This window comes from Ahaetulla prasina, chromosome 2 (assembly GCF_028640845.1).
Source record: "Ahaetulla prasina isolate Xishuangbanna chromosome 2, ASM2864084v1, whole genome shotgun sequence".
In the NCBI taxonomy this organism is placed as follows: domain Eukaryota; kingdom Metazoa; phylum Chordata; class Lepidosauria; order Squamata; family Colubridae; genus Ahaetulla; species Ahaetulla prasina.
The window spans coordinates 247,719,856-247,864,034 of record NC_080540.1 but is presented as its reverse complement, the minus strand read 5'-3'; the positions used below and the strand labels follow the sequence as shown (position 1 = coordinate 247,864,034).

The 144,179-nt window shown below is 38.7% G+C and overlaps 2 protein-coding genes across 4 annotated transcripts; one reads left to right on the top strand and one right to left on the bottom strand.

Annotated features, from left to right (window-relative positions):
- Positions 1-50,818: 50,818 nt before the first annotated feature.
- SRFBP1 (serum response factor binding protein 1) lies at positions 50,819-114,491 on the top strand. 2 transcript variants are annotated; one of them, XM_058166315.1, is made up of 9 exons: positions 50,857-50,975; positions 58,334-58,450; positions 87,525-87,613; positions 91,640-91,712; positions 104,981-105,052; positions 110,828-110,909; positions 111,355-112,072; positions 112,883-112,917; positions 113,707-114,491. In XM_058166315.1, exons 3-9 carry the CDS (start codon positions 87,534-87,536, stop codon positions 113,883-113,885), a joined length of 1,239 nt encoding a protein of 412 aa, XP_058022298.1. In that variant the 5' UTR covers positions 50,857-50,975; positions 58,334-58,450; positions 87,525-87,533; the 3' UTR covers positions 113,886-114,491. The 2 variants fall into 2 exon arrangements, with proteins under 2 accessions (XP_058022297.1, XP_058022298.1); XM_058166314.1 differs by lacking the exon at positions 58,334-58,450 and having other exon boundaries at positions 50,819-50,975.
- A 7,292-nt stretch (positions 114,492-121,783) lies between these two features.
- On the bottom strand, positions 121,784-132,867 carry LOX (lysyl oxidase). Of its 2 annotated transcripts, XM_058166317.1 has the most exons (6): positions 131,893-132,867; positions 130,609-130,717; positions 127,483-127,620; positions 125,866-126,022; positions 121,989-122,084; positions 121,784-121,903 (listed from the first exon to the last, which is right to left on the bottom strand). In XM_058166317.1, exons 1-6 carry the CDS (start codon positions 132,539-132,541, stop codon positions 121,784-121,786), a joined length of 1,269 nt encoding a protein of 422 aa, XP_058022300.1. In that variant the 5' UTR covers positions 132,542-132,867. The 2 variants fall into 2 exon arrangements, with proteins under 2 accessions (XP_058022300.1, XP_058022299.1); XM_058166316.1 differs by lacking the exons at positions 125,866-126,022; positions 127,483-127,620; positions 130,609-130,717; positions 131,893-132,867 and adding an exon at positions 125,244-125,396.
- Between the last annotated feature and the right edge of the window lie 11,312 nt (positions 132,868-144,179).

The following is a 144,179-nucleotide window of genomic DNA, read 5'->3' as shown; positions in this document are numbered from 1 at the left end:
TTCTCTTTAACCTTTTAAAAGCATTTTTTAAAAGAAGCGGCAGGTGGGGAAGCTGGTGGCCAGGCATTGGGTGGGCATGGGCGGGGGGGAGGGATTTTTGCTACCGGTTCTTCGAATCACCCGCCACCATCGCTACTGGATTGGCCGATCTAGTCCGAACCGGGAGCATTTCACCCCTGGAAAAGTCTAATAAATAAATAAATTGTACCTACAATGTAGAATACATTTTTGAGCAATTTAATTTTCAATTCTTGTCTTTTTCCCCAAACCTTACATTTTTAATTGTTCTTATGCATGTCTTTTTTTTATTATAACAGCCAATAAAAGAGATGTCTTATGTAGCTGGTAATGAGCAAATGGAGGTAATGGAAAAAAGTAGGATAATTGAATACTATAACACAGAGGATTTGACAAAAATAAAAACTACAGAATACATTTGGAAAAAAATAATAAGTTTTTCATTTATTCAGTATTTTTTTTCCAAACCCATCTTTCAATTATTAGTAATTCAGCTTTGTTCTCTAAGGAGCTGGAGGATATGTAAGACATTTTTCTTCCCTACATATAACGAATAACCTTGCACATTAATTATATTGATTCAATTAACATGGTGTTGAATGTGGCTTTTGTCTAAATTCCCATTATTATCCAAGAATACTTTCTCTTGTCTAGTGCGCTCATTAAACAGATGTTCCTGAAAATAAATGTGGATTTGGTTTTTCTCTGGGAGATGAAAGGGAGATAAAGAAAATAATCAGAAACAATAGATGTCATTATCATCATCATCATCATTTCTTGTATAGTTTGGGTCACAAGAGAAACATAGGTTTCCTCAACTGAAAATCAATTTAAGAATGAAGACATTATGAGTCCCAGGATAATGTTACAGGATCCAATCTGGGTCAGTCACCGAGACCAGATGTTTAGTCTTCCAACCTTTCAGTTTTGTGCTGGAACCCATCCTTCCTGCACTTCTTGCACATTTGAAAGCAAAAATCAACTTCCTGAAAATCAACCCATTTAAAAAAAATATATTATTAAAGGTCAGAATCCCAGACTAAGTAAAACTGGCCTTTTAATTTGGAGGGGGGGGATTAGAAAGGGACGAAATGCAATTTCAGGGTAAAGGGAATGAAGTGTGAAATATGTACTTATTAAGGCTAAACTGTATTTACCGGCTTAATAACATGAAATGCATAATGCATTACTCAGCAGGCAGCACATGAAATTACAAATGCTGTGCATTTTGCATTTATTCTAATCATCATTGCAGCTATTGTCTGTAGTCTAAATAGAGCTGTAAGCATGTTGGGGAAGAAAAAACACATAGAATAATTCTCAACTTTGGTCTTATTTCTTTTCTTCCTCATTCCAACTTGTTTTGTTTTTCATTTTTAAGCCCTCCCTGGAAGGGAAATAAGATCTAGGTAAGCATGGCTTGATTAAGAAGGCAGTGACCATTAGAACCTGGTGACAGAAAACTCATCCCTGACTACTTTCCAGTTTTCCTATCACTGTCTGTTCCTTCCAGTTTTAACTAAAGGATGCTTGTGTATTTCTTTCTTTTTTTATTGAAAAAGTTTTACAAAAACAAATGATTTTCTCCGCTCCCCCCCCTCCCCCCTCCCCCCTCCTCGATGCTTGTGTATTTCTGCTCAATTAATATGCATGTCTATGTCTACTCAAGAGGGATATGAGACTGGTCCTTCTTCACATCTAAATGCATATATATTAGAAGGGACACATTTGACCCCCTGGAATGGAACCATTGAATGGCACACCCTTGGCTTGAAGTTTGGCAAACTAATTATCCAATTTATGAAGAACAATTGCAGGAACTGGGTATAGCTACTCTAGAGAAAAGAAGTACTAAGAGTGACATGATAGCAATATTACAGTATTTGAGGGACTACAACAAAGAAGAGGGGTCAACTTATTTTCTAAAGCACCAGAAGGCAAGAAGAAAAAAATGGATGGGAACTAATCAAGGGGAGAAGCAACCTGAAATTAAGAGAAATTTCCTAACAGTGAGAACAATTAACCAGTGGAAAACTTGCCTTCAGAAGTTGTGGGTGCTTCATTGCTGGAGGTTTTTAAGAAGAGACTGGACAGCTACTGGTCACAAATGGCATAGGGTCTCCTGCTTGAGGAGGGCATTGGACTAGAAGATCTCCAAGATCCCTTCACGCTCTATTCTGATTGAATGATGTGTCAGGCTTTGTTCATATCAACTGTATGGGACTAGGAGATCTGGTTGCTTTCCTTCCATACATGGATGTTGTTATAGACTTGAATATTACTCAGATCTTTAACATTATTGCATCATTCTATAACTTAAACTGAGACTAAACTCATTGACCTTAATACACACTAAGTATTACATATATATTCTTTGTCACAAGTGTTTATAAACTTGTTTAAAACATGTAAGAACTGGATGAAATGTATCTTTACTGGTATGTTTAGTGGAGATATATGAAAAAAGAATATTCCTGAAACTATGAATCTTCTAGAACAACTGCAATAATTGATTTAAGAAAGCTAATCTGAGCTGCAGTCCTTCTCAAGTGTGAAATAGAAAATGTGTTTGTATGTCAATGGCAGCATCTACATTACTTTTGCTACAGGACTGGCATCTCTAGTACAAGCTACCCACCTAATTTCAGTAGTATCTTGAAGCAGAACAGAACATTTGAAATCATAACATGTTGAGTTATAGTACATATTATCACCAAACCACTACAAAATATCTGTGTGTTTTACTTTGGAACTCTTCATAAACTTTTTACAGTTTTCCTCATTTAATTCATAGCACATCATTTAGACAAGGTCATTTATCATTCCTGTTACGTTGTCTATTAATTTCTTGCATAAACAAACAGTATAATGCTTGTCAGGTATTCAGCTCACACATTACACGTAGCAAGAGAATAAAGTCATTATGAAGATTACTGAAATATCAAAGAGAAAGTCTAAGGAGATTCTCAGTCATCCAGATTGTGGTTGTCTCAAAGGTGCTTTTCTTTTTCTTTTTTCTTTTTTTTTCCAAAAAGACAACGGGACTATATTCTTTTCTTTGAGGAAAAAGAAGACGTTTTGCTTCTCATCCAAGAAGCTTCATCAGTTCTGGCTAGATGGTGGGGGTGGATAGAAGGATTAGTTCTGACAGAATGGTGTATGTGGGAAATGGAACAATTATATTTCTTTGCAGTCATCTGGTCATTAGCACTCTCTCTGAGAGCCTTTGAGGCCACTTGAAGGTTTATTGCAGATAAGTTACAGAAGTCACAGAGGTCCCTAGTGGCCTCATTGACCCTCAAACACAGTGTTAACATCAAGATGAGTACAAAGAAATATAATCCTTCAATTTCCCCACCACCATCCTGTCAGATATAATCTTTCCATCCCCTCCACCATCCAACCAGAACTGATGAAGCTTCTTGGATGAGAAGCAAAACATCTTCTTCCTCAAGGAAAAATCAAAGTCCAGATGCCTTTTGGGGGGGGGAGAAGAAAAAGCATATTTGAGACAATCAAAGCTAGTTATTTACAGCTTTTCTATTATGGGTGACACAATAGGCACTTACTGTACGTATTAACAAGTTTAAAGATAATTTTTATAGAGATCAGTAGGCTTCCATTGTATATTTAATTGAACTAAATTGCTTTTTCCAAAGCATGATATCTAAAAACTTGAAAAATGCCAGACTTTTGAAACTGGTTTAACACCAAGAAAATATTTCTTCATGCAAAAATGCTCCTGGATTTAGGTGCTCATTGGATACATAATATTGTGTTTCACTTATATAATTATCCACCTCTACACTTGCCCAGTTTAGCCTCAAAGGAATAAGTATTGTCAACAACTGTGCTGCAAATTTATCTGCTTTCAAGAAGGATGCAAGTCTTTCATCAAAGGAACCTTATGTCAAGAAAATAAGAACGATGCTCCTTTGAAGTGATTCACATCTTGGATGTAAAACTGATTTCCTGTCAACTGAAGGATATTCTACTAGCTGAAATATGATAAACAGTGATTTGACAATAAAGAGGTGAAATATGGGTTTGTGACAGACATATTAATCATGTAATGCTTTGCTAATCTGGGTGCAATGTTTGCAGTGATCACCTGTCATGGAGATAAACGTTTAGTTACTATGATATTGAGGTTGGTGCCAGTGCAGCATTCAAACACTATGTAAAGAAAAGTGTACCCTGAAGAATAATATAAAGTGACTATTTGTTTTATAATCAAACCAAAGCTTACTAGTTAGACAATAACATATTACGTGCATTTTGCAGTGGCATCATTAAATGGATCGTAACCAAAATAAAATTGGTTTAAAAGCTGGTGTTTTTTTAAAGGAAGTGACATGTTTCCAGGAAACTGGAGCACTATTAATCTTACATCTGTCAAAGTAAATTGGGGGAAGTATATTTTAAGTTTCAGTTAATAAACAGAATAGATGAACGAGCCTCTTAACAAGGCTTGTGAAAAAACCTAGGTGGAATTGAAAAATAAATGACCAATTTTCTCAGTAAGAACCAACACCAAGCACTCACAGGAAATTGAACTACAATTGAAATTGAGCTAGTCCTTGTAAAGATTTAAATGTCTATGATTACTATGATTGATTTAATCGATTCTAGACCATCGGTCCATTGTCACCTTTTAGCAACCATGTAGTTTTTGCTTGTGATAATCTTTCCCTAATCTGGTCCTTCAAGTCTTCCAACAGTTCACCCATTGTGACTGCAACTGAGCCCATCCACCTACTGCTGATTGTCCTCTTCTCTTTCCTTCCATCTTTCCCACCATTAGAGCCTTCTCCAAAGAGCTAGGTCTTTGTTATAGAATAGAATTTTTTTTTATTGGCCAAGTGTGATTGGACACACAAGGAATTTGTCTTGGTGCATATGCTCTCAGTGTACATAAAAGAAAAGATACGTTCATCAAGGTACAACATTTACAACACAATTGATGATCAATATATCAATATAAATCATAAGGATTGCCAGCAACAAGTTATAGTCATACAGTCATAAGTGGAAAGAGATTGGTGATGGGAACTATGAGACGATTAATAGTAGTGCAGATTCAGTAAATAGTCTGACAGTGTTGAGGGAATTATTTGTTTAGCAGAGTGATGGCCTTCGGGAAAAAACTGTTCTTGTGTCTAGTTGTTCTGGTGTGCAGTGCTCTATAGCGTCGTTTTGAGGGTAGGAGTTGAAACAGTTTATGTCCAGGATGCGAGGGATCTGCAAATGTTCCCAAAGTAGAATAATTTAAGCCTGGCTCTAATCTTCATTAGATGGTTCTAAGCATTATTTTGATAGCATATGAAATTAAGGGTACTGCACAATAATTTTCATGCTCTGTTAATTCTGCTTTTTAATATTAAAATATACATTAGAAAATATAGATTGATCTCTTCCATTGAGTTAGCCATTATGTCATTCTCCAAATTTTCTGGCCTAGCTTGGGTACAACATTTCCTAATTTTTCATCTGTTGCTTTTCATATTCTGTGGATATTCTATCAGTTCCTGTAATCTTCCAACTTGGTAACGATCAGGAATCCTCCATTGGAAATGATTTACTGATATGGTTTATTACTCTATTTGATAGAGCTGACACTGCCTGTCTTAAAGAAGACGGTGACACACCATCTCTTGAAATAAACTATTATTCCAACCAGTGAAGGGATTCAAAATTTTTTACTACCGGTTCTGTGGCCGTGGCTTGGTAGGCATGACTTGACTTGGTGGGTGTGGCTTGGTGGGCATGGCAGGGGAAGGATACTGTAAAATCTCCATTTTCTCCAGATCAGCTGGGACTCAGGAGGCAGAGAATAGATGGGGGTAGGGCCAGTCAGAAGTGGTATTTTCCAGTTCTCCGAACTACTCAAATTTCTGCTATCGGTCTCCAAAACTGGTCAGAACCTGATGAATACCACCTCTGATTTCAACCACTCTTTTTCACAGTTATGAGACTGTGTCATATTTCCCATTCATATCCAAGGTGTTAAAATAAATCCAAACACTTTTGGATTTGGATCTGTTTTAATCTGATTTCCGACTAGGTGATCTGTAAAGCATCTGTTAACATCCTCTAGCAGTAATCAGAACTGGAAACTGAAAATTAACAACCAAGGAAGAGTTCTTTCTGGTCTCTGATTAGTCAGATTTATTAGGAAAAAGTATAAGCATTCCGACAAGTAATTTTTTTTTTAAATGTTAATCTTACATACAGACGATTCAAAATAATGAATTCCCTGCTTCTTTTTCCTCCTGCATTTTTGGTCAAGGGGAGAAAATCTGTTTCTTTTAGGAAGGAAAGCCAACCTCCACCTGGATATTTACACAATGGCTACTAGTCTCTTCATCCGTGTGGAAATCTGCTTTCACATCATCTCCACCTTCAAGTATCCTGTGTCTATAAGCCTACTTTCCAAATATAGATACGGTTTCATTGGATTTTATTAGTGGGAGCGGGGAACATGGGAGGGGGGGAAAACCCTCCTGCCATTGCTAGGGCACATTGATTTGGCCTTGGTTCTGAGGAGCCTTATCATTGTTATGTCTGGCACACTGGAAGAAAACATACTACATTCCACAAGTCATCTTCGCCCCATCCCCATAAGTATGGCAACTAAGAAACAAAGCAAGAAAAATTATGGTTTCAGCTAGAGTTGTCTCGAGTGTTGACACGTGAATTATCTGAAAGCATTACCCTGACTTCTGGAATGTGTGTCATCAGAATGCTGATGTAAGGTACTTTATCTATTATGAAAATTTTAATTATTTGATTTTAGTATTATTTTAGTAGAGTTTATGTCTTTTATTTTTTTATTAGTTTTTGATATTTTTTTTTGAAAAAAATGTTATTGGGTCAAATACTCATTGAGTAAAAAGTGTAAAAATAAATGAATAGACATATTTTATTATATAAATGGCACTAAAGTGCAGATTTATTGTTTTCAGGACCAAAAAAAATGATAAGAAAAGAAATAAAAAATGTGCTGTGAGAAGGTCTATTTTATTTTATTTTTTGCCTCTTCCCTTATTCTTAATATAAGTGAAGATAAAATCTGTATGGTGGAAATCAAGCATGTTTACCCAGATTTTTTTATATTTTTTTTGGCAGAAAAATGTGATTATTCCAAATTGTAAAACATAATCATTTGTGATGTTTTCCCTTTAGTCATTATTATCGTTAAATGACTGGGATATACCAAACTCTAAATAGACTGTCTCATACAATAAAGCTCAGTTCTGTTATTTTGTTCATGACCAGCCAATTAATGAGAGCCAATTTTTAAATTCTTGCAGTATGTCTGATATTTTGGCCACAGTAAATATTATTGTTAAGGTATTACACAATGCATTTTCAGTTTAAATAAAAGTTTTACTAGCATCTGATCAAGTGTTTTGGCTCAGTTCCCAGTCATAGACAAATTCATAGGAGAATACCATTTGATTAGTTTGATTTATTACAATATACTATTCCTTTTGTAATTGAATAAAAAAAATTGACACACACTGAAAGAAGTCAGTGTGCTTCACTGATTGTGTTTATTACTATGAGAAGTATAGGAAATGATTTAATTTTTTACAAAATTCACACTCACACACACATATGCATATACACACTCTTCTGAGTTTTGCTCTTGATGTGATATTTGACTTTTCAGATGACATAATGAAGATGTTGAAATTGGTAGAAATATATGCAAGTAGATACAGAAAAATACAAAGAATTAGTGAATGTGTGTCATTACATGACCAGTAGAAATTAATATAGGATGTCACACAGTAATTCTATTTTTTCCTGAAAATATGACTATACAACTGTAGATAATTCTCAACTTACAACTTACATTTCATTAAGCAACCATGCAAATGTACAATGGGAGAGAAAAAAGTGACTTTACACCTTAGGACTCTAACAGCATCCTCACAGTCATGTGATCAAAATTCAGGCCCTGTGCAACCACCATGTATTTATGACAGTTGCAGCATCCTGGGGTCACATGATTACTATTTGCAACCTTCCCAGCTGGCTTCCAATAAGCCAAGTCAAGCAGGGATGCTAGATTTGATTAATGGCCTTATGATTCAGCTTACTGCAGAGATGTGCTTAACAACCATTGCAAAAAATATTAAAAAATCAGGTGTGATTCACTTAACAACTGCCTTGTTTGGCAATGGGAATTCTGATTGTAAGTTGGTAAGTTAGATTTATAAACAGATGCTGGCTATGCTGGCTCTTTAGAGTTCATGCTAAAGTTGGAGATCTTCCTGGATTCATGGCCCATGTTTGAGAAGCAGATGACAACTGTGTCCAGGAAAGCCTTTAGACAAATTCATTTAGTTTGCTAACTGTGCCCATCCTTAGGCCAAGAGGCCCTTAGAACAGTCATCCATGGTTTAGATATCTCATGTGTGGACTGTTGCAATATATTCAATGTGGGGCTGCTCTTGAAGATCATTTGGGTGTTATAGATGGTCCAGAATGCTGTAGTGTAGACAATAATGGGTATGCAATGGTATGCCCACATAAACTTCTGCTTTGAGAGCGACACTAGTTACAGCTAGGTTTCTTGGGTTCAATTCAAGGGCCTTGTTATTAAGTTTCATGCTGCATATAGCCTGGTTATCTGAAGGACCGATGGTCTTCCACAGTTGTGGCATGCCCTACACAATACAGTCAGACAAAGTTAGCATGAGCTAAATTCCATCAATTAAACCATGTGATCTGATAGGACCATAGAAGTGGGCTTTCTCTATTATTGTACCTGCCTTCTGGAATGATATCCTGACCTTATTTAAATAAGACCTCAAAATCTATTTCTTCTTCAAGACCTTGGGCTAGAATGAGTGGTGGACCCCTGTGTATTCAGATAGAGTTTCTTTTTCTAGACTATTTTTTTTGTATAATTTGATATTGCATTGTTTTAGATTGTCTTCATTGTACACTGCCCAGAATTGTCATGTAATTGGGTGATCTAGAGGTTAATTAAATGAATAAATAAAGAAAATAGTTCTATGGTCAAATCAGGAAGTACTGAACAGGAGAATCAACATTTGTGGAAATTATTATGTTTTTTTAATGTGGGACATTTCTCATATGTAAAAGAAAAAACGGGGGAACCTTCTGCTATTTTTTACATTTTCAAACATGAAGAATATTTTTTTTTTCTGGGAAAGTATGACCACTAAATAGAGATTGACTTCCACCTTCAACCTGGTGCACCAGCATGCCTACTTTTCCTTAGGTTCTCTTTAGTTTTATTCATTTTATGTTTTCAATTTATGCTTATATATATATTATCTAATGTGTATTTGATGAAATAAATAAATAAATAAATAAATAAATAAATAAATAAATAAATAAATAAATAAATAAATAAATAAATAAATAAATATAACCTTCCATGGATCTGTGAGGAGTGAAATAACTAAACTCATTCCTAGAAAAATTATTTTATATCTGAAGAGGCAAACCTTTAAAACTTATATGAAATTATATGAAGTGCATAAAATCTGCAGACTAGAAGCGGTATGTGGCAAAAATGTTTAAATCTAATAAGCCTTCTTAAATATTCCACTACGGATGTCTGATATTGCCAACATTTAAATGAATGTAATTGTTTTCAATTTGCACTCTGAATTCTTAAGTATGATCATTAATTTGTTCCAGCCTTTTTCCTGCCAGCATCAAAACAAAGAACACTGCTTTAAGAGCAAACCAAAGTTGTCTTTTTCAGATAATTAAATTAATCAAAGACTTTATAGAAAAATGAGGGCCTACAACCAAGTGCTTAATTGCTCATAAAGGAACATTTTTGTTTATTTGACATGTGCAATTACAATGTGCATTTGCTGCATGCAGATACATTTTTGCTGATAGAAGTTGGAAGCTGGGAACAAAATTAATGCCAACCACAGGCTGCTTCCTTCTAATATTTTTTTCAAGCCATTTTAAGAGATTCAAACATTTACCAGGCATGCTAAACAACTGTTACATTCTTCAACTTCTACTATTAGTAGTGTGATAAAATATGCTAACAAAACAAAGATACGGGTATGAAATATAATTCATTATATCTCACTAGCAATAGTCAAATTCCCACGTTTACAAACAATTATAAAAAAAATCCTGGATGAATTTGTTAAAGCCACTTAAATCCATGTTTAGTAGGCATGCACAAAGCTCAAAAGAAAAACTACAGTTTTCTTTTGCAGAAAGTGTTTTTTTTTTCCTAGAAAACTCACGTTAGAATGCTACTTTGTGATATCCCCTGTATGCAGACCAGAAGAGCTGTGATCAAGAAAGTTGCAAAGATATCAAATGGGTTCTTTAAAAATCTTGTTTGAAGTAACAAAGTTCTTTTTAACTTCATGCTCAAATAGGTAGTAACTCAATCATGTTCATGTTTTATTTAGTTGGTTTTAGAGAGCGTCCTAAGTTTTAAAGACTTTTTCCTCTAAGTTCAGTTGTATTTTAGCAAACTGCCTGGTTATTGCATTGTTCCCTTCAATACCTATGATTTAGAAAAAAAACATTTCAGAAGGATGATGGCTGCCTCTTTATTCTGACTCATGATGATAAAGTTCGTCAAATATCTCAAGCAACCCTAAATTTAATTTAATTTTGAGTTACAATGTTCCCAGTGATATAAAATTGCAGGAAATAGTTCTAGTTTAAAAAAATAAAAATAAAACTGCAGCAAATAGTGCTAGTTAAGAAACAAGCAATCCCTAAACTTATACAAGGTGGCATTCTTCGCACATTTCAACATTCATTTATTCCAAATATACTTCCACCTTAAATCACTGGAACTAACAGAAAATAATGTTGATTACAGTGTGATTGATCACTCTGATTACAGTAGGACAGCCCACAGGTCTTATATTATTGACTACATGAACTTTGCTGACAGAATCATTTATATGCAGCTCTGGCCCTACATGAATTCCCCCAAGCATTGAGCCAAGCTGTTGGGTGAACCTGCCTTGGTGTCATGGTTGTCATGTTATTAAATTGCACCAAATACAGTGTGTTGTTTTAAATCATTTTTTCCATTATTGTTGATTTTATTTAATGGACTATTAGCTGCCCAGTGTCATACATCAAGTGGGAAGCTGAGTAAATTAAATAAATAAAGTCTGTATTTTATTATTACAAAGACAAAATACCTCCCCCACAAAAAAGAGAGAAAACCTTAAAACAAGCAAAGGTGAAACAAAGGGGTACTGAATTGTTTTCATACTGATTCTTTGGTTCAAAAATGCAAATTACTCAAGGTGGCAAGTCGTGGGAAAATTGAATTTGGAACTAGACAACCCATGATCAATGGGACCATCATTTCAGAGATATTTCCTTATCTCAACAGAGAAACAGAATGGCCATGAGTGGACAGAAAAGCAGTGGGAACAGAAATGACTTCTGACTTTCTGCCAGCTTCCCCATTGAGTTGTCTTTGGAGAGAAGTTGGCAGGATCAGAAATCTTCCTTCCTTCCACCCTCCCTCAATTTCCTGCACTTTCCCATTTATTTTTCTTGTGGAAAGCTTGCAAGGAGAAGTCAATGGGAAAGCCAGTGTGAACTTACAAGGCTAAGGCCAGTTAGCAGGAAAGAGGCTGCTGCCAGGTGGGGAGAGTTACACAAAGTTGCAGATCAGGAATGATATGTGTGGGGTTGCTGTGTAGGTTGGGAACTCCGAGGGTCTATGAGGAGATGCTGTACAGGAGGGGTGGGTTCTACTTATCTTTACTACTGCTTTGCAATGGGAGTGCACACTTGCTTCTGCGCATGCGCAATTCATTCATTATGATGTCCAGGCGGGTAGGCGGAGCCTCCCACCACTTTTACTACCAGTTCAGAAGAACTGGACACTGCTGTACAGGTCAGGTAGGGTAAATGGGGAATGGTATGGGTCAAAAGAGTGCCTGGGGGTAAGAGGTACCACACAGATCAGAGATGATACATAAGGAAGTGGTGCAAATTGGGAAGGGTATGCAACGGCGCTGAGGAAATGCTGCATAGATTAGGGATGGCAGGCAAAAGCGATGTGTGGCAATGCAGAACAGGTGTCATGTAAGTCAGGTAAGACACATTGAGGGATGGTGCATGGGGCCACGCTAGAGGTACTGTGTGGGTCAGAGAAGATACTGAAGGTGGGGCAGATCAGAACAGATCTGTGGGGATGTGCAAGAGGTGCTCTGTAAGTTGATAAAGGCATGCAGGGAGTGGGACAGTTCAGGGAAGTTACACAAGAAGACAACACCCAGACAATTGCTTATCAATCACTTCCCAAAATGAACTACAAAGAACTATGCAGCACAACAGGGATAGTAATTAATTAACTTTATGCTTTTGTAAGACATTCCTTTAGTCCAGGCGTCTCCAACCTTAGCAACTTTAAGACTTGTGGACTTCAATTCAACTCTGGGAGTTGAAGTCCACAAGTCTTAAAGTTGCCAAGGTTGGAGACCCCTGCTTTAGTCCAAAGGAAGGTTATGCTGAAATTGCAACTACTTAAAATGATACTGCAGTGAAGATTTGTTTTAAAACGGGCTCATCCTGTGTCTAAAAGGCAAGGGGAAATATTTTCTTTTTTTTTTCATAAAAAGTTTTATTTTTACAATCATGTCAAACAACTCATCCAATGTACAGTTATATACAATTAGTCGGACTTGCCCAGTCACCCCCCCCCTTTTTAACACTCTTCCCTCTTCTACCTTCTTTTACTTTCCTAACCTTCCTCTCCTTCTCTTATCTACATCCTCTCCTCCCTCCACCCTACACCTTCCTTCTCCCTCTTCTACCCCTCTTCCTTCCTCTTCTCCTCTTTCCTACCTCCTACTCTCTCTTTTCTCCCTCCCCACCGTTCTAAAATGGTAACTGGGCAGACCCGACCCTACATTAATTATATTTATACATCTTCAATAATCCCTGTACATTAACCATCACTCCATCTCTAGCCTCAACCCCCCCCCCCCGGTTCCCCTCCCCCTTACCCCCCACCCCCCCACCTCGACTTCCCAGAACAAAATGCAGGGTATCAAAACTAACAATCATAATCTAAAATAATTCCTAAATTATAATCTCTAGTCACTCCACACTTAATCACACTCTCAATTCCCCTCTCCTTCAGAAATATATCTAATCAAAATATTTCCTAAATTTACTCATATGCTATTCAATATTTTTTTATCTGATACTTATTTTGAATATAATCAATCCACATTTTCCATTCTAAAATATATTTTTCTTGTGTATAGTCTTTCAAGTAAGCAGAGATTTTTGCCATTTCTGCCAGATTTGATACTTTGAGTGTCCATTCTTCAATTGTAGGTAATTCTTCTTTCTTCCAATATTGAGCAATCAAAAGTCTTGCGGCTGTTATTAAGTTCAAAATCAATTTAGTCTCTATAGCTGTACAATCCATAATTATTCCTAGTAGAAAGAACTGCGGAGTAAACTTAATCTTCTTTTTCAAAATATTCTGCATGATCCACCATACTTTAATCCAAAATGCTTTAACTTTTTTACAAGTCCACCATATATGGTAATAAGTGGCATCTTCACAATCGCATCTCCAACATTTAGCCTGTACATTAGGATACATACATGACAACTTTTTGGGGTCTAAATGCCATCTATAAAACATCTTATAAAAATTTTCTCTCATATTTTGCACTTGTGTAAATTTAACATTCCTCACCCAAATTCTTTCCCAAGTTTCCAACATTATTGGTTGCTGAAAATTTTGTGCCCACTTAATCATACAATCCTTAACCAATTCAGTCTCTGAGTCTATTTCTACTAATACATTATACAACCTCTTAATATGCTGTTGGCCTTGATCTCTCATTTGTTTTAACAAATTATCCTCAGTTTGCTTAACACCTATTTTTTGATCTAATTTCCATCTAGCTTGTAATTGTCCATATTGGAACCATGTATAATTTTTCCCTTCTTCCCCCATCTTTTCTCTGGATTTTAATTGTAATTCCCCCTTTTCCATACAAAGAAGTTCTTTATAGGTAACTACCTCCATCTTTTGATATATATTTATATTTTCTATCATGTGTCTCGGGATTGCCCATATTGGAATCTTTCCATCTAATTTATATTGATATTTCCTCCAGACCCTCAATAATGCATTTCTAATTATATTATTTTTAAATATTTTATCTACTTTCTTATCATATAATAAATAGGCATGCCACCCATATAACGAACCATAACCTTCTATGTTCAAAACTCTTTCCTCAGTTAAATTAATCCAATCAGTAATGGGAAATATTTTCTTATGAGCAGTGATCCATATGTGATAAAGCTAAATAACATGTCATATCTAAATCTGAATCTAATTTTGAAAAATAAATTTCAGATGATTTAGCTTTCAATTTATACTGGAGATTAGAGAGGGATTAAAATCATTTGCCTTTTGTTGTGAGACAATGAAGATTAGACTTTCCTCCGCTTGCTCTTTGATTTAACACTGGAATGAGCTTTCATTAATTCGAAGAACAGATATGGAGAAATTCAGATGGGATCTCTAGTAAGGAGCAAAATTTAAACACCAGTTTACCCCATTCCAGGTGCTAAACTATATCACCCAAAGCCTACAGTCAAAGATTTCCCCCCCCCCCTTTTCTTACAGCATGAAGTCTGTGAAGCAAAGCTAGCTGGATATGATCTATACCTGGAAGGAAACATATCTGAAAATCCAGTATTGTAAGTGCACAATGATGGATGTACAGCATGGGAATTTTCAAGCTTCTTAAATTGGTAAAATAGTCAAAGCCTTTTTGCCTTTCAAGTCTATTATTTAGTGGCCCATGTTATGAAAATAACAGAAGTTGAACTGAACTGCAGTTGTAAAAGAGTTTATAGGATAATATTATAAATGAATGTGTGCATATGCCTTCATGTGCACACACATAGACATACTCACATTGAACTAAAACTATAGCCTTGAGATGCAAGAAGAAAAACACACTTTTTTCTCAGATGAGAATATTCTGTGCAGCTCCTTAACAATCAGCTCCTGTTAACAATCAGAACAAAACGTCCCAACTGGACTTCCTTGTTCTTCTTTGAAGACGTTTCACTTCTTGGATGAGAAGCAAAATATCTTCAAAGAAAAACAAGACAGTCCAGTTGCCTCTTGAAAAAGCACCCTTGGGGAAACCATGACCTGGATGACTTGGATGACTGAGAATCTCAGTGGGCACCAGGGACTGGCTCCTTGGAGAAAGGCTTTTCCATAGATCGGAGGGGGCGTGGTTTTGCATGCTGTCTGCATCCCGTGGATGGGGCTTCACTTGTCTGCCTGGACCAGTTGCTGGCATGCCGCAGACCGGTGCCAGTCCATGGACATGGGTCAGGTACCCCTGCCATAGACGATCAGAATTTAGTGTTCAAAAAGAGGATCCATGCAATTGTAGATGAAGGAGTTTTTATCATGATTTAAAGCAATGTTTTGCTGCTTAATATATGAGTAGAACCTGAATATACACAGATTACTTTTCATTCTAAAACTTCATAAAAATGGAGAGAAGATTAGTTATATGCTTTTATTTCCCTATTCTAGAGTCAAGATTTTTCATGATATTATTGTAATGACAGTTAAAAAGTTACAAATAAATTACAACCACACACACAAACATACAATTTATCTTTATTTATACATCATATTTAGAGACCATTCATCTCACTCACAATGTACAATAGAAGCTTACATATATATGAAACTGCATACTCCATCACTTCCAGTTAAGCTTATTGGTTATGTTGTCTGGGGGAAACTGAGAGTTTCAGCACATTTGGAAGGTACTTATTTAAGGTCATTCTAAATCAATTCTATATGCAAAGTAGCTGCCATATATTTAAATACTTTAAATATAATTGTGAAACACATTTATCTGCAAATTTTATTGTATTCCTTTTCTAAAAGCAATGTAAAGGTCAAAATTTTCTTCTAAACGAAATGTATTTCAAGAATTTGTATATAGTTTCCTCTTCAGTCTTTAGGAGCCAGACAATCATTGCAGCTTTGATTTGTTTCTGTTTCAAAGGAGACATGCTAACATCCCTGTTATGTATCTTTAAATGTTTTGGCGGGAAACAAGCACGTTGCTGATTGGTTGAAGCCGCCAGTTGAACAGTATATAAGGAGAGGTTTTTCCCCAGCCAGGTTGCTGGGTTCACCCTATATTAAAGAGCTGTTGTCACTACCCTGGTCTCCAGCCTCGTTACTTCCCAAACCTAACACTGGCGACGAAGGTGGGATCTCGAGGCTAAGGAGAACCAGAACCGAGCTGAAGCACGGAAGAACCGAACCCAGCAGACACAGGGCAGAAACGCGGAGATGGCCAGTTACACTCCGCCCGCGCCGTTTGACCCAGCCAGAGAGAAATGGGGAACGTACATGACCCGTTTCGAAAGCTTTCTAGAAGCAAACGAACTGCAAGGAGTTCCAGACAACCGCAAAAGGGCATACTTCTTGAGCCACTGCGGTCCCGAGGTCATCGATATCGCGGAAGCCCTGGCAGAGCCAACGCCGGTACAATCGGTATCGTGGCAAACTCTGCAAACCCTGCTTAAAAACCATTTCGCGCCAACGCCGTCCAAATACGTGCGGCGTTTTGAATTTGGAGAGCGCCGACAGAGAGGCGAAACCATCGGCGACTACATGGCCGCCCTGCGGAAAGCCTCAAAGACTGTGGGTACCGAGACCTGGGCGAGGCGCTGCTGGAGCAACTCATCCGTGGGGTCAGAGACATGCGTTATGGAGGCGACTGCTATCGAAAAGCAATCTAACGCTGGCAAACGCCTTGGACGAAGCCAGAGCGCATGAAATGTCCACCCAAGCGGCGGAGACCCTGCAACAGCCACTCACACCGAAGGCGAGCACAAAATCAACCCCGGTGCACCAAGAAGAGATCCAGACCGAATCCGACGGTGAGGATGAGGAAGGGGTTTGCAGAACCGAGAAACGCGGCAAAGAAGACAGGGACGAATGCGGAAGTTGCGGAGGTCCACACCAACGCCAACACTGCAAGTTTAAGGATGCTACATGTCGGCGGTGCGAGAAGAAGGGGCACCTAGCTCAAGTCTGTCGAGCTCCCCAACCTTCCCGCCGAAAATTCAAATTGGCCAATCAGAGCGCGGGATCGGCAAGGCGACCCGTGATTGGCTCAAACAAAAAGGGCGCGAACTCGAATCAAACGACGGTGATCATAGGCCGCGCCACAACCCGGGTGGAGAAGAAGATCTTCACCAAGCCAAAAATAGAAGGAGTGCCGTGCCGACTAGAAGTGGACACTGGGTCAGCGATCACCATCATGTCCTGGGACACTTTGGTGAAAGCATTGCCGTCAGTCGCAAAGCGCCACCTGCAAACACAACGGCTACGAGTCCACGACTACCAAGGGAATCGCATCCCTGTTCGAGGGACCACCTCTGTCCGAGTCGAGTACGGACCACACAAGAAGACCCTGCCCATCACGATCGTCGAAGGGACCCTGCCTAGTTTGTTGGGACTAGACTGGTTCCGTGCATTGGGCATGGGAGTGACTGGCATCTACAGAAGTGACTGTAACCTAAAAGACATACTCATGAACGAGTTCGAAGATGTCTTCAAAGACTGCCTGGGCAAGTACAAGGGGACCCCTATATCCTTCAATTTAGACCCCCAGGTAGCCCCCATTAGGTTAAAGGCAAGGAGAGTCCCTTTTGCCCTGAAACCTAAGATTGACAAGGAGCTAGATAAGCTCATAAATCAGGGGATTCTGGTGCCAGTCGATCACGCAAAGTGGGAGACACCAATCGTCACCCCAGTCAAACCAGATGGGTCAGTTAGAATCTGCGCTGACTACAAGGCGACATTAAACAAAGCCTTACAGAAAAGTGCTTACCCGGTTCCCGTGGTGCAACACTTGCTGCACTCGTTGGGGCAAGGGCAAGTCTTTGCAAAGTTAGACTTGGCTCAAGCCTATCAACAACTGCCCGTAGACGCCAACACAGCCGAAGCCCAAACGATTGTAACTCACAGGGGTGCGTTCAAGTGTACCCGATTACAATTTGGGGTGAGTGTGGCACCGGGGCTGTTCCAAAATTTAATGGAACGACTTCTGCAAGGGCTCCCAGGGGTAGTCCCTACTGATGATGTCTTGATATCAGCGAAAATTTAGAGGAATTGGCGGAGCGTTTGAGAAAAGTTCTGGGCATTTTCCGGTCAGCCGGACTAAAGGTTAAAGTGAACAAATGCCAGATAGGGGTAGAATCCGTCGAGTTCTTGGGCTACCGAATAGACAAGAAAGGAATTCACCCCACTGAGAGCAAGGTCAAGGCAATCAGAAAGGCCCCAGCGCCCACAAACAAAACAGAGCTACAGGCATTCCTGGGGCTAGTGAATTTTTACGCGGTCTTTTTAAAAAACAAAGCGACCGTTGCTGAGCCGCTGCATAAGCTTCTGGGAAAGAATACTGTTTGGTCTTGGGGAAAGTCGGAAGCTAGGGCTTTCGAAGCAGTAAAAAACCTACTCTCCAGCGATAGCCTACTGATTCAGTATCATAGCTCATTGCCATTAGTACTGGTTTGCGATGCCTCCCCTTACGGGGTGGGGGCTGTGCTCAGCCACAGACTTCCAAACGGCACAGAAGCCCCTATAGCCTTCTACTCCAGAACGATGTCCTCCACAGAGAGGAACTACAGCCAGTTGGATAAGGAAGCGCTAGCAATTGTGTCAGGGGTAAAAAAGTTTCACGAATACGTCTTTGGTAGAGACTTTGAAATTGTTACTGACCATAGACCGTTGTTAGGGATACTGGCTGGCGACCGCCCAACGCTTGTGGCACTTTCGCCATGATTGACCCGATGGACTATCTTTTTAGCCGCTTATTCCTACAAGCTGCAGCATCGACCGGGAAAAGAAGTGGGGCATGCGGACGCTTTAAGCAGATGCCCACTACCAGGGGCGATCGAAGACCCCACTCCGGGGACGCCCATCCTGCTAATTGACTCTTTGGACTCTGGCCCAGTCACATCTAAGGAGGTGGCTCGGGCAACATACCGACATTACTTTGAGGACTGTACTCGGTTGGGTACAAGAGGGTGGCCGCTGCGCCGGGCGGCGTTTAAGGAATTTGTAAAAACGTGGGGAACTCTCGGCTCAAGGGGTGCCTGCTATGGGGCGATCAGTGGTAATCCCGGAGAAATTGAGGGAAAGGTATTGGACCTCCTCCACGAGGGTCACCCAGGGATCGTAAGGATGAAGGGCTAGCAAGAAGTTATGTTTGGTGGCCACTCATGGACTCAGAAATTGCTGAGAGGGTAGGAAATGCCAGGCTTGCCAAGAGTCCAGACCTCTACCCCAACGGCCCCAGTCAGGAATGGGAAAACCCCAAGGGCCCTGGTCGAGAATCCACATTGATTTTGCTGGTCCTTTCCACGGCCAAACCTTCCTAGTGGTAGTCGACGCTTTCTCTAAATGGTTGGAAATCATTCTCATGAGATCCATGACAGCCGAGGCAGTAATTGCAGCCCTGCGGCACCTATTCGCAACCCACGGGTTGCCTGACACGCTAGTATCCGACAACGGCCCGCAATTCACGGCAACCCAGTTTGAGGAATACTTGGCAGAGGAGGGCATCCGGCATGCCCTCTCGGCGCCTTTCCTCCCCGCGCCGAATGGCCTTGCAGAGCGTTCCGTCCGGAGCGCTAAGGAGGCATTATCCAGACTCAAGCCAGGCGACTGGCAAACAAAGATAGACTTCTTTCTGGCTATTCAGCACAGAACCCCCAGCACTGCTACAGGCAGAAGCCCAGCCGAATTATTGATGGGACGGAAGCTCCGGTGCCCACTGGACCGTTTAAATCCCCATTACACACCAGAGGGTTACAAGGGGGAACTGGAAAAAACTAGAGAAATGGGCATAGGCGACCGAGTGTGGGCCTGCAACTATGGGGACGGCCCAAGTTGGCTAGCAGGGCAAATCATAAAAGCAACCGGTCCAAAATCATACTTAGTTGAGTTAAAAGACAACCGAGTATGGAGGCGCCACATAGATCAGATAAGAAAACGAATAGCCGAACAACCCGAGCTAAATGAGACAGATAATGACCAATCGTTATTTGAACCCACAGCTGACCCTAACCCGGGGGAGGCGCAAGACTTAGCTGAGTTCCCGGAGGTCCAGCGACGCCATCAGGTTCCCGTTGGAAACAGCAGGGACGACTCTGCAAGTAATCCGAGGCCGGATGGCCTAGCAAAAGAGTCTGCAAGTAATCCAGGACCGGATGGCCTAGAGAAAGAGCTGGGAGGAGCAAACGGCCCCTCCGACCAGCTCAACCCACTCCCAAGGACTGAACCGCACAGGTCCGAAAGAATCAGGAGACGCCCAGGTTATTTGCGTGACTACGTCGAAAAATAACATGTAAATAATATGTAAATAATAGGTAAAGTGTTTTCTGGGAGGGGAGGAGTGTTATGTATCTTTAAATGTTTTGGCGGGAAACAAGCACGTTGCTGATTGGTTGAAGCCGCCAGTTGAACAGTATATAAGGAGAGGTTTTTCCCCAGCCAGGTTGCTGGGTTCACCCTATATTAAAGAGCTGTTGTCACTACCCTGGTCTCCAGCCTCGTTACTTCCCGAACCTAACAATCCCATTGATTTAAAAAATAAATCAACAACACATTGTCCATTGTTGTCTCTTTCAAATCTCCAAAAGCTTTAGCCATTTTGGGGGGGAAAGTTCTAGGAACCATATCTAGATTTTCCAGATGGCCACTTGTTATAAATAAAGAATCACTGTTTTCTGTATCTCTTTAGAATAGAATTAGAATAGAATTTTTTTATTGGCCAAGTGTGATTGGACACACAAGGAATTTGTCTTGGTGCATATGCTCTCAGTGTACATAAAAGAAAAGATACCTTCATCAAGGTACTGCCATTTAATGGTGCCACAATTCTTACAAACCAAATCTGGTAGCCCTAATCCCATCCAGAACTTCTGGAACCACATGTGATCCTGAAAATTTAGTTATCATAGCAATAACTGAAATGTTCCCAGAAAGCTGCTGCTTGGTATGTTGTATATCAGAATGAGCCTGGAAAGCAAATTTCATTCAAATGGAATTGCAATGAATGCGTGATGAATATCAAACTGGGTGATGGGAATTCTAGGATGAAAATACAGAAAAATAGAGAAGAAAAGCTTTTTTTATATTATTATAAATTACAGTTATGTTTAAGAACATAATGCCAAATTGTAAAAACTATTAACTGATAAAACAAAGTATAATCCTCTTACTATCAAGCAGAAAAATAATTCTAATAATATATCCACTTGCTGAATAATACTGACCTTTTTTTCACAGACCCCAGGGCTTTTTAATTATAGTAGAAATACTTATGCCAAAATGTATTAAGTGGCTTCAAAGGAAACAAGTATCTTTAACTAACTTGGTTTCAGAAAGGTGCTAAAGTGCAGTAACAAATTAATATCATTTATTGAAGCCATAACTATGTTAGCCTGACTGAACACTGAATAATGTATAAAGTTCACAGAGGAATTTAAGATGAAGTCATCTAATAGATATATACATATCACATTAGGTTTACTGGCAGTGGATGTTATTTCTGATGTTTATTTACAACAGACACACACATCTACACACATATTCCTTTAACTAAATAGGAAAAAAATCAGAATAGCTCTTGCTAAATTTAATTAAAAACAGTCTTTACAAAAACAAATGTAAATTGTGATACATAAGAAATAAGATTCAGATTCTCGACTTGTAAATATATATTACTAGATATACGACAAGAAAAAGACAAAAATTTACTATTTATTCAAATATAATGGCTTATTGGATGAACTAAAATTGGCTAGCCGAAGCCATAAACAATGTTTTATAAATCACAATGTTTACATCGGAGAACACATTTAGCAAATGCCAAGCTCAATTGTGGGCAATGTGAGAACCTGGTCCAAAAGAAAACTAATAGTTCTTTCATTCATATGTATATACACAACAAATCCCACAAAAGGTTGTAGAACATACGAAAAGTAAAATTCTGTGGAACTTCCAGATCAAGACAGACAGACGGACAGGTACTGACCAATCAACCAGACACTTTGGTAGCAGACAATGGGCAGAAAACAACAATGTGATGTAACAGCGCAAATAACAGCAACATCAGGAAAAAGGGTAAGAGGATTTCCGGTTGACGTCACAGTGAGAACAGCTGGAAAGTAGCGGAACTCTGCCGGGCTCTGTGAAATGCAGCTGGCAACTGCTTACTGGAAGACTCTGTGGGATTTAGCTGCCCTGGAGGGGGGCTGAAGAATGGAGAGATGCTTCATCGAACATTAGAAAAATGCAATTTCCTCACTGATCCGAAGAAAGCTGTCTTGAATAGCAGCAGGGACGACGGCCATTTTTGGTCAGTCACAAGCTGGGACAACCAAAACATTAAGATTTTGTACTGGAGTGGTGTGTGGACAGAGCAGTGAAACTGAGTGAGAAAATTTCCAGCTGTTACCTTAGACATTTAACTTAAACTTAAAGTTCCAAAAATGATCTCCAATCACGAAAAAAGTGGTGTTTGGATTTATGGAGAAAAATTAAAGACTAAAACTAAAGAGGAAGATTAAAGCTGTAGAAGTAAAAGGATCATCCTAAAGGATGATTTAAAACATAGAAAGCCTGAAAAAGCCAAACAACAGTGTGAAAAGTGACTATTGGGAGAAACTGCTTTTCTAAACGTTATCTCTAACTCCCCTGACTGGATGACAATCAGCTGTTTCTGGTTTTTTATATTCTGTAGAATGCTGGAATTGGGAGCAGGAGAGTCATTTATTAGAGGAAGAAGATTACTGCATTGTACAAAATCCAAAAGGAAATAAAGAGAAAGTAAATAGCATCTGGAAAACTATCTGACCTTGACTTTATCTTATCTATTGGAATGCTGGGAAATATTTACTGAACTTCTTGAAGATTCAGAAGGCAAATTAAATTAAACACTAAAATTCTACTGGAACAGTACACTGAAAAGAGGATTTCAAAGATTGAAAGAAACTTGGAGGACTAAGTTGGATTTGGGTTATTAACATTATGTGATAGATCATTTTACAAAGCAAAAAAAGAAAAGTGACAGAAGGGTAGAGGGAAAAAAGAAAAAGAAGAAAAGATAAATGAAATTTTAAAATTTGGACAATTGGGAAGGTGTAAATTGGAAATTATAAAGACTGAAAAGCACAAATTTATAGACATTTTGGGGATTTGGAGAAATAACTTTGGGATTGATCAAATCTTGCTAATAATTGATTTTTGGGGAAGTTTTTAGATATTTGGATACTGGGATATTAGAGGGATATTAATTTGTTACAAAATGACCCAACAGGAGACAATAAAGTTTTATGAAGAAATGTTAGAAATAGCAACAAAGAACTATAAAAAGTTGATGGGAATATTTAAAGATAAAGTTGTGAAAGTAGAGGCACTCAACAAATTGTGGGGGAAAATGAATATGATACATAGAAGACAGATGAGAATTTAGAAGGCGTGGTGGAGGGAACAATGCAAAATAAACTACAAAAAGAAAAAAATAAGTTAAAAGTAGAGAAAAATACTGAAAAAACAGCAATGGCAAATACTAAAAATCAACCGGGAAAATAGTAGGACATATATAGATATATAATAGAATTTATTATAAATACAGATATATTAAGATTAGGAGATGGAAAACTAGGACTAGGTATATTTAAAAGAATTATTATGATTAACAGATAGAAAAATATATTGGAAAATATAGCCTATAAGAACTATGAATCCAGGAGACTTAGAGATATAAAATTGGGATTGATTAGACCTTACTGATAATTGGTTTTAATGATGTTTATAGAAAGTTGAGATATTGAAAATGTGGTGGAACACTGAGTGACATCGATAATATCAAAATGCTACAAGTTAATAAGTATATAAAAGAATATATTACAATTATAATGAGTACATTAAGTTTAGAACAGTGGTGGGATTCAATTTTTTTTACTACTGGTCCTGTGGGCATGGCTTGGTGGGTGTGGCTTGGTGGTCATGTGACTGAGTGGGCATGGCCAATTCAATGTCATTCATATCGAGTGGCACTTCACCTCGCCTGGCCTCTCATGACCATGGAGATGCTGCAACAGTCGTAACTGTGAAAAACAGTCATAAGTCACTTTTTTCAGTTCCATTGTAACTTTGAATGGTCACTAAATGAACTGTTGTAAATCAAGGATTACCTGTACAAAAACACAAAAAGCTTCTTTGCTTTCAAAAGGCTGCCCTAAATAGCAATCATTAGATTAGAAATACCTGCAAGCCGGCGTTACAAATCAGGCAGGGTGCCAGAGCACCTTGAGAAATTAAAATAGTTAAAATGCAATGATAACTATCAACAGCCAACTCTTGCTCATAAAGTGAAACTCTTTAGCAGAGAGATCATTTAACCTCTCTAGAAAGAGCACACCCAGGAGAAGCAATCCTTAGATCCATTTGCACCATTTGCACTTAAAGATACCAGCTGGTCTCACTCACCTCATAAGATATCTTAAGGAAATCATCCAGATTTAATGAAAGATAACATATCCCTCAGAAAGGCAGTACAAAAATCAATGCTAAGCTTGCATCCTGCCTCTTGGAAGTACACCCCAAAAGGACAGTGCCAAGTACCACTAAAACAGTGAAGGAAGATCCCCTCCCCAGATAGAAAATGCACTTGAGATAAGCTTAACTACAAAGAAAGCAATTAACACTAGAATGAAGCAAAGGAGCAAACACAGTAGCTGTTGATTGTTTAACCAATTACCAAAACAAATAGACACAGGAACTAGCCAGATTCCTGAAGCTGCTTCTTTTCAGGAACAGAGATTAACATTTTTCCTTCCAAACAAAGCTGAATAGGGAAAATTATCCCATCAATAAACACAGGATTAAACATCAACAAGCACAGAATTAAACTTCACCAAAAACTAGTTTTCGACCAAAAGTCAGAAAGGGTATGTTAACTCATGTTTGAATGTCAATCTTTCTAGCTAGCCAAGAAGCCTTGCTGAATGTCACTCATCTTCGTTCCTTGTCATTAAAAGCTTCTTTCCGGCAGCTCTGCTTTGTTATTCAATTATTTCTTCAAAGTGCTGATTGTTGCATCCCAGCTGGAAGAACTCCAACAATGCAGTATTTTCTCCAAACAGCAGTGTAAAAAGCTTAAAACAACACTTCCCCTTTAAGAAAATCAAACCCCAGTAAGGTACCAACAAAGAAAGAAAACTCCGGAGAAGCTCAGACGACAGTAAGTCTAGGTATATTGCCAAGAATGTAATAAGGGTTAAGGGAGAGGCAGTTTCTGTAAACAGGGCAATAAAGATTAGGCTAGAAACAACACCAGAATGTTGTAATTCCTTACAGGATTAATCCTGTAAAGTGGAAAAAAACAAAACCGGTTCCCGAACTGCTTAGAAAATTAACTACCGGTTCTAGCGAATCAGTGCGAACTGGTAGAATCCCACATCTGGGTTAGAACTTGGAAGATAAAAATTTGTATATGTAATTGTATTATTACTGTGAACGCTGTGTGAAAAATACCTTAATCTACTCATTACACTGTTCACAAAAAAATATTGGTTGTTAAAGAAAAACTGCAAATGAAATTTATACCAAAAAAAAAGGAAGAAGGGTAAGAGAAACTGGAGAAGTATCAGGTCCTAAAAGAGGAACTAACATTTCTAAAAATGTTTCTCTCTGGTGACTGATTTGCCAGCATTTTCTTTTTATTCTGACAAGAGAACAAGCCAATAATGTAGATAAGGAGACTATGATAACAGAAAAGGTTTAAGAGGAAGATGAAAAGGGTTTTTCCTCAATTATCATTCTATTGCTACCAAAAATGCTGCATAGCCATAAAATAAATTTCTTGTCACTAGATGGAGCAGATTGTTTTATTTCTCTTTTATTAGGTATTAATACTTTATTAGGCTTTAAAGCTATAAAATTACTTTTTAATTTATTCAACAAATGTGACAGCTATAAGCTATCCATTGTCTACAATGACATTGAAGTGAGGGCCAAGGAAACTATTTTTCAGTGTGATAATACAAAATTAAGAATAAGACTTCTCTTATTCAGGTTCCTTCAGCTTAAGCAGTTTTTCCTGAGTATATTCGCATTACAGAATTGATGTATGTAGTATGAGACATGACAGACTATTTTTTCCTAATTTTATATATCCTTTTTTATCCTTCTGTATCTTGAGCCTGGAATCTTGACCAATCCTGCCAGCTTGGTGTCATCTGCAGATTTGATAAGATCCTCTTCTATCCCCTAGTCTAAATCATTGATGAGTATATTAAACAGTACTGGGCCTAAGACAGAGCTTTGGCTATTCCACTGCATATTTCTCTCCATGAAGATGCCATTGCATTAAGGACTACATGTTGAGTGCAGTTGGTCAGCCAGTTATGAATCCATCTAGTGGTGACAGTAAGTTGTGGTCTATTTTATTAAATGCCTTACTGAAGTCCAAATAAATTATATCCACAATATTTTGCTGGTCCACTAATAAATAATTTGGTCTTTGAATCACTGCTTACCAGCTTTTGTGAACCTTCACCATGAGTACTCTTTAATATTGTTTTCCATATTCAGTACAAGGAAAAAGTTGCCAACAAGGCAAACCATCCAGGCCTTAATCCTAATTCAATCAAGGTTGTTTCCATCAGTTAAGGAACGTGCTGCAGACTAATCATTAATTAATAACGCTGAAGATACTTGAGTTGACGCTTTTTTCAGTCCACAATGTTACTGACAGTTTTGGTCCTGAGTGTTGTGACCTAGGCTTACTGAGTCATTAAAACACACAAGTAGTCCCAAAAACCTTTCATTGCAACAGCTGTGAATTACTTTCATTCATAGCTGAGTCCCAATTAGTTGCAAAAAATCCTTCGGGAGAAGCACCAACCTTTATCTCCCTTGAGACACTGTGAAAGACCTACTTGGGAAAGCCACATGGAGTCCAGAATCAAACAGAGATGCCGACTGGGAATAGAATTAACAATGTTGCTTTCCTACAAAGGGCCCACGTGCCTTTGTTCCTCTTTTAAGCCTTATGGGAAGGGCCAATTGTCCCTTTTGTTTTAACTGTTCTTGCCTTCTGGCAGCTCTGCGCATGCGCGTGCTAGGAACAGGCTCCTCCTGTTCCTTTGCCTCTCTGATGTCCAACTCTGGTCTGGAGGCTCTGGAGTCTGTGCATAACTCCCAGATGGCCCTGGCCCCATCTCTCTCTCCAACGCAGAACCCTCATCCGAGCCTTCCCCAGACTCCAGGACTGGCCCGTGTTCCTCCCCAGCCCCCTCACTGTCTAACTCCATTGCCAGATCCTCAGGCTGCTGGCGGATCACAACAATGAGGAAGAAACATGTAATTGCCCTGTTTCCAGAAGGATGTTTCTGTGTGTGTCTGTGACTGTGAAAACCAAAAGCAAATGCTGAATCATAATGCGTTCAAAAGCAACAGAAAAATAAGTTGTTCTAAGGGTGTTTGGGTGTTGACACCAAGTATAGTTCTAATGTTAGGTATTGCATTCTTATTCTCATTTATTATGTTATTCCTCTGGTTTGTGACTTGCAAGTGTGTATTTATGATTACAATAGGCTGTAAATCTTATTAAAAAGTAAATTTTAGATTAATTTTTACAATAATCTTTACAGTCAGGCTATTGCTGCTAATACTCAGAGTAGATGCCCTGAAGTTCTCCTAAATTCTTATGTTTAAAGATGCCTTTTTAAAATGTAGCATTTGAAAAGAAAACCATGCAGTCTGAATACTGCCATATAAGAAAAAAAAATCAGTATTTCAAAAGAATAATATGTCCATTTCATTTTCAATTTGGAAGACTGCTGAGAGGTCACAAAGGATAAGGGGAGCATAAGAAGATTGCAGGACTTCTGAAATTAAAAAAGAGAAACAGAGAGAGATGTAAGAAAGCTGAAATAATACCTCATATCCCAGAAGCCACCTATTTGAGTAATTGTCACCATCAAAGCTATATTACATATTATGCCTGGAGCATCTATTAACAACAAACTCTATTTGTATTCAGAAAAAAAAATCAATGTCACTGAATACCCCTAAAGTCAAAAACTTCAAAAGCATAGGTGCCATGATTACCAGTTGCCTCTACCTATTTTAATGTCTCAGTCTTTTTCCATTCTTCTATAACAATGTTTTTCATCCTTTGAAACTTTAAGATGTGTGGATTTCAACTTCCACAGTTCTCCTGGCAGCATAAAATTTCCAGCTAAATTTGGATGGATAGGTAGGTAGGGAGTAGGTAGATGAAAGACAGACAGACAGACAGACAGACAGACTGACCGATAAATGTATTCAGTAGTGGGATTCAGCCGGTTTGTACCAGTTCGGGTGAACCGTTTGTTAAATTACACACACACATGCACACACACACACAAAGAAAGTGGATCCTGGGAGCAGCACTGCACTGCAATGGAGCGGCCGGCATGATGGAAGGAAAAGGCCGTTTCCCTCTTTCTTCTCCCTGCTCCTCTTCCTTCCCTCATGCTGGCTGCTCCGTTTCCCATTTCTCCATTGTAGTGCAGCACCCAGGATCCACTTTGATAGCGGAGGGTGGGTAATTTAACAAACGGTTCACCCAGGGTCAGGCTGGTCATCCTACATGTGCAGTGAAGCTGGAGGATGGGGATAGGCCACGCCTCCCATGACAGCCAACCTGACCTGGGCAAACCGGTTGTTCAATTATTTGAATCCCACCACTAGATAGATAGATAGATAGATAGATAGATAGATAGATAGATAGATAGATGGATGGATGGATGGATGGATGGATGGATGGATGGATGGATGGACGGACGGACAGACAGATAGTAGGAGAGAGATTTTATTCTCAATTCCTAAATTTTGAATTGTTCACAGAATTCTACATTACACTGCATAACTGGAGGAAAAAATACTAATAAGATTTTCTGAATATTTTTTGTCTGTCACAGTATAATAATAAAAAAAACCCTCTCAAGCACACATAGATACATGCAAATCGGAGGGACTTTTACTTTAGTTTCCTTTAGGTAACCTTATATAAAGGCTCTTATCCATTCCTTTTAATCTTTTTTTTCCGGCTTCTCAAACTAGCTTTAGAAGATGGCTGCAATAATTTAATGAAGCCAGATAGTCTCAGAAGTTTCTACCTTTACTGGTGGTTCAAGTTCTGGGACCTTTTATAGATCAATAATTTTCTTAAAAGACTTTCATTGGTAAAACCACAAAAAGCTGACCTAGTCTAGGATGAATCTATATAGTTTCTTTTGTCTACAATCGCACAGCTTCCTGAAGAAATGATAGTCTTTTTGTCCTCTGTTAGAGATCATCCACTGTCTGTTCTCTAGGAAATTTCTGATCATATCTTCTGCCAATTGACTGGGGACTATCAATTGCACATCCTCTACATTTTTCCTTTTAAATTTAGGGTGCTATTGTTTATCATCTCATATCTTGGTTAATTTTTCTCATTAGTTCCTTATGAAATCATCTTGCCTTTTCCCCATCTGTGTAAATATCTTGTATATGAAGAAAACTATGAAAAAAAGTCAAAGAGATGGAGGTTCTTAATGTATTTTTTTAAACAATTATATTAAGGCAAAATAAAAGTTCATGATTAATATATCTGGTAAAGCAAAGCTTGGCAGATCACTTTTGCTTTTTGACTATCTGAAGAATTAGTGAGATGGCTAAGCAATTTGTTCATGCCCTGGCTGGTCTGTTGGAGCAATTTGTTGGCAGGCAATACAGGTAATCCTAGACTTATGACCCCAATTGAGGCCAATATTTATGTTGCTAAGCGAGACATTTGATTCACTAAACACCTCACAAAATGCCTCATTTTACAATCTTTCTTGCCACGTTGTTAAGTAAATCGTTGCAGTTTTTTATAACACGGTTATTAAGTGTAGCTGGTTTATCCATTGACTTGGCTAGTCAGAAGGTCACAAAAGGTGATCACATGATCCCAGGACACTGCGAGCATCATAAATGTGAGACCGTTGCCAACAGTCTGAATTTTGATAACATGATGATGGAGATGCTACAACAGTCATAAGTGTGAAAAATGGTCATTAGTCACTTTTTTCAGTAATGTTGTAACTTTGAATGTTCACTAAATGGACTGCTGCAAGTCGAGGACTACATGTACGCCAGTTAGAGTCCAGAATTTTTTTCTTTCCACCTTACAGTTACTTGAACTTAAGGAGTATTGCAATTTCAGGCACATTTTCTAGGTTATATGAAGAGGCACTCGGTTATTTTTTTCAGAAACTTTATGAAATTGGAAAAACTATTCAACTGAAATACTCAATAGTTGTTAAATTAGGGTAGGACTGGAATTTGATAATGTCATCACAAATAAAAATGCTAAAATACCACTACATGTTAACTTTACATGTAGGCTAAGCTTATTTTATTTTTATTTTATTTATTTATTTTGTCAATCATATATAAGATAACAGGTAAAAGTATAAACATAATTTGGATACATGAAAAGAGTAAGTAAAAAAGGAATATTAGGGGAGAGATGGTAGGCACGCAGGTGTACTTATGCATGCCCCTTACAGACCTCTTAGGAATGGGGTGAGGTCAACAGTAGACAGTCTTAGGTTAAAGTTTTGGGGATTTGGGGATGAGACCACAGAGTCTGGTAGTGCGTTCCAGGCATTCACCACTCTGTTACTGAAGTCATATTTTCTGTAATCGAGTTTGGAGCAGTTTACCTTGAGTTTGTATCTATTATTTGCTCGTGTATTGTTGTGGTTGAAGCTGAAGTAGTCATTGACAGGTAGGACATTGTGGTAGATAATTTTATATACTATGCTTAGGTAAGTCTGAAGTAGGTGTAGTTCTAAGTTGTCTAAGCCCAAAATTTGGAGTCTTGGGGCATAAGATATTTTATTGTGGGTAGAGGAGTGGAGGACTCTTCTCGTAAAATATCTCTGAACACTCTCGATTGTATTTATGTCTGATATGCAGTGCAGGTTCCAGACAGATGAGCTGTATTAAAGAATTAGTCTAGCAAATGTTTTGTATGCTCTAGTTAGTAGTACAATATTACCAGAGAAGAAGCTATGCAAGATTCGGTTAACAACTCTTAGTGCCTTTTTGGGAATGTTGTTAAAATGGGCTCTTGTAGGAATTATTTGCAAGACTAGTATTCCAGAAATTATAATCAAAAACTGAGACTAAAATAAGAACATAGAACCTTTGAATTATAAAGGTGAAAGCAGGAGTCAGATCCAAAGGATACAAATACATATAAAATCTTAGGAAACCACTATCCCTGAACAAAATTTACCTAGAACAGGAATTCTTTCTATAGTTATTCTTGTCCAAGAACATTTAACGGTCTGCCTGGGTTGATGGAGTTAGACTAAGGTCAAAGACTTAATAATTGTCTAAATAAATACTGCAATCTCAGGATATTTAGGGCAGCTGCACAAAGATCTCACTATGGAGTTGTTGCATTCTGACACTACTTGAGCGATATCAGAATCCCATGTAATGCTGAGACCCCAAAAGTTGCTATATGGGTGTGTACCCAATATAAGTGTATTGAATAGTTCAATAATTAGATTAATAGTTTGAAAATGGAAGTGATTTTCACATCACACAATGCAAGCTGTGCCTCTTTTGTACATGGCATTATTTGAAAGGCATGGGGCTTGTATCATGGTGGTACAATACTACTACTTATATACTTTATATTAAATTTTCAAACCATTTGTTAATACATGTCAGATATTTAAAACTTCACAGTTTATGAAAAGATTAATTATTTAATTATCTAGCATTCCACTGGTAGATTGGAAAAGTCATTAAAAAAATCTCCTAGACAGAACACAAATAAGGCAGAAGTAGCATGCTCTCCAGATATTTTAAAGTGTACCTCCTGTAATCTCATCCTGCCTTGCCAATGGATTGTGAAAATAGCAGTATTTTGAGGTCATTTGGGTGTTTCCTTCCATGGTGTATATTATTGTTGTTGTTGTTGTTACTTCTTTATTTAGTACATACAATAGAATGGCTTTGACTGTCAATTCATCCTTTAAAATATATACTGCATATCCTTTAAATATACTGCATATCCTTTAAATTAGTGTACCAATATTTAGCTTTCTATCTGATCAAATACTCAGTTCACTTAATTCTGCTTTTGTTTTTATCTCTGGAAAAAAAAAGAAAACAAATCTTGGCACTCGTGTGTTAAACATTATTACAATAACATATGAATCACGGTTCTACTTTAGATCAAAAGGAAATTGACTAAGTGACAGGAAAAGACCAAGCAAGCAAATACAGCAATTAAAAAAAAACAGCTGCTCTAAATTCACAGATTTTCAGACACTATTTCTGAAATTCACTGTTGTATATTTAGCATAGTGACTCCACTGGAATCTCACAAGCATATTTGCTCACTAAATCACGTCAGTCAGGAAGCAATGAAAATAATGACACATGATTGCCCCCTTCCCTCCCCTGCTCTTTAGCCAAAGTAATTCCTGGCACTAAAATTAGTTTTACACAATTATCTACTGTAATTTGAAAGGCAACATTCACAAAATTGTGAGCTTTCTGGATGTGCTTTCTGGAGACCTTTCATAGTCTCAGAAGGCAAAAAAACTAAAGACTGAGGCTTCTTTGAGAAACCTTCTTGTGCCTAAGCTCACATAAAAAATTCTTTAAGACATACTTCCCTCAAAAAGTGAGGAATGTCTTATCAATATCATCGCATTAAATTATTTGGAACTTTGGCTTTCATGATGAGGTATGAATCATACATGTAATCCTGTTAGAATGCATCCTGCTTAAAGCATAATTTCTCCAAAGTCACTTGTAAAGCACATATTCTACTGCTCCTTGTCCAAAATACCACATTTAATTGATAAATTGTGTAAAATCTTGGTTATTTTGTTTTATTATTTTTGCAGAATTATACATCTTAACAGCCTCATGCTAAAGAGAGACTTATAAAAACAATAATAAATAGATGCTGATGCCATGCTCTAGAACAATATTTTAGAGGTGGAAATGTAAGTATAAATAATCAATCCCAAACTTTCATTACTGCATACAAAATAATATGACTGGAAGTAGAGAGAGATTGCAACAATTATTAAAAAATACAAATATATAAAATCAGTAAAATTGCTGGGGTATTAAATAAGAATTTTGATATATTCATGGGAGGACTGAAAAGAAATATGCCTTAAGTATTTAATTATGCATTTGGCTTCCCAGCTGACTGCTCCAGTGGTGGGCTTTTATTATAGAAATGAAATTTTGATTAACTTGGCACCAACACCTGAAGGATATCACTTAGAGTTTTCAATGATAAAGAACTGAAGAAAGTAAATTTAGGGAACCATTTGCAATAAAGATGGCTTTTTGCTCATTTAACTTGTTAACACCCTTAGAGGCCAGTGAGCATATAAATGAAAGGCAGCTAATTTAAAGAAGAAATGCTATCCCTGCATACTTATCACTCGCTCTCAAAGTATCTCTTTAGCTCATTCAGAATTTCATGATAAGACAAACTTTTTCCCCAAAAAAACAGTACAATTCTTGAAAAGCATAAGACAGTTGGAATACCAATTTTTCATTACTGGTACACAACAATTTTTACAGATATTCCTGGGAATCATTTTGGCAAACATATTACGTCATTGTTTATAATCAATTTGTGTGATCTTCTTGCATGAGCGGAGTATATGAGCTATTTCTTCTGCTGCTTTGCAAAATCTGCACTTTTGAATCATTGGATGTTTTCTCAATTCTGATCTTGATTGCACTAATTCAAATAACTTGCTTTTGAGCAGCCAAAATGAAGCCTTCAGTTTCTTTTAAAAGAAACTGTTCCAGTTGTTCTTTCCATTTTTCCTTCAATAATTCATAGCAATTGTAATACTTTTTCTTGACTGCATTCTCTTTGCATTTTTATTATTTTTGCAGAATTATACATCTTAACAGCCTCATGCTAAAGAGAGACTTATAAAACAATAATAAATAGATGCTGATGCCATGCTCTAGAACAATATTTTAGAGGTGGAAATGTAAGTATAAATAATCAATCCCAAACTTTCATTACTGCATACAAAATAATGACACATGATTGCCCCCTTCCCTCCCCTGCTCTTTAGCCAAAGTAATTCCTGGCACTAAAATTAGTTTTACACAATTATCTACTGTAATTTGAAAGGCAACATTCACAAAATTGTGAGCTTTCTGGATGTGCTTTCTGGAGACCTTTCATAGTCTCAGAAGGCAAAAAAACTAAAGACTGAGGCTTCTTTGAGAAACCTTCTTGTGCCTAAGCTCACATAAAAAATTCTTTAAGACATACTTCCCTCAAAAAGTGAGGAATGTCTTATCAATATCATCGCATTAAATTATTTGGAACTTTGGCTTTCATGATGAGGTATGAATCATACATGTAATCCTGTTAGAATGCATCCTGCTTAAAGCATAATTTCTCCAAAGTCACTTGTAAAGCACATATTCTACTGCTCCTTGTCCAAAATACCACATTTAATTGATAAATTGTGTAAAATCTTGGTTATTTTGTTTTATTATTTTTGCAGAATTATACATCTTAACAGCCCATGCTAAAGAGAGACTTATAAAAACAATAATAAATAGATGCTGATGCCATGCTCTAGAACAATATTTTAGAGGTGGAAATGTAAGTATAAATAATCAATCCCAAACTTTCATTACTGCATACAAAATAATATGACTGGAAGTAGAGAGAGATTGCAACAATTATTAAAAAATAAAAATATATAAAATCAGTAAAATTGCTGGGGTATTAAATAAGAATTTTGATATATTCATGGGAGGACTGAAAAGAAATATGCCTTAAGTATTTAATTATGCATTTGGCTTCCCAGCTGACTGCTCCAGTGGTGGGCTTTTATTATAGAAATGAAATTTTGATTAACTTGGCACCAACACCTGAAGGATATCACTTAGAGTTTTCAATGATAAAGAACTGAAGAAAGTAAATTTAGGGAACCATTTGCAATAAAGATCTACCACTTAAGTCACATTTATCTTTTGTTTTAGTTCACAAAACAACACCATCCATCACCTTCATTTTTCCCCTGTAAATTGTAAATGTACTTGGTCAGCATTGCTTTTATTTACTATACAATTAGACTTGACTCATACCTTTTGATATTCTGAACCATCTGTTTCTTCAAGCTCAGTTTTACAATTCATTGAAAAAATTCTTCAGAGGAATAATAATAGGTTCTGATATACACAATAAATTTAATAGATTCTGTCTATTGGCATGGTAGAAGCAAGTAAGAGTTTTGCTACGGTCAACAGAAGAAAAATATTCCTTATTGCTATATACTCTTCTCTGTAGTCAATTTCATGTTAGCTGTTAATATCATGTCTCTTTGCCTTATGAAACCTTTTGATTCAATTAGCATTTTCCTTCAATAATTCATAGCAATTGTAATACTTTTTCTTGACTGCATTCTCTTTGCATTTTTATTATACTATTGCAATATTGACGTTTTTGTTTCTTCAGAACTTTTCAAGGAAAAACATAGAAAGTTCAGTTGCCTCTTGAAAAAGAACATTTGGGGCAGTCACTTGGTGACCGAGAATCGCCATAAATGGAATAGGTGGAATGATAAGAACAGATCAGGATCAGTTATAAAAATTATCTTGGAGATACAAGATAGAATTAAATCAATGCTATAAATAAACAGTTTTTTGTGTTTCTGGTGAGTAGCCATGGGGGCTTATTGTGATTTTAAAAAGCTGCAAGTTCTGTGGCATTTCTAAGACCAATGAATTAATTACACATTCTGAGAAAGTAGATTATTGTTGGGAGAGACGGGAGAAAAAAAGGAAGTGGGAAAAGGTTAATGAAAAGCTGAGGAACAGTACTGCATAAAGTGTCAATGAGGTGTAACACAAAAATATTCTTATACATAGGGAACAGCCATGTGTAATTTCATAAGCAGCTTGAGGTCTATATTTAATCTGTGTGAAATGATGTTGACTTTTCTAATGGATCTTATCTCATGTTTTTCACTGTCTAAGCAGTCTTCATAATTCCTTTTCTCAAATATATTCACTTTCGGATCAAAGACAGAACGTTTTGGGATTTTGATGTTTCCCCATTGGGTTTTGCCATGTCTGATCTCAGATTTTGATTTCCCGCTCAAATATTTAAAGGTACAAACATGAATACATAACAGATGGCACATACCACCTTGGGGGCTCAAGCCACCCATATGTTCTTTTGAATCTGAGAGATCATATTATTAGGTTTTTAAGTAATGTTGCTGGAAGAACTTGTACAGGATTTTGCTCATGTACCTGTCACATTGCGGCATAGTCTGTTGCTGATTAGTACATTTTTGAGATTAGAAGGTTGCTGGTAAGCAATAAAGATCTACCACTTAAGTCACATTTATCTTTTGTTTTTAGTTCACAAAACAACACCATCCATCACCTTCATTTTTTTCCCCTGTAAATTGTAAATGTACTTGGTCAGCATTGCTTTTTATTTACTATTTAATGTTATCCTAGAGATTCTTCACTTTCTATTTTCCCTTTCATAATGAGCACTTCTAAATCTTTTTTATTTTCAGCTAACAAAGCAGTGCTGTCTTAGCGGATAGTGTCCTAGCTTTTTATTTTAATTCAGTTGTAATCTCTATTGGTCCTGAAATTCTTTTATTTACTATACAATTAGACTTGACTCATACCTTTTGATATTCTGAACCATCTGCTGCTTTGCAAAATCTGCACTTTTGAATCATTGGATGTTTTCTCAATTCTGATCTTGATTGCACTAATTCAAATAACTTGCTTTTGAGCAGCCAAAATGAAGCCTTCAGTTTCTTTTAAAAGAAACTGTTCCAGTTGTTCTTTCCATTTTTCCTTCAATAATTCATAGCAATTGTAATACTTTTTCTTGACTGCATTCTCTTTGCATTTTTATTATACTATTGCAATATTGACGTTTTTGTTTCTTCAGAACTTTTCAAGGAAAAACATAGAAAGTTCAGTTGCCTCTTGAAAAAGAACATTTGGGGCAGTCACTTGGTGACCGAGAATCGCCATAAATGGAATAGGTGGAATGATAAGAACAGATCAGGATCAGTTATAAAAATTATCTTGGAGATACAAGATAGAATTAAATCAATGCTATAAATAAACAGTTTTTTGTGTTTCTGGTGAGTAGCCATGGGGGTTTATTGTGATTTTAAAAAGCTGCAAGTTCTGTGGCATTTCTAAGACCAATGAATTAATTACACATTCTGAGAAAGTAGATTATTGTTGGGAGAGACGGGAGAAAAAAAGGAAGTGGGAAAAGGTTAATGAAAAGCTGAGGAACAGTACTGCATAAAGTGTCAATGAGGTGTAACACAAAAATATTCTTATACTGAATAGGGAATAGCCATGTGTAATTTCATAAGCAGCTTGAGGTCTATATTTAATCTGTGTGAAATGATGTTGACTTTTCTAATGGATCTTATCTCATGTTTTTCACTGTCTAAGCAGTCTTCATAATTCCTTTTCTCAAATTGACAAATGATGGTGTTAAGTTCGGAAGTAACGAGGCTGGAGACCATTGGGTTTTGCCATGTCTGATCTCAGATTTTTGTCCATTTCTTCTGTACATTCAAAATTACTGATTGGCTAATATAAATTACAGTGACAGACAGCTGACAAATGATGGCACATACCACCTTGGGGGCTCAAGCCACCCATATGTTCTTTTGAATCTGAGAGATCATATTATTAGGTTTTTAAGTAATGTTGCTGGAAGAACTTGTACAGGATTTTGCTCATGTACCTGTCACATTGTGGCATAGTCTGTTGCTGATTAGTACATTTTTGAGATTAGAAGGTTGCTAGTAAGCAATAAAGATCTACCACTTAAGTCACATTTATCTTTTGTTTTTAGTTCACAAAACAACACCATCCATCACCTTCATTTTTCCCCCCTGTAAATTGTAAATGTACTTGGTCAGCATTGCTTTTTATTTACTATTTAATGTTATCCTAGAGATTCTTCAGTTTCTATTTTCCCTTTCATAATGAGCACTTCTAAATCTTTTTTATTTTCAGCTAACAAAGCAGTGCTGTCTTAGCGGATAGTGTCCTAGCTTTTTATTTTAATTCAGTTGTAATCTCTATTGGTCCTGAAATTCTTTTATTTACTATACAATTAGACTTGACTCATACCTTTTGATATTCTGAACCATCTGTTTCTTCAAGCTCAGTTTTACAATTCATTGAAAAAATTCTTCAGAGGAATAATAATAGGTTCTGATATACACAATAAATTTAATAGATTCTGTCTATTGGCATGGTAGAAGCAAGTAAGAGTTTTGCTACGGTCAACAGAAGAAAAATATTCCTTATTGCTATATACTCTTCTCTGTAGTCAATTTCATGTTAGCTGTTAATATCATGTCTCTTTGCCTTATGAAACCTTTTGATTCAATTAGCATTTTCCTTCTGCTTATGACTGTATTCTTTGTAAGGGTACTTGATCAACTATTCACTGGCCCTCACTTTTTATTGGCAAGTCTTCCTGATCATATCTTCTACAGGAAAATATTTTTGTCCCTCTATAATCTCATTTGTAAGAGGTTTTAATGTAAACTTTTCACTTTTCTTAGTCCTCATTTCCTCTGTTAAATCTCTTCTGTGGATATGCTTAAGTATCCCTGCTTTAGTTATAAATTTTCCTATGATTACTTTTATTTTCTTTGGAATTCCAAGTTTTCTTTTCTTGTTCTTATTTTCCTCTGTTTGTTCATATTGATTAATACATTTCCTGGTCCTTTACTGCTTGAAGCTGAAAGTGTGGACTTTCACTAGAAGTTCTCCAATCTGAATTAATTTTGGTAATTCAAAAGGTACTAAATCCTCATTTGTGCCCTTAACTCTCTTTTAATTTTTTCAACAATTATAAAATTCCTCACATTGCAATCTGTCTTTTGCATATAATAACTTTTCTCAGGACTCACCAAGAATAACTTACATTTACCCCACAACAAAGATGTCATATGGGCATCTTCTAGTGCTTAATAAGAGCAAAAGAAAACAGTAAACACCTCGAATATCCATTAAATCTGATTAATGCTTCCAATGCTTTTGATACCTAGAATTAACAAAGATGTTCCCAGAATAAAACCAAGTCTGGATTTCAAGCCAATAAATCTGCAAAATAGGGTGGCATGAGGCCAAAGGGGCATAGATGCTGGGGGAGCTAAAGCAACCTTGTGGTTGTAATTCGAACTGAGCAGGCTGAGCAGGAAGATGGGGTTAAATGTGTCATCAGTTTGGAGTAATTGTGCAGCCACAAGCGACCCAAGTCTAACCTCCCATGAATTCTGATGACTTTTCTAGCACCAATTTAGCTTGTACCATTAGTTGCTCAGATTCTTCTAATTTATAGAAGATAACCGCCCGGCCGCCCTGTTTCGGGTGACTCGCTCTCTCCTCCAACAGGGAGAGCAAGATGACCCATTACAGGGACGTGCCGAGGAGTTTAGTGGTTATCTATACGATAAAATCGTTCAGCTTCGGGATGGTCTGGATCAAAATTGGGTGGATCCAGGTGAGATGTCGGAGAGCTGTCTTGTTGAGATTGTTTGGGATGAGTTTGACCCTGTGGCTCCCGAGGACATGGACAGGTTGCTGGGTAGGTTGAATGCCACCACATGTTTACTGGACCCGTGCCCCTCCTGGTTGGTACTGGCAACGCAGGAGGTGACACGAGGCTGGCTCCAGGAGATTACGAATGCTTCTCTGTTGGAGGGGGTCTTTCCGGCTGCCTTGAAAGAGGTGGTGGTGAGACCTCTCCTCAAGAAGCCTTCCCTGGACCCAGCTGTATTAGGTAATTATCGTCCAGTCTCCAACCTTCGCTTCGCGGTGAAGGTTGTAGAGTGTGTGGTGGCATGTCAATTACCCCGGTACCTGGATGAAACTGTCTATCTAGACCCATTCCAGTCCGGCTTTTGGCCCGGATACAGCACTGAGACGGCTTTGGTCGCGTTGGTGGATGATCTTTGGAGGGCCAGGGATAGGGGTTATTCTTCTGCCCTGGTCCTATTAGATCTCTCAGTGGCTTTTGATACCATCGACCATGGTATCTTGCTGCACCGGTTAGGGGGATTGGGAGTGGGAGGCACCGTTTATCGGTGGTTCTCCTCCTATCTCTCTGATCGGTCGCAGACGGTTTTGACAGGAGGGCAGAGGTCGGCCCCGAGGTGCCTCACTTGTGGGGTGCCTCAGGGGTCGATTCTCTTGCCCCTCCTGTTCAACATCTATATGAAGCCGCTGGGTGAGATCATCAGTGGCTTCAGTGTGAGGTACCAGCTGTACGCTGATGACACTCAGCTGTACTTTTCCACACCGGGCCACCCCAACGAAGCTATCGAAGTGCTGTCCCGGTGTCTGGAAGCCGTACGGGTCTGGATGGGGAGAAACAGGCTCAAGCTCAATCCCTCCAAGACGGAGTGGCTGTGGATGCCGGCATCCTGGTACAGTCAGCTGCAGCCTCGGCTGACTGTTGGGGGCGAGTCATTGGCCCCGATGGAGAGGGTGCACAACTTGGGCATTCTCCTGGATGGACGGCTGTCCTTCGAAGACCATTTGACGGCCGTCTCCAGGAGAGCTTTTTACCAGGTGCACCTGGTTCGCCAGTTGCGCCCCTTTCTAGACCGGGATGCCCTATGCACGGTCACTCATGCTCTCGTGACATCTCATCTGGATTACTGCAATGCTCTCTACATGGGGCTCCCCTTGAGGAGCACCCGGAGGCTCCAGTTGGTCCAGAATGCGGCTGCGTGGGTGATAGAGAGAGCCCCTCGTGGCTCCCATGTGACACCTCTCCTGCGCAGACTGCACTGGCTACCTGTGGCCTTCCGGGTGCGCTTCAAGGTTTAGGTAACTATCTTCAAAGCGCTCCATGGCTTAGGGCCGGGTTACTTACGGGACTGTCTGCTGCCACCGATTGCCTCTCACCGACCCGTGCGCTCTCACTGGCGACACCCAGGGGAAGGGCCTTTTCTGTGGGTGCTCCCACCCTCTGGAACGAACTTCCCCCAGGACTTCGCCAACTTCCTCACCTTCGAACCTTTCGCCGCGAGCTTAAGACACATCTGTTTATTTGCGCAGCACTGGACTAGAATTTTAAATTTTGAATTTGGTTTTAATTGGGGTTTTTATTACTTTTATTGCTATTTTAAATATTCGGCCTTATTTAATAAGTTTTTTAATTGATGTTTTATTCTGTATTTATATGTATGTTTTTTATCTGGCTGTAAACCGCCCTGAGTCCCTCGGGAGATAGGACGGTATAAAAATGTGAATAAATAAAATAAATAAATAAATAAATAAATAAATTTATAGGGCAAGACACTACACTACTAACCAGAGCATATGAAACATTTGCTAGACCAATTCTAGAATACAGCTCGCCTGTTTGGAACCCTCACCATATCTCTGACATCAATACAATTGAACGTGTCCAGAAATATTTTACAAGAAGAGTTCTCCATTCCTCTGAAAACAACAAAATACCTTATCCCACTAGACTTGAAATCCTAGGCTTAGAAAACTTGGAACTCTGTCGCCTTCGACAAGACCTAAGTTTAACTCACAGAATCATCTATTGTAATGTCCTTCCTGTTAAAGACTACTTCAGCTTTAATTGCAATAATACAAGAGCAACCAATAGATTTAAACTTAATGTCAACCGCTTTAATCTAGATTGCAGAAAATATGACTTTTGTAACAGAATCATCAGTGCTTAGAATACTTTACCTGACTCTGTGGTCTCTTCCCATAATCCTAAAAGCTTTATCCAAAAACTTTCTACTATTGATCTCACCCCATTCCTAAGAGGACCATAAGGGGCGTGCATAAGCGCACAAATGTGCCTACCGTTCCTGTCCTATTGTTTTTCTTTTCTTCTTCCTATATATATATATATGCTTATACCTCCTAATATTTACTCATTTATATGTTTATATACTATATAATCTTTTTGTATGATACTTACATATACTGTTGTGACAAAATAAATAAAAGAAAGAAAGAAAGAAAGAAAGAAAGAAAGAATAAACTCTTAGTGCTTTGAACTCAACTTCTGTTCCTGGGTTATCTGCACTTGATGGAACCCTAACGCATGGTCAAAAGTTGAGAATTACTTGCAATATTTTGTCTCAAACCATCATCTGTAGTCCTGAGAAAGTAGTTTTGAATAAAAATGTTTTTATATAAATTTGATTTATTACTTGTTCTACAGAGACAAAATATTTTGGTTTCTATCCCATTCCCAAACCATTCCAGAACAAATATTTGTTGGTAGGCTTTATTATTGTATACATTCTCTCATTTCATAGAGTAGAAGGGTACTATTCATAGCCATTAATCGTATTATTTTCTATGTTGCATTATTCTCTTTTTAATTTCAGCATGGTTTTATGTATTGATAATGTTGCCTATGAACTCAGGATGCTTTTCACAATGTGTAACATATACATCCAGTAGAGCAAAAATAATCTTCTTAAAAGTTAACCACCCATAGAAATGTCATCACGACTCTGTGAAAGGTTCTTATTCTCAGATGATGAAAAAGAACACACTGAATAATTGACATTTTCTGGGCAGACTTTAAGACTTGGCAATCTTTTGTTAAAACAAACCATGTTGCTTATGGCAACTATACAACATTCTAGCAGGGGTGAAATGTACAATTTGTTACTACCAGTTCTGTGGGCGTGGCTTGGTGTGAGGTGGGGGTAATGTAACTGGGTGGGCGTGCCCAACTTTTTTTTTTTAACTTTTAAAAGCATTTTTTTCTATAGCCTCTTCGACCGAAGAGCTTGTAGAAAACATGCTTTTAAAAGCCTGTGATGATCAGGCAACTCAGCTGGGATTGCTAGAGGAAAAAAAGTTTTTAAAGGGTTCTGACAATCCCAGCTGAGTTGCCTGATCGCCAGAACCTTTTAAAAGCTTTTTTTTTACAACCTCTTCAGCCGAAGAGGTTGTAGAAAAAATGCTTTTAAAGGGTTCTGACGATCCCAGCTGAGCCGGGCGATCATCAGAGGCATTTTTTTTTACTTTTAAAAGCATTTTTTTTTTGGCCGAATCAAAAATGCTTTTAAAAGTAAAAAAAAAACCAAACCTCTGAAGATTGCACGGTTCAGCTGGGGCTGGTGGGGGGAGCAGGGACTTTTGCTACCGGTTCTCAGAACCACCCACCGCCATTGCTACCGGATTGGACGATCCGGTCTGAACCGGGAGCATTTCATCCCTGCATTCAAGCCTTAATTATGTCCTAGAACAAACAAAGAGAAATCAGGTTTAAGTTCCCCAAGAATTAGATGAATAAATCAGCCTATGTATATGATCTATAGGTGATCATATTTGTTCTTGTATTGTTCACACCACATCTATCCATCCAACTTTTGCATTAACCTACAGATCCCAAAGTTCTGGATTAAATATATATATGGATGAATGGTGGAGTGGTTAAGACATCAGAAACAGGGGGACTGAGAGTTTTAGTTCTCATGTGGGAGCTATTATTATCTACAAGACTCTTGTGGCTTTCCAGCGGACTATTCTATAAAAACTAGATAACTGAAATAATGCACATTTTGCAAATGATATCAGCACTACTTTCAAAGTCTTCCATTTCCAAGACTGAGAAACAAGTGGCAAGAAGTCCATTATCACTTAATAGCATCTAGGAGTTATTTGTTGTGGTCCATCAGCAGCCTACGAAGCTGGCAATGGAATCAGGCAGCGATGAGGCTGAGGTGAGGCCAGGGCCATCAGGAAGTGAGATGCGGACTCCAGAGCCTGCAGAGACTGATAGTAGTGAGGAAGAGGAACAGGAGGAGACTGTTCCTAATGCATGCATGAGAAGAGCTGCCAGAAGGCAACAGCAGCTCAAGCAGAGAGGACAACTCGGGAGTAGGGCCAAGAGATGATTGGCCCCTCCCATAAGGCTTAAAGCAGACCAGCACCGGCATTTGGCCTTTGCCAGAAAACAACGTTGTAGCTGCGTCTTCAGCTTCGTCTTCTGCTTCGTATACGTCTGTTTTTGTGGATTCTGGAAGTTTGCCAGGAAGGGCCTTTGGCAGTTTACCTAATTGGACTAAGGTTTGTGAGATAACTGAGGAATTTAGTTTGGGAGGCATTTGTTTTACTTTAAGTTGAACAATGCTGGGAATGAAGTAATTCCCAGCTGTTCGAATAAAGTTTGTTTTTCCATGGACTAAGTTTATTACCACCTATTTGGGCCTGGGTCACAACATTATTACAAATAGTTTGCTTGCTCGCTCATCTCCTTTGCTTCTTATATGTGCCTATCCCTCAGACATCCATTGATAGATGGATGTCTGAGACATCCATCTATCAATACACAAGATTTTATGTTAAATAGACAATTGTTATGATGTGGCAAGTCACTCAAGCCTTGTTTACAAAAAAAGATACACATTAAAGTGTTAAACAAAAAATCTAAAAAGAGAAAAGCAAGATGTATAACTCAAAATAATGCAATTCCTAAACAACAGTGCCACCCAAAGGTTTGTAAATCATTAATCTACAACCCAACACAGAAATATTTGACTAATTATCCTAAAACATGCCACCTAGGGACCACTACTGATTAGTACACAGATGGTTATGAGATAACCTGATTATTTTAAAAAGTAAATTGTAGGGTTTATAAATTCATTAATGTACCAATCTTACACAATCCGCATTGTATCATAGTTCTGTGAATACCAAAGTCTTTACAACTGAAACATTCATGCATACATTTTCAGAACTGATGTATAAAATATTGCTTTAAAATGTAAAGGATAGCATATTGTAAGAAGTTAGCACCCATCCCTCTCCTAGAAGAATGAAATATTTTGGGAAATATTAAAAAGGCAGAATATATTTCCCTGGATGAAAAATGGAGAAACATGTTTTAAAGACAAAGCAGCTCACACCTTCCTGCCTTCCCCCACCTTTGTCAATGGGCCGGAGGCAGAAACCCAATCCCCCCCACTTTGTCAATGGACCATCATCTGCAACACATAGGACCCATCTAGCAACATAAACTCCCCACATGGCACCTGGAAAGATTACATCAGCCAGCAAGGCTAGCTATGACCTCTGACAGCAACCAGTCGGTATATTCTTCCTGTGCCCGGGAAATTCAAAGTCAGAGAGGGTATAAAACCCAGGGACTCACAGCATCTCTGCCCTTTTCTGCTCAGGAACTCAAACTGTAAAGTTGGGTGAGTGAAGAGACTGGACATAGGCTTCAGACAACAGATCTTTATTGAACAACTATTTACAATCCAGCAACCTGCCTCTCTGACAGCTTGCCCTTATATAGGGAGCTATATGTTTCCTGATCCTTGTATTGGATCAGGAAACTGTCAGCCAAGAGCAGCTGTTTGAGTGCCTGAAATGCTGCAGCTTCCTTGCGCCCCCAGACCCAGGGACACTGCTTAGCCAGTAGTTTATTGAGGGGATCCGCAATTGTGGCTTTGTTTTTTAGAAATACACTGTAAAAGTTCAGTAAGCCCAGAAACGCCTTCAGTACGGTCTGGTTCTTTGGAGTGGGAACCTCTTGGATTGCTCAAATTTTGATTTTTGTTGGGTGTATGCCCTCCCCAGTGATCCTGTACCCCAGGAATTCGACCTCGCGGACTCTGATTTGGCATTTACTGCTTTTTGCACTGAGTCCTGTGACACGAAATTTGGTTAAGACTTCTTGTACCCTAGAGTATAGATGTTGTTCATTGCTGGCAGTTATTAACACATCGTCAAAGTATGGCACCACCGTGGGAATTTTATGTAGCAGCCTTTCCATAATAATACTTTGAAAAAATCCTGGGGCAACCCTAACCCCGAACTGTAAATGGTGACATCTGAACGTCCCTCTATGTGTCACTATGATTTGAGCCTTGGCAGTACCACCATCTACCAGCAGTTGCTGATATGCCTGCATGAGGTCAAGTTTAATAAAAATATCTCTGGGCCCTAGAGTGCAATAAATGCTGGACAATTGGCACCGGATAGGCCAACTGTTGAAGTGCTTTGTTAATTCTGCACTTATAGTTGGCAAAGATATGCACAGACCCATCCCCTTTAATGGGACTCACAATGGGGGTCTGCCACTTGGTGTTGTTGTGGCTTCAGTCCCCCCCCCCGGGTCTGGCCCTCTGCCAGATAGTGACTCAGAGAGTGAGGGGGAAGGACCATCAGGGCTTCCTTCTGCAGGGCCGGCTTCCCTGGCTCAGTTCCAGGAGCCAGAGGCAGAAACCCAATCCCCTCTTTGTCAATGGGCCAGAGGCAGAAACCCAATCCCCTCTTTGTCAATGGGCCAGAGGCAGCTAAGGTGGAAGAGGTGACGAGGCCTCTGACTCCTGTATCTCCCCTCACCCAGGAAATGCTTCCAGACCCAGTTGAGGACAATCAGTCCTGGTTAGATCCCAGGTTTCGTAGACAAGAGAGGTGGGAACAACAGAAGCAGGGGTGGGGCAGGCCTAGAAAGTGCTGAGTCATGGAGCCACACCCTACAGGGTATAAAACCCAGGGACTCGCAGCATCTCTGTCCTTTTCTGCTCAGGAACTCAAATTGTTAAGTTGGGTGAGTGAAGAGACCGGACATAGGCTTCAGACAACAGATCTTTATTGAACAACTATTTACAATCCAGCAGCCTGCCTCTCTGACAGCTTGCCCTTATATAGGGAGCTATATGTTTCCTGATCCTTGTATTGGATCAGGAAACTGTCAGCCAAGAGCAGCTGTTTGAGTGCCTGAAATGCTGCAGCTTCCTTGTGCCCCCAGACCCAGGGACACTGCTTAGCCAGTAGTTTATTGAGGGGATCCGCAATTGTGGCTTTGTTTTTTAGAAATACACTGTAAAAGTTCAGTAAGCCCAGAAACGCCTTCAGTACGGTCTGGTTCTTTGGAGTGGGAACCTCTTGGATTGCTCAAATTTTGTTTTTTGTTGGGTGTATGCCCTCCCCCGTGATCCTCTACCCCAGGAATTCGACCTCGCGGACTCTGATTTGGCATTTACTGCTTTTTGCACCAAATCTTGTGACACGAAATTTGGTTAAGACTTCTTGTACCCTAGAGTATAGATGTTGTTCATTGCTGGCAGTTATTAACACATCATCAAAGTATGGCACCACCGTGGGAATTTTATGTAGCAGCCTTTCCATAATAATACTTTGAAAAAATCCTGGGGCAACCCTAACCCCGAACTGTAAATGGTGACATCTGAACGTCCCTCTATGTGTCACTATGATTTGAGCCTTGGCAGTACCGCCATCTACCAGCAGTTGCTGATATGCCTGCATGAGGTCAAGTTTAATAAAAATATCTCTGGGCCCTAGAGTGCAATAAATGCTGGACAATTGGCACCGGATAGGCCAACTGTTGAAGTGCTTTGTTAATTCTGCACTTATAGTTGGCAAAGATATGCACAGACCCATCCCCTTTAATGGGACTCACAATGGGGGTCTGCCACTTGGTGTTGTTGTGGCTTCAGTTCCCCCCCCCGGGTCTGGCCCTCTGCCAGATAGTGACTCAGAGAGTGAGGGGGAAGGACCATCAGGGCTTCCTTCTGCAGGGCCGGCTTCCCTGGCTCAGTTCCAGGAGCCAGAGGCAGCTAAGGTGGAAGAGGTGACGAGGCCTTTGACTCCTGTATCTCCCCTCACCCAGAAAATGCTTCCAGACCCAGTTGAGGACAATCAGTCCTGGTTAGATCGCAGGTTTCGTAGACAAGAGAGGTGGGAACAACAGAAGCAGGGGTGGGGCAGGCCTAGAAAGTGCTGAGTCATGGAGCCACACCCCACAGGGTATAAAAGCAGGAGGGGCAGCTATACTGCTTCATGACAAACAAATCAAACTGCCTAGAGAGAACTTGAGCTGAAGTGCTGTTTATTCCTGACTTCCTGGTTGAAACACCGACATCAAGAAAGATAACAGAAAAACCTTGGCAGAGGCTCACTGGGTTGCTTCCAGAGCCGATAGCTGCTGTGGACTCAATTGCCAGCTAATTGAGTAATTTCTTGTGCCTCCCGGACTGAGGTGGGGGGACAGAACTGGTGTGGTCAACTGGTTCTAGAATGCCTTGCCGGAACAATTTATCTAACTCTAAGTCTATATTTGCCAAGTTCAGGGTTGAACATGTCCTGGAACTCCTGGATCAGGTCATCTACAGCGGCACTGCCAGTTACCCCCAAGCTGAGCAAACTGAACCAATCTAGACCAAGCAGGCTCAGGAGGTCTCCGCCGACCACTGTCAATGACAGCTGTCCCTGGAATTTGTTGAATTTCACATTGAACATTCCACAGTCCAGTACAGGAACTCAATTCCCTTGATAGTTGCTTAGCTTGAGCTGCTGGTGGTTCAATTGTCGCTTCTGGAGTCTCAGAACTACTCTCTTTAGTGCTTGCCAGGATAGTGTCACCGAGGACCCAGTGTCTATCTCCATTTCACAGTTGATAAAGTAAAATACGTTGCTAGCACTATATTTCCAATACCCAAAATGGAAAGATTCAGAAAGTGACGTTTCAGAAAGTAACGTGTTAGTGCATTACTTTCAAAAATACAGAATGAGGAAACTTAATGCAATTCATATCTTGTCTAAAATCTAAAATCTCTGTTCTACTGTAATTAATTGAAGTTCAGTTTTAGCACTGACACGAAAACTAAAATTAACCTGAGAAAAGAACTACCAGTATATTGTTACCTGATTGTGGTCATGGATAAGACCTGTATAATAGCTAAAATAATTTGAGTGAAAACAAATAGAACAATTTGAGTCATTAAATTCCACTTAAAAGGCCTGAATTAGATCTTTGTTAATAATATGTTTTAGACACTGCTATTTGGGTTAAAAACAAAACAATTTGTACTCTATTTTAAGGATCTTTAAGCAAGATAAATATGACAAATTAACTTCACATAAAATTAAGCCTTTGTTTATCCCTTTTATTTTAAAGGATTATATAGCTAGTTATTTTACATTTTCTTAAAAACACCATGCCTATCACACACTTCTAAAATTCCTTTAGGCACATTTCTTTTATCTCCCCGTTACTATTAATTTTCTCTCCCTTATTTTAATGACAGTGCAAGACCAACATTCTATTTATTTATTTTTAATTACAAAAATTATAGGTTGATACTTATCCTCATCTTTCCTGTATCTTCTCCTACTGGTATCTTATGATTATATCACTTTTTTTTTTATTTTGTCACAACAGTATACGCGAACATTGACATAAAAAAACATATCATATAAACATATATAAAAGCAAAAGTATGCAACAACTATATTAATTTGATATAATGAAAGGGAACAATAGGACAGGAACGGTAGGCACTTTTGTGCTCTTATGCACGCCCCTTATAGTCCTCTTAGGAATGGGGTGAAGTCAATAGTAGACAGTTTTTGGTTGAAGTTTTTGGGATTTTGAGAAGAGACCACAGAGTCAGGTAATGAGTTCCAAGCGTTAACAACTCTGTTACAGAAGTCATATTTTCTGCAGTCAAGATTGAAGCGGTTAACATTAAGTTTGAATCTATTGTTTGCTCTTGTATTATTGCGATTGAAGCTGAAGTAGTCTTTTACAGGAAGGACATTGCAATAGATGATTCTGTGTGTTAAACACAGGTCTTGTCACTCGGCATTTGTACATACTTTGTTGGTTTGTTTGTTATTTGTATGTACATTTGAGAGCTTCTGCACTGGATTCAAATTCCTTGTGTCCAAAGACTATTTTATTTCTATTATATTCTTGCATCAGTAACATGTGGTTGGTTCGGTTTAAAAAAAAAACAAAGAAAAGGAGTATTAGTGAAATGAACAATGATAAAAGTAAGCATATAGAATAAAGGCTGAATTTCCAGCTTTCATATGCAGGTCAAAAAGACACTATTACAGGGATGTATACAATTGATTTCATTTAAAAACTGGGCAAAAATTCTTTGTCAATCCAATCCGAGTTGGACTAGTTCCCCCTCAGAGAATGATTCTTTTGAAAGACAAAGCAAAAAGTCAGGTTTTTGTGACTGCCAACAAGGTCATACATTCCATATTCTGAATAATTTTTAAACAGGGAGAAAGCAGCTCAAACTCTTGCGTATTAGGATCAGGAAAAAAACCACCACAGTAACCTTGGCTTTTCCTTTCTTATTAAGAAAAAATATGTTTATTTCTCAAGAGTGTCTTGCTCAGTCTAATCCAGTTACTCCATCTTGCCTGGAATAAGCCCAAAAGAACTCAAGGTCGAACCGCTTGCAGAGGTTCGACTGTACCATGCGCGAGCAACGCTGCATTCACTTAAACCTGATAAAACCCGTGTAAGGTATAGCACAAGCTGCATTCCCATAACAAACTAACATGGGATAGGATGCTGCTATCTCCAATACCTAAATAAATCGTAGTGCAACTGATCATAGTTCGGTTCCAATGCCTCCCTTAAATTATGATTTTTCACATAAAAATGATTTCAAACGCGCCTTCTGTGCAACGTTCCGGGTTAATAACCCTCATAACTAGAGGCGCGTGACCTCTTTCTTCTTCTTTTTTTTTGTAACCATAGAGATAAAGCCAGAGCGTCGCCTGGAAGCCGAGCGGGTGAAAACGGCGCAAGCGCGCTGTTTCGTTTGCGGTGCTGGGAGGAAGCGTGCAGAGATAAAGAAGCTGCCCCAGTGGGAGAGTCCGCTGCGTTCTTGCCGGTGAAGAAGACGTCGACGACGACCGCGAAGGGGCTATCATGGCGCAGGTTTTGAACCTCAACAATGAGGTGAGCCGTCTGACTGGGGCCGTTGCCACATTGCTGGGAGGTCCGGGGTTAGCGTGGCCCTTCGAGTTGGCAGGGAAGGAAATTTCGGATACGAAACATGGCGGGGAAAAGTGGGGGGGGGGGGAGGAAGAGGGTAAAAGGCGTCTGCTTCTCGGTGGGTCGTTAGGCTCTCCATTGTATCCCTTTTCAACTATGGCGCAGGTCTTCCGTCTAAAAATAATGGATACGCTGGCTTGGGGTGGGAGAGGTGAAGTCCCAGAAGGGTGAAAAGGGTCGGAGAAGAGAGCTGGTTTTAGAGCAGGGGTCTCCAACCTTGGCAACTTTAAGCCTGGCGGACTTCAACTCCCAGAATTCTGGAAGTTGAAGTCCGTCAGGCTTAAAGTTGCCAAGGTTGGAGACTCCTGGAAAAGGTAGCAGTGGATGGAAGGGGAAGATCCTAAGCGTAGCCCTTCCAAGCGTTTTTTAGATAGGGTCAGTCTATGGAGATTCTCAGTCATCCAGGTCATGGTTGTCCCAAAGGTGCTTTTTTTTTTCCTCAAGAAGCAACTGGACTTTCAGCTTTTTTATTTATTTATTTATTTATTATTTAGATTTTTATACTGCCCTTCTCCCGAAAGACTCAGGGCGGTGTACAGCCAGATTAAAACAGAACAATATACAAATTAAAACCATAGTTAAAATAACATATTCTATAAATGGCCGAAAATTTAAACCGTCAAATTTGACCCGTGAATAAAATCCACCAGTTAAAATTATTAAAATTTAAAAATTTAGGATATTAAAAATTAAGCCAGTCCCGCTTGAATAAACAAGTAGTTTCTTCCACGACGTTTCGCTTCTCATCCAAGAAATAGCAAAAGGTCTTCGAAGAAAAAGCAGAAAGTCCAGTTGCCTCTTGAAAAAAAAAAAAAAGCACTTTTGGGTTAGTGAGGATGCTGGTCACTGTGTAATAATTAGCTTTCAATGGCTGGAACTGGATTCTGGCCTTGCTTTTGATGAATGCACTAGCAGCGTCAGCCCCAGAATGCTCATTTGAAGAAGAAGAAGAATGAAAGGGAGTGGGGCTGGGGAATCTGAAGATTACTGGAAGTAGCCATTACTAAAGTACAGTAAATAATCACTGTACTGTGCAGGTGGCCACATGTTGGCAATGGTACACATTTTACATTTTTATACTTTTCAGATAATTGGTTTGCATATGAGTTTCTTGGAGTCCACTTTATTAGATTGCAGATAACATAATGGCTGCTTATTACTGTATTTTGTTCAATATTTTGTGTTGATGCCTGTCTTTTTTTGTCAGAGTGTGCACAGTTTGAGATAACCCAGGAGCAAAATATAGTACAGAGAGGTTTTGTCTTTCAAACAGTCATTTATCTATAAATCATACACACACACACACACACATACATATACACATACATACATGTGCTAAGCAAAGCCAGGCAATCAATCAGTTTTCAACTATAACAGGAAGCACACACAGAGAAATACACAGAGAGAGACTGCCTTCACAGGGCCTCTCTTATACAGCCAGCTTCTTAAAGTGATAAACTTGCTGACTCATCTCCATTTACAGTCCTACAGCAGCTGGACAGCAATTAAATCATTATCTTAATTTTTTTTCTGAAAAAGATGATTTGCAAGGTGGGAGGGAGGAGGAGTTTCTCCTTATTTTATCTTTCTCTAGCAACAACACTGAGAAATAGCTTACAAAGACTGCTCCCAAATCATCCAAGGAATTTTGTGGTAAAATGTGGCCTTCAACCTAGTAAAATCTTGCAGAAAATTATGCTTCCATTGTGAAACTGATGCTTTATATGTGAAATGGTCTTTTTAATGCATTCTAAGAGTGTAATACATTCTAAAAGAGAGCTGTGGTTGTGCAATGGTTAGAATGCACTACTGTAGGCTACTTCTGCTGACTGCTGGCTGACTGCAATTTAGCAGTTTGAATCTTACCAGGCTCAAAGCTGACTCAGCTTGGTGACTCTGTAAACCACTTAAGAGAAGGCTGTAAAGCAGGGGTGAAATGCTCCCAGTTCGGACGGATCACGCGATCTGGTAGCGATGGGGGCAGGTAGTTCGGAGAACCGGTAGCAAAAATCCCTCCCCCCCCCACGCCTCGCTGTTTCTCTTCTCTGTCCCTGAAGCACTCGGTGGTGATATAGCTGCAAACGACCTTAAATGACTGCCGCGGCACTTCAAAGGGCTGCACTACAGCTGATCAGCACTGTAGGCACCTAGTAGACCGGTGCCTCTATTTTTAAAGAAGGTAGACCGGTGCCTCCCAAGTTTTGTATATTTTATTATTTTTATTATTTATTATTATTGACCATGCCCATTCAGTCACCTGACCACCAAGCCACACCCACCAATTAAGCCACACCCACAGAACCGGTAGGGAAAATTTTTAGATTTCACCCCTAAAGCATTGTGAAGTGGTATATAAACTTGAAACTGCCTCCATTGCTTTCTCACTTTGCTAGGGCTCGTGGGAGGAGCTGCTGGTTGTGACTGGGGAGTGAAGTGGGTGGGCACAAAGGAAAGGCGGATTGGGACTGCCTCCATTGCTTTCTCGTTTTGCTGTGACTCGTGGGAGGAGCTGCTGGCTGTGACTGGGGAGTGAAGAGGGTGAGCGCAAAGGAAAAGGAGATTGAAACTGCCTCCATTGCTTTCTCACTTTGCTGAGGCTTGTGGGAGGAGCTGCTGACTGACTGGGGAGTGAAGAAGGTGAGCACAAAGGAATCATATAACACAAATATAGCGCAAATCATATAACTATAAATCAAAAATTGAACTATATATTCAGGGTTATTCCACTTGAATATTGAGATTGTGATTTTATTCTATTTCAGAATGACTGGCATAGTTCAATGTAATATTTGTTTTGCAGCTGTCTTTCGCAGTACTCTTTTCAAATTTGGGTACTGTCCTCTTTGTAAACAAATTAGTAGTCTATGTGGACAGATTACCTATCTAGAATCTCAAATATTCTCCAAGCAGAAATTAGGATCCCAATTCAGCCATTCACTCTATTGAGCTGCCGGCCCATCAGTCGCCTCTTCCACAAAGATCCTGCAGGAGAAGGGCTGTATGGACAACTGTGGGATCTGGCAGGCTGAGAGCTGTGAATCATAAACACAAAGCTTTTGCAGTGTCCCAGTATAACAGATATAGTGCCCTTGCTGACCTTAATAGGGACACTAAAGTGACAGGTCAAGGTAGTTGTGATACTGATAACTCAAACAAGCAGGGGATCATGGTCCAAGTTGAAGAACTTAATTTGGAAAGGGGAAAGTATGAATCAGGTATTACACATCGTCACACAAGAAGAGCACAGTATCCAAAAAGAGAAGCCACCTTCTGATTGATGATTCAATGTACATTTAGGAAAGGATATGGAGGTTTTGAAAGAGGTCAGGTATCTGCCAGGTGCTACTGCCAGCAGAGAGAAGAGGCGTATTCTTAAGACAGTCAAGAATGCCAGCAAGGATTGTGATGTTGATGCTATTATACATCTTGGCACAAATGATCTGTCCCAAAAGGATGCACTTTATGTGCAGAATGATTTCCAGAGCTTGGGGTATGAACTTAGTAGTATAGGTTGTAGGCTTATCTTTTCAGAGATTTTACTAGTATATAAGGAACAAAAAGGTAAAGGCAAGCGTATAATGGAGTTTAATGTGTGGCTAAAGGAGTGGTGTAAAAGGGAAGGCTTTGGTTTTATTAGTCATGATGTCTGCAACTGGTCCAATGAAAAACTATACAAAAGAGATGGATTGCATCCATCAAAGAAAGGGACTGAGTTACTTAGCAATAAATTCATAGATTTTTCTGGAGAAACATTTAAACTGAACAGTGAGGACAGAGAATTAATTGATACAGAACATTTCTGTCCCCAGCAATCCAAAATTAAAAGGGTTATCAATGCACATAACATAGATGTGGATAAGATTATCAGCCCTGCTATCAAGCAAAACCAAGGATTTAATAGTGAGTGCCATACCATGTGCACTAATCAAACAGGTGACAAGAAAGTAGAGGCAGTCATGCACAACACAGGTGCATGTAGACAGCAAACACAAGGTCAATCCAAATGGACTCAAATGTCTATACACCAATGCGCAGAGTATGAGGAACAAACAGGGTGAATTAGAAATTCAAGTAAATGAGGGCAGATATGATATTGTTGCCCTTACGGAAACTTGGTGGGATGAAACTGACAAATGGAACATACAGCTAGATCTAAATTATTTAAAAGAAATAGATTAAATAAAAGAGGAGGTGGAGTTGCACTATATATAAGAAATAACTACATCTCTACAGAAATAGCACAACAATGACGAAAATTATCTTGAATGCATTTGGGTCAATATTAAAGGGGAGGAAAATGATATTGCCATAGGAATTTACTATAGGCCACCCAACCAAACAGAGGAAATAGATGAACTTTTTGCTAGTCAGCTAACTAAGGTATGTAGGAAGCACATTACAGTAGTAATGGGGGATTTTAACTATCCTGACATCAACTGGGAGACAAACTCTCTGCACCAAGCGGAAAATCCAACAGGTTCCTAACAAACCTAGCAGACAACTTTATTTCCCAAAAAGTAGAGAAGGGAACAAGGGGATCAGCTATATTGGACTTAATTCTCACTAACAGAGATGAAATGATAGAAGGTGTTGAAACTATAGGAATCTTGGGGGCAAATGATCACGCAATGTTAGAATTCAACATTATGCAAACACAAGTAGTAGAACAAAGTCAAACTAAAGTCTTGGACTTCAAGAGAGCTAATTTTAATAAACTCAGAGCTTGAGAAAGATTCCATGGATGAGAATCTTCAAGGGGAAAACAAATCAAGAAGCTTGGGAAATTTTGAAAAGTGAGATTATAAAAGCGCAGTCTAGCACAATACCAATGAGGAAGAAAAATAATAGATCTCAAAAGAAACCAGCATGGATGCATAAAGAACTATCTGACAAATTGAAAGACAAAAAGGACACATATAAAAAGTGGAAAGAGGGGCAAATAACTAAGGCAGAATATCAGCAAATAGCCCGAGCCTGTAAAGATGAAGTGAGGAAAGCTAAGGCTCACAATGAACAAAGGCTAGCGACAAAAGTAAAAAATAACAAAAAAAGCTTCTTCCAACATGTTAAAAACAAGAAAAAAGTCAAGGAAACAATTGGCCCATTGCTGGGAGAAAGTGGCAAGAAGGTGACAAGCAACAGGGAGAAAGCAGATCTACTTAACTCATTTTTTGCATCTGTCTTTACACAAAAGGAAAAAACAATCCAACCTATCAAAAACAGCACCACAAAAAACAGATTAGAAACACAAGTTAAAATAGGGAAGAAAATGGTAAGTGAACACTTGTCTACCCTAGACGAGTTCAAATCACCAGGACCGGATGGATTACACCTCAGGGTTCTGAAAGAACTGGCAGACGAGATCTCAGAACTACTGAACTATATCTTTCAAAGATCCTGGAGCACAGGGGAACTGCCTGAGGACTGGAAAAGAGCTGATGTAGTTCCCATCTTCAAAAAAGGGGGAAAAAAAAAACAGATCCAGGAAACTACAGACCTATCAGCCTAACCTCAATACCAGGGAAGATTCTGGAAAAGATAAGCAACGAATCACCGAACACCTAGAAGCAAACAAAATAATAACCAAAAGCCAACATGGGTTTGTCAAAAACAGATCATGCCAGACTAATCTTATTGCATTCTTTGACAAAGTGACAAAATTAGTAGACCAGAGGAATGCTGTCGATATAATTTACTTGGACTACAGCAAAGCATTTGATAAAGTAGACCATAACCTACTACTAGATAAAGTAGAAAAATGTGGGTTAGACAGCACCACCACCAGATGGATTCGTAATTGGCTGACCAACCGCACTCAATGTGTAGTCTCAATGGAACTATATCCACATGGAGGGAAGTATGCAGTGGAGTACCCCAAGGCTCTGTTTTAGGCCCAGTTCTCTTCAACATCTTCATCAATGACTTGGACGAGGGGATAGATGCGGAACTCATCAAATTTGCAGATGACACCAAGCTGTCAGGAATAGCCAACACTCCAGAAGATAGGCTCAAGATACAGAAAGATCTTGACAGACTTGAACATTGGGCGCTATCTAACAAAATGAAATTCAACAGTGAAAAAAGTAAGGTTCTACATTTAGGCCAAAAAACCAAAATGGACAGGTACGGGATATGTGGTACTTTGCTCAATAGTAGTAATTGTGAGAGGGATCTTGGAGTCCTAGTGGACAACCATTTAGATATGAGCCAGCAGTGTGCAGCAGCTGCCAAAAAAGCCAACACAGTTCTGGGCTGCATAAACAGAGAGATAGAATCAAGATCACGTGAAGTGTTAATACCACTTTATAATGCCTTGGTAAGGCCACACTTGGAATATTGCATTCAGTTTTGGTCGCCACGACATAAAAAGGATGTTGAGACTCTAGAAAGAATGCAGAGAAGAGCAACAAAGATGATTAGGGGACTGGAGGCTAAAACAGATGAAGAATGGTTGCAGGAACTCGGTATGCCTAGTTTAATGAAAAGAAGGACTAGGGGAGACATGATAGCAGTGTTCCAATATCTCAGGGGTTGCCACAAAGAAGAGGGAGTCAAACTATTCTCCAAAGCACCTGAGAGTAGAACAAGAAGCAATGGGTGGAAACTGATCAAGGAGAGAAGCAACCTAGAACTAAGGAGAAATTTCCTGACAGTTAGAAAAATTAATCAGTGGAACAACTTGCCTGCAGAAGTTGTAAATGCTCCAACACTGGAAATTTTTAAGAAAATGTTGGATAGCCATTTGTCTGAAATGGTGTAGGTTTCCTGCCTGGGCAGGGGGTTGGACTAAAAGACCTCCAAGGTCCCTTCCAACTCTGATATTATTATTATTATTATTATTATTATTATTATTATTATTATTATTATTATTATTATTATTATTATTATTATTAGTTTTTATTGCTATTGCTAGAAGCATCTCAAACTTAAAATAGAGCAGTTCTAAAAGCAAGACGTTCTTTGAATGTCATAGCATCTCTATAATGATTAGAACAGCAGTCTCATGAACATCGATCTCAAAGGTCTAGACCTTTGGTGAAGAATTACTAGGCTAGCACATATAACATAAGAGGTGGGTGGTATTTTTTTTCATATAGTGAATTTTGCATCCAAAATGAAAAGGAAAATTATTCTCATAAAGTCAGTTCACATAAGGCAAGGGAAGCCTTTATTTGTTGGTTCATTTATTCACATTAAATGCACAGACCACCTACTAATTTTGTTTTGATCATTCACTTTTGTATTGATACATTTTTATTCAGCAGAAACTGATTCCTTTAGGAGGAGGGAGAATCTGGGGCCTGAGTGAAAGGGGGGCTCGGCCTAGAATCCCTATGTAGCTGGAAGAGAACTATACTGTGTGCACAATTATTAAGCAAGTGAGTATTTTGACCATATTTTTTTGCACCTCCAAGCTGTATAAACTTGAATGCTTAGTGTACATAAGCATATCAAGTGATATGTATTTGTGTAATGAGGGAGGGTGTGGCCTAAGGAGATCAACACACTATATCAAGGTGTGCATAATTATTTGGCAGCTGCTTTTCCTGAGACAAAATAGGCCAAAAAAGAGATTTAATTAACTTTGAAAAGTCAAACATTTTAAAAAGTCTTTCAGAGGGATGCAGTATTCTTGAAATTGTTAAGATATTGGGGTGTGATCACAGAACCATCAAACGTTTTGTTGCAAATAGTCAACAGGGTCGCAAGAAATATGTTGGGGGGAAAAAAGACACAAGTTAACTGCCAAAGATTTGAGAAGAATCAAACATGAATCTACCAGGAATCCATTATCCTCCAGTACTGTCATATTCCAGAATTGAAACTTACCTGGAGTGCCCAGAAGTACAAGGTGTTCAGTGCTCAGACATGGCCAAGGTAAGGAAGGCTGAAATCCGACCACCACTGAACAAGATATATAAATTGAAATGGCAAGACTGACCAAGAAATATCTAAAGACAGATTTTTCAAAGGTTTTATGGACTGATGAGGTGAGAGTGACTCTTGACAGACCATTGGATGGGCCGGTGGCTGGATCAGTAACAGGCACAGAGCTTCACTTCGACTCAGACACCAGAAAAGTGCAGGTGAGGTATGGTATGAGTTGGTATTATGAAAAATGAGCTATTTGGACCTTTTTGGGTTGAAGATAGACTCAAAATCAACTCCCAAACCTACTTCCAGTTTTTAGAAAACACTTTCTTCAAGCAGTGGTACAGGAAAAAGTTTGCATCTTTTAAGAAAACCATGTTTTTTATGCAGGACAATGCTTCATTGCATGCATTTAAGTACTCCACTGCGTGGCTAGCCAGTAAAGGCCTTAAAAATGAAAGAATAATGACATGGCCCCCTTCCTCACATGACCTACACCCTATTGAGAATTTGTGGGCACTTCTTAAATGGGAGATTTACAGTGAAGGAAAACAGTACACTTCTCTGAACAGTGTCTAGGAGGCTGTGGTTGCTGCTGCACAAAAAGTTGATCATCAGCAGATCAAAAAACTGACAGATTCCGTGAATGGAAGGCTTATGGCTGTTATTGAAAAGAAGAGTGGCTATATTGGTCACTGATATTTTTTTTTCTGAAATGTCAGAAATGTTTATTTGTACATTTTGAGTTGTTTGTTTATTATTCTCACTTTAACAGATGCAAATAAATTAGTGAGTTGGGCAAATTTTCATTTTTCATTTAGTTACATAATAATTCTGCACATTAATAGTTGCCTAATAATTGTGTACACATTCACCTAAGAAAGCTAAACCTCACTTTTATTTTCACGTTTGAGGTTTATTAACATTTTGGATTGACCGAGAGAACTAGTTGTTCAATAATAAAACTAATCCTCCAAAATACAATTTGCCTAATAATTTTGCATACGGTGTAAGTCTAACCCTCCTTGAGTGCGGTTGACCTTTATCTAAGTCTAAGCAGGTGCCCACCATGAGTTGAGAAAATTGCATAGGCTTTTAGCAATAAATTATTTAATAATTGAAACTTCATGTGTGGATCTGATCTTTCACGCCGTAACAATTCCTCATTCTATCTCTCTTTATTTTACCATCAGTAAGTTTGGAAGTCTGGGGAAATTCTTTGGCTGCAAAGTAAAAGCAATAACAATGAGTGTTGAATTATTTGCAATTAAGAATAGGGTAACTCAAACCTGGCTGCAATTTCTATTTTCTGTATGGGTATGTTTTCAATATTGAATTTAATGATTTTTTTAAAAATTATACTATAAACTTTAAATAAAGAGTTACTCTGTAGGTTACTCTTCAGTTTTAAAGTTAAAATTAATAACTCTGAAGATTTTTTAAACGTAAGATATCCTTTTGAATTTACAGATGTAAGATTGAAGCAAGTGGAGGATACAAATGGACACATTTTAAGAAGTGTTGCCTATATGAACTCATGTGCAAATATTTCTTGAAAACATTGCTAGGTGGCAGCACAAAATAAGTAATGGATTTCTCCTCTTCTGTTAGTACTTGTATAAGATTTCTTACAAATAAGTTTAATTTTCTAAGTGATTAATATAAACCTATCAATTTGTACAATTTTCTCAGCAAAATTATGGAGCCTGTTTTAATATATAGCTTTTTTTACATATAGAAGTATATATTTGACTCCATTGAGTTTTTAGGCTTGTTTGAAATAAAGTAACTTCATTCTTTCCTGTAAATGACAGAGATATAGTTAAATATCTTGCATACAGTTTTGAGAAATTATTAGGAATGGAATAAATACTTCAGCTATGTTTCTTTTATGGATGAAATTTTCTATATAGAATTTTCTATAATTTTAACAGAATTGTAAATGGATATATATTGTTCAATTGGTCTAAACTCTGTATCAAGGTATATGACATTCTGTGGACCAAAGGTTGAGTTTTGATTTAGAATTGCATGTAGGAAACCCTCTTCCAAAAAGATATGTTATTACGATGACAAACTGAATTTTATTTCATTTTTAGTGATTTCTATCTAATCCATAATGATTACTCTTAAACACTCTATTTCAGTTTTTTTTCTTTCTGTCATGTTAAAAATTATTTTGTTGTAATTTCTAGAGATCTTTGAGAGTTATACCAAAAATCTTCAGAAGCACTAGGCCACATGCAAAAATGTTTAGAATAAAAACTTTGGAAAATTGATTTAGTAAATCAGTTTCTAGCCTTTGTAAGTTGCATACTTGAACAAGCTAGGTACTTCTAGCAAAAACCTCATAACATCTCACCTTATGATGATGTCATAAATATGTCCATTTGCCAACAGTATAAAAGTATTTTGTCATTTTTTTCCAGAGCCAAAAAATAAAATTAAAAAGACATGTTTAAGAAGTTAATTGAAGGACAAAGTATTATTTTTTAAGAATTGGTATAAATTTAAATAATGTTGAATATAAAGCATTTTGCATCTGAATAGTTACAAAATTAGCTACATTTTGTATTTTTACAAATGTAGACTTTTGTGTCAGAGCTCAGTCATTGTTTGATTATCTGATATATCATTTTCCTCCAAGGGTTTAAGTTATATTCCATGGAGATTTCTTGTCAATTTATTATAATCTTTAACAACTCTTTATGGACTTTATATTCCTAGGTAACTTGCCACATTGAAAATAAGAAGGAGGTCATACATAAATTGATAGCTACAGTATACAATATATATATTTCTGTGTGTGTGTGCGTGTGTGTATGTGTGTGTATAGAATAGGATAGAATAGAATTTTTTATTTGCCAAGTGTGATTGGACACACAAGGAATTTGTCTTGGTGCATATGCTCTCAGTATACATAAAAGAAAAGATAAGTTCATCAAGAATCATAAGGTACAACACTTAATGATAGTCATAGGGTACAAATAAGCAATCAGGAAATAATCAAAATCAATATAAATCGGAAGATACAAGCAACAAAGTTACAGTCATAAGTGGAAGGAGATGGATGATGGGAACGATGAGAAGATTAATAGTAGTGCAGATTTAGTAAATAGTTTGACAGTGTTGAGGGAATTATTTGTTTGGCAGAGTGATGGTGTTTGGGAAGAAACTGTTTTTGTGTCTAGTTGTTCTGGTATGCAGTGCTCTGTAGCATCGTTTTGAGGGTAGGAATTGAAACAGTTTATGTCCAGGATGTGAAGGGTCTGTAAATATTTTCACAGCCCTCTTTTTGACTCGTGCAGTATACAGGTCCTCAATGGAAGGCAGGTTGGTAGCAATTGTTTTTTTCTGCAGAAATTTGGAATTTCTGTTACTAAGCAATGCAGTTAAAAAGTATGAGATCACTATAAAGCAATGACAATTCCAGAATTGCCTGTTACCAGTGTTCAGTGAATTCCACCAGTTGTTGAACCCACCTCAAGTCTAGCCAAGCCATTTCCCGGCTTGGTTCCTCTCAAGCCTCAGTAAAATAAAGGAATACCTCAAACTCGCCCTCTCCAGACTAATCCCCACATTTCTGCTCTCTTGGCTGCACCACATCTTGCCTTCTGGCATAGAAAGCAGGCTCAAAACTGCAGCTTTAGGGTTGCTTGCCATTCTGTGGCTCAGGCTTCTTGATGTTTTGTGATTCTGGTGTTGTAAGAAGCCCCTGAGCCATAGTGTGAAACCACACCCACAGCAGTGTGATGCAAAACCTGGAAAGCCTGAGCTGCCCTCGCCCAGTCCCAGTCAATCATTATCACCTGTACTCCGGTCTCCTGCTGTCCAGCATTTCTCCCAGTGGACCTTCATCCCACTGCTGATGAGTCATGCCTGAGCTGGTATTAAATATAAGTATAAAATATAAGCCAGTCGTTGGCCATGTGAGGCCATCTTCCTCGGGTCTCGTGAGGAAATCGCCATGTGCAACCTTGGGAAGAAAGTTTTGCACAGCCAGCAGCTGCCTTGCAAAGGCCTTTGTCAGCAATGGGAGCAGCAAAATGGAAAAGGTCAACTAGAACAACAGCGACCACAGACTGCAGGGACCAAAAGGGCATAGATTGAAGGAGTGGGGAGATAGGTAGATGGGTCAGATTTAAAGTTCCCCTGCAGTCAAAAGTGTGGGCAGGCTGCCAAGCACCAGAATTTTTGTCATGTGAGGGTGGGGGCACTGCAATGGCTGTGATTTTGCGGACCAGTGATAAGTTCCTTTGTTCAATGCCACTGTAATTCCAAATGGTCTCAATCAATAGTTATAACTCGAGAAATATCTGTAGGCCATTTCTGGGGTTTAAATCTCAAGGTTTTTCCTTACAGTTCATTGAGGTTAACAGACTCTTTGTTTTTCATTCTGCAACCGTAAGATTGGAGTGTACTTAGTGGTTATAGAACAGCATGTTGCATTTTGAGTAGTCCTGATTCCTATCTCACTAGCTTCAGTATGAACTGAATTCTTCTGAAACTTCATAGCTCATGTTATTTGTTTTTACTTCTTGTTATTTCCAAGTCCTGATAAGATTTAATTTCCTTGTTCCTCTCTTTGGTACACCATCACTTCCTTACCCGTCTGATCACAGGATATTTATTCAGAAGCAGTCTCTTATTCCTATAACTTGTTAAGTAAATATATTTTTAAAAACAAGTCTAAATTATATCCATCTGATGTCACTGTATTTTTATAGTCTATTTTCCTATTGCCAAGAGTAAATCAAAATCTACAGAAGAAAAAGATAGAGCAAACAATTATAACAAAGACCAATATTTTGAGGTGTATATTTTTAGAGTTCTGCTGTAGCTCCTAAAGTCATTTGCAACTACAAAGAGACAGTTTGAAGGTTTTTACATGACTTGAAGTTAAAAAAACCACAATCCTGAGTACACAGGTTCTCTAGCCAATACTCATAATTCGTCCTTTTATCCAACAGGATGAAGGCATTCAGCTCTATGGTTTGAGTCTAGGCATCTGTGTACCCCTGTGGTTAAATTTATTTGTAAGAATGTCTTATTCCTTATTATTGCTCCTGTTTTTATGCCTACAGCATATGTACAAGAGAAATAAATGTTGCTAATCAATAAGGGGGTGAAATTAACTGTGTTTGTTTTGTGACCCCGCATTTTTACTGATTTTATAAATTTATAAAAAGGGCTTTATGATATGGAAGTTGCTCATTTGTGGTGTACATGATTTGTCTATACCTTTTGCAATTGAAGTAAATAGAAACTAAAAGCAAAAACCTCACAACTGTAGATATTATCCATAATTTATGGCTATCACAGCATTTGCTTTTCAGTTCTTGCCGATTGCTACTGATTTATTGTCTCTCTATAGTTAAATTGCCCTATTTTCCTGGCTTTAAATCTGGCAGAAGAAACTTTTTAAAAATTGGAATGTTACTTACCTAATAACTCTGTTCCTTATATTAATATCAGGGTAGGCAAGGTCAAAAGAATATATATATGTATGTATGTATGTATGTATGTATGTATGTATGTATGTTTTCTGAGGTTTTCGCGGTCGAAATGTCGCCAAGACACTTCCAATTTTACGCGGGAGAAAACCCGAATAACCAAAGACCTACACACGCGCACACACGCGCACACACACACACACACACACACACAGAGAGAGAGAGACAGAGACAGAGACAGTGTTGTAGGGCTAGAACAGCAGAATCTTGAAAGATATTCTGTCTGCCCCATCTTATATCAAGCAAATTCAAGGTTATTTTGAGTTTCTTTCCTTACTTTTTTTTCTATTTCACAACCTAGTTATTTTTTCGGAAAATCGTCCCCCCTCCCTTTTTTTTTAAAAATGGCTCATTCATTCTTTCACCATTTCCAAGGACTACATGATTAACTTAAATACATTATAGAACTTGAAAGCCAAATGGATTTATAAATTTATAAATAGCCTTCTTTCTCTTCTTCCCTGGTTTTAATGGGATTAGCAAACTTTGACATTTGTGGAAATTGTGGAAATCAATAGGTGTTGTTATCAATAAAATTAATGTAAACTATACTCCTACTATATTGGAATATTTGGAATAATCCTAAATATTGGTTGCCATGTTCCATCTTATCTGAATAAACTGGATGGAGAGTTGCTAAATGGAATCAGTACAGATCTGTTGTGTATTCCAGAGTCAGCTCACACAGCCATCTAAATCAGGGGTCTTGGTCCCTTTAAGACTTGTGGACTTCAACTCCCTCAGCCAGCAAAGCTTGGTGACCCTGATCTAAATAATTCAGTCTTTGGGAAGCAATGGAAAGTCAAAGAGACCTGGAATTCACTGGATCTTCTGCCTAATCATTATTATGCTTCCTTTAGTATAATCAAAGATTGGGAGTTGGCTGAAATGGCAAAATGGACTATATTGATTAAAGAAACGAGTATAAGTACTTTTGTTTCCATATGGAGACTGCTTCTGAACTTTGTGCTTCAAAGTGGAAAAGAATGAAACTTTGGTTTTGGGTTTTACTGATTAGATTGATAGATCTTTATAGAAATGGCTTGTTTATATTACGAAAAAACAAAATTGGGATTTGACGTTAATGCCTTATTTTACTGCAATAGAGACAGTCGGAAGTCCATGTTTCTTTTTCTTTTTTTCCTACCCTTCCTCACTTCTTTTCCCCCTTCCTCCCAACTGTTCTCATATTTACTTTTGTATATTTTTTTTTTGATCTTATAACTCAATAAAATGTTAAACCAGAAAAAATAAGTATTATCAAAGATTGGGAGAAAGGAAGGCCTTCAGGCACTGTAAGATTGCACCCTCTTAAAAAAATCAGAAATCTTCTCATGAACAGTATCTTGAACATGGTGGCTTGCAGTTTTCTGATTACTGAGTGAGTACGGCATAGAAGCTAATAGAACTAATTTTTTGAAGATTAATAGAAATAAACATTTATACCTTTTTGCTGTGTCCTTGTCATCCCAAATCAATTCATTGCAGGATGAAGTTGTTCTCATATGGTGAAGGTATATGAGTGTAATGTAAGCTCGTAAGCAGATGTTTTTCAAATTCCCAGTCTAGGGCAGAGAGTGAATGATTGGGCCAGAATCATTGAGATAATTTCTCTTCTGGAGTGAGAATTAGAACTTGGGTCTCGACTCCTAACCATTACAATACAGTGGCTCTTATTATAGCTTAAAAGTGTGAAATATTGGAAAGAAACTGTTCTGTTCTCTCAGTAATTTTTTGATTCTTTGGTAATATAAGTAATAAGTTCATAATTATGAATGTAAGTTCATTAGAAAGAATTTTCTGTAATGAACTGAACCATGTTTATTTTTTTCATTGTCTGTGAAATAATCAATCTTTCTTTAAAAGATTATGAAATTTCCAAGCTCAGAATCTCAGATGGAATTCAGGCAAACAGCATTTTGTCCTAGGAATCTTTCCAGCAGCTTTCCTTCAAGTTCAGATTGCCACATCATCAGCATCAGAACATTAAAGTCAAATTGTGATCAACATTTCAGGCATATTTGCTTTCAACAAAGGCAAATTAATTTAAAGTTAAAAATGCAAGCACAGTAGGAATATTTGCTATATGTTATAATTGTTAAATAAGTGTGTGTCGCAGAATATTATCCCTTTCCAACTCTTCTATTCTGAGTAGCTTGTATAAAATGTGTGTGGCTGGGCCACGTAGGCTAGCTAGAAGTTGACAAAAATAAAACATGTGGCTTCTTACTTGGCTGGTGCAGAATCAAAATATGCAAGCTAGGTCATGGGAACTTGCTGTAGACTATATTTAAAATGTTTTTAGCATAGCTGTGATGAAAATGATGCTTATTCTATACTGATTTATCTACAGGTGTCTGAAGTATGAATTTAAAAGACATCTGGCACAGTTGATCTGTAATTATTATTCAGATCTGTCACCACAGATATCCCTCTAATTTAGTGTAACCGATCCTGAACTCCTGTGTGTAATTATTCCTTCTATCACAACCTCCCTATCCCTTTACATTTGGCTCTTTGCCACCAAAAGATTGTTCTGATTTGCTTTAATTTTGGCCTCTGGACTATTAATTAGTTTAGTATTCAAAATACACTTAATTCATGGTTTTCTAATTGGAATAAATAAACTTTTATATTTCTGCCCCAAATCATTTCCTAAATGTAAACAATATTATTGGGATTCATGTAATCTTCCCACTTAACTTTCTTCCAGTGCCTGAGCATTTAGTTCAGTGTATGGAAACAGCCATGTGACTTTGAAATTTAAACAGGTTGGCACTTGAATAAAAAAACCACAAGGCACACAAATTGTGATGGAAGGTAGGCAGAGGGGAGAGAAAGGAAAGAAGAAAATTGCAAACATCTTCCATACTGTGGCTGACAAATGTAGCCATTAGGTGTCAAAATCAACTCAAAAGGCATCTTTATATATATATATATATATATATATATATATATTGGGAAGATTCTGATTGTGTATATTGGAATAAGAGTTTTCAATTCAATTGTGTAACCTTAATTTGTTATTTCAAAGATATGTCCTATACCATCATCAGTCCCTAAACCTAATACTTTTGTTCTGTTTCCCTCCCCCCAATACTCCCAGCAAAGAGTCAGTCAGAGGCCTTCTTTTCTCCTTTTATTTACATAGATATATGTCCTGGCCACGTCTACCCACGGGCCTGCCAAGTTTCTGGAGATAACGAGGAAATTATAGATAAGGCCAGAATTACTCACGAATATATTCTTCCCTCCATTGATACAGTTTGCCCGCGCCAATTCATTGCTTTGTCCAAGACAAAAAACCAGGAAGTCCCGCCTCCTATTTATAGTCTCTGCAGATGTCACTGCATGACAATTATGACTTGGCTTTATCCCAACACTGCTTCTGCTGCGCACGCCGCTCACGCCTGCGCAGCCTTGCATCACTCCAAAACTGTTCTTGGGGCGTTGCCAAATCAGAAGAAGGCTCCAGGGAATCAGGTCTTGCTGGCCCCTCCTCCTCCCTTTGAGTGGGTGCCAGGGAGGGAAAGGGCTCAAGAGAAGCAGGGCTTGCCAGGTCTTCTCCCTCACTTTCTGAATCATCCGAGTCCAGGAGTCCGGGTCCAGGAACCTGGGTCACAACACTATCCCTCACCGCAGGGCCCTTCCCCCGGGGCTGACAATTGGGATGCGGTCGGGCTGGGTTCTGCTCATGGAAGGCCTGCACCAGGTCGTAGGCCCCCCCGGAGATCGAGCTTGGTGAAGATCGTGGCCTCCCGCAACCTCTCCAGCAGCTCCGGGATGAGCGGCAGGGGGTAGCGATTCCGCACTGTAATGGCGTTTAGCCGGCGGTAATCACAGCACAGGCGCAAGTCCCCTGTCTTCTTCTTCACGAAGAGGACCGGGGCCGAGAGAGGGGACTTTGAAGGCCGGATGAACCCTCGGGCCAGATTTTTGTCCAGGAAGTCCCTGAGGGCGGCCAACTCGGGCTCCGACATGGAATACAGGCGTCCCACAGGCAGTGGTGCATTGGGCAGAAGGTCCACGGGGCAATCGTAGGGCCGATGCGGGGGTAGTCGGTCCGTCTCCTTCTCGCTGAACATGTTGGCGAAGTCCGTCAGCTCAGGAGGCAAGGTGATGGCAGCGGTGGGGACGTTCTGGCCGGCACAGGTATGGCGGATGTGATCGACGCACTGCAGACTCGGGAAAGAGATGGCGTTCCGCGACCAGGCCACCTGAGGATCGAGGGTCCGAAGCCAGGCCAACCCAAGGACCAAGGGAAAATGAAGGTCCGCCGTGACATAAAACTGGATCGCCTCCTCATGGTCCCCAATAGCCAGGCGCAAAGGCTGGGTGGCAAATTTAATGGGGCCGGACACCAGTTCTCGTCCATCAATTGTCTCTACCCGCATCGGAGGGTCCACCGGAACCACGGGGACCGCAAACTGGGTCACAAAGGCCTGGTCCATAAAGTTTGTTGTGGCCCCTGAGTCCACCAGCGCATGCGCCTGGAGCCCGTCCGACTGGTTCCCCAAACATATCCGTGTGTCCAGAATCAGATGCCGAGGGGGCCCAGAGTCTACTTCCGCAACGTCCAGTGGGGGCTTAGGATGTGCCCGACCTAGGGTTTCCCCGAGGTTGGGCCTGTTCCGTTTCCCGATTGGTCACGCTGTGATTCGGGGACCGGCGTGCGTGCCCCACTTCGCTTTCTGGGGCAAGAAGCGGCGAAGTGGCCGGGCTCCCCACAGTACAGCCACAATCCCCCTTGGCGCCTCCGGTTCTGCTCCTGGGCTGTCAGGCGAGGTCTGGCCGCTCCCAACTCCATGGGCTCTTCCGCAGCGGTTACAAAACGTGGGGCGACCCGGGGTGCTGGTGGTGCAGGAAGTGGGGGTGCAGATTTTGACGGCGGGTCCCGGGGGGTGCGACGGGACGGTCGCCGTTGCAGACGGGCATCGAGGCGGAGACAAAGGGGCACCAAGTTGTCGAGGGTCCGCGGCGCCTCCACGCGGGCCAGCTCGTCTTGCAATTCCTCTGAGAGTCCCTCCTGGAACGCGTCCACCAGTGCTGCATCATTCCAGTCAGAGTCCTGGCACAAAAGACGAAATTCGGCGATGTACTCCTGCAGGGGGCGTTTCCCTTGATGGAGTTCCTTAAGGCGCCTGGTTGCCGTCAGCATTCGAACGGGGTCCTCGTACATGGTGCGCAGGTGCTGCCAAAAATGCTGTTGGTCCGCCAGCAGGGGGCTGTCCTGGAGCAAGAGGGGCGTGGCCCATCGAGCAGCCGAGCCGGAAAGAAGGTTAATCACGAAGGCCACCTTAGCCCGGTCGTCTGGGAAATCCTCTGGCCTCATAGCCATGTAGAGCTGGCACTGTCCCAAGAAGGTCGGGAACATCTCAGGCTGCCCAGAAAACTTATCCGGCACGGTTATCGGGCACTTGCGACGAGGAGGAGGAGGAGAATGGGGGCTGCAGGCACATTCCTGGCAGCAAGTTGGCCTGCCAAGTGAGCCACTTGCTGCTGGAGCTGTTGATTAGCCGCTTGTAACTGCTGTAACTGCTGCTGTACCTGCTGCTGGTCCATCTTTGGTGGAAGATGTTTTAGTCAGGTCTTGGACAAAATGTTCTGTTTCCCTCCCCCCAATACTCCCAGCAAAGAGTCAGTCAGAGGCCTTCTTTTCTCCTTTTATTTACATAGATATATGTCCTGGCCACGTCTATCCACGGGCCTGCCAAGTTTCTGGAGATAACGAGGAAATTATAGATAAGGCCAGAATTACTCATGAATATATTCTTCCCTCCATTGATACAGTTTGCCCGCGTCAATTCATTGCTTTGTCCAAGACAAAAAACCAGGAAGTCCCGCCTCCTATTTATAGTCTCTGCAGATGTCACTGCATGACAATTATGACTTGGCTTTATCCCAACACTGCTTCTGCTGCGCATGCCGCTCACGCCTGCGCAGCCTTGCATCACTCCAAAACTGTTCTTGGGGCGTTGCCAAATCAGAAGAAGGCTCCAGGGAATCAGGTCTTGCCGGCCCCTCCTCCTCCCTTTGAGTGGGTGCCAGGGAGGGAAAGGGCTCAAGAGAAGCAGGGCTTGCCAGGTCTTCTCCCTCACTTTCTGAATCATCCGAGTCCAGGAGTCCGGGTCCAGGAACCTGGGTCACAACAACTTTGGTGACTAGAATCATTTTCACTTAAGAGTTTGACAAGCTGCTTCTGCAAATATTTGATTGTATTTGGGGGACAGTGGGATCCTATTTTTTGAACAAATTCTTGAATTGTTTTGAAAATTACAAATAAGCCTATTTTAAACTTGCACTAAAGTGCAGTGTGTATTACTGTGTACCAGATGGATGAAGCTAGTGCTGTAGGGATAATTTTATTTCAGGTAAGAATACAGGTCAAGATAAATTTCACTGCTGATCTCCAGGAGGTGGATGGGGGACATTCATTTTCAATCTTGGCTCTATTTTGACAAAGAAAATGGCGAACCTTTTAGGGACCGAGTCCCCAAAGTGCAACCCAAAACCCACTTATTTATCACAAAGTGTCAACATGGCAATATAACCTGAATAATGAGGTTTTGTGAGGAATTTCAATCATTCTTTCACAACTTGACTTCTCCCTGGTGGCACTGGATTTCTTTAACAGAACAACTCAGGAATGATGGGAGTATAATGCAGTAGCCTCTGGAGGGCCATCACATCCTCCTTCCTTCCTTCCTTCCTTCCCCCCTCCTCTTATTTCATCTTTCTTTAATCCTGTATATTATGGTTCGTTATTGTTAATCTTTATTAAAGAATGCTGTGTCCCTAGAAGCTCCTAGCGAAAATAACAGCAGCTGTTGTTTGTGGCTGAAACTATCCCAAGCTGTTGTTTACACACACACGCACGCGCGCGCGCGCACACACACACACCTATTTTTATTCCACTTTCCATGGGTCCTTGGGAAAGGAATGGCATCTTTTCCCCATCCCCGTCTTTTCACCAGCATGAGATTTAAGCACACATTTTGTGGAGTGTCTCTCCTCCCCCACCCAGATAAAAAAACCAGGATTCAGAAACATAAACCAGGAAACCCAGGGTGGAGTCCCCTATGGACTTGGGGGAGCAGAGAGAGGGTCTGAGGGCTACCAGTCTGAGAACTTGGTGCAGTCTAGAGTTGTGCTGCCCGTTTTTATGCCCATAGCCTCCAACCAAGGACCTTTGCTTCCCCACGGAAAATGCTCCAAAGTGGGTGGGGAGGCAATGAGCTGATCAATACCACAGAGGGAGTTCTCTATCCACTTCCCCTCCTTGCAGCCTTTTAGCTACTATTGTCCCACGTTGCTTCCCCCCCCCTTTAAAATGAGGCTAAGGAAGAAAGCCAGGAGAGGGGAAATCTAAGGGGGAGGGAAAAAGACCCAGGCAGATCCCTCTCTGAATAGCTTCCCCCCAGATTTCAACTGATTTCCTCTCTAATCCTCCGACGAACAGACCCCACCCCCCCTTTTTGAACTCTGGACCACTGGGCCTTTATTTTCCCCATTTATTGCAGGAAATAGGATTTTTATTGGGTCTTCCATCTGTATCATACCAAAAGGAAAGCCAGCCGGGCTTCTCCTAGAACCCCCCCCTACCCTTCCCCCTGCTCCCTTTCCTCTACCCCCCACCCAATCCCACTTCAGGACAGAGGAATGAGCTGGAAATGTGTTTTGAGATGACGTGGGAGCAAGCCTTCTGACCCTCTGACACACAGCCGCAACTCTGTGTTCCAGCCCCGGTTTGCTGAGGAGGGGGCGAGCAGCCCCAGTCATCACTGCCCCGCTTCCTCAAAGGCATGGTGCGTTTCAAAGGTGGTAGCTCGCATCTAGAGGTACCAAAGAGTGTTTTGTTGCGAGAACCGCAAGATCCGCCATCACAATTCGCAGCCCTCTTTGCAGGTGGCACAGCAAATGTACTGTGATAAAGGCGGAATGTTGTTGCCGCGCAAAGGCAAGTACAGGGGTGATCCGCTCCAACACTAAGGCTCCAGCTGTTGCCACCACCGTGACAGGACAACAGCTGTTTCATCCCTCTGCTTAGACAGGGAGCCTCAGCAATGGGGTCAAAGGGCAGCATGGATTGCATTATGGCTCCACATCGTAATGGCCTGGCTTAGAAGTAGGACGGGACCCCGCCTCCCCAATTATGAAGCGCAGGAGTGAAAAAGTTCAATCAATTCCAACTTCACAAGATCTTTTTCTTTCGCGAGAAGTTGGAATTGGTTGAGTGAAACTGATGGAGAAACATGATTGGAGCTGGGCTGGGGCGGCGGCATGCGTGCGTGCCCACAGGGAAGGCTCTGCATGTCACATTTGGCACGCATGGCATAGGTTCACCATCACAGGCCTAGACTGATTCCAAGATCTGGAATAAGTTTTGTTTTTTCCATCTTAGTTTTGAATGAGATATAATTTCCCCAGAAAGAATTGTTGTGCAATTTTAGGATCCTCCTACATTCACAGCTCCTGCTTGAGGAGGCCATTGATTCTTTTCCCCTTATATGCCTGGTGAATGAATTCCAGCCCTTCCTAGACTAGGAATCCTTTTTCAGAATCATTAATGCGTTAAGTCACCTCACATGTGGGCTATTGCAATGTGCTCTTTATGGAATTATAATTAAAGATCACTTAGAGCTGGACCAAAGTGCAGTGACATGGACAGGTATTGACACATTTCAATATCCCAAGTAACAGTCATTCCACTACTTGAAAGCCTTTGGTTATAAACTTCTGGGTACAATTCAAAGTGCTGGTTACATAAAGCCCTGATGAAATAAGATTTGGATCTCTGAAAGTCTATTTTTCTTACAGTGTTTCAATTCCTGTCCAGTAAGATTTGACAGAGTTTGCATGTTCCAAGTTCCATATTTAAAACGGTGTCCATTGAGGGCAGCATGACTTCTCAGGCCAGGGTGCCTGCCATCTGAAATAGCTTCCCCATGGAATTTTGAATTGCTACAATAGTGTCATTCTTTGAACAGGCTCAAAAGACCTGGCTTTTTCCCAAGGGTTAGGAAAGCATTTGGAATATGATTAATATCCTAGGTGTATTGGTCTCCAGATTATCACATCTCTTTGTTTTTATTGTATTGGATGTATTTTTAACATGTATACCAACATTTTGATACTAGAAAAAAAATTAAAGCAATCTGTGTGAACAACAGAATTTTGTCATTTGTATCATTGTAATTCTTGCTACTTTACCTCACTTTATGCAATTCATATCACCTATGTATGCAGGGTAAATTCTTTAAAAAATGTGCTGGCTTTTTGACTGCAAGTAGTTAATAATATGTAGTTCTGCCATGTGTTAAATTTTTGTGCATGATGTTGCATAATGTTGATAAGTGATATTGGAAGTGTAATTTGGACAATTTAAAGCAGCACCTGAATTGCCGCATGCAAAATATCAGCAGCTAAGGATTTTGAATGAATTACTTTCACCCTATTTATTCTCAGGATTACAATAAGATTGACATACTGACTTCCAAATGTATATTGGATGCTTGGGATCGATTGTCACTTTGTTTTATAGACCCACTAACATTCAGTGTTATTATATACCTATTAGATTAATATTACTGTGAAATTTTCTTAGATTTGGGGAATTTTAGCAGGGTATTCAAGACAAAAATTCTGATCTGGGAAAGATGGCATAACTTGATAACACTTGTAATATTTTTATTCCATGGTGGCTTACTCTATTTATACCTTTATTAAGATCTTTTTCTTCGAGAAGTTGGAATTGGTTGAGTGAAACTGATGGAGAAACATGATTGGAGCTGGGCTGGGGCGGCATGCGTGCGTGCCCACAGGGAAGGCTCTGCATGTCACATTTGGCACGCATGGCATAGGTTCACCATCACAGGCCTAGACTGATTCCAAGATCTGGAATAAGTTTTGTTTTTTCCATCTTAGTTTTGAATGAGATATAATTTCCCCAGAAAGAATTGTTGTGCAATTTTAGGATCCTCCTACATTCACAGCTCCTGCTTGAGGAGGCCATTGATTCTTTTCCCTTATATGCCTGGTGAATGAATTCCAGCCTTCCTAGACTAGGAATCCTTTTCAGAATCATTCATGCGTTAAGTCACATCACATGTGGGCTATTGCAATGTGCTCTTTATGGAATTATAATTAAAGATCACTTAGAGCTGGACCAAAGTGCAGTGACATGGACAGGTATTGACACATTTTGTTCTGTTTCCCTTCCCCCAATACTCCCAGCAAAGAGTCCGTCAGAGGCCTTCCTTTTTTTTCCTTTTATTTTGCTTTAAATTTTCTTGCAGGTTATTAGATTGAGTTGAATGTCCTAGGCACATTTTATTTTTAAAATGTGCTGGCTTTTTGACTGCAAGTAGTTAATAATATGTAGTTCTGCCATGTGTTAAATTTTTGTGCATGATGTTGCATAATGTTGATAAGTGATATTGGAAGTGTAATTTGGACAATTTAAAGCAGCACCTGAATTGCCGCATGCAAAATATCAGCAGCTAAGGATTTTGAATGAATTACTTTCACCCTATTTATTCTCAGGATTACAATAAGATTGACATACTGACTTCCAAATGTATATTGGATGCTTGGGATCGATTGTCACTTTGTTTTATAGACCCACTAACATTCAGTGTTATTATATACCTATTAGATTAATATTACTGTGAAATTTTCTTAGATTTGGGGAATTTTAGCAGGGTATTCAAGAAAAAAAACAGGATTCAGAAATGTAAACCAGGAAGCCCAGGGGGGAGTCTCCTCTGGACTTGGGGGAGTGAAGAGAGAGAGAGGGTCGGAGGGCTACCAGTCTGAGAACTTGATGCGGTCTGGAGCTGCTGCTGCGTTTTATGCCTGTTGCCTCCAACCAAGGCGCTTCACTTCCCCGCGGAAAATGCTCTGAAGTGGATGAGGAGACAAAGAGCCGGTTGATACCATGGAGGGGGTTCTCTATCCACCCCCCCCTTCGCAGCCTTTTAGCTACTATTGTCTCACCTTGCTTCCCCCTCCCTTTAAAACGAGGCTAGGGAAGAAAGCCAGGAGGAGGGAAATCTAAGGGGGAGGGAAGAAGAGACCCACGCAGATCCCTCTCTGAATAGCCTCCTGCCCAGAGTTCAACTGATATCCTCTCCAATCCTCTGATGAATAAGCTCCACCCTCCTTTTTGGACTCTGGACCACCGGGCCTTTATTTTCCCCATTTATTGCAGGAAATAGGATTTTTATTGGGTCTTCCATCTGTATCATACCAAAGGAAAGCCAGCCGGGCTTCTCCTAGAACCCCCTACCCTTCCCCTGCTCCTTTCCTCTACCCCCCACTCAATCCCACTTCAGGACAGAGGAATGAGCTGGAAATGTGTTTTGAGATGACGTGGGAGCAAGCCTTCTGACCCTCTGACACACAGCCGCAACTCTGTGTTCCAGCCCCGGTTTGCTGAGGAGGGGGCGAGCAGCCCCAGTCATCACTGCCCCGCTTCCTCAAAGGCATGGTGCGTTTCAAAGGTGGTAGCTCGCATCTAGAGGTACCAAAGAGTGTTTTGTTGCGAGAACCGCAAGATCCGCCATCACAATTCGCAGCCCTCTTTGCAGGTGGCACAGCAAATGTGCTGTGATAAAGGCGGAATGTTGTTGCCGCGCAAAGGCAAGTACAGCGGTGATCCGCTCCAACACTAAGGCTCCAGCTGTTGCCACCACCGTGACAGGACAACAGCTGTTTCATCCCTCTGCTTAGACAGGGAGCCTCAGCAATGGGGTCAAGGCAGCATGGATTGCATTATGGCTCCACATCGTAATGGCCTGGCTTAGAAGTAGGACGGGACCCCGCCTCCCCAATTATGAAGCGCAGGAGTGAAAAAGTTCAATCAATTCCAACTTCACAAGATCTTTTTCTTTCGCGAGAAGTTGGAATTGGTTGAGTGAAACTGATGGAGAAACATGATTGGAGCTGGGCTGGGGCGGCGGCATGCGTGCGTGCCCACAGGGAAGGCTCTGCATGTCACATTTGGCACGCATGGCATAGGTTCACCATCACAGGCCTAGACTGATTCCAAGATCTGGAATAAGTTTTGTTTTTTCCATCTTAGTTTTGAATGAGATATAATTTCCCCAGAAAGAATTGTTGTGCAATTTTAGGATCCTCCTACATTCACAGCTCCTGCTTGAGGAGGCCATTGATTCTTTTCCCCTTATATGCCTGGTAAATGAATCCCACCCCTTCCTAGACTAGGAATCCTTTTTCAGAATCATTCATGCGTTAAGTCACCTCACATGTGGGCTATTGCAATGTGCTCTTTATGGAATTATAATTAAAGATCACTTAGAGCTGGACCAAAGTGCAGTGACATGGACAGGTATTGACACATTTTGTTCTGTTTCCCTTCCCCCAATACTCCCAGCAAAGAGTCCGTCAGAGGCCTTCCTTTTTTTTCCTTTTATTTACATAGATACATGTCCTGGCCACGTCTACCCACGGGCCTGCCAAGTTTCTGGAGATAACGAGGAAATTATAGATAAGGCCAGAATTACTCACGAATATATTCTTCCCTCCATTGAAATAGTTAGCTCGCGCCAATTCATTAGCTCGCGCCAACTCATTACTTTGTCCAAGACAAAAAACCAGGAAGTCCCGCCTCCTATTTATAGTCTCTGCAGATGTCACTGCATGACAATTATGACTTGGCTTTGTCCCAACTCTTCCGCTGCTGCGCACGCGATTACGTACGTGACCTTGCATCGCTCCAAAACTGTTCTTGGGCGTTGCCAAATCAGAAGGAGGCTCCATGGAATCAGGCTGTGCGGCCTCCCCTCCCTTTGAGTGGGTGCCAGGAGGAAAGGGCTCAAGAGAAGCAGGGCTGGCCAGGTCTTCTCCCTCACTTTCTGAATCATCCGAGTCCAGGAGTCGGGTCCAGGAACCTGGGTCACAACACTATCCTCACCGCAGGGCCCTTCCCCGGGCTGACGATAGGGATGCGGTCGAGCTGGGTTCTGCTCATGGAAGGCCTGCACCAGGTCAGGGGCATGAGCGTCGGAGGCATCTACCCAGGAGAAATCAGTCCCGTATCCCTTCCACGCGATCAAATATTGGAAACGACCCTTCAGCCAGCGGGAGTCTCGTCGCTGTGGACTTCAGATTCCTCCGATCCGTCCTCGGCGACAGTGACGGGTGCTGTTGGGCACCGAAGGGGACTCGGTGTGGCCTCAGGAACCAGAAGGACCGTGAAAACGGGTGGATCCGCATGGATCGTGGCAGGGTCAGTCGGTAGGCTACCGGGTTGATGACTGCCTCGACAGGGAACGGGCGATGAATCGGTGGTCCAACTTCTTTACCGGGCGGTCGGACGGGAGGTGTTTGGTGGAGAGCCACACCGGTCTCCAACTGCCAGCGGGCGTTGCCCGTCGGGAGCGGTCGGCGGACCGTTGTAATCCTCCTTTGCCCGATTCAGCTGCTGGCGTACCAACTGTTGGACCGCATGCAATTCCGTCAGGAAGGTCTGCGTTCGGGAACAGGAGAGTCCGGTGGTGCCAGAGGAAGAGCCGCGGATGGTACCCACATTGGCAAAGAACGGGGTCATCTGAGTAGAGGTGTGCTGAGAGTTGTTAAAAGCAAACTCCGCCAGGGACAGGTAGTCGGCCCAGTTGTCCTGTTGCTGGTTGATGAAGCAACGGAGATACTGTTCCAGTATACCGATGACCTTCTCTGTACCCCCGTCGGTCTCCGGATGGTGCGATGGCGACAGACACACCTGCACCTCCAACGCGGCCATCAGGCTCTTCCAGAAGCGGGCTGTGAACTGAACTCCGGTCGAAACCACCCTGTCCGGTAGACCATGGAGGCGGAAGATGTGCTGCAGAAAGAGACGGGCCGTTTTTGCGGCTGTGGGCAGTCCGCGGCATGGGATGAAGTGTGCCATCTTGGTGAGCATGTCCACCACCACCAGCACCGTGGTGAACCCAGAGGACGGCGGCAGGTCTGTCAGGAAGTCCATAGAGATCGCCCCCCAGGGTCTGTCGGGTGTCGGCAAGGGTTGGAGGAGCCCGGGCGGGGCCCCCGTGGCGGCCTTGGCTTGCCGGCACGGTACGCAGGATGTCACATAGGCATGTATATCATGCCGCACTCGGGGCCACCAAAAGGTCCGTGTCACCAGGTGGAGGGTCTTGAAGAACCCAAAATGTCCTGCTGCAGGGTTGTCGTGGCACTGGGTCATGACGAGGGCTCGGAGTGGTCCTGTGGGCACATATAATCGCCTCAAACTTGAGTAAGTCCTCCTCCAAGGTCCAAGGAGGCGGGGCCCACCTCCGCTCTCCTTTGCTGCGACCAGGCGTCCTGGCGCTGCGCCTCGCACCTGGGCCCGCAAGTCCACTGGCTCCCGTGCTGCGGCCAAGGCTTCTGCCGGCAGCACTGTCCGTGGAGGAAGGGGTCCTTGGCGCAGAGGTACTCTGGCTTGCGGGACAGGGCATCCGCCCTCCGGTTGTGACCGCTGGGAATGTAGGTCACGCGGAAGTTGAACCGGGCAAAACAACGACCACGGATCTGCCGCTGGTTCAACTTCCGAGCTGTGGTGAGGTGCTCGAGATTCCGATGGTCCGTTCGGACCTCCACCTGATGTCGGGCCCTCCAGATGGTGTCGCCAAGCCTCGAATGCAGCCTTGATAGCCAGCAACTCTTTTCCCAGATAGTGTAGTTGCGCTCGGAAGGATTGAGTTTCCGGGAGTAGTAAGCGCAGGAAAAGTGTGCCACCATTCGTCGGAGCCTGTAGCAGCACCGCTCCCAGAGCCACATTGGACGCCTCTGTTTCCACCACAAAAGGCCGGAGCGGGTCGGGATGCCTCAGGACGGGTTCCGTGACGAAGGCTTTCTTGAGGGCTGTGAATGCTTCTTGCTGCGGGGACCCCACCGAATGCAACCTTCTTCCTGAGGAGCTGGGTAAGTGGAGCCGTCAGTGTGGCAAAGCCGGGATGAAGGTCCGGTAGTAGTTGGCGGCCCAGCAAGCGCTGAACATCCTTCACCCGACGAGGGCTTCCCAGCTACACAAAGCTTCTACTTTACATGGGTCCATGGCTATGCCCTTGGGCGAGATGATATGCCGAGAATTCTATGGAAGTCCGGAAGAAGACACATTTCTCCAGCCGCATTGAGTTGTTGCTCCATAGCGTTGCAGAACCAGACCGACGTGTCGAAGGTGGCTTTCCTGGACCGGGAGTAAATCAGGATGTCGTCGAGGTAGATAACCACGAACCGATCCAACATGTCTCGGAACACGTCGTTCATGAAGTGCTGGAAAACGGCGGAGCGTTGGTCAACCCAAATGGCATGACAGTGTATTCGTAGTGTCCGTATCGGTGCGAATGCCGTCTTCCATTCGTCTCCTTCGCATCCGCACCAGGTTGTAGGCCCCGGAGATCAAGCTTGGTGAAGATCGTGGCCTCCGCAACCTCTCCAGTAGCTCCGGATGAGCGGCAGGGGTAGCGATTCCGCACCGTAATGGCGTTTAGCCGGGCGGTAATCACAGCATAGGCGCAAGTCCCCTGTCTTCTTCTTCACGAAGAGGACCGGGGCCGAGAGAGGGACTTTGAAGGCGGATGAACCCTCGGGCCAGGTTTTTGTCCAGGAAGTCCCGCCTCCTATTTATAGTCTCTGCAGATGTCACTGCATGACAATTATGACTTGGCTTTATCCCAACACTGCTTCTGCTGCGCATGCCGCTCACGCCTGCGCAGCCTTGCATCACTCCAAAACTGTTCTTGGGGCGTTGCCAAATCAGAAGAAGGCTCCAGGGAATCAGTCTTGCGGCCCCTCCTCCTCCCTTTGAGTGGGTGCCAGGGAGGGAAAGGGCTCAAGAGAAGCAGGGCTTGCCAGGTCTTCTCCCTCACTTTCTGAATCATCCGAGTCCAGGAGTCCGGGTCCAGGAACCTGGGTCACAACAACTTTGGTGACTAGAATCATTTCACTTAAGAGTTTGACAAGCTGCTTCTGCAAATATTTGATTGTATTTGGGGGACAGTGGGATCCTATTTTTTGAACAAATTCTTGAATTGTTTTGAAAATTACAAATAAGCCTATTTTAAACTTGCACTAAAGTGCAGTGTGTATTACTGTGTACCAGATGGATGAAGCTAGTGCTGTAGGGATAATTTTATTTCAGGTAAGAATACAGGTCAAGATAAATTTCACTGCTGATCTCCAGGAGGTGGATGGGGGACATTCATTTTCAATCTTGGCTCTATTTTGACAAAGAAAATGGCGAACCTTTTAGGGACCGAGTCCCCAAAGTGCAACCCAAAACCCACTTATTTATCACAAAGTGTCAACATGGCAATATAACCTGAATAATGAGGTTTTGTGAGGAATTTCAATCATTCTTTCACAACTTGACTTCTCCCTGGTGGCACTGGATTTCTTTAACAGAACAACTCAGGAATGATGGGAGTATAATGCAGTAGCCTCTGGAGGGCCATCACATCCTCCTTCCTTCCTTCCTTCCTTCCTTCCTTCCTTCCTTCCCCCCTCCTCTTATTTCATCTTTCTTTAATCCTGTATATTATGGTTCGTTATTGTTAATCTTTATTAAAGAATGCTGTGTCCCTAGAAGCTCCTAGCGAAAATAACAGCAGCTGTTGTTTGTGGCTGAAACTATCCCAAGCTGTTGTTTACACACGCACACGCACACACACGCGCACATACACACACCTATTTTTATTCCACTTTCCATGGGTCCTTGGGAAAGGAATGGCATCTTTTCCCCATCCCCGTCTTTTCACCAGCATGAGATTTAAGCACACATTTTGTGGAGTGTCTCTCCTCCCCCACCCAGATAAAAAAACCAGGATTCAGAAACATAAACCAGGAAACCCAGGGTGGAGTCCCCTATGGACTTGGGGGAGCAGAGAGAGGGTCTGAGGGCTACCAGTCTGAGAACTTGGTGCAGTCTAGAGTTGTGCTGCCCGTTTTTATGCCCATAGCCTCCAACCAAGGACCTTTGCTTCCCCACGGAAAATGCTCCAAAGTGGGTGGGGAGGCAATGAGCCGATCAATACCACAGAGGGAGTTCTCTATCCACTTCCCCTCCTTGCAGCCTTTTAGCTGCTATTGTCCCACGTTGCTTCCCCCCCCCCCCTTTAAAATGAGGCTAAGGAAGAAAGCCAGGAGAGGGGAAATCTAAGGGGGAGGGAAAAAGACCCAGGCAGATCCCTCTCTGAATAGCTTCCCCCCAGATTTCAACTGATTTCCTCTCTAATCCTCCGACGAACAGACCCCACCCCCCCTTTTTGAACTCTGGACCACTGGGCCTTTATTTTCCCCATTTATTGCAGGAAATAGGATTTTTATTGGGTCTTCCATCTGTATCATACCAAAAGGAAAGCCAGCCGGGCTTCTCCTAGAACCCCCCCCTACCCTTCCCCCTGCTCCCTTTCCTCTACCCCCCACTCAATCCCACTTCAGGACAGAGGAATGAGCTGGAAATGTGTTTTGAGATGACGTGGGAGCAAGCCTTCTGACCCTCTGACACACAGCCGCAACTCTGTGTTCCAGCCCCGGTTTGCTGAGGAGGGGGCGAGCAGCCCCAGTCATCACTGCCCCGCTTCCTCAAAGGCATGGTGCGTTTCAAAGGTGGTAGCTCGCATCTAGAGGTACCAAAGAGTGTTTTGTTGCGAGAACCGCAAGATCCGCCATCACAATTCGCAGCCCTCTTTGCAGGTGGCACAGCAAATGTGCTGTGATAAAGGCGGAATGTTGTTGCCGCGCAAAGGCAAGTACAGCGGTGATCCGCTCCAACACTAAGGCTCCAGCTGTTGCCACCACCGTGACAGGACAACAGCTGTTTCATCCCTCTGCTTAGACAGGGAGCCTCAGCAATGGGGTCAAAGGGCAGCATGGATTGCATTATGGCTCCACATTGTAATGGCCTGGCTTAGAAGTAGGACAGGACCCCGCCTCCCCAATTATGAAGCACAGGAGTGAAAAAGTTCAATCAATTCCAACTTCACAAGATCTTTTTCTTTTGCGAGAAGTTGGAATTGGTTGAGTGAAACTGATGGAGAAACATGATTGGAGCTGGGCTGGGGCGGCGGCATGCGTGCGTGCCCACAGGGAAGGCTCTGCATGTCACATCTGGCACGCGTGGCATAGGTTCACCATCACAGGCCTAGACTGATTCCAAGATCTGGAATAAGTTTTGTTTTTTCCATCTTAGTTTTGAATGAGATATAATTTCCCCAGAAAGAATTGTTGTGCAATTTTAGGATCCTCCTACATTCACAGCTCCTGCTTGAGGAGGCCATTGATTCTTTTCCCCTTATATGCCTGGTGAATGAATTCCAGCCCTTCCTAGACTAGGAATCCTTTTTCAGAATCATTAATGCGTTAAGTCACCTCACATGTGGGCTATTGCAATGTGCTCTTTATGGAATTATAATTAAAGATCACTTAGAGCTGGACCAAAGTGCAGTGACATGGACAGGTATTGACACATTTCAATATCCCAAGTAACAGTCATTCCACTACTTGAAAGCCTTTGGTTATAAACTTCTGGGTACAATTCAAGTGCTGGTTACATAAAGCCCTGATGAAATAAGATTTGGATCTCTGAAAGTCTATTTTTCTTCCAGTGTTTCAATTCCTGTCCAGTAAGATTTGACAGAGTTTGCATGTTCCAAGTTCCATATTTAAAACGGTGTCCATTGATGGCAGCATGACTTCTCAGGCCAGGGTGCCTGCCATCTGAAATAGCTTCCCCATGGAATTTTGAATTGCCACAATAGTGTCATTCTTTGAACAGGCTCAAAAGACATGGCTTTTTCCCAAGGGTTAGGAAAGCATTTGGAATATGATTAATATCCTAGGTGTATTGGTCTCCAGATTATCACATCTCTTTGTTTTTATTGTATTGGATGTATTTTTAACATGTATACCAACATTTTGATACTAGAAAAAAAATTAAAGCAATCTGTGTGAACAACAGAATTTTGTCATTTGTATCGTTGTAATTCTTGCTACTTTACCTCACTTTATGCAATTCATATCACCTATGTATGCAGGGTAAATTCTTTAAAAAATGTGCTGGCTTTTTGACTGCAAGTAGTTAATAATATGTAGTTCTGCCATGTGTTAAAGTTTTGTGCATGATGTTGCATAATGTTGATAAGTGATATTGGAAGTGTAATTTGGACAATTTAAAGCAGCACCTGAATTGCCGCATGCAAAATATCAGCAGCTAAGGATTTTGAATGAATTACTTTCACCCTATTTATTCTCAGGATTACAATAAGATTGACATACTGACTTCCAAATGTATATTGGATGCTTGGGATCGATTGTCACTTTGTTTTATAGACCCACTAACATTCAGTGTTATTATATACCTATTAGATTAATATTACTGTGAAATTTTCTTAGATTTGGGGAATTTTAGCAGGGTATTCAAGACAAAAATTCTGATCTGGGAAAGATGGCATAACTTGATAACACTTGTAATATTTTTATTCCATGGTGGCTTACTCTATTTATACCTTTATTAAGATCTTTTTCCCCATTTGGTCAAACTTTCCAAATAATATCTTACATTTTTGGCTGTGGGTTAGCTTAAATTGGATGTCTTTTCTCTGTTCAATTTAAAAACAAGCCCCTAATGCAGCCAAACATAACATTTTATTCTAATGCAATATTTGTTTCCAATATTTGCCACCCCATACAAGGTCTTTACAATGTATAAAATTTGGATGCGATTCAGAAGGCTTTTTTAATATAATTTTTTATATATTTTTTATAATTTTACAACTTTGTATGCATTTTTAATATATCTTCTTAACATTCCACTGTCCTTTTTATTTTGCTTTAAATTTTCTTGCAGGTTATTAGATTGAGTTGAATGTCCTAGGCACATTTTATTTTTAAAAATGTAGTAGGGTTGCTTTGAGTGTAATTATTCTAGTATATTTGATTCTCAAGAAACTGAATTTTTTAAGTTTTATAGAATGTATTTTTGGCCGAGTAAGAAAATTTTATAAGAGGAATTTGAATTTGAAATATAAATTGTAGTGGCAGTGTAACATCACAAACCTAGTGGTTACATGTAATATGTGGAAATCATGAGACTGAATTGGAAAACAGAATTTTAAAAATAGAGTAAAAGGTGATTTATGGCTATGTCATAGTGACAATTCCCCTGCTGCTATGCCCTATAATAGATTGATTATGTGTCATCAAGTCAATGTAAACTATTGCAAACCACACAGGTGTGTGGTCTGTCCCCAACCTGGTCCTTCAGATCTTCTAGTTTTTGCATCCTTTGTCACTGTAATTGAATCTATCCAGCATGCTGGTGATTGTTCTCTTCTTCTCTTTGTAATTAGAGACAGAATGTCTGTGAATATTAGATGGTGTAGAACATGACCAAGAAGGTGCTGTTGCCTTAGTGACTTGCTTGATCAAAGCAGGAAGAGAGTGTGAGACTAAATAGCCCTTTGGATTCCTCCTCTAAGCTGGCATTTTTATGCTCGTGATCAACAGTTAGAATTTGCTTTTGGTTGAATTAGTTACTAAAAATATACTCTTCCTCTACATAGTGTTCTAGAAAGAAGTAAATATTGGATAGAAAGTTAAATATATATGTTTTAGTGCATAATGATCTGCTGTTATTCTTTAAATTGTAGGGTTTTGTATATGCCAGGTTGTTGTTACTTTTACTTATTATAGTTTGTGAGCTTTTCACTCACATCAGCTAAAACGTCTGTGCAATATAGTCGATGTACTTCTTTCCTCTAGATGTAAGCTTTTGAAATTTTATTCACGGTGACTTTGAGTCTTTAAAAAGTTACATGCTAGGCAGAAATTCAGTTGGTAAAGCTATTCATGCCATGGACATTCTGTGAGGATAAGAGCTGTACTTGTTTAACTTTTGATTACATGCCAAAATTCAATGTCAGGAGACATTTGGCTAAGTCTGGCTTTAAAAAAAGTTGAAGTACCAGGTTGTTTTAATGCATGATGAAAAACATGGATGAGTGGGCAAAATATGATAGAAAACTTGGTAGGAGGTGAACCTTGTTGACCGGAATACTTGATGGAAGGCTTTTAAAGCCTAGCCAAAAACTTGTAATGAGAACTCCAATTTAATTTACCATAGATACTTTTTATAAATAAACTCCACTTTTTATATCCATACCTAAAATAGCCAAGTAAGCTTCTAAATAAAATATTTTTCCTTTTTACATGATTATTTATTGAAGTTATGTGGGTTTGAACTTATTTCCTTAAACATAATCAGGAATAATATTTAAAGACAAGTATTTACTATTGCAGGGATAATTTATTTAAATGTGCGCTCTGTAAGAGGATTTCTTAAAAAAGAGTGTTTCCTGTTTATATTAAGAAAGTATTGGTTAATGTGAAATAGTCATCTTGGACAGATTTCTTATTTATGGCTTATGGTTTTGAAGATGTAAGCTACCTTTCTACCAGGCAGTTAACTTCTTAAGAAGTTTTATAATTTTTATTTCCTCTTTAAAATCAAGTTTTATTTGAAGTGCCATTGGCCTTTATTTAATTCACCTTTTGAAAACTGAACAGCATGAGGAATCCAACTCATGCCCCTAAAATACAGCATTTCCAGGCTGGTACCTGAAATATAGGAGTCCTCTCAATTTAGTGCCTTTTTCAATTGCTGCAATTGTATAATTGTGAATTTTCTCTGTGAGCATGGCTAAGAATTCTTATTTTTGGAGTGGCATTTTACAAATGTTTGGCATAGAGCCTTTACTGGCTTGCTCATAGTTTCCAGATCATGATTTTATAAAGTGACTTCCTTGCTCACTTTCTTGGGGGGTAGGGAGATGGGAACCATATATTTAATTCTTTTTGTCACTCAGAGATTTACTAATTAGTCATGTAAGAACAGAACTTCTGTTGAGGCCTGTGTTTCTATGGAAGACAGATCAAGGTGGCTGGTTCAATAGACTCATTCATCTTCAAATTAAAATAGTTTACCTTCTCTTTTCTAAAAGTATACTTAACAGATATCAGCTATGAATTCCCTTTCTAATGTCAATTCAGATTTTCTTATATCCATTATATGTGGGGAACTCCTTCAAAAGTTTGGTTATCAAGGATAAAAGTTAAAGTAATATCCCTTAGTTTTGCTGAAAAAATTAGAGTATTTAGCAAAATGGCAGAATATTCTCTTAGCTGGTCTGAATCAAAATTGATACCAATAGGTAAAAATTGGGTTACCTATTCATTTAAGGAATATCAATTTGCATTTGTACTGGATCTATTACATACCTAGGTGGGTATTTATGTATGTGTGTACCAAAGGATATAATCCAGTAACAATTAATAAAAAGATTTCTGATATTGATAGATGGGAGCTATTAAACTTGTCATTAAAATTTGGGGAAAGATGAATGCTCTCAAAATAAGAGATTAATTTATATTCTGAGGAATTTCAAATTTATATACATGGAAAATATTTTCAGAAAACCATCCTTTGTTTAGGAAATTTCTGTGGTACCCTTTGATTCCAAGAATATATTTATAGAAAATATAATTGCCAATTAATGTGGGATGATTTTGGTTTTTCATATCTGGACTATCCATATTATCTTATCCAATTATCATGCTTACTTATTATCAAATACTAAATACTGATTTGGGCAACTTTGTAATATGCATATATAATAATTTTTGTTGGATGGAGAAGATCTAACTACTGAAACTCTAGTACTTTTGGAAACAATTACATCCATTAGAAAATTATGAACTGTAATGTTTAATTTCTTTAAAAATGACCCATTTTCCCATGCCAAATTCTGCTGGGATTGCCATTGTTAAGCAATGCAGTCATGTAGCATTGCTTTACAACTGCATTACTTAATAATGAAAAATTTGCTCCCAGTTATCGTTGTTAAGTTAGGTCTACCTATATTCCTTAATTGTCTGACAATTTTGGAGAAACTTTTTGACTTCAATGAGAACATTACCTGGAAATTTTAGTAAGTTAGGGAGTGGTAAACTAGTATTTTAGTATAAAGTATATTGATGATAATATATCTCTTCCTCCCCTTCTCATTCATAGGTTGTCAAGATGAGAAAAGAAGTGAAGAAAATCAGAGTCTTAACAATTCGGAAACTAACTAGGCAGATTGCTAAACTGAAGGGGAAAAAGTAAGTCTTTTTTTATACTTATTTGATTTTTGTGTAGAATAAATGGGCCAAATATAATTACTGTATGTCTGATTTCTGACCATTTAAGCTGCTATATTGGTGGAAGAAGACTAATTCAAGGCAAAAATCTCCTCATATTTTGTATGCTTTTCAAATTTAAATTATAGTACCTGAAACCCTATTTTATGTTAGTTTATAGTCATATTTTTCTCCTTCCTATATGGATGGGTTTATCTTTAATGAAATTTAGATTAAATATAGAAGTTCTCAAATATTGTGGTACTTTGATTTTTTGTTGTTGAAAAGAATTGGCTATCTGTCAGCCTCAATATGCTGGAAGCAGGGTGGATAAAAATCGATGTTTTGTTTCGTTTTTTTAAATTAAAAATCAGATTTTTTTATTTAAAATGGATTTTTTAAATTTAAAATGTTTTTTTTATCAAATTTATTTTAACAAAATGCTTTTGGAGTAAATATCTAAAGATAGATTTCTATTTAAGCTACATTAATAATTTAGTTTATTCAGCATGAAATGGACCTTCATTATGTAGCATGAGGCTGTATATTCTGCAATATTGGGACTGTCGGTGAGTCAACAGCAGGTCAGAGGAGGAGTTGCTGCAGGACAGAGATGATAGTTGCTCTTTAAAAGTTATGATTTAAATCGACTTGATTTAAATCAAATCCACCCTGGCTGGAGGTAAGAAATGAACAGAGGCACTAATGATATGGACATATCTCCCATTTGCTCTGTACTGGTTTAATATCTATAAATTGATATGGCATTTCAAAGAACGGAATTATTTAAAAAACACGAATGTAATTTTGAACTACATACCAAAGAATTTCACTGTATGAGGAAGAATTGATTTACCAAACATGAAGTACACCAAAGAAAAGATTGCTATATTTTTGAAAAGGCAGTGTAGGATTTTAATTTTGGATCAGTGAAATTTGTTCACTTTCAGTCTCTAATCTGGCTCTCATAGTAAAATGGAAGGATACAGCATTACTTTATGTGGTCAGAGATTAATGATGTGTTTTAAAATTGGACTAAACTTTTTGTATACGTAATACAGTGTTTCTGTGAATTACTTGTTTTTTCTCCTTTGGAGGGGATTGGTTTTATGGATTTTGTTTTAACAAAGGGTGGTTGGGTGGTCTGTATGAAAGCATAACATGTAAAAAAACTATAATGTGACGTTACATGAAATCATGTATTTTTTAAAATTTATTTTAAAAAAGACTTCTTACCTCTGATTTTAAACATTGTACAGTGTGAAAATCTTTAAAGAATAGTAGCTATTACTTTAGTAGAACTCATAGTTTCCAAACACTTGGAATATAATTCAAAAGAACATGCCTAGCAAGAATCACAATAAATTTAATACATGAAATAACATCTGTTTCAAAGGAGACATTATAGTAGAACACAAGATCATATGAATATGGTGGTCTTTTGAGAAGCACATCTCTAGCAGTTAACTGATCTTATCAAGGTTAAAAAGATTCATAGATTTCCAGTAAAAATAACATTCTGTTCAAACAGGTAAGTTCTAAATTAGGACCATGAATATGAAAAGTTGCAATTAAATTTGGAGATTTTTTTGATAATATTGTAAATAAAACTATTGATTGGTCCTTAAAAGTCATTGAAGCATCTAAAACTTAGCAAAGCAAGTACATGTAAGCAATTACATAACTTTAAAAAGAACCCAAACATAATCATTAAATTTACTGTTATATACATCTTTTCATGGTAAAACATGTATGTATCAACATTAGACCTGCATAAGATAACATATTTTGGAATAATATGCACACATGTATGCTAGGCCTGAACATATGGCCCATGAGACACCTGCCACACACCAACCAGCCTTGTGCAGCCCACCAGTGTTCTTTGAAGTAACCAATTCATTATAGCCCAACATCACCATCACCTTGGCTTTTGTACCACTTCTACCCTGTAGAGCACCTCCAGGCATCACAGACTTTGCCAGCTCTATTTCTGCTGCTGTGAAACAGCTGATTGGCATGCCAGTTATTCTTTGTGGCCCGTAATTATTTTTTAAGATATCAATCTGGCCATTTCCACTCTATGAGTTGGGCAGACCTGACAAACACTGTCATTTGCATGCTAGTAAAATAAACACTGAGGATAATCCAACATAGATTAAAGTCCTGCATGGAAAAAGAAATACTAGGTTTTCAAAACAGCTTTGGAGAAGACAAGAAACATAAGACATTATGACCCATGTGTAATGAATAATTGAAAAGGCCAAAGAATAGCAATAAAGAAACCTGACAGGGCATTGATTGTGTTGATGATATTAGGCTGTTGATGATGTCAATCTGTCCGGCCTTAGGAAAATGGGAATTCCAGAACTTCTCATTGTCCACAGGTGAAACTTATCTATAGGCCAGAAAGTCCTAGTATGAATAGAACATAGTGAAACAGACTGACTCTGGATTGGTAAAGAAATAACAGGCTGTATATTATCGTCTTATTTATTCAACCTATAAGCTGAATATATATTAAGTAAAGCAGGATTGGGGAAAAAAACGAGCATTTTTTTAAAATTAGAGAAAGAAATATCAATAATCTGCACTATGTAGATTACTGTGTAGTGTGATGACACTACTGTGATAGCCAATAATACAGAACCTCTGCAAGTTCTATTGATAAAAGTTGAAAAACATGGTGGAAAATTGGGACTAAATTTTACTTCTTGACTGTTCGTTTATGTTATTGATGATTGATCCTAAAACTCAGAAGATATGTATCACTTTAATAGTTTTAAGGTCAATTCTTTTATATTTCTAATATAAAAATATAAATATAATAATAGAACAACCAATCTTAGAATTGACCTTAAAACTATTAAAGTGATACATATCTTCTGAGTTTTAGGATCAATCATCAATAACATAAACGAACAGTCAAGAAGTAAGCCAAAGACTAGCACTTGGTTGAGTAGCCATAAAGACCTTGGAAAAAATACTGAGATGCAAGATGTGTCTTTACTTACAGAGATCAGAATTGTGGTGATATTCTACAGAAGTGACACTCTATAAAAGCGTACATTAGATTGCGAAGAAACAGGATAGAAAGAGGATTGATGCTTTTGAAGTTTGGTATTGAGAAGATTCCTGAGTATGCCATAGACAGCCAAGAAAACAATCAAATAGATTGTTCAACAAATCACCCAGAGGTCTTACCCAAAACACAAATGATCAGGTGTAAAGTATTTTACTTCAAAAAGCTAGGTCTTTTTGAAGTTAGTCAGTCACCACAAGAAGACCTGAAGGACCTTAGGGACAGATCATTGTGGAGGAAAATCTATGTGGCTGTTAACAGTTGACAACAATTTGATCACATATAATCAGTGAATCATATACAGATGATCCTTGTTTTATGATCAGTTGCTTAATGACCATTTCAACTTACAATACACTTAGAAGTACTTACAAATCATCCTTGAAGTTAAGACTACCATGCCCTCCTTGTGCAGTCGTGTGACTACATTTCAGGCTCCTGGCATCCAGCTCACATTTATGATCGGTTGAAGCATTCTGAAAATAGTTGAAAATGCCATTGAATATGCTGGATTTGTTTAATGCCTGCAGTGGCTTGATTTACAACCATGTAAAAATGTAAAATTGAGTCATATCACATGGTGACTGGTTAAATAATCCCAAATTCTGGACTCAATTGTCATAGTAAATCAAGAACTATCTGTATTGTTATACACAGTGTAGAACATCAAGCGTTCTTACAGTTTTAAACTTATTTTATTGCCTGTAAAATAATACGTTAATAGATGATAGAGTTTTGGAAACCAATTATATGGCTTTTCAGAGCATGACATTGCAGCTTTCTCAGATCTTCAAAGGTAATGCTGTGAACAAAGCATTTCCCTAAATGATTTAAGAAAGGTGGGGGGCATAGAGGATAAATGTTTGTGATCACATATGTAGGTACACACATTAATACAGTATGAAGTACATGCCTTTCTTTTTCAGGGGTACTAAAGAAGCTGTGTTGAAAAACCAGAGACGTGCGCAGAGATTACTAGAAGAAATTCATGCCATGAAGGTAGTGCTATGCCTATTGTAAACAGCTCAAATTGCATGCAATTTAAATTCTACATATAGTTTTGAAACTTGGTTTTCAAAGCTTTTTCATTTAAGTGAGTTGTGGCTTTAGCTCTTGTATATGCCAGGTTTGTCTATTTATGTCTGAGAAAGGACCAGACTGTAAATTTGATGAGACACTACTGTAAATTTGTATTTATTGTTTATTGGTATAATTGTCAAGGTGATAGTCACATTTGATTTTAAGTGTTCCAAAATTACATTTTTCAAACATTACTATGAATCTCAGACTCCGTTCTTGAGGTAAATAGTTTCGTTAAGTGCGGCTGCTGCTTAAAAGCATGGATGGCCATTACAGTGGCTGACATCATAGTTCTTAGTCTGTTTCTTGCCAACTCCTTACATTTTTGTGTGGTGGTGTCACTGCTGTAATGCACAAAGCAGCAACTGACAGAGTGGATTGAAACCATAGCATTTTTTTTCTCCTAAGCTAAGGTATTCATTAGTTTCTGCAAGTCTTTTATTTCTCTTACACAGACATGATGGTCCATTAAGAGTCTGGCAAGCTCTCTGCAAACATTTTTATAGCTGTGAACTGTTAATTATACAATGTATTTGTATCATACATCAAAATGTAAGAACAATCTTTGAGGTTTACCCTTACAATTAAACTGCAGGAATATTCTTTTTCCCTATTAATGAATGCTTAATTTTGTGTTATAATTAGATCAGCAGTGTTAATTTAGCTTTTCATACTAATCCTTGCAAATATTTCAAACTGGGAAATTTTAACCGGATTAATTAATAATAGATTAAAACAGTCTCTTCACATTTGTAGCCTATAGAATTAGTTAAAATAGTATGGAACAGCTTTCAAAACAATGCATATTGAGGACTTCATACACTTGAAATCTCCTTTTTATATAATTTTATATAATGCCGTCCCACCCAAGCAAAAGCAATAGAGTGGAGCTTCAAGTCTTTACTTTTTAGATGTCCTTTCTCCAATTCAACCTATTACATGTAAATACAGATAGTCCTTGCTTAAGGAAGCTAATTGGGACTGGAATTTCTATTGCTAAGCAATATGGTCATTAGGTGTAACATCACATTGTTTAGCAACAGCAGTTTCAGTTGTCTCAGTTGTGGTCATTAGCCAGGAATGTGCAGTTGTGTTAGGATCTCTCACTTCTTTTGCCTTGTCCTGCTTGTCTCTGTTTCCCACCCACCGATCTAATTTGCCCTGTCTCTGCCCTTTTAGCCACCCTACGTTCCATCACTCCTTGTGTCCGCACTTCACTGCACGTCACCTTGCTCTCCACCTTTCATCCATGCCACTGTTGTTGCATCATCTGACCTTTGGTCTCTTTTTCCTCCCACCATTGAGGTTCACCCAGCTCTTTGCAAAGCATCTGCTAGCCACATGTGGCCATCTTAAAGTGGCATGCAGCATTCCTCATATAGCTAACAGCTGTCTTGTGGAAGGCTAAGCTAGGCATACCTGGTCAGCAACAGGAGGAAGAAGATGGCAGAGGTCAAGGGATCAGGGTGTGGGGGTGTTGACTGTAATATGACAGGGGCAGAGGAGTGAAGGGAAGTGGTGATACAGGGCATCGGGCAGTACAGCGGTCTAGGGCAGAGTACAAGGCAATGAGGACAGCAGAGGTGTCAGAATGCAGGACACACAAAGGGTCAAAAATGGGCAGAAGATAGGTGGGTGGGAAGAGTTAAAGCATACCCAGTGGTTGTAAATTTGGGCATGCTGCCAAGTGCCCAGGTTTTGATTATATGACCACAGGGGCACTGCAACAGTCATAATTTTGAGGATCAGGTGTGTCATTACTTCGTAATTTCAAACAGTCATTGAATGAATACACATTCTGTATTCCAAAGACTGTTGGTAAAATGCTTTGTTATCTTGGAGAATTTTAAGATACATCTCTACTATTGTTACTCATTGGGCAAGTATTTATATATGGCCTGCTTTTATTATTTTTATAAATAACTCAAGGCAGCAAACTGTTCTTCCTCCTAGTTTCCCAATAAGAACCTTGTGAAATGGGTTGTGCTGAAAGAAAACAACTATCTTAAAATATTGTCAAATTTTTAACCCCACCTTTATTTTACGTATATTTTATTTTATATGTATATGTGTGTGTATATGTATACATTATGAAGCCTCATGATGCACAAGAAGCTATTTTATTGAACAGAAATAGTTCTTTCAAATAGATTCCTTTTAAGGAGTCAGAGCTAGATAAAGTTGGACTTCATAAACTGAAATATGTTGTATGACAGCATATGCAAATTAAGCATCTGTTCCACTCTAGTTTTCCTTTCCATTCCCTGTGCCTAGTAACCTAACTTAGAGAAGTGGATATCAGCTTAAGAAGTATGTGTTCCTCAAACATTTTTGAATTGTCTTTTTCATCTGGAGATAGTGTAAAACTATCAGAGCCAGAATTGCAAATTATATTAAATTTATTTAGCTCAAATTGGTTCTGAAAAAAAGAAGTTTAGTGTGATAAATTGCAGATCAGCTGACAGTCATTTGGGAGTGTTTTTACTTCTTAAAAAAGCCAACTTGACTGTTAGAGCACCCATCAGCATTCTATTCATTGCTACAAGATGAAATTTTGATGAATTCTAACTTTCTGATATATACAAATACATTTCTTTAAAGAGGAAGTCCTTGATCATCTTAGACCATTGGACACGAGTGAAATTTGAAGTACAAATACTAAAAGGAGAATATACAGAGAATTCCCATTTACAAATGGATGTAACAATTTCTGAAATATTAGTATGCTGCTAGCTATTAATTTTATTGACGTTTCTCCAGAATTCTAATGGAGCCCAAATAATGTTTTAAAAATCAAAAAGAGCATGCATCTATCTGTTTCTATTATTCCATGCTGCTCATTTCAAATTGGCTCCGAGCAACTGATGTTTTGCAGCATGCTAGTTTTTAATATTGTTTAAATTAAACAGTGTCATTTAAAAGCATGGGTACACACCAAAAGATGTCAGTTGCAAGTAGCATGGAATATGAAGAGCTATTAAATAGTCACTACTGTATTTAAAGTGCATCGATAAATATCTAGCCACTTGAATATTTACATTACCCTCAGTTTGCTACCCAAAAGGTATAGTTTATATTTAATTATATCAGATTTACTCTTTAAAATGCATTGGAACAAAGTGAGTTTGTATGAGAGATCCTTTCCCCTTTATGTTTTTATTAAGGAAGAATAACTATTATTAGTAAGATTTTTTAAATAAAATATTCGGCATTACTTATTTAAAACCTAGAAATGGGTTTTTGTGAGGAAACAACGTGGTATAATATGAGCTAAGAGGATTAGAAAAATTGGGTTAATTGTTTGCAGGAGTTGAAGCTATTGGAACAGAAAAGTGTTTATAGTTTCTTCAGAATTTATTTCATCAGAATTGTATGAGACATTTATATTAAAATAGCAGGAACAAAGAACATTATGAACCTTGCTAGAAAATAGTTTTAATAGAATTTGCTGTTAAATGTTCTCAGTTAGACTTCATAGATAATTATTTAAACTATTTCACAGTATATTAATAAGATAAAATACAACATTTAATACTAGAGTATGATACTCCTAAAAAAAACAAACCTTATTTGTTTGTCTCTTACGCACTATTAAGAAAATGAAAACTAATCATTTTTTCTATGAACTCACCCCCTGGAAATAAATATTCTCTCATTGTTTTTAACTGAGTTTAAGGAATTTTCCACTATTGGTGTTAATGGTACTTTAAGTTAAAAAGTGACATTTATAATCACTGTCTTCAGTTAGAATTAGAAATAGATTAAGTAAATACTACAGATTTGCAGATTCCTTATTTTTTAAAATAAAATCTATTAATCAAGTTCAACTTCTAGTAACTACATGATGAAATCTATAAAGATCTTTGGATAATTGTGTGCACACACACACACACATATGCACACATATACAAAACCAATAACAACCAACCAGTATTTGACTTTACCTTCTTCCGGTTATTTACAGTATTTAGATTGGAATCGTCAAGCTAAGCAAAAGCCCTGCAAACAGTTCAGTTCCATTACCACACCACTCCAAATAATGAATATTCTAGTAATTTGGGAGTTTAGATAACTCTGAGCAAATTATTTTCTAATTTTGGAAACAATGATTTATATTCAAAGGTGGATGATCTTCTGTGATATGCAAATACAGACTTGCACTGATAAAAATATTTGTGATCTACAAATATTTTTGATCGGCAGCACTAGGTTCCCCATGGCCTTTCCCACCCTGAGATACCTCGTGCATCAGTAAGGAGTGATCACTTTCAAGTTACGTGATTCACACCTACAAATCCTTGAATTATGAATGTAATTGGCAGGCTCCATTACATTTGTAACTTGAGGATTACCTCTATAAGGAAAATGACTATGTCAGTAGCCTCCATACCTTATTGAATTCCAAGAATGAGCCAGGAAGATTGTGGAACAAAAATGCAAATATAATTGGGAAGCACTGTAATCTTATATTCCCCTGGAGATCTATATTCCTATATATTTGTCAGCAACACTTTTAACCAAAAAAAATGGTTATTTTTTTAATCATAGAAATTATCATGTAGAAAATACAAATGAAAATGAAGGTAATCAGAAAATGTTAAGGAGACAGAGGGAAAATAAAAGTGAGGGAAGACGAAAATGCATTATCTTCCAATTTTTTTTTGTCTTCAATTTTTTTCAGCTCAGTAAAGTACAAAATAGAATTACAGCTTCAACTTTACCAACTTAATAATTACTTGCCTTTTCTATTACAGCAAACTAATCAGCAAAATCCAAAGTCAAGATATTATCTTTTTCTGTCTCAGTCACAAACTGCAGAAAAAGTTTCCAGATAGAAACAAAGCTGGATATATTCTTTCACTAATTAAAATAGTCAATGTTGCCATGTCTGCTAGTTCCATCACTTTTTCCATCCATTCTTCTGTTGTGGGGATTGACGTATCTTTCCATTTCTGTGCTTAACATATACAGTAACAGAGCTCCAAATCTTTTTCCCAGTCCCTCACCCAATAATACCAAAAGAAAAACTTCAGGTTTCAGATTTATATTCATTTTAAGACTCTTCTGAATTATAACATGGATCTGGCCCCAATATTTATTTGCCTTATCAAGGCTTCATATTTATTTTAAAATTATCTACTAATTTTAGGTTTCCCTGACACAGGTTTCAGATTTTTTTTTCTTTTATCCCTGAACTTATTTAGCTATAGCAGCTACTTCTCTCTCCTTATTGGTTTTTATAAGGTTTTCTCTCCTGAACATTGGTTAGCTTTAAATTTCCAGAAGTCAACCATATTTAGCCTGTCAGGTGTGGAAATTAAAGGAATAAATTATAGGTAGTAAATACAGTTTGTCAAATCTTCCTGTCTTTTGAAGGAGGATACTCCCAACTCATGCCTGCCTTTAGAGATCTGAGGATTTTTTTTCTTCAAGTACTGAGTTATAGGAGTGGCTGACCTGCTGGATGAACTTTTTTTTTCTTACAGCACTTGTGTGTATGTATGTATATATTATATTATACGTATATAATATTGCATTTTTGTTTTTTTACATTGTGTTCTATTATAAGGTCCCTATATTTTTCACTTTATTGAATCAATATTTAAATCCATCAATAAGTAGATCAGCCAAGGTTATTGAGGGGTGTGTTTGTGTATATATATATACACACACACAGATATACACACACTACTGTATTCACTTTGGTGTGGATAGATAGATAGATAGATAGATAGATAGATAGATAGATAGATAGATAGCTATATAGATATATATGAATGATTGGTCTCCGTCATAAATTATTTTTTGGTTAATGAATTAGATGGGATAAAGCAAGTGAAGAGTTGACACCAGTGACGGATTGAAAAAATGTCTATTTTGGGGGAAGAGTTTAAGATGAAAATGATCCTTATACTCTCCCCCCCAAAAAATTTTTTTGAAAAAGAAATGAAGTCCTGTGAAGAATGCCAAAATGCGAAAATAGCAATTGGGGGAAAGCTTCCTTAGGATTGGGTATAAATGAATCCTAACTGCGATTTTGAAGGAGATGATAAAGACAGCACTTCAAATGAAAAAGAGAAGATACCATCCCAAGTAAATGCTGACTTTCAAAATGGGAGTATTTTAGGAAATAGAACATTTAAACGTTATAATTTTGGCTTCTTTGGTTGCCCTACTGGATAATGTTATGATCTAGCTTTTTCCTTTTGCATAATTTAGTTTTTCTAAAGTTGATAGCCAAATTACTTTCCTGCAGTAGCTAGCAAAGAGCATTTTGAAGAACTACTGTTTTTAACATTACCACAAAATTACTATCTTGTTCACTGATGGTTGCATCTTAAAGGGAAGACATTAAATTATGATTCTTCTATTTGAAATAGTTCCTGTAGTGATTCGTCTAAAGAGCTCAGATCATAATTTCCAATTTAGAGTTTAGTCTGAAGTCATTACATCATTTTCTCCTGGTGACTTCTTCAATGCTAAGTAAGTATACAATATAAAATCCTTAATGCATGTTTGCAGTATTTATGAAGTATGATCCTATGTGCAGCTACCACTGAGTTTGGTGGAGTTTACTCCTAAGACTAAATTGAAAGTTCAATATATAGTTTTTCATTGATTGTAGTGCCAGATATTTAAACCTACCAGCAGAGACTCTCTTTTGTTTTTAAAGAAAGGTAAAGGTTTCTCCTAACCAGTCATGTCTGCTTGTGGGAGGCTGGTGCTCATTTCTGTTTCTTAGCTGAAAGAGCCAGTGTTGTCCGAAGAGATTTCCATGGTCTATGGCCAGCATGAATATATGTTGAGGTGCATGGACCGCTGTTACCTTCCCATCGAAGTGGTACCTATTTAGTCACATTTGCATGTTTTCGAACTGCTAGGTGATCAGGAGCTGGGGCGAGTAATGGAATTCACCCCTTTGCGCAGCACTTGGGTCTTGAACCCGGGCTGTCAGGTTTCCAGCTGACAAGTTCAGCATCTTTAACTGCTGAGCCATTGTGCTCCCAAGCTGCTGAGCCATCGCACCGTTAAGCTTCTGTTTTTAGATGGATGACTTCTGTTCAAGGAACAGGTGGCAGTCACGGCTAGGAGAGCCTTTGCACAGCTTTGTCTTATGCGTCAGTTGCAGCCTTTTCTGGATCTGGATTCCCTGCGCTTAGTCTTTCAGTCCCTAGTTATCTCATGAATGGACTATTGTAATGCACTCTACATGGGGCTACCCTTGAAGAATTTTCAGAAGCTACATTTGGTGCAGAATGTGGCAGCATGGGTAGTTTTGGGTGCTCCAAGAATGGCCCTTATGACACCACTGCTTTACGAGCTGCACTGATTACCAGTCTGCTTCTGGGTACAATTCAATGTGTTGGTGATCACCTTTAAAGCCCTTCATGGCATAGGTCCAGATTACTTGAGGGACCATCACACCCCATTGGGATTAGCCCAAACAACCCTTGCCAGCAGAGAAGGCATACTGCATGTCCCATGAGTCCGAATGTTCCATCTGCGGGATTGAGAAGAGGATGGCCTTCTCTGCTATTGCTCCTGCCCTCTGGAATATCTTGCCCCCCCCCCCCCACGATATGAGGTTGGTCCCATCCCTCCTATCTTTTCATAAGGGTCTAAAAAAGTGGCTATGCCAATCAGCTTGGGGCTCTAGTGGGAGATCAGCACAATGGAAATGGTTGATTGAGTAATAACAGATTCCACTTCCAACGTACTCCACCCCCCCCACCCTCCCATGTGTCTTTGATTTTAAGGTTTCATTTTAACATTTATTGTTGTAACTAAGATGTAACTGTAAGCCACCCAGAGTTACCCTATGGTAAGATAAGCAGACAATGAATAAAAAAGCAATAAAATAATGAAATAAAATAAAACCTATTATTATTACACTAACACTATGCTTAGATGTTTCTGATACTTTAAGAATGAGAAAACTTTCTGACTCTGCCACAATAACTGAAATACATCTCATGATCTTCAAAGCAGGGAGGAGTTGCATCCAGGTTTGCAGCCCTTAGAGCTCTTCCAAAATCAAACTGCAATTTTTACATGATTATGAATTTCATTTAATCAGTGCAACTTTTAATTAACTTTAAAGATACATTAAATTATCAAGTTAAAATTTGCACTGGGATACTACTTTTGGAATGGAGCCTCCATCATGCCATTTGTGGGCTAACTGTAGGCATTAACCTGAACAAAGTTGCAAAGGTCTACCAACACCACTTCCTATTAAGAGATTATTAATTAGGAGATGTAGAGGGACACAAGAAGATTCACGAAACCATCTCCTTTTTCGATTTGTGCTGGTAAAGAAGTCTGAATAAAAGTTGTAAAATGTGGTCAGATGAACATGATTCCTGTTCTCAGTTTTAGATGGATAATAACTGCATTTAGTATATGCATTGCATACAAATTTATCTCAAAATAGTTTGATTTTGAAACAATCATTTCAGATGTTTCAAGGTCAGGACATGATTCGAAAACTTTTCAAGGTTGGAAACATTTTACAGCTGTATGCTATAATTTTATGGAGTTGCCAGAGAATTCTGAGATTCAGTTAATGTTGGACATTACTTCCAAGTGGGTTATTGGTTTATTTTTAAATTTTCTAGCCTGCTGATATAGCAGTGGAGATGGATTGTGTCTCTGGTACTACTGGCTGCAAAATGGCATGCTTGGCAAAATGGCAGGTATTCAAGCAGCAGATGATTCAGTAAAAAACCATTCAGGATCTAGTCTTTGCTGCTTTTGGAAAAGATTTGGAAAACTGCTGTGATTCACTGCAACTAGATTCTTATTGTTGTTGGGTTCTAATAAGTATATCTTGCTGCAGTAAGTACTTGTTTTAAAAGAAGTTAGTTTTTTATTGCAATGCATTAAAAGTAAAAGTATAGCAGAGTTTTAAAAACTGAAAATGGTGTTGATATGCTGATTTTCCCCATTTATCAATTCATTACCTTATAAAGAAGTGACATTTTAACCTAAGTAGTATGTGAACGACTTGAAAGATATATTTAATATTGAGCATATTGAGAAATAATATTGCAATGTATCATAACAAGTTTGCCAAAGTAGAACATATTGCCTCATCCTTTATTATTATTTATCTTTGATTAGTGGGAAATGCTGCCTTTTCCAGGCCAGATAAGAAATTATTTTCAAAAGCTATTCTTCAGTGTCTGGAATAATGCCACTTCTAATTTTTCAACATTATTCTTTTAACCACTCCTCGTGCATGATAGAGTCATAATTCTTGATAAACAAGTTCCAAATATTTGGTACATAATTTAATACTATGTCGACATCTTTAACATTTAAAAGTGATTGCACAAGTTTAAAGATAAAAAAAGATAAAGGTTTCCCCTGTCTAATTGTGTCCGGCTCTAGGGGTGATGCTCCTTTTCCTAGCTAAGGGAGTTAGCATTGTCTGCAGTTGCTACCATGGTCATGTGGCCAGCATAACTGTACACTGAGGCACAGGGAATGCTGTTTTCTTCCCACTGAAGTTGTACCTATTTAATTAGTTGCTTTTCCACACTTTCGAACTGTTAGCTTGGCAGAAGCTGAAACAAGGACAGGAGCTCATCCCATCACATGGTGCTTGGGTCTTGAATTGCTAACCTTCTGGTTGATAAGCCAACCTCTAACTTCTAGGTTACTATGCCCCTCCCATATGTCTGCTTACATGCATTTAAATACAATTCCAAAAAATTGACAAATCATCAAAGAACCATATTGTATGGGTCAATATCACATTTTTACACCTCCAACAGGACATTGATGTCCTTCCTTTTGAATTCATTATTTAGGGAGTCCAAAAAACTCATATTAAAATTTTTGATGAATCAACTTTAATCGCAAATCTGTTCATACCATTTTAATATTTTTAAGAGTTGGAGCCATTGATAGAGCATTATTGGAGATTCCAATTCTTTAGATATTTAAATTACTCCAAAATATTCACTTTAAAAAAAACTCCTGCCCTTTTTATTTTTTTATTATTTTATTTTATTTACATTTATATCCCGCCCTTCTCCGAAGACTCAGGGCGGCTTATAGTGTGTAAGGCAATAGTCTCATTCTATTTGTATATTTACAAAGTCAACTTATTGCCCCCCCAACAATCTGGGTCCTCATTTTATCTACCTTATAAAGGATGGAAGGCTGAGTCAACTTTGGACCTGGTGGGATTCGAGCCTGCAGTAATTGCAGGCTGCTGTGTTTTAATAACAGGCTATCTTACAGCCTGAGCCACCCACGGCCCTATTTTGATGGAAATACGTTATGGAGTTTATTTTGTCATAGATAAATTTCAATATGAAAGCTTTCTAAGCCTTTGAAGTGCTCAAAGTGTCTGACTCATATTGAGCCACTCAAAATGCTTGTTGAAAATGCTACACTAAAAGCTCAAATTTAACTTGAAATCAAGAAAAATCCTTAATCATTACATAATCATTATATAATAATTGGTTTAAAGGCATAATCCCAGCTTCTACCTCTTCTAGTCAATAAAAGATTTACCCCATAATAAAACTAGATTTTTTTAAAGAATTAAATATTCATGAGTATTATTATCAAAACTGTTCTGTGCTACAATATGATCTAAAGATTTCTGACAGCTGGCACTCCTGGAAATAAAATGCCTTTTACTGGTATATGTTGTTCCAAGCACTTGCTCTGACCCCAAGGCAAATAGATAAAAGCTTTAAAACATAGCCCATAGAATATGTTTTAGATTCACCTTGTTATATCTGACCATGCTCTTATTACCTTAACTCTTTGATTTAAAATGTTTGTGCCCATTATAGAAGGTATTTTAAAACTGCCTTGTTCCTTAAGGAGGGGAACGCTCTACTAACAATAGCAGCTAGGCAGATTTGTAAGGAAGAAAGTGTTCTCATAGACATTCAAGTCTCAAAGTGCTTAAACTCAAGCTGTTTAGAAAGTTTAATATCAAAATAATTAAGTTTGGCCACTAGCAAATCAATAGTCAGTAGAGCTCTTTCAGCGCTTGTCTAATTTGGCACTGCACAATCATTTATTCTCATCCTGTCTACAGTTCTATATTTTGAAAGTGCCTTGTTTAGTCTCCTAAGTTCTTAAGAAGCAAGTCAATATTTATTTTTGAAAATGTCTTTAAAATACGTCTCCAAACATGTTATATGTTGCCTATAATTCTTGGACAGTACCCTGTTTGCATATTTTTACATATTTTCCAACTGTTGGCAAAATGGGACATAGCCAAATGTAGGCCAAAGCATCTGAGAAAGTTTAATATAGCAGGGAAAAAGCATTGCTAATTGTGAAAGCCATTAAGCTGAAAGTGATGTCTGCTTTACTAGTAGAAGTCTGTGTTAATATTTAGCAACACAATTTAATGCAGTCTTAGAAAAAGTACAGGAAGAAATCTTAGCCAGATTGACAGGAAGCTGTTATGGATGATCCTAGTGGGTGTCCTTCATATTGATTTAATTCTACTGCCTCAAAAATCCCATGGAAGAGAAAGCTGACATTGTAAGTGAAATTGCATGCTGCTAGAATATTTAAGAGCAGCTGTAGATGGAGCATTGTAACTCAGAAGACAATCTAGGAGATTATTTTTTTTACTAAGTAACCTTTATGCCTACTTCTAGTTATGTGCCACAAGATATGTTAAATACTTCATGGAAAACTGTTAGGCTGGGGAAAAATTCATTGTTTGCAAAGCTGTAAAAGTGACTATTATAGTTTTGTAAAACTTTTCAGATAAAATTCATAATTATCACAGAATTAGCTTTCCCATTAAAAAAATGCTATCGAGAGCTGTAAAAGAGATAGGTAAAAGTATAAATGGAGATACTATAGAAAGGTAGCCAAAAGCAGCGGTCCCCAACCTTTGCAGTTTGGCGGCCTGGCTGGGGGGTGGGGAGAAAGAAACCTGGCTGTTTGAGGTGGACTAGTGCACATGTGTGTGCACGCACAGCTCCACTCACACAAGAGAGAAGAGAAGCCTTTGGGGCTGGTGATTTCTCACTCCTTCAGGCTTCTCCGCGCCAAAAGCTGAGGCTTGAAGCAGTGTGAGATTGCTCCCCCAAAGCCTTTTATCCATTTGCAAAACCTTTTGGTGTGGAGAAAAGAAGCCTTTGGGGGCATGGTCTCATGTGCCTTCAGACTCACTAAGGCTGCCCAAGGCTCCAAAGCAGATCCGGTGTCCTGCGCAGGCAGCCTCGGTGAGTCAGCAAAGCTGAGCAAGGTGCACTTGTCCCACTCAGCCTCTGCTCTCACCGTTCCACTTTTGGAGCATCAGGAGCAGGTGGCCAAGCAGCCCGGCTATGGGGGAGAAGGGACCAGGCCACATGAGCAGTTCCACTCAAGCAAGAGAGAAGCCTTTGGGGCACTATTCATGCAATTGGAGCTACGTGTAGAGCTGCATGTAAGCGCTGGCTTTCCTCTCATGCAGTCCAATTCTGAATAGACCACAGCCTGGGGACTAGGGACCCCTGGTCAAAAGAAATAGCAGAAGACGCTGTCTATTTTTCGTATGTATGGTTCTGTTTTTTAGAATTATTGTTCCTAACCTTACATCTGTGGTCTTACGTCTTTGTGTCAGCATGCCTAACTCCTACCTGGCATTTCTGCTATCCACCATCCCAGTAACTGTTACAGGTCATCAGGAGTAGATAAAGGGGATGAAGCAAAGCTGCACTGTCTAACATTTCCGCACCTGGTCTAGAATGCAAGCTTTACTTTGTAAACGAGCAGAGTTACGTGTTTGCTTTCACTAGTTGCACTAAACTAGGCAGGGTCTATTCTTGAATCCTGTTTCTATTTACTTCTCTGGCCATTATTATTCTACAAGAAAGGGCCTCTGATTTTTTGAGATTTTGTATTATGTATTTTATTTGCAATGAATTGCATTGCTTGAATTTCTGAGGGTTGTTAGCTTGAAAAGTAGGATATAAATAATTGCAACAAATAATTATATTTTTTGTTTTTTTGTGGGTTTTTCTTTTGCTTTAATCATTTTTACTTTGTTTTTGTGTGTGTGTGTCTATACTTATGTTTAATTAATTACTCTATTGACTGCTCCCCCTGAACAGAAAACAGAAAAAAACCCTAACATTTGTGTTTGCTTGTTTCTTGCACTGAAACTGCTCACAGAAATGCACAGAGGAAATAACCAGTTCTGTTATATTTTCTAGGAAATAAAACTTGATGAGGTTACCAAATCAGCACTTGGGAGAGAAATTGACTTTGGGATTATCTGTAAAAAGGTATGATGCTTTCAACTTTTCTTAAAAGTTTTTTTTTATTTGCATTTATATCCCGCCCTTCTCCGAAGACTCAGGGCGGCTTACACTATGTTAAGCAATAGTCTTCATCCATTTGTATATTATATACAAAGTCAACTTATTGCCCCCAACAATCTGGGTCCTCATTTTACCTACCTTATAAAGGATGGAAGGCTGAGTCAACCTTGGGCCTGGTGGGACTTGAACTTGCAGTAATTGCAAGCAGCTGTGTTAATAACAGACTGTCTTAGTCTGTTGAGCCACCAGAGGCCCTGGTGGCTCAACACATATAAAAGTTGTATTTTTGTTTGGAAAATCTCTTTCTACCATCAACATATTAAGACAAGCAGAAATGTTTACATCTCTCTTAACATAAGTAATAGATGAAGTTTCCCAGTGCAGTGCATCATATGGAACATCTCTAGGGGTATATAGCAATGTCAAAATGATAGGCATTGTCAGGTGATCAAGATCTTGGCACCTTTTTATTTTGTGTGTGTGTGCGTGCAACCATGCAATGCACTTAAAAAAAAAAAGCAAGGTTTTGATCATCTAAGTTGCTTTTGTTGGCATTGACCATCCCTGCATAAGTCATTGGCAACATGTCATATCGTGTGTGCAGATGTCAGTACAGAGTCGTCTTAGCACTGTTGTTCTTGAATGTTCTGGATTTCTAGTTCCAAATGAAAGTTTTGGCATGATAGAATCTGTAACAGGGTTTCTAATAATAATTAAAAGTCTCTTACATTTTTTCAGCACTCTGCAAAATATAAAAAAGTGATAATTGGGTGTTTCAAAGAGTAGTTCTTTATATAACAGTTGACAAAGTGGTTGTCAATGCTTCCAGCTTTTGATGATCATGGGGAAAACTAGGTATAGAACTAGGTATAATTCCTAGTTCCAGCAAAGCAACAGTATATATTCCATTGAACAATATGGGAGCTTGGATATATTGAATAGTTTTCATTTATAATAGCAAATAGTATTCATAATAACAAGGGACGCGGTGGCTCAGGGGCTAGGGCGTTGAGCTTGTTGATCGAAAGGTCGGCAGCTCGGCGGTTCGAATCCCTAGTGCTGCCGTGTAACGGGGTGAGCTCCTGTTACTTGTCCCAGCTTCTGCCAACCTAGCAGTTTCGAAAGCACGTAAAAATGCAAGTAGAAAAAATAGGGACCACCTTTGGTGGGAAGATAACAGCGTTCCGTGCACCTTTGGCGTTGAGTCATGCCGGCCACATGACTACGGAGACGTCTTCGGACAGCGCTGGCTCTTCGACTTTGAAACTGAGATGAGCACCGCCCCCTAGAGTCGGCAACGACTAGTACGTACGTGCGAGGGAACTTTTACCTTTACCTTTACTTTTATTCATAATAACAAACGAGTTTTGTTAATATAAAATTGAAGAAGTTGCATGATTGTTTTTGAACACATTTGTAAGGTCATGATTGGATCAATAACTCCAGATTTGGTCAATACATTTATACTCTGGTTTTTCTTCATATGTAACTATTTCACCTTTTAATTATCTGAGCATAAACAATTAAAAGGGAAGTATAATTTTTTTTAACTCTTGAGAGTGGTTTGGGAATACATTTAATATAAAAAGAGAAAAATAGTTGTGCAGCTTAGCAGGAAGGTACATTTTTTATATTGAACAGCTACCAAGACTGTCTTTGGTCACTTTTCCACCATCAAGATTACAGTTGGGTTGCTGTAAAATTAAGAATTTTCCTAACAGATCTAAAGGTAACCTTGTATTTAGAGATCGATTGATTGTTGCAGTTATTAGGACTCAGTCTCAGTCATATTGAAGATCTTGCTTTAATACCTGTATGTAGGTAAATAGGTATTTATATTAAATTATGAGATTCAATTATACCAGGACATTTTTTTTAAAAAACAGAGCAATGTATCACAGTACATTCAATCTTAATGCACTTTTTCAATGAGCATTAAAGCTGTTTGTGAAGTGATTTCAGAAATGTAGGAATGCAGTCTCACAAACCAGTATTGTTTTGATGGATTAAGACTCTTAACTTTGAAAATGTAATTTTGTTATTTTTCAAATAACAACATTTTGAAAAATGTTGGCATTTCTTAATGCATTAATAACCAAACACATGATTACTTAAATAAACTCTTTACATTCTTTTCTTTAAAAGAAATGTATGGGTAGTTCCAAAGCCACTAAATGAATAAATAAATAAATAAATAAATAAATAAATAAATAGTCAAGTCTTTCTGGCTTAGCAGCTCTTACTGAATTAATGTAATCTTTGATATTGTATCACTTTATATTGTATGAACATGGAATTCTATCACAGGTGTGGGTTTTGCTCTTTACTCGTATTTTTGTATCTAAAATGCTTGCAGTATGAAGGTGGAGCTTTCACTCGGGGACTTGGTTTTGTTTTGGTTTTGTTTTTTGCTTGTGTTTTTAATTCTGCACACCTTTAGGGCAATATCATTGCTTAGTTATTTTAGTGTTTTTCAAACTTGTCAACTTTAAGATGCGTGGACTTCATCTCCCAGCCAGCTCCCAATGCTACTCGGAGTTCCTTGGATGCCAAAGTAATAATATCTAAATATTCTTATTTCCACAAATTCAACAAGATTAGTATTTTAGAGATAAATTTTACAGATTTAAAAGAGCTCTTTGATCTTGGCTTAAATGGAAACGACTGTGGATGTATAAAACCACAGTTTCCTGATAAATTTCCATGGCAAACAGATGTGAACTTTAAACAGAAATAGCTGTGATTACTTTGGGAACATTGGTGATGAGAGAATGTTACATGGAAGTGTAAAATTTGCCTGCTATGACTAATTCTGTTCCAGTAAGGTACGTGAATAAATCTTCTGATCCTCAGAAAATGTGTATATTTGAACTGTGCTCTTAAATATTTTCAGAGCAGTAGAATTTTTTTTGCCTAATTAATATCTCCTCTCATGCCAAAGAATATATCTTTTAGCAAAACTAGTTCAAGAAAAAGTTAGTTATAAATATTCCTGTCTTGGATTACTATTTAAATGGAAGAATGCTTAACTTGAATATTTTGTTTATTTATAGTCTTAGGTTTCACTATGATCATAAGCTCAGATTCCCTGAGTGTGTCAGTTCTGTTGATGATCATCTCATCTGCATATAAACCTTTTGATGAATCTGCATGAATATTTCCCTTGCGATAACCTGCAGGATGCCCATGTCAACTTGCCCAAGTAGGAGAAATTTCCCCATTTTATATATCCTGCTCAGGCACTACGGACAGCCGCTGATAGCCTTGAAGAAATTCTGCAGTGACAGTTACAAGAATATGTTTTAAGCCAAGAAAATGAAGGCATTAGAAAGAAAATAAAATTGATTGCACCTTAATTCCCTGGGATATAAGAGGGAGAGGGAAAGGAAAACATAATTAGCCTTTCAAGATTCTGTTACTGTAGCCTATAAGAATAATCTGAGACCCAAGAGCTTATTAGACAATGCTTGGTTTGTGAGCAATTATTATTCATTGATGCATGCATAGGGTTAGAAATATTTCTTTAATACCAGACATGGACAAAATTCATGCAGCACCAAATCTTTGTGACCCCAGTAAGAATAGCTAATACAAAGAAATTATTTCAAGGAGCTTTTGTCTATTGTGGTAATGTTCTTGAGTAGATGTCAGGATTCTTTTCAGTTGAATTTCAGGGAGGGACATAGAACCAAAATCCTTCACATTTGCAGTTGACATCTGGACAGAGCCAGGATAAAGATGGCGGCTCAGTGGCTTAATGATGCTGGAGATGTTGTTTGCTCCAGTGGTTTGAGTCCTAGCACTGCATGGCGGTGTGAGCTCCTGTTATTCTCCATTGTGGCAGGGAAGATCATCCAGGAATGGGTAGAACTCTGCTTCTCTGCTTGAGACCGAGTTTATTTTTTCTTTTATTGGCCACATCTCTCTTGCCTGGGTGTTCCCCAGTTCGACTCGGTCTTCCAATGAGTGGAGACTGAGAAATAGGAGGCTCACCCATTCCTGAATTACCATAAGACATCTGAAAGTTTTTTTGAATTCTTTACCAAGTGAGGCTTGGTGATCACTGGAGCAATCCGGGAGGTTACTAGTGCACTGGTAACCCTCCCTTCTGGCTTAAAAATCAGCCAAGGTCCCTGCCGATCCCGTGCTTAATGGAGGGGGCATTGCCTCTTAACAGGCAGCCCCTGGCAAAACTCTGCGACTGCAGAAGGGAACTCAGTCCCTGCCTGGTTCCGTCCAGGCATACTGATTGCGGCTAGCACGGTTTGCGCCTGAAGAGCCACGGCAGGAGTGCTCATGACGAGACGAACTGGTGCTTCATGTGGATGGTTAGAATCCAGCTGGTGCTGGATCTTCCTGGTTGCGAAGCCCATTTGCGAGGTGGTTTCAGTGGAGGGAAAGGGCCTCGGATGATACTTCAGGAAAGCCGCTTATCTTATGGTGCAGAGCTAGCTCACCCCTTGTAGTACACTTTGGAAAGCGTGCGAGTATGAGTCAAATATGGCTAGCAGTCTTAGGCAGCCAAACTACTACTCTGCATTAGCACTATCATCACCTGGCTGATATAACACCACCATACTCTAAATAGATAACATCAGTGGGTTTTGATATCACAGATAATGTTTTTGTTCTGAATTGATTCTGGAGATTAAGAGTGGGAGGCATGGTGTTCTAACAATTCTCCTTCCTCCATAACTAGTTGTATTCAGTGTAGATTGTGGTGTAGGCTGCCAGTGCTTTTGTCACTCATGTTTAACATGAAGACACTGGAAGAGGTCATCGGCCAAGGTGAGGTCAGGAATCATCTGTATACTAATAATATATCTGTATATCTCACATTTGGGTCAGCCAACAATTCCATTGAGGTGTAGTCCAAATACATAAGAGTTGTTCAGATCTGGATGGAGAGGATCAGGCTGTCTGCTCCTGATAGTTCTGGTACTAAGAACTTTGTGTTTAGTTCTGAATGCAAATGCGCTTTTCTGGATAAAACTGATGCTCAGTTTGTGGCTCTTCTAGACTTAGAATTCATGCTCAATGAAGGAATGATCGAAATTTAATTTCCAGATCAAGATTTTGTGGAATTTTCTTCTATCTCTGGTTGAGATCCTAAATAATAACTGGGTTCTCCAATGATGCAACATTGGTTTCATATATCAAATATGGAGCATATAAGCATATAAGATCAATTACTGTAATTCGCTTTGGAAAAACTACATCCTTTCAGAGAATTGCAATTTAAACTCCGTAAATTCTAAGATATGGAAAAGATAAAGCATATAAAATCAAGGTCTATTGAATTCAGTTCAATTTTTTTAGTCAATAAAAAGTCAAGCAGTAGATTCTTAGGTGTTTAAATTTACATGTGTTAAGAGACTGTGTAGCTTGAATGCTTTGGGGGAAATTATTTAAGGTGTTTTAACAAAGGCAAAATGCACATTATTTCCCTCTTTTGAAGCTGGACATTCCACCACAAAAATCTCTAGGAGGATCTAGGACTTTAGGGAGCAAATATCAGCTTTTTGTTGAAGTGGTATTCTACCACTTTGAATAGCATATAGGCAGTTCTTAAGGTGACAGCTCTAATTTGGGATTGAAAGGTTCATGAACATAATGCTGAACTTTGCAATACATCCTTGTTTCAAGGAACATTCTTCCAGAATTAAATACCTCTTTGTCTACTTTTCTGTTTTGTTACTATGTTCTCATTCAACATAATTTTTCATTTTCCTAATATAGCCCAATTCTACAGCAAGAGACAGAGCAATTGCTAGATTGACATCTCATCCATTACTGAAGACCAAAATTGCTAATATTAAAGGTAAGCAGAATTCACTCCAACTCATCTGTGTACAAGATTGTTTTCTAAATTTGCAGTCTCTTACTTGAATATATCTTAAACCATACAGCAATATGTTGTTTTTTGTATAGAAATAAAGCTGTTATAATTCATGCATAATGTTGCATGTATACCTTCTAGCAAAAGTTTGATAAGCTACAAAACTTTTAATTAATATTCTTACTCTTCCTTGTGAAACAAAAAGCTAATGAAAAGAAGCAAGGATTCTAAAATCCCTAGTAATACTGTGAAAGTAACACAATTAGTACAAAAGACATATAGTTAATTAAATAAAGATTTTGGAGAACTGTAAGCTACTTAAACTTGTAGATAGCAGGGTTGTTTTATGAGTTCTTTACCATTGCTGTGCTTATATACAAGTTGTTGCATATATTTTTAAAATCAAACCTGGGTTTCTTTTTCCTAGCTGCGGTGAAAGATTTTAAAAATGCAAGACAGAAGCCAGCTAGAGCTATTTCTTCAACGGAACAACAACTGGAAGAGCAGCTTAATAAGCACCCTGAGGAGACCCAACATTCTATTAGTAGCGAAACAGTTAAACAAGCTGAATCTCAAGATAAAACAAAGGCAATTGAAAAAGCACAAACCGATAGAGGGGAAAAACATATTTTTGAGAGTGGAATAGAGAAAATGGCAGATAATATGAAAAAATGTTCCTCATACACTTCTGCTGTGCCCGACACAGAAAATGAAAAATTAATTCATCAAATTGGAAACTCCAAATATTCACAAGAAAAAATATATTTGAATGACACTGTAAACAAGACAATAGGTGACTCTGATGAAGATGTGGATAAAAGTGAGGACAGTAGAAAGGAGGAATGTTTCGATGACAGTACAGAAGAGAGGTTCAATAATCAGTCTTCCGGCACTGATGAAAGTAACAATAATGATGATTTCTTCATTGGCAAAGTAAAGAGAATGAAAAAAAAGAGAGCGGCTAATGCTTCACAACCTACGGAACAAAAAATTAAAACTATGCCGCTAAAAAAAACAAAGAATCCACAACGTGACAGGGTATTAGACCCAAATTCAAAAGATAGCATCCAGAGTTCCATAACAATGAATCCAGGAACTCTGTATTATCACGTAATGTCCGACACTCAACCTAAAATTCTGAAAAGGTAGGAACATTTATTTATTTTTTTGCACTGAAAATCTGGTCAGTTATTTATTGAAACTGTGTTTAAAAATGTTCAAACAATAGCGTAAAAACAACTTTTTCTAATAATGAAATAGAGAATAGTATCCTCCTCAATCTTGAGAATCAAACACAGGACCTAGAGGTTTTTCCCATCTCTTCAATGTAGCATGTAGCAAAAAGGAATTATGCCCTTGGGACAAAAGTAAAATTCCTTTATTTTCAGTGGGACTGGGTTTGTGTACCAAGTCTCCAGAGAGGAAACAGAAGGAGCATTATAGTGGGGAAGACAGATTCTAGTTAGGCCCAATAAACATAGCATTAAGGAGCTACTATCAAAGTAACATGTCATTAAATGCATGCCTGTAATTTATGTGCTGCATATTTCAAGGTGAAATAGCTCTGCCTGGAGTTGTATTTTGTGTTCTATGTTTTTTCCCCATAATAAAGTAAAACTGCATCTACTTTCTAGGCCAGGCTATGTTTCCCCTACTGTCTGCCTTACATGATCCTTTCCAAGTTATTGAGTCAGTTTTCATATTGAAGGTTATTCAGAGAAACTGGATCTTATTAGCACCCATTAACAGATTAAGAAGAATCGAGATTAATTGTAGGAAATATTATAGAAATTAAGTCATATTTGACTTAGCTTGGCCATGTAAGCACACTTATGTAAATAATTTTTGCATTTATGTTTATTAGATTCAATTTTTTTATTCACTAGCAATGTGGTGTTCTTTGCTTGAAACTATTGTCTTTTTTCACTGTTAATTTTTATATTTTTTTATTCTAGGAATATTAGAGGCCATTATATGAGAGACAGGACAAGTAAGTGAGAATATTAAAATAATATTCTTGGCTTTGTTTGGACTCACGGAAAATGAAATCTAGCTTTGCATTAACTATATAGTTAATGTTTTTATTCATCATAGGTTTTGAATTTTTTAGTATTGGTATGTTTAATAGTCTAAAAACTGGGATGTGCTTAATAATATTAAAGCTGTTTCTGCTTAATAAATATGAATGTATGTGGTTTACCAGCAGTTTATAATACAGTATAATCTGTAATATGTGAAAAGCTACTTATACTTTCAGTCAATCAATCCATTTTTATTTGGTCATACCCAGTAAATGAAACAAGAATATCACAATTAATTAGGGTAAAAACAGAAAAAAGTTCTGAAATGTCTTCTAAGAAGACTCTGAAAAAGAAATATGGCATACTGTACAAACTATATAACAGTACTTAACCATTATCACGGAAATAAAATCTGATTTGTCTGACAATAGCAACTTAAGATAAAAGAAATCTGAACAGCCAGGGTATTAAGTAAAAGATGGAAATGATAATACTTGATGAGTGTCTGTGTAGGGAGGGCAGTATAAAATAATGTGTTTCTTTGTCTCGATTATTTCTCCACCACATTTACAGTCTCTATTCAAAGGGAATCTTTCAGAATCTCCCTTCAGTAAAGCCTGTTGGAGACGACATTAAATTTCCCCAAGGATAGAACCCTTCGAAATTTTGGAATTGTTATGCAACTAAGGTTGAGTGCATAACTGATTGAATAAATGATTGAGTTACTTACACTTTATTCTTTGTTAATTTTTGGACAGTTTTTGAAAAAAATAACCCGCAGAAACGGATGTCTCAAAGTTCGGCAGTGAAACATACTATTGGGAGGGACCCTCCACAGCAACCACTTCATCCATCATGGGAAGCAAGAAGACAAATGCGAGAGCAAATATCTCAAATTACAGCATTCCAAGGGAAAAAAATTAAATTTGAAGATTAGAATTTTCTTTTTCAAGATGGCATCGCTTTTTCTTTTTTTTTCTTTTTTTTCTTTTTTGCAGTTATATATTGACAATCCTGCAGCATATGTGTGAAGCAATATAAGCTAAAAATAATTACTTTGAGGAAAAATAATTTTTCACTGTATAACATTCCTGTTTTGACATTGGCACTTTTGTCAAAAAAAATTTGGCAAACATATTTTTTGTTTACTTTTTGTTTTTTTGTGGATTGATTCTGGTCTGTCACCATATGTAGAGTTCCTTCATGGAGAATAGTTTGAATCTTCTAAGTTCTATTGCTGATGATCTACAAGATATTAACCAAGAGAGGAAGAAGGAAGCTCCAAATAACTAAATTAAAACTAAGAAGTAAATGGATTTTTATTTATTCAACCTTCATTATAGCATTTAAAAGCTAATTCAGATGCAAGTTTGATTTTATGGTTTGTTTGTTTTTGCCATTTAGCCCCTACTCAACTGCTTCTTTCTGTGATTATGGATATAAAACAGAAACATGTATGTAGTCTGCAGAATCTGATGAATCTTATGAAAGTAGACTGATGCCTTTGAAAGGTTATACCATAATAAATCTATAATTTAAAATACCACATTGCTTTATTTATGGCATGAAATATAGCCGTTCTGTTAGTTACTATTTCGTGAACAAGCTGAGTGAATGGATGGGATGCCCTGATTAAGCACCATAAACTTTAAAACTTGAGGGTGCTTGACAGAATATTTGTGGAATATTCAGAAAAGGATTCTTCTAAACAGATAATTGATATAAAACCATGATAATGGAAGAATTCCAAATGAAAATTGAAATGGAACATGACAATGGCGAAGTACTTTTATTTGGCCTTTCAATAGTATTTGCATTTAAAAATATTACCTCTACTTATCTAGAGTTGATTAAGGAACTGTAGGCTGCAGTTGTTGCTTACATTTTTTGAACTACCCATATTTCCCTGAAAATAAGACTGAGTCATATTTTCTTTTGGACCTCAAAATAAGCACTAGGGCTTATTTTTTGGGATGGTGTCTTATTTTTTTCCATATACGAAAGGCCCACTTCTACTTGCTTGCGGAGGAGTAGGAGGTTGTGTGGCACAGCAGTGCCACGGTTGCAAGGCAGAGAATGGAGCTGTCCCACGCACACCACATCAGCTTATCTCGGGGCCTCCGCAGCCAGGCCACCCCCACCCCGACACCTGCCTTGTCTCGCAGCAGTGGCTCCTTCAGCCCCATTCAGCAGGACCCTGCGTGGCTCTCAAGGGTCCGGATCGACACCAGTAGGAAAAACGCCACATGCTTGAATGCAAACTGGGTTTATTCAGTTGGACTCTGGCACACACTGAGTTCATTCAGCAGCAAAACAGCAGTTCGTAAAGTCTGTTTGAAGCAAGTCTGTTAGATGCAAAGTCAGCTCTGGTAATGTCTGCTTCCCAGCACCCTTAAATAGACGAGCCATGCCTCTTCTCTGTGCTGGCCTTGCTTTGGTGGTTGTCATGCGCTGAAGCTCCGGCCCAGCTGATTGTCGGGCTGGAACAATTGCTCCACGTGTTCCTTGTTTGGTCACGTCTCCATACCTCGCAGCTGAGCTCCACTGCAGCCTTTGCTGCCACTGCGGCCACATGGGTTTGCTCACTATTAGGTCCCCATTATTGTCGCTGTCATAGGGGTTTTGGTAGTCGTCCACCGCAATGTCATCTCCCACCTGGGTTGGGGATGGTACCGCCATTACCTGGGTTACCACTTTGGACTTTTTGTGGGTCTTCAGGAGGATCTTCTTCACCTGGCTCTACCGGGGAGGACCTGCTTTGGCCTGGGGGAAGCCAGACATTCGGCCACACAATGTCCTGGTTGGCCACACCGGAAACATTCCATTGGAGGCTGTGCGATCCCTTCCCGGGTATCAAGCCACCAGCCTTGGAGCCATTCTACTGGCAATGGGCGGTCGCTCTCCGATCCTGTGTGGACCCACACCAGCCTCCCCCGTGGGCTAGCACTGAACTCTCCCCTGAAACACCACTCCCGCAATTCAGCATCCAGTTCCTTGCTTGTGTCTGCAAGGCCATCTCCATTTAGAGCTGTAGCTATTTTACTACCATTATGAAGAGTTCTTTTGGGGAACATGATCTTGTTTTCTGTTCCGCATTCTGGAGTCCTGTGTTCTACCCCAACTCCCAGAATTTAATAATTCCTTATTAAAGATCTAGACTGCATTTTGGCTGAATCTAGAGGAGACTTTTGAGCATTTGAAACATTTTTATTTATGTCATTTTCACATAAATTTGCAAACAGTACAAGAATATGGAAGTTCTGTGAAGAATACAATGTTAGTGTATGATTAATTATAAATTACTTCATAGAAAGATGTTTAGATTTTAAAGTTCTTGGGAAAATAAGATATTTACTTTTTTCAGTTCAAGTTAAATACATAAGCACCTTTGTAATTTGTAGAGAGTGAAAATCTTCGTTGTGTTGAAAAGCACAGGATAGACCACTTTTAATGTAATGAGTATAATACCTCAGTTATATCCAGCTTGAAATGATAGGAATGTATAGTAATTTCCGTTATTAGTTTGTCATTTAAAAAAATATTTTAATGTAGTGCATCATGAAGTATTTGGCACAGCAAAGGTTTTGTTTTTTAGTAAAAGTCACATAGCTGGGTCAACCTCACAATGTGGAACACTCCTGCGACCTTTGCCACATTCAACGTTTCTTCCAGTTGAGTGGCCAAGTTGATAAGAAAGAGATATTCCTTATGATTTAAGAATAGTACTTCATGATTTAGGGTGAACAAAAATTCTTAAATCACAGCATCCCATCCTTTACAAAATAGTATCCTTTTCTATTCAGGCCTTTTTCTGGATTCTACAGACCTTCTGTTCACATAATAAATAACAGATACTCTATGTTTATACATGAAAATATGGTTTTATCATAAGAAAAATGCATCTTATACATTGTGATCCTATATTGCAAAGTTACTCAATTGTCAGGCCAACTATTTCTTACATTACTAGAGAAAAGATCAGCAACTTTCCTGAGGGAGTGTCCTCTAAGTAGTTACTGGTGTCACAATACCAGTTACAGTTCCTTGCTACAAAAGTCTGGGTTTTTTTAAAACTGGAGCTTAGGTATAAACAATTCAAGTGGTTGACATAATAGTGCAACATACGTTAATGTACGGTTGAGAATATGATCAGAACTGGCAGTTCAACATCTATCAAAAAGATGAGGCGGCCTTGACAAGCGGATAGGAAGGATCCAGTCCTGTGATTTTGTCCACAGACTTGTGGTCACGTTGCTTGAACAATAGAATAAATGCTTAATCTAAATGGATGGAATAAATTATAGTGCTCACTGGATGACGGCAAATTGCTATTTTTTTTACAATGCAGTCATAGATGTTCCAGAGCAGTTTTTGGGAAATTTGCTCTAGAATGGAAAGGAATCTTATCACAGAAACTGGATAATGAAAGTTAAAAAAACACCCAAATATTTGGGATTCAAACTATAAAATCCTTTCACATAAAATTACTTCATATATTCCAAACGTTATGTAATAATATAATAGCATGTATATCACAATTTAAGAATTTTTTGTCAAGATGATTCACTAAACGATTTATATATTCATTTTGAGGAAAAATTTCAACATTTTACCAGTAAGTTGAACTACTATTCCTTAGTACAATTAACTGGTTCAAATTTGGTTTGGTCTATGTAATATCCCAAGTAGAAATTTGAACTACAACTTTATTTCCAAGTTTGTATAATACCTGGCTGATGCAGGTGTTTACAGGCTGGAGTATATGTTCATATGAGCACATCTGTGCTTTTGCGTATGTATAAAATAATTCATTTTGATTTTCTAAACAAACATTTTAAAAGAACATTTTCTTGTATGTTCACGAGGTACAAAGATAAATCTGGGTAAGGCTCATTTTATGACTTCACCTGAATGTGTGTTTTTTTTTTAAATGTAGCTAGAAACTGTAGGTTTTATAATGGAACACAATATAAAGCATCAAGCTTATGAGCTCAGCCTTTTTTTTTCTGGTGAGCATATATCATTTTCAATCTGTTATCCAAGTCCAATTCATGGGAAGTGGTTTCTAAACATCTGTAATTCAAAATCTTTCCAACGTCTGTAATTGAAACTCTTTCCAGTTGAGGGAAGCGGGGTGGGGGGGGAGAAAATGCAAAGCAGTCTCCAGGAAGCACTGAAAATAGGCAAATCTGGTGTTTTAATATTCTAAGTAATGTATTAAAATACTGATATACTTTTTGGTTTAAGATTATTTGCCTGCTAATGCTTTAAAAATAGAATCATTTTATACGCAATTGGATTTTAAGCATAAATCTGTCCTTTAAAATGAAGCCTACTTTTGTATCTATTAGACAAAAAACCGAAGCTTTGGTATTAGTGGAAGCTTCATCTTCCCTACCAATTTGTTCCACAACTTGAATTCCTTCCTATACTCTTCACAATCAGTATTATTACACGACTGCATATCAAAGAACTATGAAATTACTCTACAATCCCAGAGGATTTGACACTAGTACCACTGAGTGTTGGTAACAAAAATATTGCAAAAAGATGTTAGAAGTCTTTCATAATGCTATGTAGCAATGGACCTACTATTATTTAAACATAAATGTTTAAAATTCCCATTAGACGTGCCTCAACCATCTAATGAAATTGAAAGCAGCTCTTTGGACATCTTCCTATGCTAGCACCCTTTATATTTCTAAAAAGCACTTTCAAATATTATACTAATTTCCAGTAGTCAATGGAAAAGGTAATTATATAAGTAGGTTAACTTCCTTTAGAATTCATTATTCTTTCTATAGAGTACCATTGTCTCACTGGCTTCAAAAGCTGAATAGCTGAATCAAACAAGCATTTCATTTTGAAGAAGTTCTTAATGCTTCAGAGTAAGATTAAAATTCTTTGAATATATTTTCTGGTCATTCTTCTCATTTTTCAAAAGTGTTTACATCCTATTCAGTTTATAAAATAATTGCATCTTCAAACCTTGGGTATCAGTAAACCAATTTTCTTTCGTCCTAGTATCTACAGGGGAAAAAAAACAAGTTTATTATTAGGAACAGAATGCTGCACAGAAAATTGCAAATGACAATTTTAAAAATACAATAAATACTTTTATTAGGAATTTTTATTAAATATTAGGAATGTGGTAAATTTCAATTTAGAAATTCATTTTGGGTGAGATTTGATTTAGTCATCAGAATTTTTTTAATCAAGACAATTCAATCTGAAGATTCAAATGATTCTGATTATATACACATTATTCCAATTAAAACTGATGAGTCAACTCAAAAATTCAAACTGGATTATTAATCTGAATTGGATTTTGGTTAATTTGCCTACCATTGTTAGATAATCGTCGTTTGCTTAAATTGTTTTTATGAACACTGCAGACAGAAGCACTAGACAGATGGTTCACTATCTGCATTGGCACGAATGAAACGTCCTTCATTCACGAATGAAAGTAAGGAGTAGAAAAGCTATCCTTGCTCATCTGTACACTATATATAGTCCTCGACTCACAATCACAATTGAGCCCAACATTTCTGTTGTTAAGTAAGACTACATGAGTTTTGCCGCATTTTACAACCTTGCTTGCCACAGTTGTTAAGTGAATCACTACAGTTGTTAAGTTAGTATCACAGTTGTTAAGTGATTCTGGCTATGGGTCAGTTGCTAAGCACCTGAATTCTGATCGCTTGACAGTGAGGATGCTGCAATGGTCAAAAGTGTGAAAAATGGTCATCATAAGTCACTTTTTTCAGACCTGTTGTAACTTTGAATGGTCATTAAGTAAATTGCTGTAAATCGAGGACTACTTGTACATTCTGCTGGGACCAACAGCACAGACGGGGATAGTCTTTGAAAGTGAAGCAAATCTAAAGAATGCAGCTACTTAAACACTTACAGGTTTGTGCTAATGTGCTTCACCAAGCATTTTTGAATGCTTTTCCCATACTTAATATCCATTCATGTAAATCTTTGGTAACTAAGTAGTCTGAGAAGACATTTGCTCTTTCCATTAAAAAAAACTGACTCTAAAAGAAGTTTCACTTCTTTCAAAATAATTTCCAGTGTTTAAACTTTAATTCTGAGATTTCAAAAATGTCAAATTCTCACAGTTCTGCTAACAGAACTGGTGACATTTAAAGTCATCAGCGAGCTGCAGCAAAAAAAGGATGGTCCTTCCATTGGTTCTGTAAACCAACCACTACTTCAAACAGATAGTGATTTTTTTTTCAGCTTGTTATTTGATAAGTAGCATGTAGCAGCAATATTGATAGATGCCAAATGCTAAATTATTGAATGCAAATTAAAGATTAAAGGGAAACAATATGGAATTTGGCTATAGAGAGATTAAGGCAAATGTTACATTTTTATAAATCATTTTAGTTACTGAAAGATTAATACTAAATCTGAGATGTACAGATATCATGCTTAGGTAGCTACTTAAATATTCACACAGAAACAATACAAAGTTTTCAGATATAAGCATGTTGGAAAATGGAAAATACTCAACTTTCTAACATCTACATGGGTGTTCTCCTGTAAGATCATGTATAAATTACATGATTTTGAGTGGAGAACTCAAAGCGGGTCATAATTGTGACAATGATCTATATTTTTAATAGATAGTTACTGTTAGAGATTTGTCAGTGTGAGCTAGAAATAAAAGCAGTTGTTTGTAAAATTAATGCAGCTGTAAGGAAGTACCAATCCCTTTAAAGGTTCAAAACAGGATTTCTACATTTCACAAACAATCCGAGTATCGTGCTTTGGCAAACAAAATTGAGTCTGGCATTAGTCTAGGTTCATTCTAGGCCACTCAATTAAGGCAGATTTATGAAAAAAAATGGAAGTTTGGCAATTTCATTTTTATAATGGGATGGTTTAACATGAAACCAAAACAAGTATAAAATACAGGCAGACATAGGCCCAGTTCCAGGTATGTGAAATCATAACAACACTGCCTAGCACTCCAAAGCATGAAGGGGCCCAGAATGCAACACCTATCTGCAACTCTCTAAAGCAGCCATGCCTTTTCCCAGGATTGCATGTATTTCTGCACAGCAGTTGGATGGAAAACATCCAGCTGCTTTAAAAAGTTGCAGACACATCCCATGTGCTCTGGAGAACCTTTTTGGAAGTGAATCTGAAGTACTCCATAGCCCTACTTTGTAGGGATTTGGTTCCATAAATATGGTTTGCAAATGAAGCAACTTTTTAAAATAGTTTTATCTGTTTCCAGGTTCAATCCAAGTCATATCCCTGAAAGCAGATAGGTCCCCTTTATAAGTTAACTCTCAATGCTGTACAGCCCCAATACACCATGCCTTTAAGCCCCTTCCTAAAACAACTTCCACCTTATTGGGGACAATAAATGTTTTACTTTTAAAAATGAGTGTAATTTCCAATCATACCTGAACTTTGGGAGGGGGGAGGGTAGGCTTTGACAAGAAAGTTGTTATTCCCAACCTGGCATCCTCTAGATACTAGATGACAATTTAATTTACAAAGTATTTTATAAAGCAATTAGTTAAGGAAGGATAATTTGAACCATAGCTAGCTCAAAAAAATTAGGCTCCCGGATTCTGTGAAAATTTATATTAAGATCAATGTAGAATTATATTTAAAAGAGTAGCCATAGTATGGGAAGAAAAAAGTACATAAATCCCTTATAGAAGTATAGCCATAACTTTAGTTGAACATGGTGTCTGACAATTTCATTTAAAAAAGTACTTTATATACTTTCTGTCATTACAATGCACTTCTATCTTCATGCTACATTTTACCAGTACTACTGCAAAATACTAGAGAGAAACAAGAAAGAACTTACGGGGAAATTGTACACCCAGAGGCATATGCATGATGGCCTGTGTAACGGATATCACAACGTACAATGTTGTTGGAATAGTCTGATTCCGGTACCAAGTAACTAGGATTGACGCTAACCTAGAAAAGAAATACATGCTATACTTTATAGGTTTCATATAATACTAAATATGTTTGGGTTTCCTAATTAATGAAATGTGATTACCTTTAAAATGTAATTTCCAGGTTTAACATCTGTAATATCAATCCACTGGCAGTCTATATCAGCGTTGTAGGTATCGTAACAACCAGGACTCAGCCCCTAGAAATGTAATGCTAATTTTTTAAAAATTGAAAGAATAACCATTTTAAAATACAATATAATAAGCATGTATTACTCGCAGAATAAAGAAATAGTCACTTTTCTTCTGTAAAGATTATTGGTCTATTTTTGCCATATTTGGAGCCTTCAACAGTCTTCAAATACAGCCAGATTTTTCTTCTTGAGGTATTTAATGTCTAATATTTCCCCATAGCTGGTCTAAAAGCCAACAGTGACATCCGTTGGAATAAGCTAGTAAAACAGATGCTTATGCTGCTGTCCTCTAACAGCTATCATGCTTGAATACCCTGAATGGATAGCAACATTTAAGCTACATATATAGTCTTCACAATTTCCGATATACAAGGTCCATCCCTTTCTCTACCATGAAATTATTCTAAGAGATATCTTGACTGGTTCTAGGGAAAGTAGAATGTTTAGTCACAGACTTTGTGTCACTTGGCAAGAACAGTCTTGGCTACAGAAAGGAAGGTCATGGGTATATTGAATGCTGGCAGCTGAGTATGTTTTTTAGATTTGGAATCAAACTGCAGTCTTCAGTAATTGCTGAGGAAAATGCTTCATAAAATGAAGCTATTAAAATGATCATGTTAAAATGAGATGGAGATAAAAACTCAAAGTATGATACTATATTTAAGGCTTGATACAGTTGGTTACTTATTTATAATTGTTAGATAAATGCTGTACAGACTAAATATTGCCGGTTGCATCAGACGTAATATGCTTGTAAGTGGTGTCAATCAAAATATAGTCAAGGACATTGTTGCAATTTATTATGATGCAATACAGTTCTATCAGCTATGAGAAAACTGATGCAATGCTGCTGAAAAATGTATGTAAGAACAGGAGGATGCCGTATGTCTATAGCAAGTCAAAATAAAAGAAGAGAGAATGTAAGTAATTTTCACCTGAACAGGACCCTAACACAAGACATCTGAATCAAGATTTCATCTATGGTCTATTAAAAAGATAAAGGTTCCCCTCGCACATATGTGCTAGTGGTTGCCGACTCTGGGGGCGGTGCTCATCTCCGTTTCAAAGCCGAAGAGCCAGCGCTGTCTAAAGACATCTCTGTGGTCATGTGGCCAGCATGACTAAATGCCAAAGGCGCACGAAATGCTGTTTATTTATTTATGGTCTATTACCTTCACTATTAATACTGTTACTTTTAAATTTTAGGTAGTATTAAAGACTAATTATTAGATTTTTGCAAATACAGATCTAGTTTCATGTGGATGATATAAGAAGATGGTCTTTCCTGTTTCTTCCATTCAGCCCTTTACAGTTTTCTTGGCAAGATTTTGGAAATGGTTTACCATTGCTTACTTCCTAGGACAGAGACTGGCCCAAGGTCAGTTTGTGACTGGCTTTGTGCCTAAGGCAGAACTAGAATTCATTGTCTTCTGGTTTCTAGCCTAATGCCTTCATCACTACACCAAACTGGTCCTGTAATACTTATTTGTAGAACATTATACATTATTATTTGATTATTTAAATTCATATTTAATAAAATACTGTTCATGAAACACTGCTAGATATTATTACGTATATACTGTAAGTAAATAATTCATAATACTAAGGGCAGAAAGATGCAAGCCTAAGATGATGATAATGTTGGTATTTCCTTTAAGCCAATGCACCAAGAGAAGTGAGCAAACTATTACAAACTCAAGTTGATATTAGCAAATCTACTCATTAAAATTAAAGCAACTCTTAACAGCTGCAACTTTTTTTTCAGGTTTATGTGGAAGTTTCAAAAAATTGAGCTGCTTAAACAAATCGCAAAAACAAAGAAAACTACTCTTGTGCAGAGTATAAAGCATTTCTTTCATATCATTTTCAAAATATGAACAACCCATCATCAACTATCTGTCTACCAACTAAGGCAGTGTTTCTTAATTTCAGCAACTTTAATACTGGCTGGGGAATTCTGGGAGTTGGAAGTTCACCCATCTTAAATTGCCAAGGTTGAAAAACACTCAGCTAAGTAATTCTCTGTACCAAGCTTTAAAATGCAATAAACCTTTGGAAAGGGATCTAGTTACTAGTTACTATAGGTCAATATTAAATTGAAAATGAAAATTGTTTAAGGAAAGACAAATTGCTAAACTTGAACAGATTATACTCAATTTAACATGATGGTTAATCAATGAAAATTAATAGCATTCTGGAAATGAAATTTACTTAAAGAAAACTTTAAGAAACACTTGCCTCAATTATTTGCATTACATATTGCAAGTGAATAAAACAAATGATTTACAAACTCTTGTTATGTACTAAAGGACAGCTATATTCCAAAAGGCAATAGCAAAATCAAGATTAGGTTCAAAATTATGCAGTCCTATGATTTTTATTTTCATTCTTTATTCTGAGGGAAGATTATCAGGAACTGTTGCCCATTTTTAAGAAAACTTACACTAAGATCCCCAGAGCAACTCTTCATGGATAGCATTCTTTGTACTATTCTATTAAGGATACTGGTAGTCCTTGACTTACTGTATTACTGTATATTAAGCCTGGAATGATGGTTGTAAATCATTGTAGTCATAAGTTGGGGTACTCATATGATGAAGTAATTTTCCAGCCTTTTTTGTGGACGTTGTTCAGCAAATACAGTGGTCATTAAGCAAATGTAGCTTGTAGCCAATTTTTAACTCATTCATCTTAATAGAATGTCAGAAACCAGCAAACAATGTTGTGAATCCCAGTCATGTGACCACAGAATGTTGTGGCCATTTCGAATGCTGACCCACCCAACATATACTCATGTGACCCTGGGGGCAATAGCATTTATGACAGCCAGGGTGATTTACAGCCCATCAAGCACAAATTTCTTGGCTGCCATAATTTCAGTCATAAACTGAGGACTATCTCTATTTTATAGTAACTCATTCTATCTCGCAATAGAGTAGAAAGATGTTACTCACCATTCCTAAAGGAAATTAAACATCAGTTTTCATTCATTCTATTCCTAACTATTTTCTGGTAGATTAAGCATTTTAAAACTAAATCAAAAGATATGAAACTGTTCATGATATACTTCTTTGTAATGCAAAGTTTCATAGTGAGTAGAAACTGACAGCTGATATTAATCTAAATTCTACCTAAAGAATAGCAGTATTAATAATTATACATTACCTGTGTATGGGCTGTACATGCAAATCGCCTATAGTATCCATAGTCACAAGAAGTGTCTTCAAGACAAAAACTTGCTTTGTGTCCTTCAGCTACTCTACTGTGTGAGCTTGCTTCAAGTAAGTCATAATGACTGAATTCATCCATGCTGTGGTAATGTCTGTTAAGAAATTAACAAACAAGATTACTTTAACTTATTGCACCAGGAATCAACATCTTAATAATAATTTGGACCAACAAATTTTAAATGTTGCAGTATTCAATTCTATTAGGCAAATACTTTGAAGCCAGGTGATTTACAGCCCATCAAGCACAAATTTCTTGGCTGCCATAATTTCAGTCATAAACTGAGGACTATCTCTATTTTATAGTAACTCATTCTATCTCGCAATAGAGTAGAAAGATGTTACTCACCATTCCTAAAGGAAATTAAACATCAGTTTTCATTCATTCTATTCCTAACTATTTTCTGGTAGATTAAGCATTTTAAAACTAAATCAAAAGATATGAAACTGTTCATGATATACTTCTTTGTAATGCAAAGTTTCATAGTGAGTAGAAACTGACAGCTGATATTAATCTAAATTCTACCTAAAGAATAGCAGTATTAATAATTATACATTACCTGTGTATGGGCTGTACATGCAAATCGCCTATAGTATCCATAGTCACAAGAAGTGTCTTCAAGACAAAAACTTGCTTTGTGTCCTTCAGCTACTCTACTGTGTGAGCTTGCTTCAAGTAAGTCATAATGACTGAATTCATCCATGCTGTGGTAATGTCTGTTAAGAAATTAACAAACAAGATTACTTTAACTTATTGCACCAGGAATCAACATCTTAATAATAATTTGGACCAACAAATTTTAAATGTTGCAGTATTCAATTCTATTAGGCAAATACTTTGAAGCCAGGTGATACTACTTTCTACATATTGTAATTCCAATTATTATAATAAAATATAGCCTTTAAGAACATTGTTATATGCTGCTTTTTTAAACAACAGGCAACTGCTATTTCCAAATTTCCTATTAGATTAAGTAAGGGGCTAAATATGGAAATTAGATTCATGCACTATTAGTCTTGTTTTAACAATATATCTGATTAAAATATTTGTCTTACTCTCATAAATTCAAGATTCTTCTCTTTATGAAAGGTTTCCTTTTTTTTAAATGAACCTAGTAAAATATGCAAAATAAATGAAAATTAAGGTTTCAGGTCATCTTCTAGTTCTACATATATGCAAATAGGTTTGTTTGTTTGCATATTGTAGTTCTATTGTCATTTTATAGACCAGTGGAAGTGTGTCCACCATTTTCTATTAATTTTATTAATGCTATATATGCCACTGCAAAAATTTGGTTAGCAATATATTTTTACTGGGCTCTAATTGTCACCTGGATTTTTGCAGCCCAAGTATAGTGGCCCAAATCTCAGCCTCCCTTAACCAGATATCTCCTAGGCATTTTGGAATTACAAATCCTAATCCAAGGCCACATATTTTCTCCTTACTCTGGCTGCAAATTCTTACTAGTTCTGTTGTATCTAAAAAGCCTCCGGTCTGAGAACCCTGAGATATGGAATAGAAAATTAAATCACACACATTTCAAAATGAATGTCACTTTTATGATCAAAAGTCATAAAGACTGCCAAAAGCTATATTCTGATTTTTGCTAGTGTTTTCATAATAAAAAATAAGGTTAACCATTATCTTTGCAGTATTTTTACATGCAGATAATTCATATTTACACAGAATGACTCCATATTAGATACCTTTACCCAGTAATGCCTCCATTACAATATTTAAATATCATTTATCCTTTCTTTTCAATTAAATTTGGTTCGTATTAAAGTTTATACAAACATTAAATTAAGATGATTGGTGCCACGCTTATTTTTAGTATTCTAGTATTATCGTGTTTACATCCAAATTATGTACCATTTTATATATTAAAGTCAGCAATTCATTTTGATATCTAAAATACTCCTTCATTGAGCTATAAATCAAAAGAAAATGGTTATTCAAAGAAGATTCCAATCTATTGACAATTTCTTCAGGAATTTCCTGAATTTACACAGTGCAACCCAGGAAAAGACAAGAGGAGCTGCCCAACAAGGCTCATGTTTGCTGCAAGTTATCTTAATGTTTTCCACACAACAGCAACAAGAAGAGTGGAACAGACAAAAACAGTAAATAACAAATAAACATAATTTAAAAGTGCCATATTGAACACTTCACTCACTGATGACAGCTGTGCCATTCCCATGAGTATCGTGGTCGGCTTGGTAAGAAATCTGATGTACCTTGATTTTTCACTCTCTGTGGAAATCTCAGAAGTACTCGGTTATCATAGTCTCTAACATCTGATCTGTAAGCTGAGCTGCAAGAATATGCATATGAAAAGAGTGAAATTGTTTAACAAGTAGATCTTAGTTTAAAATGTCATATTTATATTGTGTAATTGAATACATCCTCTTGGAATTCATCAGGTTTAATGCAGCTTTCATCAGTGAAAACAACGGGGAGTTAAGTTAATCAGGACTAACATAAATCCCATTAACTGCAATGGTCCACCTTAAGCATGACTAACAAGGATTCAACCCAGTGAAAATCCACTGTTTTTAAGATTCTAAAGCTGTTAAACCAATTGTTATGGAATGTTTACATTAGAAAAATATTATGCAATTTAATTGATGTTTCTCATTCTTTCTAGATAACCAAGACATTATTTTTTTTAGTTGAATCAGACTCATTTACAGGAAATGTGGAACTATTCTCAACAGTATAATAATCTCTTTGAAATCAGTATTCATAACTTCAAAAATAAAGTTAAGACCATAAAATATTTCCATTTTTATTTAATTCGACATAAAATACAGGCAAACACTATTGGTGGACAAACTCTTTTGAACACTTTTTTTCTAATTAATATTCTTCCTTTGAATAAAGTCACTAAGCAACTCAGGTTTTCTGTTTCTTTCAGAAATTATGGAATTAAGAACTAAGGATAAATTTCCTGACAGTTAGAACAATTAATCAGTGGAACGACTTTCCTCCAGAACTGTGATTGCTCCAGTACTGAAGGTTTTTAAGAAGAGATTGGGCAACCAGCTCAATTTTTCTACAATTTTTTTCTTCCTATTATATCTGTTGTTGACCCCCCCTCACTTTTTTCTTCCCCATCAATTTCAGCAGAATTCATTTGTTTTATCAATAATTTTTCTGATTAAAAGAAAAACTGAACAGAAAAATTTAGCTGGAATCGTATGATATTCCTAGTTTCATCTGTAATTTAATTCCATTTCCATTAAAAAGAAAATCCATATGGATATACAACTATATCCAAGAAAAAGTACCTGCCTCAAGTATAATATTAATCAAATTTAGACTAACATTGCTTGCATTAGTTTGAGTTATAAAAATTCATTTGGAACTTAGCCCTAAAAGTTACTGGGCATTTTTTTACAATTGCTATGGTCAAATAAATCAAATATGTGTAGGTTGTCAGAGCTCTGTTGCAACATCTCTACTGGAAGTAAGTCTCATTCAGTTCAATTGGGCTTAATTTCAAATATCTCTTGTCTGTCTATTATTAAGCTTGTGCCAAGGATTCAAAAGCAGTGCTTCACAAATTAAAATTTTTCGCGTTTAAGCATTGACCACCTTTCAAACCTTGTTGTCTCCTTTAGAAACTGTCCTTGGTGTTTCACATGTGTGCCTATGAACTGTAACAGACACATTATCTTTGCAATAGCAGTTATGTATCCATGCAGATTAATGGGCAAACAACTAGCTACAGCTTTCAAACTAGCAGCACAAACCTTGAAGAGGGCACAGCTACTTGTTAAGTTTCGGAGAGATGTGCTTTGCAGGATCCAATCTACATTAGCCACTGGGACCAAACATTTATTCTTCCAAGCTTTTGGGCTCCTGCTGGACCCTGTCATCAAGGTACTTCTCTCTCTCCAGAATATGTGTACTGCAGTGTCCTATGCATTGTATTTATATGGTTCCTGATTATGTGTATCTTTTACTTAATTGGGGTGTTTATGTCTGGTTATGAAATTATTTTTGTTTCTTTGTGCCACTGCACCCTCGGCTCCTATGTACCTGATAGGCTGGTGGTAGATCAGCACTTCTATTGACTGACAAGGGGCCCATTTCTCAGGCTTCAATCATTTCTCTGGCTATTTTTGTCCCTGCTCGCCCAACAATCAAAGTACCTGCAAAATTGAACGTTCATTGTTCATTGCGATATGAGGCTACCAATGAGACCTGAACTCTTTGGTAGCCTCACACTGCAGTGAGCAAGGATATGCATTTAATTTCACAGCTACTATGAATATTGGATGAACAGGGACAAAAATAGCTAGTGAAACAATTGAAGCCTTGGAAGTCAATAGCCCTTGTCAACTTGGAAGAATAAGTCGGTCCTGGTAATCGACTTAGATTGGATCCTACAACATTATCCTGGGACACATATATTTACCTTCATTCCTAAGAGATGCTTTGGTCTGAAGGATTTCTGTGAGCTCTGCTGACTTCTAGTATCATGTATTATCATAGCTTTATCCTAATGCATGTTTATTGAAAGCCCCACTACATTTAATATAACTTACTTCCACATGTATGCATTCGATTACAGCTTCATTATGAAATGAAATGCACTGATTGTGATTTGGTATCTGATTATCAATTAATCTAGATGCTGAAAAGCAATGAGTTAAAAAATAGATTAGAGTTGGGAGATAGCTGATAAATAACTGCAAATTACAATAATCAAACAGCAATTTAAAAATTACTTTCTTCTGTTGTGTACAAGAGCAAAGTGCTCAATAAAGGCTTTCTTTTCAAAAATTAATAAAGCTCTGGGTTAATGAAAAACAGATCCTGGTAAGAAAATAATTCCTAAACAATCAAAGCATGGAAACCTTATGTAGCTTGGTCATCAAGCTTTCAGCAGACATTAATAAAAACAGTATGTTTTATGAATTGGAATAGTAAAGGAATTTTCTCCACTGCTTATATTCTATTGAATTCATGTCTTTTTCCCTCTTGTTAAGTTACCAGTTCAATTCAAAATCTTTGATAATGTATCCTGGGCACAAAGCAATAATGTTCAAACAATAGGTGCCTCATAAAGTTAATTCTTTTATAAACCTGTATTCTATAGTTTTGGCTTCTTCAATCTAGTGTTCTCCAAATATGTAAGCATTACTAGAATTCCCAGGCAACATGGGGAAAGATTGAGATATTGGGAATTGTACTCTCCCAAAATCTTTAGGAAAAGACTGAAATTTATTCAATAATCTTTCCATCCAACAGGTATTTTATGAGGATATGAAATCAAAGCCATCCTTCTACTTACCTAGCTAGACAATTCTCTTCAGCAGCACACCTCAGGTTGTACATCGATGTCTTTTGGACATAAGTGGCTGCTTGGATGTAATAAGGATCTGGCACTAAATCTGGCAACCCTGCAGTGCATCAAATCACACACAAATATACAGAAAATAGATCAGGCCCAGAAAACATCTACAAATTTTACTCTTGAAAAAGGCAGCCAAAGTTGCAGTTTTTAGTCATAGTGTGACAAATGGGAACCCTATACTGTACACAGTCATTTAGTAAGACCACAAATTACTTTTCAGAAGATCAAAAGAAACATTAAAATACAATGTGTCTTCCAGATTGAAACTATTATACCACATGATTCTGTAAAATATTTTTCTTAAAGGCATTTTCCTCATGAGGCCACCAGCTGAGGAAAACAATACCTTTGCCAGATACCAGAAATGTGTCTAGAACAATAAATTTTGCAACAATAGATATTCTCAAGCAAAAGGCTGTGAACATCCATTAAGTGGGCTATATTAACTAAATAACAACCAAACATGAGCCTCAAAATGAGGCCAACAACAGCCTATCTTGAATTTGAGTTGTTATCTAGGAGACCTACATTTCTACTTTTCAAGTTTGGTTCCGTTCCAGTGCTGAACTCTCTGGATAGCAGCACTTGAAATAATACAAGTAACCTTGACCAGCATATCTACAAAGCTTTCTTCTTGCCATGGAATAGTCACGTCTAAAGTCAAGGGCAAGCTGTTTAAATTCTAATAAATTGATATGCCAAAAGGACTGGAATCCATCTAAGAAAACGAACCACTGCTAATCATTAACACTTCCCCCCCCCCTATAAATCCCACTTCCGAATGGTTGCTGCTCTATTAGAATGAGGCTCCTCTCTTCTCGTAGCCCCCAGCATCGTCGTGTTTTGCATTACTTTTGCTCTCAACATCTTATTTTTTTAGCGCAAGATCCCGACCGACTACCGGGCGAGGGGGAGACTTGGGACCAGATGGTGATCAGCGGATGTGGGGCTGGCGGAGGTGAAATCCCACAGGCTGCCGAGGAGGGAGGGACTTGCCACGCGGCTTGGTTGGATCTGCGGGTGGGGGTGGGAGCTCGCTTTTTGGAGGGACACCGTTACAGACTCAAGCGGCTAATTCGGTATCTGCGAGCAGATATTTAAAAACTTCCTTAGAAGAGACGTGCAATACTTCGCCTCGTTCCTTTTAAGCTAAGGGCGACCACAAGCCAAGGCAAGCCTGCCCCGCCGTCTGGTGCGACTGGTTGAAATGCCCGCCCTTACCGTATTGAAAATAGCCGGTGCCGTACCCGGGCCGGTAGCGGCCTCTCTGTCGGGGCCGCTCATAGGTATCATGGTAGTTATAATAAGGGTTGTCGTCCGTGTACTTGTACGGGTTGTACGGGTCGTCCCCCACCATGACGTCTCCGCGGGGTGGCTGCCGGAGATTGCTTAGAGTAAAGCCAGTCCCATTGCCCGTCCTGGCGGTGGCGCTCTCCGCTGGGCTCCCTTGCGCTCCGTCTCGGCCCCCGTCCGTGCCATTTCTGTCGGATTGTTGCTCGTAGCCGGCTTGGAACCAGTACTGCGCCTCCGGTTTTCGGGTGGCGGCGGCGGCGCCTCTGCCTGCGGCGGGTCCCGGCGCCCTGCGAGGAGAAGTGTCGTTGCCCCTGAGGAGCAAAACGTGGCCGCCTTGCGCGGGCTCCTGGCTGACCCTACGCCGCGCGGGTTGATACTGGGAGCCGACGCTGAGGAGGCTGTACACCTGCCCGTTGTTCTCCCATTGAATTCGCTGCCTCCACACGGCGGGAGGAGGGGGCGGTGGATTCCTCGGGGGCATCCCGTCCGCCGGCAGCCACAGCAGGCAACTCCAATAGAAACACGCTTGCAGTTGGGCAAGGCCCAGGAGAAGCGGAGTCCGGGAATGGAGGCGCATGGCGACGGCGTGGGTCTCTCACAGGCGAGCGGGAACTCCACTCGACGACACTACAGGACTGGGGAAGGGGAGCGCCCTCCAAGGTCCCTCCCAACTCTCTTATTCTGTTAGGTCAAAAGGAGCAGTTGGCGGCTTTCCTCTTTTCTTTTCCCAGCTGCAGACCGCCGGCTTATTTTGCGCAAAGCGAGCCAGCCCACCTCGTTCTCTTTCTTTTCCTCCCAGTGCTCTCTTTTTTTGCAGCGAGATGGGATTGGGGAGGAGGAGGAGGAGCAGCCTTCGCCTCGTCCTCGCTTTCGCTGAAGTCTGGAATGAAGCAGTGGGAGAGAGGGAGAGAATTGGAGGAAGGGCGGAAAGGGGGAGGAGATGAGGGATTTCAAAGTTTCTGGCACATTTGCGAAGTTACACAAGCCCATTCTGGCAGACGGATTCTCTATTTGTTCACGTAATGCCATTGGAAACGTGCAAGCCCGATCGTTCCTCTTCCTCTCTGGTTTTCCATCTTTTTTTCCAGCCTTATTTCTCCCGGTCGGGAGAAACCCAAAGAAGACAAACAGCAACCGAGTGCCACTCTGGGTATTTTAAGAGTCTCTGCAATCGGCACGCTTCTCGCCGTCTAGGGTTAACAATATGCAGGCATTTCACTTTCCTCAGACAATTTGGTCTGCCAGGAGGTGGGGCGCTGCCAAAATATGCAGAGAGAAAAATGCTATTAGATCACTACCACAACTTGAGAGACAAGAAAGCAAAGTCAGAGAGTGAAGAAACATGTTTTCTGGGAAATATTTTCACCGAAGACATGTCCCAGAGTTGGACCTCTGGTGAGGAAACTTGGTGGTGGCAGGATGAAAAAACAACAGCAGCACATTCTCCTGCAATGCCCTTGAATTGTGGCCCCAAATCCTCCTCAAATAAACTTGTGCATACCAACTTTTGTTTTTCCCTGGGTGAGTCACGGAAGAAGTTCGTGACAGATGTGAAGGCATGAATTTTACAAAGAGGTGTAAGTCAAAGTGTGTTTCCCATGGAGCTGACTGTACATCACATCAGAAATATTGCTGGGGTGGGTAGGAGAAATCATCAGTTTCACAGTTTCCATTTCTTTAGACCTCCAAGCAGAATCGTGAACCTGTTTTTCCCAGAACAATTTATAGATGCTCTTTGAATCCAATTAACATATAACTTCTGTTATTAACAGGTTTTATACTAAGAGTAACTCCATCTTGCTAGAATTCAGTCTGAGTTGGTTTAGACTGTCCAGACTCACAACCTGCAGGTCTAGATCGTTTTTCACCACATCAGCAAGTCAGCCTGAGATGGATATATATTACTGGTTTTCATCAATATAGAAAAAATAACTTGTTCTAAGAGATTGATGATCTCTTCCTGTGAATTTATAGATATAGAAAAAGAATAGTGAAAAGGGCCAAATGATGAAGGCCCCAGCTTCCCTTCCTACACCAATGAAGAATAGAATCACTCCAGAAGCAGCAAAGTTTCTGTTGAACAGTGACCAAGATGCCCAATCTTTGCCCAGGATGGTCCAAAGTGACACCATGGTCAATGATACTGAATACTGCTAAGAAATCTCCAGTTTCTTTGGTGTTGGAGGGACCACATGAATCCTGACACAGATCATCTGCAAAAAATGGGTAAGGAGCTTTCCAATCCATTCCCAAGCCTGAACCCTGACTTGATCCAAGGATCTAGTTACTTTGCTTCATTCAGAATGCTCTTTAAATGCTGAGGTAACTTTATCTACAATCTTGCCTATAAAGAAAGGTTGGAGATAGAAGAGTGATTATCTAGAACAGCCAGGTCGAGTAATTGTTTTGTCAGGATGGGACCAGAGATGGGTTTCAGCAGGTTCTGACCAGTTCTGGAGAACCGGTAGCGGAAATTTTGAGTAGTTTGGAGAACCAGTAGTAAAACTTCTGACTGGCCCCACCCCCACCTATTCTCTGCCTCCCAATTCCCAGCTGATCGTGAGAAAATGAGGATTTTTGCATTAAACTTTCCCTGGTGTGGGGTGAAAATGGAAATTTTACAGTATCCTTCCTCTGGAGTGGGGTGGAAATGGAGATTTTACAGTATCCTTACCCTGCCATGCCCACCAAGCCATGCCACACCCATCAAGATACAACCACAGAACCGGTAGTAAAAAAATTTGAAACCCACCACTGGATGGGACATATTAACAAGTATTTCAAGATTGTAGCAGCATCACCTACCTCAAGGAAGCTTTCATCATTTCATTTATCCAATCTTGTACCCTGTTTCCCTGAAAATAAGACATCCGCTGATAATAAACCCAATCGGGGTTTTGAGCACATGTGCTAAAATAACCGCCCTCCCCCCGAAAATAATCCCTCCACGAAAATATTTAAACGCAGAGCTGGAAATCAGGTAAGATGGCAAGAGGAGCTCCATCTTGCTCCACGCACCCGAAAATAATAAGACCTCTCCGAAAATAAGGTCAAGCACTTATTTTGAAGTTCAAAAAAATATAAGACTGTCTTATTTTCGGGGAAACAGCATTACCAGTGGTATTAAAACATCTGAAGACTGATCTTGGTAAAAATTAGATATATTTCACATAGAGTAATTTGTTCTCTTTTACAGCTAAGTATCACTGAATTTTTTTTCTTTTTTCCTCTTCTATACTTTGCTATATAGCAGAGTGCTATATAGTAGGGACTATATAGTGGGGATTTCTAGCCAAACAATTTATATGTATATCTTTTTCCTGATTTCTTCAGGTCATTAATTTGAAACAGAATTGAGAAAAAAAATCTATATTAATACAAATAGCACACTCTTGTCTTTTCTATTAATACTAATCACCACACATAGAAAGTATCCCCTGCTTTTCTGTACTACAGCTTCTGAGAAATAGTAATGGCAGGAATACACATGCCACATCTATTCCATATGTTCTTGTCATTGCATAGCATACACTCAGTTTAACAAGTCTTACACTACGTGAAGGAGAACCAAGTATGCTGACAAGAATTTCCTCCATCAACATAGCCGGTTTTTACTTTGCCTCATTTACAAGACTGGTATGCAACATGGTCCTAACAAATTACTGTAAAGCAAGTTAGGGTAGATTTACTTTGGAACAAGTTATTGGTGGATTTCCCTGCCAGAGAGGAAAGCATCCGCCAATCCCTCTCCTTAACATATGGTGGCTGGGAGACCAAAGATGAGAGCAGGGATGCTGGATGGTTAAATCCTTTCTGCTTTGTTAGGAAGGCCTTATCCATCCCAGAGATCAACTACGGCACTTGATCCATGGCAATAACATCATGAAGGATGGAACTCTGTCAAACTGTTCCTGTGAGATACAGTGGGAGAGTGAAGAACCAGGTGTTTTAATATTAATCTTGGAAGAGGGAACTGCTGAAGAAGTGACAAAAAGTTTAAAAGAGATTCTGCCTTAGTTAACTCAGTGTAAATATGATAATAAATTCTTACAGTTTTCAGGGTACAGCCACTATTAAAGTTGCTTTCTTAAAATGCATGTCATTCTTACTTTCTTGGTCTTATAGCTATGTAGGCTTCACTCTTTCATGGATCAGGCACTTGGAGGAGGCTCCAGTAAAGCAGAACGTACTCTCTTTTCCTCTATATTGAAAAGCCCCTACCCACTTCCAATATTCTCATTTTTCTTCCTCAAGATCTCCAGTGCGGTATACTGCCAGATGCAGTGTATGCATGGAGTAGTAGCATTGGATAAAGCAGAAAGATTCAGCCAGATACCATACATATGATCTTCTCTGGATGACATGTCAGCAGCCGTGTGGGAAAATCAAGGGAGGCAGCACTAGTAGAAGTTGCAGGACTTTCCTGGTTTTAGCAGCCTGGCTTCCAATAGGACCTTCCAATATACTGCATTTCAATCAACCTCTTTTCTCCTTATTTCCCTGTGCAACCTGCCAACCTGCTCCAGGAGTGTGCACTGACTGGAGCAGGAGAATTATTTTCCTTCTACCTCAGCCATCCTTTTGTGGTGTGTTGATACCTATATCAGCAGTTTACACATGGGTTGGAAGCAGGAATGAAATGCTACTGGATTGGACCGGATCGTACGATTCAGAAGCGATCAGTGCCAGTACTTTGGTGATCCGGTAGCAATGGCAGAGCAAAGCTCCTCCCACCTGCCCAGGTGTCATTACTTCCTGGTTTTAACATTACTTCCTCGTGCACTCCTGAGCCAGTAAGGAAGGTAAGTAGACTTCACCCCTGGATGGAAGCACTTATGCTAGCGCCACTACCATTCCACAACAGCTGCTATACTAGTGGGCGTACCATGAAGGGGATCTGGAAGAGAATAATATGACTTTGAAAAGCCATGTCTCCTGACATCACATAACCCACCTTTTAGTTCCTACTTTTAGTAGATTATCAGATGGAAAGATAACTATACCAGCCCAAAGCAGCCAATAGTAGCTGGATATATTGTTAGGTATACATTGAAATGGCATCCCTCTATAGGCAGTGAACCACTATTAATCACACCTGTTTCTGATGGTCTCATCTATATGGAATTTGTCAAAGAGGAGTCTGTCTTATCAAATGCTTGATAAGATTATATGTTTTATCTAATGCAGTCAAGAATGAGGCCATCAAAATTAAGAAGCTTTTATTTATACTAGGTGATAATGAGACTATGTCAATGTTAAAAGGTTTTTTAAAGTTTTTGATTGACAATGAGACAGATCATCCTATTTTACACAGGTGCCCCACCAAGGATAGGGCAAAACAAAATATTCCCAAATATGGGTAACTAAAATAAATGCTTGCTTAATTCTGTATCATGCATATTACATAAGAATATAAAGTTGAACCATGCACCATGGTAAATAAATATACAACACTATCCAATTCCTACTCACCAATATTTTGGTAAAACCAACAGTACTACAGGGCTTGATACCTTTTAGCTTAATAAACTTTGTGATAATACACTGTGCTCAGGATATTGGCAGGTTCTGGAGAACCAATAGCGGAAATTTTGAGCAGTTTGGAGAACCGGCAGCGGAAATTTTGAGTAGTTCGGAGAACTGGCAAATACCACCTCTGGGTGGTCCCAGAGTGGGGTGGGAATGGAGATTTTGCAATATCCTTCCTCTAGGAGTGGGGAGGGAATGGGGATTTTACAGTATCCTTCCCCTGGAGTGGAGTGGGAATGGAGATTTTGCAGTATCCTTCTCCTGTCACGCCCACCAAGCCATGCCCCACAAGCCATTCCACGCCCCCCAAGCCATGTCCATAGAACTGGTAGTAAAAAAAATTGGATTTCACCACTGACTGTGTTCTTCCACCATTATTTTTTCACTTTCCAATTTTGCCATCAGATTCTCTAATGGTCTTCTCAGGGGGTTGATCTTTTTTAATAAGCCAAGGCCAGGTAACTGTTCCAACCAGCACAATACAGAAATCTTAAGCAACACATATCATTCCATCCAGGATATTGGCTGGGGAACATAAGAATTATAAACTAGATTGTTTTTAAGACTCCAGTTCTAGGGGTGAGATAAACTTTTCAGATAAAATTTCTCAAGATTCTCAACCTTTTTCATTTTGGTTAATTTTTTTTTACTTCATGCTTTGTTCCTGCTTGCAGCAAACAATGACTAAATCAGAAAAAAAATCAAAGAAAAAACATTTTTACTATACTGTATTAATTCCAGTATGTTCCATGTTTCTAATCAATATGGAGTTTTCAAGTCATAGATCAAGAATAATCAATATATCAACAATACTCAAAACATATATTGCAAATTAAATATATTCATTTATAGATTGTTTAAGGTAAAGGTAAAGGTTCCCCTCGTACATATGTGCTAGTCGTTGCCGACTCTAGGGGGCGGTGCTCATCTCCGTTTCAAAGCCGAAGAGCCAGCGCTGTCCGAAGACGTCTCCGTGGTCATGTGGCCGGCATGACTCAACACCAAAGGCGCACGGAATGCTGTTACCTTCCCACCAAAGGTGGTCCCTATTTTTTCTACTTGCATTTTTACGTGGTTTCGAAACTGTTAGGTTGGCAGAAGCTGGGACAAGTAACGGGAGCTCACTCTGTTACACGGCAGCAGTAGGGATTTGAACCGCTGAGCTGCCGACATTTCGATCAACAAGCTCAACGTCCTAGCCCCTAACCACTGCATCCCTATAGATTGTTTGTCATTTCCAAACGAAGTGGCAAAGTTCATGAGAACTTAGAACTCTCAATACAGAGATTAAAGTGTTTACATCACAGGCTGCCAAACTTTAAAGGCAAATCACTGAACTCTTTTTGACCCACACTAACTCATTTCATACAATGTATGCTGCCTTGAGCTCCTAAGTGAAAGATAGGATATATTTAAGATAACTGAACAATGTGTTTTAATATTTCCATATAAAACACCACCATATTGGATGTAATATAGAATTATTGTATTCAGCTTAATATATGTGTGCATTGAATTTACAATTACTTGAGTTTAGCAAATATTAAATAGTATGATCCCAATGTCAAGTAATGCTTGCTAATGACATAGTTCTATATCATAAATCAGTATTTGTATAGTATTTGCATAAGTTGGTATAATTGAGTGAAAAGTTCTGCTTGTTAACATCCCAGTTTTTCTTCATATTCATTCCATATTCATTTCCTCAAGCCTCTAAAGTACATACTTACACAATCAAAGACTTAGGCATCCATAGGAGGAGGAGTCAAGCCATGAAATATCCATCACAATGAAAACTCAATTGTTTATGTATTTGCATAAGATATCTTGTACCAGCTTCTGCCAACCTAGCAGTTTTGAAAGCATGTAAAAATGCAAGTAGAAAAAATAGGGACCACCTTTGGTGGGAAGGTAACAGTGTTCTGTGCGCCTTTGGCACTGAGTCATGCCGGCCACATGACCACGGAGACATCTTCGGACAGCGCTAGCTCCTCGGCTTTGAAACGGAGATGAGCACCGCCCCCTAGAGTCAGGAACGAATAGCACCTATGTGCGAGGGGAACCTTTACCTTTACTATATGATATCATAATGCAAGCATAAAAGAGTAGAGCTCTTCTTTTCATGCACATTTCATCGTTTCATGTTACCATAATTGGGAATGGATGCCTTTGCCTCCAGAATGCCCCCAAACAATTTTCTTATGCGTCCTTCCAGCCTAAAACACATTGGGATAAACCATGATTAATGCTTCATCCACTCAGTAGAAAATCAGGTATATAATGGTAGCTTCTAGAGGGGGAACAGAAATAGAAATCTGGTGTGCTGGGTAGATGAAATTTGGAAGAAATTTTGCACAACAGAAATAAGACAGTAAGTAACTAAGGTAAACAACCAAATATGAAAGACAAATGAATACCTTTACCATTTTCTTAAATCCCAATTGGTGCTTTGCCAAAGGACAATGGAGAAAATCCAAGAAAATTAGCTTTAGTTCTGGAAATTCAGGGATAAAGAGCTTTGGCAGGTGAACAAGAGAAATCTTCATTGGCTAAATTGCAAAGCTCAAAGCAAGTCTCCTTCCCCACACCACCCCAATCCCACTGCCTATCTTTTTTTTTCCCTGCTCCAAGCAAATCAAGGATATACATATACAGCCAGAAATTTAAATGGTAAAAACTAAAAACATAAAGAGTAATATTGGAAGAAGATTTGCAAGCCAAAAATGACCCAAGTTCCAAGTTTTAAATTCATCTAATTTAATCAGAATTTTGGCACATGTTTAAAGCTCTCCAACTCTATCACATCATTCTTCTATAACCATTTTATTTGGCTGCCCAACTTGAACAGAGCAACTCTGGGTAGCAACAAAAAAAAAAAATCCACAAAATCAGCAATGTGGCACTTCTACTCCATCCAATCCCTAGAACAATAGCAAAGTTTTTAAAAACTTTTTTGAATACCAAGTATGAAAAAGTTTGAGGGAAATCAATTCAAAGGCTAGGGGCCACTAAAGAAAAGGCACGTTTCCCAGGTCCCATCAACTGGCATTCTTTCTAGAAAACTATTTTCTTATGTCAAATCATGCTTATTTACCTGTAGTTATGATTTATGTTTAACATTTGAAAAAAATTAAGTGAGGGAACCAAAATAATTGTCCTGGTATTAAATATAAAAAGATTTGAGAAGGAAATGAAGCTTTTTCTAACTGCTATGTACCTACCATCTGGAAATAAGGCTCAAATATCTCTGCTAAGCTTCTGCTATTGCTGCTCTGGAATTTGCAAGCAAAATATGTTTTTCATTTTCTGAGCAGCCCTTTATTTATTTATTTTCTTTGAAAAATAGTACCAGGTGATTAAATCAATCATTTTATTTAAAATTTATTAAGAAAGAGAAAGGAATTTTGGAACAAAATGATTGATTTGTTAAAATTTGCATTTCATACTGAATATGAACAGTCATTTTGATAGCTGATTCAGACTACAATTAAGCATTTATGCAGATTCAACCCACTGAACAATATCCAGTATTTTCATTTCACTATGCTGGAAAGACAGAGCTTCTAGCAATTTGTATGTAGGTCAGCTGTGACAATTATCAGTGTCAGGAAGAAAATAGATGTGTTTATGGTATATCTTTGAATATTTTTGAACTGTATGAACTTAATTTATTCTGGTGATTGAACATGATCAAGGGGCTAATTGTGTTATTTTTCAACTTTTAATAGAAAAATACTATAAAAGGACAGGTAAGAGAAATCATTACTTAGCAATAGCACTCATGCTTTCCAAGAGTTAGTTCCTCAGCCAGGCTTTTGTAATGAAAATTTAGAATTATTTTATTTTAAATATTTATGCCCCACTTTCCCTTTTTAATTGAAGATCAGTATCATCTTCTAGAATCACCTCGAATCGCAAGATGGGTGGCATAATCAATCAAACAATCAATCATAGAACTTCCGGTGAGGAAAATGGTGGTTTAGATGCCACTGTCATTCTTGGTAATATATGAGATGGACATTGAACCCTTGGATACAGAAGTATGGTACCTCTAGGAAATATACTTACTTTTCAGAAAGTCCTAGATGCTTTTCAAGAAGTAATATGATATGAATTTCTAAAAATCTTGCAAATAAGATTTCTGTGATAGAGGTTTTATTTAAAACTTTTTCTGGCCACAGCCCCTGTCAGTTTAATATTTAAGAGAAAATTGGTGGAGAGGGTGAAATTGACAGCTTTGATGAAAAAAAAGTTTTTAATTAATTTATTTTTACTTGGAAATCATTTTTGGACTTTTGTGAGAAACCAAAAGAAATAAAAAGTTGATTTGGGGATTTGGTGGTTAAAATTATATGGGACTATAGAAATAGTGTAGACAAATGTTAATCTTAGAATAAGGGTTTGATGAATTTTTTATCTACTGTATATTTCTACCAAAGAAAGTTAAAAGTCTTTCTATTTTCCTCATTTTTTCTTTTTTCCTTCTTGCACTATTTTTTTTCCTCTGACCTCTTTCTTTTTTCAAATCTTTTTTCTTTGCTTAATTTTAATTTCCTACTGTTTTGAAAATCAGTAAATTTGTGTTAAAAAAATCAATCATGAACCATGAGAAAAAAACTAATAAACTCAGACATTAAATTACTAAGAAAGAGTGGCTACAAAAAGAAAAAAATGGCGGCAAAAATAGTTAATAAAACAATTAACATGCAAATAGCAAATAAATGAGTTGTGTAGAATATCTGTTCGAAAGCTTGTAGACACATTGCCCATCTTGGAATTTTGGAAGCCTGCTTTAAATGCTGTCACAAAATAGATTTACTCTTTTCCGAAATGGCTGTTATGTGTGGCCAGTTCAAAATGCCAACATATCCAAAACTAATGGTTAAGATTGCTTTCTAACTCTCCTGCTTTGTGGGTTTTGGGGAGCTTGGCAAGCAGTTGGTGCAATCAATCACAGTTTCCCTCCCTCTGTGAATATCATTTGGGACCTCTGTGAACCTCAATAGCTAGTGATCTAATTAGGTTAATACATGAATAAATACAATATTCCTTTGCTTCGACATATGCACATCTTCATTTTATTTTTAATTAAAAGAATCTAATAAAGAGGGTCATGTTCTTATTTAGCCAGTGTGAAGTGAGAAATACATTCCTTCATCAGCTAGAAATAGTCCATGTTTTACTAGCATACAAAAGAGTACTGAAAAAACGAGCCAAACAGAACAGTATCTTTATTGTGCTGTTTAGTTTAACACTACCCCAGCTACATATTATAAATCTGCAAAGAATAATTGTCTTTCTTGACAGGAATGTGCAATTACCCTTTATGGGACAACAAGTTATAGAACAGAAAAAGAGCACTGAAAGAGAACTTGGAGCATATCTAGTCCAGAGATTCCCAACCTATGTAAAAGAGCCCAGATTCGACTAAGATAGAAAGAAAACACATTTTTCCAAAAGAATCATTACGTATTATTATAAATTATATCTGATATTATATTTATTGGTTATAGTAAGTTTATAAAATTTGTAATAATACTTTTAGAATAATAATTTTTATTTCACTAACATTAAAATACAAAGGAATAATTTTATGGGAAATGCCACAGTTAGTCTTATTTCTCAATGAGAAGTCTATGGTTCCATTTCCATATTTCTCAGGGACAAGTAAATTGAACGCTCCATTCTATTGCAACATTGAATAAGCCTGACTGCCTCAGCATATACATCTACAGATACCTCCATCTTTCTTCTTTGCTTCCATAGACTTCAGGAGCTGGGTCGCACAAAGGATCCTCTATCCTTCATTTCACCCATGATACACTTGTCACTAGATGCAAATAATTGTCTTAGAGACCAACCACTTGTCAAAAACTGGATCTACAATACAGAATGCAACAGCAGCAATGTTACAGATTCCCATGCTTCAGCACGTTCTAATTATAGCCTATGACTATCATTAAGTGTTGTATCATTAAGTGTTAACTTTGTACCTTATGACTATCGTTAAGTGTTTTAAGTGTTGTACCTTGATGAAGGTATCTTTTATGTACCCTGAGAGCATATGTACCAAGACAAATTCCTTGTGTGTGCAATCACACTTGGCTAATAAAGAATTCTATTCTATTCTGTAACAGATTTTAATATTATTGAACAGCTTTTGAATTTTATCTCAATATTTAACCTCCATTTAATTCTCTGGACCAGAGGTAATATTCAGCAGGTTCTGATCAGTTCTGGAGAACCAGTAGCGGAAATTTTGAGTAATTCAGAGAATCAGTGAATACCACCTCTGACTGGCCCCACCCCCATCTATTCTCTTCCTCCCAAGTCCCAGATGATCAGGAGGAAATGGAGATTTTGCAGTAACCTTTCCCTGGAGTGGGGGGGAATAGTGATTTTACAGTATCCTTCCCCTGCCACGGCCACCAAGCCATGGCAATGGCCACCAAACCATGCCACTCCCACCAAGCCACGCCCACAAATGAATCCTAACAAAGCTCTGCTCTCTTCGATCTCTGCTATATAGAATAAACTGTTCAGTGGCATTCATGGAAGGAGGCAGGAGGGTTGAAAGAAGTATTACACTGCAGGTCCTGTCCCTTTCCTAGAGATACTCCCCAGAAGAAGCAGGTGGTGCCAGTGCCACAGAACCAGCTTCCTCCCTGCATCCATCTTGTCTTTTC

Excerpts from the sequence above, each read along its gene's own strand:
- LOX (XM_058166317.1), bottom strand. The coding sequence starts at position 132,541 with ATGCGCCTCCATTCCCGGACTCCGCTTCTCCTGGGCCTTGCCCAACTG. Across the intron at positions 130,718-131,892 it reads CACCGGCTATTTTCAATACG|GGTTGCCAGATTTAGTGCCA; the intron begins GTAAGGGCGGGC and ends GATGCACTGCAG. Across the intron at positions 122,085-125,865 it reads CATGTACAGCCCATACACAG|GGGCTGAGTCCTGGTTGTTA; the intron begins GTAATGTATAAT and ends TTACATTTCTAG.
- SRFBP1 (XM_058166314.1), top strand. The coding sequence starts at position 50,946 with ATGGCGCAGGTTTTGAACCTCAACAATGAG. Across the intron at positions 50,976-87,524 it reads TTTTGAACCTCAACAATGAG|GTTGTCAAGATGAGAAAAGA; the intron begins GTGAGCCGTCTG and ends TCTCATTCATAG. Across the intron at positions 87,614-91,639 it reads GCTAAACTGAAGGGGAAAAA|GGGTACTAAAGAAGCTGTGT; the intron begins GTAAGTCTTTTT and ends TTTCTTTTTCAG.